Source organism: Cephus cinctus, unplaced genomic scaffold (assembly GCF_000341935.2).
Source record: "Cephus cinctus unplaced genomic scaffold, Ccin1 Ccin1_scaffold1031, whole genome shotgun sequence".
Taxonomy (NCBI): domain Eukaryota; kingdom Metazoa; phylum Arthropoda; class Insecta; order Hymenoptera; family Cephidae; genus Cephus; species Cephus cinctus.
The window spans coordinates 1-124195 of record NW_014333566.1 but is presented as its reverse complement, the minus strand read 5'-3'; the positions used below and the strand labels follow the sequence as shown (position 1 = coordinate 124195).

Genomic DNA, 124195 nt, shown 5'->3' with positions numbered 1-124195 from the left:
TTATAAAAGTGGAGAAGAAATGAGGAAAGAGATAAATAAGAAAGTGAAGAATGAAAGATTAAGAAATAAGGAAGTAAGGAAGAAATCAATATAGAAATAGAAGAAAATTCGAAATGGATAAGGGAGGTAATTCCACGAGTCCAGTATAGGAGACCGGCTCGAGGAGGAATGAGCGCTCCGAGTCCGGGCACTGCCTCGAGCGCTCCCCCCTCTCTTCGTCAGTTCCCACTCGCCGCTTGCTCCCACTCGCCGAGCCATGCGCGACGAATCTGCGCGCACACAATTTTGCACAACTTGTACTTCTAAATATGCTTGGCCAGATTTTCCGATTTTTAAGTGTTAATATTTTACTTCATCGATTTAATTAATTATTTTAATGTTCTAAACACCTAATTTATTAATATTTCAATTTGAAGGTAATTTATTTTCGATATTCTACAATTTCAATTCAATTGTTATCTACTCCGTATATTCTGCGAGATTTTGATTTAGCCTACATAGATTTTGATTTATCATACTTCTCAAAAACTATTGAAAAAGCCTATTGATAAAACTTTTTTTAATTATTGGGGTGCTACACGGGTGTCAAGTTGGCACCGCACTTTCTTAAAAATATCATAAAATTGCTTCAACAATAGGCTTTTTCAAGAGTTCTTGAGAAGTTCTGTAGTTCCCGGTCTCGTTCCAAGTATTGCTTCGGGAACCATCAGTGAGGTAGCGAAGAACCTCTGCCCGGCTACAATGGGATTCGCATTATCGACTGAGGCGATGATCACAAAATCCTACTCCTGAACTCGCCGCTATGATTTAGCGCCATGATATTGGTATCGCCTAAAACCGGAGCGTTGTGCATCTCCCTACTTATCTCTGCCATGAGAATCGGTTGATTGACAATCTCTCTACTCATATCTGTTGCGCAGGTTTTCACCGAAGCTACATCTTTCGGGCATGGCGCGTAGCATAGTGCAGTAGCATAGTTAAGCATAGTATGTGTGAGCACGCGAGCCGCCATATTGAGCGAATGTTGATGCTATGTGCTGTAGGTGTTTACGCCGCTCGTCAGAAACCCGAAAAACGTATCGATTGCCGTGTTACGCGCTTGAGGATCGCGTGGACATCTTACAAAGTGGCATTGAGTTTTTGCGTGTTAAGAAGATGAGCGGCTACGACGGTAATGAGGATAGTCAATGTGAGAGGACCACGGAACGTGAGGCTACCGCAATGGGTGACGTCCTGGCGAAGGAACACACCGAGGATATTCTTTGTGGCGGCCTTGATGCACCCGTTGATCCTCCTCTACGAGATCAACGGCAGGAGGCCGATGGAGCAGCTGATACTGATCACGATGCACCTTCACCTTCTGCCAACGATTTCCTCGTATCCGCCTTGGTATATCTAGTCCCATCTTCGTGGTCTTATGTAGTGTCTGGGCTAATGCTGTTTTATTAAATCTTTTTCACGTTCTTATTTATTTTTGTCTTGAACTTGCAGTGCTTGACAATCGATCAAATCGTTCAAAGTGAAGCTCTCCGCATTGAGGATGATCATCAAAACGATGAATTATCCTCTGGTAGGGTAAATTCTACTTCGCTCACTAATGGTTGCTTAGATTTGGCACTGAACCCTGGTAGTCCACCAAGGCATACTAAAGCCAACTGTTCCTGTGACACTTGTAAAGTTAAGAGGTGAGTACTGTTTTGGAGTTTATTGATTTAAGGAAGTAAGAATAAGAATCAGAGTGGTCATTAACTTTTATCGTTGTAGAGAAAAGTTTAAGTTGGAGCTAGAGGAGGCATTAAGACTGCAAAGCCTGTGGCTGCAGCTGAGGCAGTATATATTAAATGTATTTAATACAGCCGTAGAGACTGCCCGTACTCCAGCATCACCACGACTACAGAGTGATAATCCTTGTACAGCTCTTATGCATAGTGCAGTTATCCAGTAAGAAGGTTTTAATTATTTTTTACTTTTTTTTGAGATTTTTTTGATCATTACATTTCATTTTTTAGATTATGTAAGATGGACTCACAGCAACTTTTCATGAGATTAGTGGGTCAGGTGCAAGAATTTTTATTAGATGTAAAGGTTCATCTTCTGGGGTTGTTACATGACCACCACATAGATAATTTAGCAGAGGTCTTTTTAATCGGTAAGTACACCACAAGCTATTTACAAAAGTATTAATATAAAACAAAATCCTAAACATGATATGCCTAGTTGTGTATCTTGGCCTCAGCTGAGTTGAAGAATTGTGAAATATGCACCTGATTCGTAAATGTTCCCAGTAGAGGATATTTGCAGTAATTCTATGGCACTACTGACACTTGCAATAGAAATATCATTAATGTGTAACAGAAGACAATAGAGTCAAACAGCCTTCTGAATATAAAGATAGCCATGGCCCGTCGGATAATCAGTCACATTGGAACTGGGCCATTTCTCTAAATATATCACATGTGTTCACAAAAAAAAAGTAGAAAGAACAAATTTGAACAGACAACTCAACTTCTGCGCTTAAGGTTCTCTTACCATGAAAAGTGTAACACTAAATATTCATCAGTGTATAAATTCCCTGTGGGAAGTTCGATGAGATATGTAAACATAAAATCACGCTCAAGTATTTATAGTCATATATTTGCAGCTGCCCTGGTGCAGTTTGCATTTGAAATACAAGCGAAAGTGTACTTTTCACTGGAAACACGTTCACTTTGTGCGATTAGGACTCTCGGATGGTTACGACGCGTTGATTTCGGCTACCTCGAAAATTTCGCCACTCGTCGAGCCTCTGGAAAAGGAGTACCTCTGCAAGTTCAATCTGACGTGGAAATGTTTAAACAAGAAACTGTACCAGAATTATGTATATACAGATTCGCGGGTGCAAGATAATTTGCAACCTTTTATAGGACAGGTAAGGTAATGCTTTCCACCTAAAATTTCAGTGAGGAAGAAGATATAAACGAAGCAGATATAGTGAAGCATGTAATGTTACAGTTGAGAAAGTCACTCCCGCACAGAGGTGCCGAATACCAGAAGCTGGTGTACAAATATTTGGCATTCGATGATGAGATGACGAGGATCGGCGACTCGTGGCCGGAGACAGAACTACTCATAGAAAAGTACAAGTAAGCTCAAGTTGACGCGTTTTATCGTAGATATTTATTACAAATAAAATGTATGCAATGAAATTTCTTGCAGTGGAGAACAAGCTGAGCGGATGACGAGTGTTAGGAAATTTAGAGAAGGTTGGGAAATGTTTACAGCCAGGCGGAAACTCATGCAGCAGAGAATGTGGACCAAACCGACAGAAAATGAAAAGTTAGAATTATTTTTTTTAAGATCTATTTTTACCACGGAAAATTCTTTGTCTGACTAAAAAAACTTTTTATCTAATTTTTTAGTGAACTCCGAGAATTCGATGGGCAGTTACTGTCTCTCGTGACTCGAGGTATCACCGGAACTCCAAATTCTGACAGTCGACCGTCAAGTCCAAATTCAGAATTAAGTCTGGACACGCCAAGTATATCAATAAGCAATGACGCTATGCAATTGGCACACATCGTGGAGTCCTTAACGGATACAGAATTTCAACGCCGTACTAACGGCGCTAAGTTTCCATTAACAGGTGTATTTCTAGAGTCCTTTAAGTTTGGATATGAATACAAGAGGAAAGCCATACTTGCTGAACGAGCTATAAAATCTACCAGGTAACGTACTAAACAAGATAATAGACCACTGATTGCATGTAGCGCACAATGTAAATATTTCACAGAGAAATCAACAATTAATTCCTTTAACTTCTTAGTCCAATAAACAATGAAAGAGTCGACGGCGAGGGTAGCGAAAACGGATGCACGGAGAGCGAAGACGAGAGATGCGAGTGTCACGCGCGTAGTCTGGAAGTTGAGCAACAGCAATCTGAAGATGTGCGAAATGGGGTACCGGAGGATACAGATCTAAGAAAGAATGAGCCACAGCCATGTCCTTGTGTTTATCAGCATGCGAAAGAGCTCGCAGAACAAAAGAAAGACATCGTCGATAATCCTCCGTGTCCCTGTTTGCGGAAGACTAAAAAAAAAACTGTGGCAACTACTATCCCTAGTATTCCAGTCAAGACGAGTCCTGAGGCGAAAAAGCCGATAGTAAAGACCGGGTCTACGCAATCTGCACAGACGCAAACACGGCACTCGACGACTCAGACACCGAACACAAATCATAATCACAATCACACCATGCATCAGGGTAGGTGTAAGTTATACGTCGTTCCATTGATTAATTTTATTTATTCCTAAACTATGATTTCTGTCATCATATATTCTATGGAGATCAGAAAAGTGATGCATCGATTATTGTCGATTTTTAATGTCCTTTATAAAGCACTTTCTTCTCTTGTTCAATAGGTTCTACGCATGCACATTCTCACGGACCTTTACCAGACCTCATGAAAAACACAGGAACAGCACACAGAGGGCATACACAGAACAATCATACGCCACACGCTTGTCATAAGCAGGCCAATATAGAGCACATCAAGAGAGTTTCTTGTAATGATTGTCAGTATTATTAACATAGATTGATGTTAAGTTTTATTGGATAGTTTTAAAATCAACTTACCTATGCAGTGAGCACAGCTGACGGGGACTGTTCGGATTCGGGAAGTAGTCAAGAAGATTCCTGTTCCACTAGTAGCTCGACACCACGAGATTCCAGTAGACACTGTGATTGTTGCTACTGTGAGGTCTTTGGTCACGGTGTTGTGAGTATCAGTCTAGTATGGTAATAACAAAAAAATAATGTTGACATTGAATTGTTTTTATAGAAGTATTCTGTTTTAATTTTAGCCATCGGTTGCGCCTGTTAGTCGAAATTATAATGAGATGAGGGAGAGACTAAGACAATTGTTAACAAAAAAGAAAGCAAAAAAATGTAAAGCAGCTAGCAGTCCTCCAAAAAGTCCAGTCGAATCGATTCCAGTAAATCCTACCGTGCATCCGAAACCGGCATCGAGTCACTCAGCGGCTAGGTCGAACACTCCAGTGTCCACGACATCTACGGTTCATCAGGAACAGAGAGATCAACGAGATTTGGAGACGTTGCTTGAATTTATCGAAGGCAATCAAAATGGCAAGAGGGATAACAAGAAGGCTGAGAAAAAGGCGCGGCAGAAACAGCGAAAAGTAAGTTGTAAATTAATTAAAAATATTGAAATATGATTAGAATGTAATGATAAATTTTGTATAGCTGGAAGAGAAGCTCAAGGGGGACAGACAAGAAGCAGAGAGGCAAAAGCTGATAGAGCTTCAAAAGAAGACGCCGGAAGTGACCATTACTGTCGTGGATCCTCAGAAACCTGTACCTCAGAGGTTACTTCCTCAGCGTACTCTACCGGAAGTCTCTATTTTACCGGCATCTTCACCTGTCGTATTAACGACGTTAAAGCAACCTACTAACAATAAAAAGAAGGACAAGCCGGAAGTCGCTACCGGTAACAGCGGTACGAATAGTGCCAAAGCGAAAACTATGACTATAAATACTAATCAAAAGAATAAGAGTGCAGCTGCGACTGACAGGGTGGATGGAATCGTTCATTCTAGTCAGACAAACAAACTGTCGTCTAAGGTTGACAAAGCCGATGTTGGCAAAGGCAACAACAGTAAAAATACAGTAACGAATAATAATGTGACAAGTGCTAAGAATAGTAACTCTAGTGTCTCACTGTCCTCGAATACCGTTGATAGTGATAAGAAGTTGACGAAAAAGGAAAGGAAGAAATTGAAAAGGGAACTGAAGAAGAACGAAGAGGCCAAAGTGAAAGAACAAGAGAAGCCGTCGCAGGCGGAAAATCAACCACAAATTGTTACTATTAAAAGGGTAATGGAATCAAACAGTGCTGAACCAACTGTCACCATAACTCTAAAGGGTCAAACTCCAGCCGAGGATAAAGTCCTTTTTACGTTGGTTAATGGACAAACTAAGGAACCAAATCCAATGAAGCCTGAACAACAACAGGGTCAAAATAGTAATAGTGGAAAGAAAAAGAAGACGAAAGGTGGGGCGAATCAGCAACAACAATTGACTAAATCTCAGCAGCAACAGACCCAGTCTAACGTATTGAAACAACAACAAACCAACACGATAGACGCGAAAAGTGCGAAACAGCAATCAATCAATGACAAGCTGAAAAATGCAAAACAAGCTGAAGACAACAAGAAATCTCAACAACAGAGCACGAACGATACAAGGAGTACAAAGTCTAAGAAAGATAAGAAAAATGCCGAGAATAGAGAACCTATTTCGCAACAGAATACTCAAAACAAAGGTAAACATCAACAACAAACCGGAAACAACAAAAAGCAAAACAAAGTTAGTACACCACCGCAAACACTAACGACTCAAAAACATCAGCAAAGTTCTACCACCAGCGATGCAAATGTTAAAAAAACAAAGGGTCAACAGCAACAGGAGAAGAATTCTCAATCAAACACTGGAAAGACAGTAAAAAATAATAACAACAATAACAACAGTAACAATAATGCAAACAAGTCGACAAAGAATGATCATCAGAAGAATCAAATAAAGTCTAATCAGTGCATACCTAAGCAAAAGTCTTCTACCGAAATTCAAAACACTGCCACAGAACGTTTCGACTCACCGCTCAGTAGTCAATTTAAAGATATCGGTACAAATTCTAAGATAAACATTGAGAATCTTAAGCTCCCGCCAGGCATTACGATAACAAAAGTCGATGCACCGGCGAAACCACTTCCAATCAGATCCGCACCAATGCCTAAGCCAGTAAGTCCGCCCAAGCAGACGACGATTATTGCAGCACCAATGAGTGGTGTACAATCGAGTTACGCCGGTCCACAAAGCGGCGGCAACGTAATTGTCGTTGATACCGGAAAGCTTAAGCAAGATCTAATACCGAAGACTAGCGACAAAGGTAAGCCTACCTAATTACACCTAATCTCTCTTTCATTTTTTTTATCCAGAACTCTAACCCACACAATAATTCCTTCAATTACAGAATCACCCAAGGAGTATCAACAGCCACAAAGCGTCAATGGGAAAAAGAAGAAGAAGAAGGGTAAAAATGCATCAGGCGCGAGCTCAATGAACGTTTCCATAACGCCAACTAACAATCAGCCATCTGGCGGGTCAGTGTCGAAGGACCATACAGATGAGCCGGCCAGGATACTTCACAATCCCGGCACAAATATGGTAACCATAAGGAATCCAGCATTTGGTCCACCAAAGGCGGAGCCCACTCAACAGGCTGCCATTATAAAGGTGTCCGAGAATGGCATGGTCACAATAAGGAGTCCAGCGCTACAGCAAGCCATTAATGCAGGACTGACGCCACCTCCGAAGCCCGACTTTATCGTCAAGGGTGATCTGTCCTCGTCGAACGTTTCCAACGGCAGGACGAACCTGATGCCGACCAACAGTGCTAGGCAAACAAACAGTATTATTCCATCGAGTCTCGCTGAGCTGCGAAGCAGACTCACACCGGACTGCACGGGCCTGACCGGTCTGGCGAATATTCAGATCAGCAAAGTGACCAACGGACAGCCTATACCGGAGAACGGTATCAATTTGAAGGGTACCAGCGTGACCTTGACCAAGGTCAGGTCGGAAGCGGTTATGGATGACGTCCAACAAGCGAAGACGGCAGTTCGCGAGGCGATAAGCGCCACGATGGCAGCGAGCGGGAGCGGAAAGGGGAAGAAAAAGAAAAAAAAGGGCAACGGCACCAGACAAAGCGGCGATGACTGGAACCTCGTTGGTGAGAAACAACAATAATCAAACTTTAACATGTAAATTTTTGCTTCCTTTTTTTTCTTTGGTTCTCATACAAACGCGCTGACGATATTCCCATATATATATGTGTATATATATATATGTATGCATTCTATATATACACATATATATATATATACACACACACACATATATTATTGATATATACATCTGTGTTGAGGAATCATTCAAGGTGTGTAATGTCTGATATGCTTCGCGATCAGGAGGATATTTTTTTTTTGTTAGAACCAAGAGAAAAAGCGCATCGTATTGGGCTAGAATGTGGTATTTTCTAGCGGTTAGAGATCTTGAAAAGATTTATATACTCTTTATCGGTGAACGTAGTTAATGCTTCCTCTTTTTTTTTTTTATCTATTTTCCATTGACTACACATTTTTTTTGTCTTCCTCATCTCTTTTGCTACTACAAAGTTCATTTTTATTTTAATCTCACGTACTACGCGATACGATGATTTCACGTTAAAGTTTGCTGCCCCGAAATTTCGTCCCGCATTATTGTATATAAATGAATTTTCATATACTTTATATTTACTAGACTTAGGGGGAACAGCTTAGCTAATCATCATTTAACTAAAATGACTCCGAATAATCGTTTGAAGTAGTGTTTAAATTAGTCAGTAAAATAATTGAGAACAATGAAGAGAGAATAAGTGAATATTAAGAGAAAAAACAAAAATCATGAAAGAGACAGAGAAAAAAGAGAGATATGTCTACATACACGTACAGTAAATACAATGTAGTAATACCATGGCGTTACATGAAATTTATTGAAAATTTTGAGACACGCCTGTTGTGCATACAAACATACACGCGCACAGTACATCTGTCTGATCGACCGAAGAGAATCAATGTGATATTAAGACATAGCTGATACAACCTATAGAGGAAAGGCCATATTTTTTATCTGCTGATAACAGTGCAATAAAATTTATTTTTTTTCAAAGCTACACTCTCTTTCTTCCTCACGGAAATTCTCCCAATATCGCATGGGCATGGGATACGCATCAGTCGATAGTATCGCAGGATACAATTGCGTTATATGCTCCAGTCGTACATTTTTCAATATCATTAATACTCTAACTGTCTTTTTTTTTTATTTATTATATGGACAATAGAAGGGGACCAATTTTCATGCTCATGCGGTAGACGAACACGCCATAAGGAAAAGAAAAAGAATCGATAATAGAAAGCATACGCGAAACGAATGAAAGCAAAAAAAAACACAAGCGTGGCATTCATTCTCAAAATTTCTCGTATTCAGAGCGTGTCTTTTGCAGAGAGCGTATTCACGCCAAAAGATATAGACCTCGAGGACGGCGAGATGGACGATGCGGAACGTGAACTGGAGGCCTTCAAGAGGTTCTGTCTGCAATCGGTGCCACCTGCTCGCAAGGAAAAGGTTAATCTCAACATCAAGGACATCGTCCTCAAGAAGAAATCATCTGCTGCCGTTATAGCGGCCAACTAAAGACTTTGTCTCCGCACTGCCTGCCAGCAGAAGTTCTCGCGATCTTCCTGAGTCAGCTCGTAGTCGCCCTCGTCGTCGAGATTTAGGACCACGAGGATAAAATGCGATTAGAGTAACCATGGAAACTGATGTATAATCGCCTCGTGGACTCCGTCTGGTGTTCCTTCTAAGAGAGTAGTGTAAGGGAGATGAGAAACAAAGGAAGAAAACAAAAACAAAGATGATCCTGTCGGAACGTTCGTAACCTACAGAGACTGCTCTCTTTCTATCGCTCTCTCTCTCTCTTTCTATTACTCCGTTCTCAATTTCCTGCTCTGTCTCTGTGTCTTTGCCTCTGTGGATCCAATCTTGTCAACGGGAACGTTCCGGCAGGATCGTTATATTAGAAATTAAATTCTCAGATAGACTGACGATCTTTCCTTCGTTTCATAAGAAAAAATAATAATAATAGGTCGCCATTTGCAAGGCGTTCTTTCGTTGTAATTATAATAGACGGGAAGATCGTCAGACTTGCCGATTTTGCATGATGCAAGACGATGAGAAGGATTTCTATGTGACGTTAGTGAATCTTTTAAAAGGACTAATTAACGGAGGATCTTTTACTTTAATCTATTATCACCGTATTCTCTTTTGACGACCGTCGGGATATCATTTTATATGCGATATAAGTGATAACGAGGTACCGGTATTGTACGTTTTAATTTTTCCCATTTTTATTGGGAATCATTCGCGAGTGATGCGTTGACGTTATTGTACATATATGTAGCATAGACAAAAGGACGTCACTCTGTGCTCGAATTGGAGATGACGTCAATTGATGAGGGAGACACGTGAAGAATCCTTATCGAAGGGTCATCGCATCCTTATCGTTAGCAACATTGTACTGTAGAATAGCGTTTCTTATATTAAGATATATTTCGTCAAAATAGTAGACTGTGACTGATTATTTCATTTGTCATGGACCAAAACCAACCCGTCTCATCTCCTTATATCCCATTGAGAAAGTATATTCAAAATGGCGTAGCGATGATGACAGGATAAGCACTGAGACTTCCTGCTTGGACTTACATCTTGGCAAGACGACGCTCGAGACTCTGTGAGTTTTGCGAAAAGGAGGTAAGAAAACATGTGAAAAAAAAAAAGAAAGGATGAGGAGAAAAGAGTCTTTGGTGTCTGGAATATACCGGAAATCCGGATTTCGTTTCATTCTATCCTCACCTCCTGTCATTAGGGGTTACTGTTCTCTACAAGCAGAATAGGGTAATTGGGGTTAACGAGGGAAATTCAAAAAGCTAAAAATTATCTATTCTTTCCAAGCATCAAGTATACAGACTGAAAAAGTTCCCCAAGGGTATACGTCGAACTGAATGTCCCACACCCTAGGAGAAAAATATTCTTTTAAAAAAAAAAATATTCTCTTTAAACGTCATCCCTCACCTTTTCTTCTTTCAGTACAATAATAAATAACCAACACAATAAACGTGACTCGCGCTACTAATGTCCAGCTCAGGAAAATCTTCAAGGACGCTCCTTTGATTTCCAAAGTCTACGCCAATGGAGATCCTCGTGTAGAAACCCCCCAAATAAGATAGCCAATAGGGAAGAAAGGGTAAATCCCAAACGAGCTACCTGTACTTTGAGTAAAAAAAAATAAAGAATTATGGTCCATATGTGATCGTGTCACCGCGGATGACACTTGGATATAAATTTCGGAATTACAAAGGACAATAACACGGGTTGATTTATCGCAGACAGGGTAGTGGCTTTTGTTCGGATCTGAACCCTCATTACACAGGTACACAAACGTATATAACATAGGGAATTCTATTTCCTCCAACAGCACCTCGAGTCACGTACCAACCGATTGCGGATTTATTTCCGACACGGCGCCATGGAAATGGGATCGAAACGACGTTCTGCCCTTTGTGAACTTTTTACTTTTTATTTCCCCCATAGTTCTCTCTCTCTCTCTCTCTCTCTCTCTCTCTCTCTCTCTCTCTCTTCTCTTAAGCCACTATTAACGCCCTACCATTCTTAAAGAAGTTGAACGAACCTAGAACAAAGGACAGTCCGCACAGAAGCTACGAGGACGCGCAAAGTCCTAACGCGAGGCGCAATGCAAAATGCTCTTTGATTTGTATTCATCGATAGGAAGATCATCTGACATCGCTTCGATGAGGAGGCGCCAGATTGTCGAGGGTATATTTATTCCTGCCGTGCTGCAACAGAAGTCGCATGCATTATTCCACGACGAGCCCGATGTCTTTTGCAAGGAAGAAATTAAAACAAATCGCTACCACTCTTACCCCACTGGTTTTCACATAGAGAATAATTAAGGATATCGATCTTGATCTTTTATCTTCGAAGCAGAGATTTATCGTACCACCCTTCGGGTCTCTATGGCGATCGTGAGTGCCGGAAAGGAATCCTTGACCACTTTAAAAAGTCCTTAGGTGCACTTCTTTTAGCTGGAACCCGTGAAAATCTGTATAGCCCATATTTTTTTCCCCTTCTAAGCGCCGGCAGATTTATTACACCCCCTTGGATACTTTTTGACCCTTCCACGCGGAACGACCCTTGGTAAAAAAAAAGAGAATGTGAGCATCTGGGATACTTATAAAGTGTCGGATAAAGATACTCGGGGTGAGTGCAGCAACCCTCTCGAAGGGACACGTTCTACCCTTAGAGACTCGGTGACACTTGAATCGTGCCGAATGTAAAGTAACACCGACCTGTGGACCATCCGGATCTCTGCTTACCATAAATCAGCGATCGTTATGGCATAATGAGCGGAGAGGAGACGAGTACAGAATTTCGAAGCCGTATTAAGATGTAAGGGGTGAAATATTGTTAGTTTCTTCGTACGGAGCCTGTGTTGATAGTCTTCGGGAATGTTCGGTAAGATTCGGTCAGCTGTCATGGATCGAATTGAAGGATGAATGGATTTATATATATATACACATGTATACTATAAATACATTACAAATACTGTAGAAAATCTTTTGGGTGAATTCGCCAACAGTTTCTTCTACGAAGAGTCGAGGGAAACAGGACGTACGCATTGGGAATTAATAAAGCTGTTTGAAATTCGAAATACCGGACACGAACCTGAGTATTCGTTGCCTGCGGATGTGTGAAGAGCTCGGGATACTCCGTGGGATATTTGCCAGGAGACTTAACAGGGTAACGTAACTGGGCACCATGTCCGATTCTCTGACTTACTTTTCCTTTAGATTAGCCGCTATTGATCTGGGATGAAAGTTCAATCGTTAGTCTATAGATATACAGAATGTGGGTCAGGGATATATATATATATATATATATTTAGATCAAGTTAAATTTATTTGTACTATTACATTAGGCAACTCTTGGAACTTTACTTTTCTTTGATTTCTGGTAAATGAATGTGTGTATACTTTACAAAGAGAAAGAACAGAATCGTATTTAATTTATGGGTTATTATTAATTACAATCTTTGTAAGTGTCCTGTGTATGATTTATATATTGTAGAATGTAGTGAAAGCATACACTGGATGTATATTCCAAGTATCGCTTTTGAAAGCTCACCAGTATCAGCTATAAAAGTCCGCTTCTTTGTGTTATAAGGTAACAGGAAACAGGCTAGTTCGTAGCTGAGCTTCCATAAATCCCAGTTACACTGTTTTTCTTCCTATTAGATAAATTGACGTTGAACTAAGATTTTTGGTATTCCTTCCAGGAATTTCAAGGGAGGCTTAATGATCTTGGAAGCTATTCACCGCTGTCTCGCAGCTACTCCTATCGTTCATTGCAGGCCACTTACCTCTCCTTAGGTCACACCCGCGAAACTCGACGGTAAAATTGCGCCTTCGAAAAAACCATAAAGTATTCTAAATTACGCGGACCGCTTGACGAAGTGGCGTGGAAGGATGGTACGTGCTGAGAGCACGGCTCTCACTATTTCAGTCGAGATCAAACGCGCCAGAGACCCATCGGCATTTATGACGGGACGGGCCTCCCGGGAAAAAATATTATTCGTGGAATGATACATACACGAGAGAGCACAGAGCATCAAGCCAACAAACCACCGACGGTGATCTCTTTGAGTTCAGTTCAGGCGTAAACTCGTATAGAGACGTAGGGAAGAATCCGCTGCGGGATCTAGGAAGATTTACGGATTTTATTATACGTGTCAATAAAAAAATTGGTTAATATTTAGCAATGGATTATATGTATGCAGTTAAATGAAAATTTTTTGAAAAAGATTCACCTTCTCACAGTACTCTGATCTCTTGTTCGCATGGTCGCTTGAGAACGGAGACTGCGTTTTTTCTCCGCGTCGAGGGTGGACCTGGCGGAAAACGTGAAGAAGCGGAGAGTCAGGCACGAGCGGCGCCGACAGATGCGACTCCTTCGTCGGTTCGAGCACGACACGTGTTCCCTCCTTGGTTCCTGAAGGGAAGAGAATGAGAGAAAGACGGTGAGGTAGTAGAAGAGAAAAAAAAATTGAAAAAAGTAAAGCAGAAAAATCTCGACTTCCCGAGCCGCGGCCTCTTCTGCGTCTCCTTTGAAATATCGCGTCATTATGGACAATAAGCGATTCCCAGATTCCTTCATGTCGAGTGCCCTTATCCTCCGCCACAGATTCCTCCGAACTTCAGCTTCACCTAATTCATCCAGCAGCTTTCAGCATCACCGAAGAGCTTCGAGAGGAAGAGAAGAGCCTTGTCATGTAGCAGTCTCTCGATAAACGACGGCTTGCTTACGTCTACTTTTCTCCATGCGGCCTCTACGCAATGGCTACTCATTTATTAAACGTACTCGCCACCCTGATCGTTTATAAACACATCCGCGCCTTCGACGAGTCACAAACCACCGGGATCTTCTCACTGTTTCACCTCCACGATTTTTAGACCCTTCAATACTTCCTCTTTAGCTACCAAACGAGATCGTTAGACTTCGCTAGATATACGAAGACGAGATGCCAGGAGTCTACAATATGGAGGTTACACGGTTGTCTCATTAGCGGCGTTCGTCAGTCACCTCCGTAGGCATTTCACTTCACTTGGATCATTCTCCTCCTTCTCCTACTCGAGACTTCCTTTATTTCCTTCCTTTTCTTTTTCTTCTATGAACTATTCTTACTCCCGGGTCGCTTGTTCCCTTTGATATGCTTGCGTGACGTTTTAACATTCCTTAATAAATTTCATATCATCCGTGTCAACACTGTATTTTCCATTCATTTTCAACAAGATTTCTTTCTACAAATGACGACAAGTTCGCTTAAAATATACCTGGTGCTCACCTACCATGAATCGAGTGTCTGTTTTCTGAAGAAGAGCTTGATATTCGATATGCATTTACGTACGCTTCTAATATTCCTGACCTCCTGTACAAGTTGCTCTGACGGATTCCCGACGAAGCGTAGTTCCTTGGATGCGCGCGCACGTCAACGTGGCTACGCGAGACACTGTCTCTTGCCGTATGTGTTTTCACTTATTTCTAATTCTAACAAATTGTCCTGGCTCCCTATCTCCTGCGAGTAGTCCTCCCTGTCAGGGCCGGGAAGCGGGCCAATCAACGCGTCACTAATTAAAATTCACGCCACCTTAAGCATCTCGGATCTCAAAAAGGACGCAACAAAAACACGTCGGACGTTTTCGGGACCGTTTTCTTTTTACGTTACTGCGGCGTATCTGATGTTACACATATATGCATTAGACGAGCATTCGAGAAGACTTCCGGCATCGTCTACACCAGGTGGTCTGTACTTAAACTTTTAACCCTAAATGAATAATATAAATATATGCTTCAGCACAATTAATTATGATATATATTTATAAAAAATTCGCAAAATGAATCATTTGAAAAATACATTTATAAGTGCCCTGCGCCCTTCTTCCCTAACGGACTAATTTCAGACACGAAGAACAGACAGTCGGTCTCCTCTAGACGTTCGCGAAACTCCGACTTTTTCGTTTCAGACCATTAAAGTCATTTCCTTCTCCTGAATATAGTGCGCATAATAAACCACGATTTTAATCACACACGAGAACTGACTATTCCATTCGCTAGCAATTCAAGTCTACGATTCCGTTAGAATCAGCCTTAATGCTACAATGTATTTGCACGTCGTACATTAAAGCCAAATACAGAAGGAGTTATCGCTCGAGAACGATTTACGATTTGGACGCGGCACGAGGCGCGTTATAATCCTACAATATTTCTCGGCATAATTTATCGCGCGATGTAAATATTGTTGCGGGTAAATATCGCATCCACCTACAACCTACTCAACGTGGTGGTACGTGGCAAGGAGCGGCCCCCAGTTATTTTAATACGTATCTTATTATAGCGAACCGGAGTAGTGCAGGTGCATACCCACCATATCCTTTGCTCGTGCAGCCTTTACGCTAGAAAGAAAGAGAGACAAGAAAAAAAGAACGAAGAAAAGGTATGAAAAACTAATGAAATAATAAAGCGTTCGTTCAAACACGCAAGTGCGTAACGCACGATGCGTTCTCGAACAGTCTGCCGTAACGCTGATTTACATGTACGCGAATTTAGCTCAAGCCGACAGCAGACGGTTTCGCTCTAGTCCCGGTCGTTGCAGCGTCTACAATAATATCAGGCTGCCCTTGTTTCACGCATCAGAGCCACGCCGTGGGAAAATAAAGAAGATTACGACACAAAGTCGCAAATCGACGACAACAAAATTCCTTGCGTCTTCTGTCGCTTTGAAAAGCTACACTGTGCGGCTTAACAGAACACGTAGATCGGACATAATGTAAGATTGTTTTGAGGTTGGACTTGGTTCGACGATTCATAGGGAATTTTGATTTTTTTAACAAAATTATTTTTGGACTTCACTACGCGTTTCTATAAACGCAAGAATCATTTCTCGATCGTAAGCGTACGAAACACGGATATCCGTTGGGCATTCCAAGAATGCCTTGCGGTAGTTCTTTAAGGTTAGTTTTCACACGAGACCGGAAATGTATCTAGTAGCGACTCCGTAATGTACCAATGCCTGGTTTTTGAAGATAGCCGACAGTCCTTGTCCTACAACGTGATTCAGTGCTTAATGGCGGGACGGTAGTTTCCTTTAAAGGCGAACGCTGTCACTTATTTCAATTTGTCCAACCGAATGAACACGGGATACCATAACCGATGTAAATGAAGGAGTAAAGGAGCATCCTCCTTGAGTCCAGCGAAGAAGACAGTATATAAAAAAGAAGAACAAAAAATGTCGAAAATTTAAATTTCAACAGACTAGAAGCCCAGCTCGATAATAATATACGTTCGTCTGGTATAACCCTTTTGAAATTTCCCGCCGTTCTCGCTCTATTGGACGATCAAATATTGTCAAGAAACTCTAATAGATATAGGTCCCCCCTTCGGTTCGCATTATAATCCTCCTTTGATGCGAAAGTAACGATCGAAAAACAATATGATTTAGAACTCCGAATCCACCTTTGATCTTCCACGGATCGTTGGCGACGCTACGTTCACGTTAGTCGCACCAAAATAGCGTATCGTAAATAAGCGCGATTGCGGTTACAGCTTTTAAAATGCTCGATCCTCAAAAAATTTATTTAATTCACCGGCCATACGGACCATTACGAATAAAAGCCCATAGTGACGTTTCCCCATTATAACACAATGCGTCTCCTAGTAGAGAATTCTATTGAAAACAGCGGGTGTCCCGCCTCGTAAGGCCTATCTCGAGAACCACGTTGTACATCGGACGAATCCGCCTTGGTTACTCTTATTACCGTCATTAAATCCAAAAGTAAAATTTTCTTCTGAAGAAGGAGAGGGGATATAAAAATAACAATAGGAAAAGTGAAGTGTCTCTCGAAGCAATGGAATGCCAAAGCGGTTACCTGGTCAAAGACTCTTTATCATAATTACTGCAATTAACAATCCCCACTACAGTAGCCATTACCACTTAAAGTGGCTGACCCTTCTCGGACCTCATGCTAGCTTTAAAATTATTCATTCCCCTTTCTTACCGACTCCACAGACCCTTATGCAGATTCTCAAGAGACTCCCGAGTCCGTAGGTTCTTCGTGTCTTGGGTTTGATCTTCTCGGTTGAAAGGTCCTGTATATACTACGTGTCCACAGTCTAATGCACTTATAGAAATGCTGCAGCTGGAAGCCTCGAGCTAGCCCAGGATTGCGCGGCTGAGTAACAGCGTGAAGTAACCGTTGTTGCTTCCCCGTAGAATCTCAAATAAACGAAACCAACCGAAACTATCGTCTAAAAGCGGTGGTTGCTGTGTCATCGTCTGGCGACGCACTTGCAGCGACGGTTTCGCGCGTTGCGAATTAATACGACATACCTTGAGGATTCACCTATTCTGGACTACGGATATGACACTGGATCAAAAGGACAGCCTGGACGTGGTAAGTTTATTGGGATCGTTTATTCGACAGCTGATTTTGATTATCCGTGTAATTTATAATTTACAATCATAATACTAACCGTAAGTCTTATTGTTCAAATATTCCAAATTTAGTCCGGCCCTTACGACTGGTCCGTTCAGACAACAGATGTTCGCCAAAAATTCACGGCGTGCGCTTCTGCTTGGTAAGCATGGTACGCAAATAGAACACCGTCGAGAGACGTCCAACTGTCTGGTGCTCTTGCAAAAATAGGATTTTCCGTCGTCGGTGATCCTTGGCCGAGAGAGGGCTTTAATAAATTAACTGGTAAGTAATCTGATAAGCCGATGAAAAATTGTCCAATTTACTTACGGAGATAACGTACGATATCGTGCCACGTGGGAGGATATGGAAAAAAAATAAAGAGGCTGCTGAACTTTATTTTTCTCTAACGTATATATATATATATACTAAATGAAAAGCAGCGCCACGTTGCGGCATCTCTAGAAATTATCCTGTGGGTGTAGCAACACGTTCGTGATACAACAACGTGAAGTTCAAGGTGTAATTTATTCTATGGTGGTCGGTAGTCGACAACCGGTCTTACACGAGTCTCTGCTCGGTTGGTCCGAGTCGTCGTGCTATAATGGTTATGAACGAGACTTAATGGTAGATCATGACCTGAGTCACGCGAATTCAATTTGCGTCACGGTGCTGCACTTCTTGGTCGGTTAGAAATGAGTTAGATGGGAGCAGATATAAGGAGTAGCGCTGTAAGGTATAGTTCACAGTGTCCGTTCAAATCTTAGAATAGGATTAGAAGTCGTACCGTTTGTAAATGGGCGTTCATTCAGCCGGAACTAGAGGTCTCCGAGGAGTAAACGACGTTTCTATTCAAATGCCTTGATTCCCGCTGTAATTTATTCCATTTTAAATGGTGCCTCGGATCTAAATAGGGGCGTTACCGTCTGGGGTGGCCTAATACATCGTTGTTTAGTCACTGCACGTACGAACTAGAATTTTCGTTGGATCCAAAAGAGAGTCGAATTTCATTTTTCAATTTAGATTTTCAAACTGAATTTTGTTTCTAAGAAATTTTTTCATATCGAATTTAAACGCTAATGCATAGATCGGAATTATTGCTCGGATTATCTAAGCTTCATCCACGTATGGTGACGTATGTCGTATCTTGGAATTTCGCGGTAACGCTTACGGGGAAGATGAAAAAAAATAAAGAAAACAGGATGAAAATTTGTGACGTACTTGCATCGCACGATATAAAAATAATGACCGTGACTAGAAGCCAGGAATACGCACTTTAACTGGAACACAGCGTGCAGTCCCAACTGTTTATTATTCAATCGCAAATTGGTCGAACACCAATTCGCAGAATGGCTTCGATCCCGCTCGAGCTAGTTAAACGTATATAATAATAACGAACGAGCAAAGTGCATTAGCCTGCGCGTAGATAAAGCAAAAAAAAAGGAACAAATAGAAAAATTTATCGAAATATCCCCCAAAAAAGAGATAAATCCAATCGTCGTGAGTAATAAAAAAAAAAAAATTATCCCGAAGCTTTTGAACTAACAAGAAACAAACCTTTATAGTAAATCAGAACCACCCACGAGAAAATCATTCCCGTATATATCACAATCAAACGACTTGCTCTTTTCGCGACCCACACGCTCTTTGGTTCCGAACGAAAGAAATAAAAAGGTAGGAATAAAAAAATAATACAAAAATTCAAATACTCAGGAGCGTAACATCGTGGCGCTCTGACACAGTGGCTCCCCCTGGACAATACCAAAGCAAAGCCATACGTGACTCCATCTGTGCAAAATACCCTGACTCTTCGTATAACTTTATGAGGGCAGGCATTTTTTTGCTGTCTGTGTTTGCTCGTCGGGCCGGTTCTCATGTAAACGATCGGAACGTGTCGAGGATCGTGGGTGGCATTTATCGTTGGAAAGTGTAAGAGAATTTCCATCGTATAGCTGCCGTCGCTCTACATAGAATTGAGTATGGCGTTGACTCCACTTTGTACTACGTTAAATAACAGTACACAAGGAGATCTGATAAGGAGGATAGAAAAAAAAGAATGAGATACAAAAATTACACATACTAGATCGTATGCACGTCTTATATCGTACCGGTTAATCGATGCGTAACTATTATCTACGGATCAATATTCTACGTAAAGCATTGGTTGTAACGTGAACAATGGAATCACGTTCACGAAGCGCCATTCGTCCTGCCTGACGAATAGAAGAAATCGATGGCGATGCGAAAGGAGCTGCCAGCTCACGTGTCCATCTACTTCCTGTAAAAACTATGCGATTCAACGCGTGTATAAAACGTTCATCCTGGTACGGAGTATGCGCCATATAAATGACAATGCACGCAACGTATGAACTTCCGTGAGTGCGGAGATCGAGAAGTCAACATTAAAAATGCGATTATCGTTATACCTGTAAGCATTGAGATCTGCGAGAGGGCACTGTCATATACGTATGACTATACGGTGTACAAGTGAATGCTGGGATCGATCGGCAGAAATATCGTTCGATTGGCTGGAAAGTTAACACTTGTTCTTGACGGTTCGTTATAAAGTTATGCCTGTCAATTTCAAAATTGATATTCAGATCCTTTGGACAGGTATCGATTTCGATATGTGATAATACAAAGTCACGTGTGACTATTTAGCTTCGGTATGTCGGATGCGAAGGTTAGGGAGCGAGATGGTAATGGAACGAGTGTGAGAGGGAGTGAGAGAGTTATACAGGCGGCAAAGAGAGGAACAGAGAGGACGAGAATAGCCAGGAAGAAATGTGACGAGAGAGAGAGAGAGAGAGAGAGAGAGAGAGAGAGATCGATTGAAAGCATTTTTATTTGAAAAATTTTTTTTAAGATTTCTTATATGGTATAAAAAATAAAATGCATTAGTAATATGCAAGATCCACATATAGCACCCTGTGGGGACAGGGACCCGGTGGGGTCCCTCTGTAAGAGATCAGCCGTAATCACATACCAGAGAGAGAGAGAGAAGGGAAAATAATAAAAGGGTTAAAAGTAAAGGAGAATAAAGTCCAGGGCTATTCCTGCGATCGGACTGCGGCCAGTTACCTTGGTAAGTATCGCGAAAGATGGCGGATGTACGTTTCTAAAATTGTATGGGCACATACGGTTATAGGGGATGACGTCGCGACGCCCGGTAACCGTGTCCATTCTCTTGGAGGAACAGCTGCGATATTTACACGATTTTAATGAGGCTTAAGGGAGGAAATTTTTTTTTCTCCCGAAGAAACCCACGGACCGTCCCTCTCGTTATTTATCGTTTTTGAATTTGAGTAACGTCAGCTCTCATCGCTTCTATTTAACTATACGGGATCTTGTTGTTTTGCTAATTTATCCTTTTACCTCGACTCCTCTGTTTTTTGCACTCTGGGATTTTCACTCGTCTTATTCACTACCCACGTTCACTCCTGCTTTCTTCGTCTTCCGATTCAATCTCGCTCTCTCTCTCTCTCTCTCTCTCTCTCTCTCTCTCTCTCTCTCTCTCTCTTACGTGCCCGATGCTGCTCTCGGGACTAGTACGAATTTACATACGTATCTACATATGTACGTAGTCCGGCTATTCCTGGTATCGCGGATCCAATGCCTGAATGTACATCGGTACGTTTACCAGCGGCAGTAGGAAAAGAAGACGAAGAAGAAGGAGCAGCGTTTACCAGCATCCCGAAGGGGTGACAGGTGCTGAGTGCTTCTATAAATTGTTTGCGAGGGCCATCTTAGGAAGAAAAATTTTACGGAGGACCCTTTTACTATCTTTAGAGAAGTGGTGGAGAGAGATTTGCTTCTCACTTAAAAGGATCGATGGATCCTCTCATGTTTCTTTGGGATTTCTAACAGTACGGTCGATTGGCTTGGACGATTTTTTATATATTGACCAAGGTGGGAAATTAGATTTTTGTGTCCAGAAGATGAATTTGGATCATTTTCATATTCAAGAACTTTAGGCTAGACGAGGCGGGGGGATGAATCAGGAAATAGTAGGCTGTGGAAATTCTGTTATTGATTATGAATGAGCTTCCAGGTCCATTCAGCTTGAACGTGACCCAGCATCCCAGCCTTGGTCCATCCACATCTTGTTGAGTTCTCTGGTCAGTTTCATTCTGCGACAGTTGCCTAAGGTCGCTGTTAGGACTTGTATGAATCGTGAAATGAATTATTAATGGAGTACTTCTTGGAACGATTATTTATATCGAGTATTATTGATTGGTAATTAAAAAAAATTATTCACTGACGTCATCGTTAATTATTATATCAGTGATCCATATTTTGGTGCCATTATCGAACAGTTTTATGGATATTGATAACAGTCATTAATGGGGTATAAATATTATTGATTTATCGATATTATCGATTATCATCGGGTATCGATGAAATTTTTCAAATCTTCGTATTATTTTCGAGTTCTAACCGCACTAACGTCGTGATCTAAAGCATTTTCTACTTTTTGCTCCTGTTTTAGATACGCGAAGATTAACTTCGCGTGTAGCTGGCGTACCGCGGATCGTGCCTGCTCCCTCACTATTTCCAGACGCGTTTAATTAATCTTGAACCCAAAACGTCGAGTGTAAAATGGCGTCGGTTAGTGCTGGCCACCTGGCAGAAATAGCAACGAGAAACGGTCGCCGGTTGCGCGATGCGAAATTCACGCACTTGGCACCTGCCTTCTACTCTGATTCGCGTGTACGGATTTTTCGTTCCAGTTATAATTTTCGCGAGGATTTTTGAAAATATAAAATTTTTACATAGACATTTTTTGAGGTTAAACTTTTTTTTTTAGTCGTTGTCCATATGAGGCTATTAGGCTAGAAACGTTTTTCGAGAATTTATTTGTAATCCTTATTTAATGTAAATCTACCTCAAGGATTCTAATAGACGCAGCTGCTTTCTGAAATTCTTGCTGCTCGTTATAGAAGTATCCGACTCGATAAAGCGTCCCTTCATGAATCTGACTCTAATAATAAACACACGGGGATGAATTAATCTGCACGGTAAGACCCTCGCCGGAAACCGCTTCTGAAATACACCGGATTGCGGAAATATTAAAGGAACTCCGTGAAACGTCCGTCCAGCTTGTAGTACTTGGTTGATTGCGTCAAAGATTCCCACCCACGTGTATGCGAATCGTGCCAAGTATGAGTTTTCATGAAAAATCGAGCGAACGCGACATTTCCGGAACTGACCACATCCGGAAACGAAAGCGTCATCTAAGCTGCACCGGCAAAGGCGGCGCAGGAAATTTCGTAAGATCGACGAGAATATTGAATTTCGTAGGAATTAAATAAAAAAAAAAATCCAACCGTATACTTAATTCGGAAAATCTTTAAAAATTTTGGAAAAACTTAACAATGTTTTTGACGTATTAATTTTTCATGTCAAATTCCGCGCAAACCATCAATGACGGCGAGGCAATCGGTACAGGTTAGAATGCAAAATTACCAATTGACATATCGAATCCAAAAAAAAATAATTAATTAGTAGACAGGGTGGGTGGTGTCAGGAGGTCATCGAGCTCCAGACAGGTTCGTAAGAAGATAAATAAAAAATCTCCAGCATCCAAGGAATCCTGGCAAAGTCTCCACGATGCCGTAGTTCCAAAAATATCAAATGAAAAATTTCAAAATAAATCTGACGAAGATGGTAAAAAAAATTCGAATTCTCATTTCGATTTTAATAACCAAAATTTTTTTTTTTCAGATTCCTCGGGCGCTTCTATAGGCGACATATGTCGTATCTGTCATATGGGCGGATTTCCACCCTTAACGAATTCACCGCCAATTTGGGAATGGCAGAATCAAACAGCCCGTTCAGTGGACAGTCAAATGTCGACCCTGTCAACCTACGCTTATCTGGGTCCATTGATATCAGCATGCAAGTAAGCATCGTTAACCATTGCAATCTAGGAAGTCGCATAAATCAATCGATTCCAAGGAATCCACAACGCGAGCGACAAGAACTCACGCGCTCCTTAAGATTCCTTAAGAAAACCGGTCGAGCCGAGCAATCACTGTCATCGAACCTCATCCATCACACGACTCTCTACCCGCCATTTTTCCGCAAGGAGCATAGGCAGAGTCGAGAAAGAAAAAAAAAATAAGAAATAAATATCGCTACTCGACCACTTAGCAACCTTAAGGGTTATACTCAATGAAAGTCACTCGCAAGAAACGCACGAGTTGTCGTCACGCGTTAACACACCGTCGCGCATCTTGCGAGAATGTACATAGATACATAAGTCCAACATCCACATTTTGTACCTAGGAAAAAGTCACGAGGTATTAAGAATTTTTCTAAAGGCAGCATTTCTATGAAATTCCAGCTGTCGCGGTACCGTGGGTCTCGTGCATGCCGAATGCTTGGAAAGGTGGCTGACGGAATCTGGACACAGTAGATGCGAACTCTGCGGACATAGATATGCTACCAAAAGAGTACCCAGACACAGTATCTTGCGAAGTGTCATCATCTGGTTTAGAACTGTCATAGCAACGCGGCAGGTAAATTTTTCTATTAATATTATTTATTATATTACGTAATTAATTAATTTCAAATTAATAGATGCTACTGGATATAATTTATCTAATGGTAACAACGCCCCTGGCACTATTTTCATGTTACGTATGTGCATTGGCCCTGAGGATGATCTTGGAGTCAGGACTGTACGAGATACCCTGGATGATAGTAGCCATGTTGCCCACCTGCTCTTTGACTCTGGTAGCTTACTGGGGATGGTTAATTACACTAGGAAGGTATATCAACAGGTACTAATGAATTTCAATAGGATTCTCAATTGTATCGACAACCCCTACAAAAAATTAGAAAATCTTTCATATCTCTATGCGCATTGACATTTTTTGGAAAAAGTCCAAAAATTTTTCCACTTAAAGTTTACCGGTCATCCCTCAGGTTACATGGACGACGCTGGCGTCGATTCTGGCGAAACAATTTCGTGGTTCGTCTGTTGCCTGAGAGAGGGTTGGTCTTCGCTAACGACGACGGCGATCCTCGGCCAATTTCCACGCCCAGTCGGAACCAACTGCCAAGAAATCGCGAGGAGACGTTGGAACAGAATCCAATTGACGACATGGAAGATTTCTTAAGAATCCTTTAACAATTTAACCATAGACTATGTAGAGTCATGGACGTACGAAGATCGCCGTACTCGATTTCCATGTATACGTGTATATACAAGGTTTAAGAAAAACAAAAAAGAAAATTCTGATAGATCTTATCAACTGTATGAACATTTACGACGTCGTTACTAGACCTCGTTGAGTCACGTTTCCTTTAATCCTGCGAGGCAACCAGGAGTGTCTCTAAGGACTAAATAATTTATGGCAACTGTCGGAGAAGGGACTGCGAGCACACAGAGAGAGAGAGAGAGAGAGAGAGAGAGAGAGAGGAGAACCAGTTCACTGGGTGAACAAGCCGAAGCCACGTTCTTCGCATAAATTGTCCTTTTACTTTTATTTTCAACTTCGATTCGACACATCCAATTGGAGATGTTCATTAGAACCTGTTAAATGTCTTCAGAGTGGTTCTGAAAGAGGACTAGAAAGCTCAAGGTTTACCATATAAGATTTAGGTATTAATTATAAGCAGTTTCGGTATCGATTTTTGTTTCTTCTCTCAAGTCTTTTATATCCACTTCTTATTTTTTTTATAAAGAAAACAAAATTTCACGATCGCGTGAGAAGTCAGTGTGGGCGATTTGCGAATCGAATCCGACTACCGGTTTGGCGGCTCAACTTAAAGCCTCTGCAATCTCATGTCCATTCATCGGTGCAACTGATAAAACTTTCAATTTGTCTTATCAGCAGATTTATACCTGAATCTATCAGTTATGCGCATACCAATCACAGATAGGTATGTTTCTTGAACATAACGAGCAACGAGAGTCATTATTATTATATATTGAACATTTCTTATCGGTAATAAATTGACACGATATCTAATTTAATGGAATCTCGAACAAAATCCTTTTTAACAATAATAGAAAAAAAAAACTGACATTTAACCTAATCTCTAAACTCTTACGACGGTCCATTGATACCAAGGATTTAAGACCTCTTTCTAAAGTTAGTCGTATGCGATACCCTACATTATCGCACATTAAAATGTAAACTGCCTTTAAGTTATGGCTCGATCAAAGTAATTCTCAGACAACATTCCGAGTCGCCTAATATCGCAGGACCTTTTGTAACGCAAGAAAAAAGGAAGATGCTCGTTAAGGATCCCGAATCATTAAAGCAACGATCCTGCCAAAAGGATAATTAAATTAAATAACGTCAATGGATTCTGATCCCAGTACTTAAAGTCGTCACGTTACTAAAAAAAAAATAATAATAATGCTCTCCCAAATAGAAAAAAAAATCATTACAATACATATATTCGTATATATTATAAAGCAAATTGTTTTCCCAACTGTCATTCAGTGGCGTCGCTTTAGACACCCGGTGATTAACCGTCGCCCACATGAATCCCGCAAGAACAATAATTGTTTGATTTACAACGACGTATTCGGTCGACTATTTCGGTATAGGAATAGTAGCGAGAGGGTTATGTCGTTTCCTATAGAAAAACCGTCTATTTTCGAGACTAGTCTAGGAGAGTCTCGTTTCCGTCCACGCAGCATCTTCCTGCGTTACAGTCGCGTTATTTTTAATTGCCTAAACGTAAAAGCACGAGCGTCCAGAGACAGTACGATCAATATCGTCCAGTGTTAAGGATCCTTACGCGATTATAGAAAATTCACATGTAAAAGCCAACCTGAGGTATACTGTCTTCCGGCGCGACAAAACACGAGGTTTAATGCGTATACAGCAAAAGGGTCGGAACGACGCTCGTAGCTCATCGAGCGTTTATTGAGCCGCCATCTTTTCTTCTCTCTCTTGTGTTTGTTGGTATTCCTGTATTATGCCGTCGCCCGGGACACGGAGGAAGAAATGAATCTTTTACGCGCCATCTCCAGAAATGCATCCGGTAGATCCTGCTGCAGTCGTATGCACCGATACCCGTATACGAGTATTCGTAAAAGTTGCTTGTGATATTTAAAAATATTAGCATCACGCGGCAAAAGTCTACTACCGACCGGAAGTCACTTGAGAATCTCATGCTATTATATCAATATAACAACAGCACTAGACTTATCACCGTCGTAATACTACGAATATACAAGTGATGTATAAAGCTATGAAATAACTCGTATCCTTACCGGGAATTCTCAAAGTGCGATCCTAGTCGCTGGAATAGAATTAGCCTTAAAGCCACTGGCGTCTGCTGGGAGATTCTGGGCGCGAATTGCTCGCATAAATAATTGCAACTTTTTCTAATCCAGACCTACCAACCTGTCAAATTCATATTTATCGTTCTCCTGGTACAGGTGCACGCATTGGCGTAGATACAAAAATAAATATGTATTACGGTATCAGGGTTGACTTGTATTGTTTGTATTATTTTTTTATATAAATTTTTTATAATAATTTTTTTATCACCGTATTGATTAAGCCGTTAGGTCTTTTTGTAACGATATTGGCAATTTTGTTATTTGTCGCTCTGATGAATATTCTCGTAGGGATGCGCCCTGCCAGTGGATCTTGTCGATGTAACAAAATCCCTTTTGCCAGCCTGTAAAATATTGCCAATTACCAAGGGTCTATCCCAGTTGCCGAAATTTATTGTCGATGATAAAGGTATCTGGCTCGAGCCGTACAGCAAAGGCGGCTTAACAAGCACCACCACCAGTTTCCAACACGCAAGCCAATAAATTCGCGGGCATCTCTCTCTCTCTCTCTCCCTCTCACTCATTGTTTGTTAAGATATTTTCATTTTTTTTAATACCCGCATCAACGATTTTCGCGAACATCGAAAAATCGAGGCTTAACGAACCACGCGTTTTCTATTATCTCTTTGCCATTTGGTATAGGCACTGGAGTGCTGGAGTAGCTATCAGTGTGAAAAGCCCTTTAACCTTCGGGATACGTTAGCACGCGTCGAAGATATATTAGAAGAAAGATAAGTAGTTCAGAAATAAGTATTAAAGCAGCGTTTAACCCCAGCCTTGCTCGCGACTGATTTATATGTTTTCCGTCGGTTTAGACAGCTTCGAAAAGGTAAGCACGAAGCCTTGTGCCACGGATAAAAATATCTTGGTTGATACAACTTGACTCCTGTCTAAGAACCAGGGAATCGATGATCACGATCCTGTAAGCTGGATCATTTATTTCAAAAAAAAAAATTGGTATATTATTATTATATTTTAATACCTTGATTTCTACCCTATAGTGTACTATACGAATTAGCTCATGAATTCTTCGAAAGTTATTACGAAGGAACCTTAATTTTCGAGACGATTAGGAATATCGCAAAGGAAGGGTATAGTCAAGCTAGAGACTTTGGATTTTTCTTGGGGAAGTCAACGTGCTTTATATCGCTCCCTAGGGACTCCGGGGCCAGGAATACCAGAGATTCCTGTCTTGGGAATCGACCGATAGACCTTTCTTCTTAATGAATTTATGTTCCCACAGTGTTATCTATGGTCGAAGTAATAGTCAATTTGTTTAGTGAGTTCGAATAGACGTAGCTCCGAAGAAAAATTTTTCAAGCACGCATTACGTGCACGTAAAAAAATTTTCTCTATCGGACAATGCGTCCGTGACACTGCGACACGTAGGCATTGCCCTGATCAGGATTTGAACCTAGATTACTTCGGTCACAAGATTAGGGTCCTTAGTACTAGAGGCAGTTGAGGGAGTAGAGAGAATCGGATGAGGGGCACACTGCATATAGCAAAAGAAGAATAAGTTCACAGGCTAGGAGAAATACCTAGCAGGATAAGGAAGTGCAGGATGAGATACGACAAGATGGGGACAGTCCACCAACCGGGTATACCAAAAGGCATGACGTCATAGTCAGGTCATCATGATCATCCTGGAGGCCGTAAGAGCACCTGGTCAGATAGCAGAGCGAAGCACCCTTGGGTAGGTCAGCATCTCAAGTCAGTACGAATGGGATGAACTAAGAGTCAAGCTGAAGGCGGGCATGAGGATCCTTATTGAAGATTTTATAACGCAAGGCGGATATATGTATACGTATATATACGTACGTCGTTATCACTAACTGGAAACGATCCTGAGATGATTACAGGAACTACCGGCGCCAATAAATCATAGGTGGCTAATCAATTCATACTCTACTTAGACAGATAACTATAGACACCTATTTGTTTGATTCGATATATATATGTATATAGGAGGGACAGATGTAGTACGTATGGTATTAAAGACAGGCAATAAATTAAAATAATGACAATCACGACTATCGGGGACTTGAAAATGATCTATGGATCACTGTCGGATCGTTCTAGATCTCGACCCGCGTGATCAGGCGTGACTCCTCAGAGATTTTTGGTACCGCGCGCATAATTGTGCGCAGCATCCATAACATTACTTCACAAAGATTTTCCTCTTTTGCTCCTCTGATCTACCAGAACAGCGCGAATTGAAGGGAGCACATGTGCAATAATATTTTAATCTCATTATTTTTTTTTGTATTGGCGCAGCATCAATCCAGCATCCATTATTCCGTGTATACATAGGGAGTCGTACACTCGATCTCGCAAATATTGTGAGGACAAACAGACAAGGTTGGCAGAGAGCGCGATAACAGTCTGGGACAATATTATTATTCGCGGTATGTAAATCGATCGAGATTTTTGAAACGTGCGAAATAAATTTTTCCAAAGTGCAGACGAACGCAGCCAAGAAATTATTTTGGTGCATCTTCATTTTTCATTTTTTACTCACTCAGCTACGGCTCGAGATTGACTTTGGCAAATGGACCATGAATATTCAGTGGGAGTTTTATCCGCGAATACACAAGTAGGCGGTGGACCATTGTGACACGCCAGATTCGCACCGGCAGGAAAAAGTCAGTGGGAGGCGCGTGAACGCGCGAAGATGCGCGTCCGAGTAGCGGAACACGGAGGGAGTAGGGAAACACCGTGTATTTATTGGTTTTGGCACGAAGGCGTCATTTTCGCGAAGAAATCTTCAACCGAAGCGCCAAATTAGCAGCGGCTCGTAAATTAGCACCGATATATATTGAACGCTCGATAAACAACAAGCCCTCTCTTGCGAATTTATCGACTCTCTCTCTAATGTACTTGCTTCCACGTGATACGAGTTTCCGCCAAGTTGAGTTACGATCGTTCCTCCCGCTGAAAACACTGCCATTAATCCCCTTCGTGGCAAAATAAGAAATTAATTTGATATTCATTAAAGCGCAAATAGAAAAATATATTCAATTAAAGATTTGCCATTTTTAGGTAAAAACATTATGATTCGCAGTAACGCGGCGTTACGTCACGCCGACTTTCCTTTATATGGATCCGACCGTTTCCGTTCCATGGCATTTAACATTCGCAACACGCTCGGCAATTTCTGCACGATGCAAAATATTTTTTTTGCGCACTTTTTTTTTACGCTTGCATATATCTTTTCTTTTGTGCCAATTCCCTAGCCACTACTAAGTGTGGCCGGCGAGGGACTTCCTGGACTTCCTAGCAATTAGTAATAACGGGCAGGAACGAGGCTATACACTAACGACCCCGGTTGCTCTCTCTACGATTACCAGCGTTCGCTGCTCTTCACCGACGTCCACTGCGTGGAGGCTAAGCGTCTGGATTGTAACTTTGGCCGTTTAATTGCCGATTACTCACTGTCTCCTAACCCTCCCGTAATAAGTCGCTGATTGTTACTTCCGGTGCGATCCTCACGATCCTTGGTTCAATGACTTCTTTCCACCGGGGTTCGAGAATCGGGAAGACGATTCGAAGGAGTGAAAACAATCGGTAACGCCGTCACGCTGTTCTAGGTGGGAAAACAGGCTGATAAGGTAAATGAACTTTGGTGATTAATCGCGAAGGCTGTCGAGTGAGGACAGAGTCGACAGTAAGGTATCTAAATGTATCTTAGTCTAAGTGGTTCTTTGGCCGAGCTGGGTGGCTGATTAGAGCGTCTTCCCGAACCCGTAGAATTTCGACGTGGCTAACGAGCCAAGATATTAGCCTGGGGTCGCACCGAAATCTCTTCGTATCATCTTCCTCCATGGACCATCTGACGATCGCGATTTTTACTCACGTGTCCCGAGCGACGTTAAATAATATTTTCAATAAAAGACAGTAATGCGTTTGGTAAATTATTTGAACCGGAAGAATATCTTATTCGGGACTCGCCTTTAGCCTCGGGCTAATTATCACAGTCAAAATGGGCATTAATGCCAGGCATAATTTTCCTCACGCCTTCAGACCCACGATCTAAATCCGTCATCTATTTTTGGGACTTACCCCTTCTTAACTTCCCCTGCTTCCTTTTGTACGGCCTGAACAAGCTCTCGTAAATTCACCCCGGCCAATAGCCACCGCGGTGGTCAGACCATGTTGTTATTTGCAGTCTTAAAGGAATTTTCAAGGAGCGACAGGAATCCAATACCCAACGACCGTATGGAAACATGAGAGAATTCAGCAGCGTAAACGGCTGAACCGTTTTGCTTATTATTGCTATCAATAATCGGTTCTTTGCTCTCTTTTATAAACATCACAAGATCCCCAGCCTCTTAATGCCCAATGGAAATAAATGCGAAGTTAACCTTGGGTTGTGTAACATTAAACAGACGGAAGTATTCCGTTCGCTAAAATTCGTTTCACATAAAAATGCCGATTTACCTTATTTACTTATTCCAGAAAAAAAAATTTTCCTATCGCCGTTCAATCTTACGATCAATTCCCTATACGCGCTTGTTACTTACGTCAGTTTCCCTAGCAACCTCGTAAGGTAACAGAAATCTAGGGACATTTGTTTGATATTTTAATCTCAGCGAGCATCCTCGAATGGCTGTTTTCCACGCGTGTTTTTCGATCCCGTCGCGCATAACTGGCGTCGGATTAGAATTCGAATTACTATCGTCCTCTTTAGTACTACTATAGTATAATTATAGTCGTATAAACTAGTAGTACCGTCTCGGAAAAACTAGATCGAAATTCCAAGCTTTTAAGTATGTTTACGAGGAGTAAGGTTTAAGAGACGCATTAGAAAGCAGGTGCAGGTCGACGTGAAAGGATCCGTAATTCAAATCTAATGTAAGTGTACACCCATATCTATCCGATCTTAAAGATTTCTTTCTGACAAGTTTAACGTACTGATGAATACACGATTAAATCAATTATCGGATCGCCCGTGGGTATCCATGAAAAAAAAAAATCTTACGTCACCTTCTATCTATTACAGGTTTATAACTCACGGTTTAATCATAGATAATTAATAGGAAGATCCTCAAGCACCTCAGACAACCCATTCCGTTCGGTGCTGCCAGGTTGCCAGTCCTGTGATTTGCTCCTGTTGGCAACCGGTTCACAACCGGTTACAATTTGTCATCCAATTAATAGAAGCACGTCACTCTACCAGCTGTTTAAGCAAATTGACGTTTCTCGCACGTGTCCTGAAATTTGTACGGAAATGAAAAAAACGAAAAAAAAAATTTATAAAAATTCTATTTTTTCAAAATTCTTTTATTCCGTCAATTTAAAAAAATTTTCTTCCTCTCAACTCTCAAACCTTTTTTTTCCAGTTTTTTTAAGGTTACGTTACATAATTTCGTGGCTCGTATCACGCTCGGTCACGAATTTCTTTAACCCTTCACCTCGACGTTTACGTCGCGTCGCGGCCATCTCGCGTGGCGCATTCGTAAAGCCCGACCGTCCAAAAATACAACTCATAACGTCGGAATATGAAACCAGAAGTAACGTAAGGGTGGGCATCTGGCACGGTCGACAAAATATAATAACAGCACGTGCGTGTGCTATGCCTATCCTCGTACTTGTACGCGGCCCGTGCGTACGTGCTACCCTGTATAAGGACAATGCCTAAAAACTCGGCAAACTTTATAGAAGGCTCTTTAACAGGTCTTTTACGACTCCAGATAACAAATTTTAATGAAAAATTGAATTCGATAAAAAATTGTTCAAAATTTAATTTTTATTAAATTTTCATCTATACATGTCATACGTGATACGCGATGCTTTCGATCTGTCATGTTACCACGATTATGTTTAGACCGGAACAGACGTATAGATGGGTAACCACGTGCACCGTGTTGACACGTGCAACATAAACAATAACTATCTACCAGCATAGTGCACGTTGCACGCGTGACCCCACGTTAACACGTGGCCAACACGCGTCCTGGACATTGCTGTTCTTTATCAAAAGATTATACTGTATACGTATATTAAATAAGGAAATAAAAAAAAAAAAGATTATCGTTTACCTAACACGGGAAATCCAGTCCATTATAAACCCTTAACGCTAATGTATATCTATACGGTACATATGTTTCCTATAAATTTATCAAAGTTTAGAAAGAGTCCAGACCTACGTCACGGGCCTCTGCTTACCGGAAATTACATCGTACACTCTTGGTACGAGGATTTCCACTAAGCCACGCATTGACGTTATCAATATGCCGTTATCGCACTCTTCACATTTTATTCCTACCCGCTCTCTATTAATCCATACTCTCGACCCGCATAATCCAATACGTTCCAGCATCCACAGTGCCGTTTATTTATCTCGAGTGGTCCATCGTTCAATCTATGCTCGTGCGAAATTCTCCTTTGGGATAGGAACGCTGTACTTGAATTCCTTTAGACATATATACACATATACCTCGTTAACAAGGTACAATATGCTTGCGTTAATCAGTAAAAATCCTTCATAGTAATTCGCGAAAGATGCGAATATTCGGCTTTGATGTATCTAAATTTTTTTTTTTCATTAGCCACCCTGTACGTACGAAGATTCCCTCGCGCCAATTAAATCGACCTGAGTAAGATTTTATATTTTCAATTAACCAAGATTCCACTTATCATCGCTATTTCTTAAAGTTCAATAATATTGAATGATTTTTTCAAAAATTTGTTAACCTCCCTGCGGCCATTGACCTCGCATTACGAATAAGCACACGTTTCACTCAAGCACTGGACGTTCCTAGTGACAGTCATTATGCTAACTGGCAATCACGGTAATACCATGATCGCGTCGGTTACCACGGGATAACCATAATACCACCATTATCGTGTCGTGTAACGTTGCATTAGCCAAGGGATTCTCGACCGGTCGCATGAAGCCGACCACTACGTGAATATCGGACGTGGGGTGCGTAATATTCAAAGGGGAGATCCGATTACCTGTTTTGCTTAAAAAATTGTTGATATTATTAAGACGATTAACAGTAAACCTCGGCACAGATAAGGGCACGTTCAAATCCCCTAGGAATTCTAACTGTTGTCTTACAAAGTAGCTAAACGATCGGGAGTACTACACTGCTACTGTTATATACGTTGGCCATTGTCTAACTGCATTGGTCAAGTATGCGTCTAGCATAGTTAATCAAGCGAGAGCCGTGACAACGAAAGTCAATTATCGACACCTGCAATTAAGAACAGTTGGCAATTTAGACTAGGTCCTTAACCGATACCGGAAATAAGTACAGCCATGGTATCAGCGGGCGATATGCTGGTTCGAAGATACTCGAGTTTTTTTTTTTAAATATAACCCGGAAATAATTTTTTCAATACGTCACTTCAATCGACATACAAGAAAATATATATTGCTTGTAATCCGTTATCGTCTCTGGGCTCATTTTTCAAAATTATTCAATCGTTCACGGCATTCGGCATAGACGTAGCTCGCAGGAAGTCGACGTAAACGCAACTTTGCTAAAGATAGGTGTAAACATTAATATTCCATTCTGATCTAATCCGTTGACGCGTGGGTCTAAGTTCAATCACATACTTCGGGATACATTCATGTGTGTATATACACATAACACGACAGGCTCATATAAGACGACACGCACGAATCGCGCTTCGATTGTAAATATATTAACGTTACTTCCGCTTACCGAACTGATCGTGTCGCCACATCCGGGGACAGCTGTACGTTACGTTTTACGCATGTGCATACATATAGATACTTTGATACGTGGCTGCTGTGTTTTATTTGGGAATATATATATATATATATACTTGCCAACCCTCTACCATAGGGATGCACATATGTGCATGATGCACCTACTTAAGACTGTGCTTAACGCACCTTGTCAAAACAGTAGTGCATTCCTGCATGTTGAGAATTCTTTTTTTTTCTTTTCCCCTCATATTCCCTCCCGCCACCCTCTTCGCGTTTTTTTGCTTTCTTTTCTTGACGTCGAGTAAATTCATCATCATTAAAAGATGGCGCGTGACGCCTCGTTTTCCCCTTTAGCGAAAGGAACGAGCTTTACTCAAGAGCGAACAATATTTTACGTCGTACCCGTCGATTTTTCTTGTCCGATGAATTTTGCTCGATCGATGACACGTGCGTGGATCGATTACGTCACGCTGACTTCCGGTTCGAGTATGTGGGCTCTGATTGATCTCGTGGGATTTTTTGTAACGACGATCTAGAAATTTAAGATCCAATCCTTTCGTAGTGCTTCGGGACGATGCGTCTCCCAGTCGCTAAGGGCGTCCCGAAGCTCGAAGATTAATCGCAATCAACAGGATCTGACGCAACGTATGCGCAGGATTAATGAAAGAGTGCGCATGCGCGACTATCCCAGGAAATGATATGTTACACCAAAGTGGCGCTGACAAATACAGCCCAGCCGATATAGCCAAGCGATACCGAAATAATGCAAGACTGACTGTGGGACATCCCCCCGCCCGCCCCCCTTCTTTCCATCGTCTCGGATTCTAATCGTCGTGAGTTTATCCCGCCGTCGGAAGGAATTTATCTTTGGCCTGTGATAAGTGAGGATTCGTAGCCACGCGAGTCCTTCGTGAGGTTACTGAAGATCAAAGGGAAACCACTTTATTCTTTTTTTTGCCTTTATCCTACTTGACCCATGGGTGTCGGAGATGGTAATCGAGTGGAGAATCTCAAAAGCATGGTATCGCCTACCCACCCTTATTACTTGTAGCTTGCGACAAAGATGTGATATCAAAACGAAAAAATAAAAAAATAAAAATTCGAACACGAAGAAAAAATTTTTTTACACTTTCCGTTCCGTCTACAATTTTGTACCCTCATCCACTCTCGTGTGTTTTGTTTCGAAGATCTTGTTGCTCGTTAGCCAGCATCCAAGCTGGATTCGTAACGTTCCACTTACTTTTCATCGTTATCACGGTTCGTTCTTTTTTTTTGTTCTCAGTAAAAAATAACACCATTTTTTTTCCTTCTTCTCTCTTTTGACATCTCGTCTTTTATTTTTACCTAGTATACCTTCCACTCGAGTGGCGGCCATCTTTCTTTAAGTTTCCAACGAATTTCTTCACATCATAAAAGTGTTATATTTAATCTCACCGATTTCGTCGGCTACTAGGCCATTCACTGTCGTGACCAATTCAATGAGAAAATTTACGAGTGAACTGAGCTTAATCTTGCTGCAAATGTTTGACAATATCCAATTCGGTTGATTTATCGTCGCGACTTCTAATACAAGGAATTCTAGTCGGCTTGTAAAGTCCAATAATTATTTTTTTCTTTTCCTTCGAATTATACTCTGTCCATACATCTTACACGCGGAGCACATATCTGTTTCACACAGCTTACCGCGAGTCCTCGTACAAGTTGAACTTGTGAATCAATCGTAATAAATCCCGATATTTACGATGATCCGAATGCCACGTGCTCTGTGCTTATGTATGTATATATATACCGCCCACAAACCCCCATAGAAGACCGCCTTCTCCGGTACCACAAGATTCCCATAAGTTATTTAAACCAAGCCTATAACCAGACTCACCTTTTATTCCATAATAAAAAAAATTTTCTCAATCCACATATTATTTATTAATATAAAATTTCACAAGACTAATCAAAATCTCTATCAAAACAGACAATGACAATCGATCATAATACTTGTTATCAACTGGGCCGGTATCAGTAAAATCATCTGAAGTCTCAACGTGCACCAATAGTCGCCATAGAAACTCGTGACACTTCGATTCATCATTCTATATTAATCATTATTGTTACGTAAGAAGAAACTGAACATTTCAGTTAACACCTACGTCGTTACTGTCGAATTTTGAATAATGATTACCCTGGTCAAAATAAAAATGAAAATCAATCGTCATTGGTACCACTAAGTACCCATTAATTTGAATAGAATAACATCCTTCTTGACCGACCTCCGATATCCAGATGGCGCAGCTATCGCAACCCTTGAATCTTGGAAAAATGAATCGCACGAAGACTCGAACGCTCGTGCAGTAATGTTCTTCGTGGTAGCCATAGACTGCATAAGTAATGTGGGTGGTCGAGGGGGAGATGTTGAAAGGGGCGGAGGGGGTCGGGTCGATCGAGTCGGCCGATTCGAGAGAAATCGTGAATCGTACGAGTGAGCTTCGTATCTACCTTGAGTCTTGCAAAACCGTTACGAACCTCGAAGGTTCACAAGGAGGTTAGTTCGAAGTAATAGGTGCGGCATGAACTCGATTCTAGGTACTTGAACTACAGATCACGAGGTATTCATGGTTACGTATCTTCATGACTCTCGTGGATGGTCGTAGGTAATATTGTTGGTGAGAAAAATATTTTAAAAATTTAAATATATCGCTAGAAAATATCTATGGATGAGAAATATAATGTCGTGGGTTGTTCATGATTGTACGATATGGTATATTGTGTGTATGCATGTATGCATATGTATATACCATAGATAATTCTATATCGGATAGAGTATACGGGTGCGTTCACAATGCGGTTGTAGTCATACGCCTAATTTCTAGACTGGAGTAAAAGTTGCATTGCCAAGAATCCACCTACTGGTCTGACATACTGTGCTTACAATGATAATTCATTCGGAATGATTTGTGACGGTAGTCAGGGACGGCTCGTAGTGTATACCGGGTGTAAGAAAAATCCAAGAACGGATACGTATAGGTGTATAAATTGTCCTGACTTGACGTCCGAGGCGTTTCCCACCAGTGTGAAATACGACTATGCTAATTTACAAGGGTGAATCCTGAAAATTGCGTTATTTAAGACTCTACGAGACATTCCTTAAGTCTGTGTATATATATGTAATGCTAGGTTAAGGTAGAGAGGATTGGAGTAAGCGTCAGGTAAATCGTGACAGAAACAGAGAGCAGCTGATCGAGAACGTAACAGATCGAAACGGAACTGTAAAACCGAAATCCCTCCACCAATTAATAAAATTGGGAATCCTCACCGGAGCTGGTTCAGCTGATCCGTGAAGGCCGAGAACTGCATCCAGGGGACACTCGGGTGGGCACTGCACTTTAGCACAGCACTGCACTTCCGAAAGACACGCAGAAAATCTATAAGGATTTTCGGAATATTGCGAGAATCACGCGAGCGGGAACTTCCTATACCGTATAGGAAACACGGCTAGAAAAAGTATCAACAAACAACCCGAGAGCGCGAGGCAGCACGAGGCAGCACGAGGCACCCCCCGGTCGGTGTCCCAAGACAGACTGCTCTAAAGCAGTCAATTGGCAATAGTAATGTTTGAAAACTAATCGTTCCGATTGGTCGAGATCCTTATAGCCGATAACTATCATTTCCCTGGAGTCGTCCCTTTAAACTAAATCGAGAGCATTCCTAAGCGAATCGGTACGCAACTCTTGGAGATCCTGTACGGCCGCTTCCCCAGGGCACCGGGCGACAGCCGGGCATCACATCCTTAGCTCGGGTCAGGGGTCACCTCCCCTGCCCTCAACCCTATCAAAACTTTATCTCCGCCCGGACCTCCACCCGTCCGTCGAGACGTCTCCGTCGGGTGCTCCTCCTCTGCCGGGCAACTGGGTACGTCGAGCCTATCTCTCCACGGCAGATTCGAGCACCTCGACCTCAACTCAACAATAAAAAATATTTCCGAGTGCAATGGCGTAACCGTTCGAATCAACCCGGGAGCCTAGCTTCTGAGCAGCCTGGCGACTCGAAGGGTCCAGAGAGCGAAATGTTATCCGAATCGGCAGCTGGAGTCGCCTTCTGACCGCGAGTCGAAAAAATACCTTTTTTTTCATATTATTGATATATATTCTACTGATCACTCCTAATAAATTCGTCAATACCTGTCAACGGTGCTCATCCTTCCGTTTGATTATCCCGCCTATTTTTTCCCTCGAGAAAAAAAATATCTCTTCGTCCTCGACAAGAGTCCACCAAAGGCAGAGTACAATCGCCGGAAACACGAAGATGTTAGCGAGTCTCGCAGCGTTCTGGGGATCTTCAGCTACGGGCCAGACCGTTCTTTATCTCGAGGGTGTCCCGGAGGAATGACTATACGGAATTCCAAACAGTTTTAATTCAACGAAGGACCAGCGTCCATTTGAATCTTCAGTGAAATAAGCAACTATTTTACACCAAGTTCCAAGTTTATCCGCCAGGCTCGCATCGATCAAAGGGTTTAAGATTTACATGTGGAACACGACTTCTACCTGGGGACACCCGTTAGCTCCGAAACGTGACTACAGAAACCAGTAGCTGCAATCTGCATATTCGCATTGCTGGCAAGTATAATGACCACAGGGTGCAGCAACGCTTCTCTTTGCAGTGCAAACTCCTTCGGCTTGGTATAAGGAGGCTACTTCCAGGAAGACTTCCGATAATAAACAAAGTGTGAACATTCGTATGAGCGACGCGCAATTCTTATCCGCCACTGTCGTGTATTTTCGTATCACATTCAATGCCTACTTGGCTATAGTGGTTTGGTATCTGGCGACTGCTACCAAATTGGTCGTATGTATTCCAATGGACGCTCATTGTCAATTACAGTTTCGTGTTAGTACTATGGTAGTTATATACTGGCTATATATATAAATATATATATACAGTATATATAACGCTACGACTCGTTAGTATGGATTTAGACATTAGCTCGGGTCGCGGCCAATGCGTAGTCGAGGCTCACGTCTTCGAAAGGCGTGTTGTACGCGAGGAATAATTGATTAGCGGCATTCGTTTCGGCAATCGAAAACAAAGATGGCGCTGTATCCGCCGAGAACGTAGCAACACGCATTGCGAATGACAATTAGTCCCCCGCGAGGAGCTTTGCCGATTGCTTCTAGGATCTCTCAGCTTCGTCACAGACTCCATGGACTTTCGGAGATTTTTTCTCACAAATTTTAGAAATTTTTTATTTTTACAATTTTTATTTTCCAAATTTTACTCTCACGATTTTACAGTCTCAACACACCAAACACAAATGCACGGGGTACACGTTGTCCACGAATTGGACTAACGCGACACTCGAGTAACGAAGAAGCTCGTAATCAGCCTTCGAATAATTCATAAAAATGTCTTCCATCTAATAACATTAGTATTGCTCCAGAAGCCAACAGCTCCAAAAGCCAACAGCTCCAAAAGCTAACCCGTCAGTCGCTACGAATAAATTACTATGAAATTAATATAGACCGATTGTCCAAAATCGCGATCATCCTCAATACCAGAGTTACGCACCAAGCGAGAAACACGTGTTCGAAGGAGTATGAATTGAAAAAAAAAAAATAAAAAAGTTTCGTATCCGCTGTCATGTAAAAGGATTCCCACCGGAATCTCAAGTAGGACTACACGCTCTTGACATCTTGATTTTCAAAAGTCCTGCGATCCTTCCCGGCAGCCCTTTCCCCGAATCGATGAATTTTCATTTAAAATTCGTGTCCACTCCGGAGGCGTAGTCCTGCGAGACCCTACAGAGTCCTTAACAAACGGAGACACCTGAATCCTTAATATGTCCAGGGGGTATACACACGTGGTAGCTATACCAAGGCGGTCATTGAAAGGGCTCAAGCTTAAGGTATACGAATACGAAGGTCGCTTGCAAGGATGATTAAAAATCTAATGTATTATTGATGAGTCAAGAATCTTCTCCAATACAAAGATCCTTGTATTAAAATTTTATTTTCCCTAGTCAATAATCCATAGTTGGTCACTTGGACTGGTAAGTTCTATACTGTAGGTCCTCAGTACCATATAACCTGTGCTTGTTCCCCTACAGACCTAACCCAATTAGTGTTACTCTGGGCAAAGAACAAAACGTAATATTTTATTGGTTCATAGAATCCCACGTGTTTACTATAACTGCAGTCTGACTTTACGCTTTGGGACTTCCTGTCCTTTTCCTCTATATTTACTACGACAATGGAACCTTGTGCCAGTTGCCAGTCAAAGGCGTCGGACGAGAATCGTTCGCTAATTATCACCGTCACGGCCTGCCAGTAATACGATTCTACTGTGCACGGTGCGAGGGGGTGCTTAAGGCCAGTTTATATGGTGCAAAGTCAAAGGACTATTATAATATAAGCAGATCCAGAACTGGATAGTCTATAGTATTACTATAGTATTAGTATGTATATATATATATATATATATATATATATATCAGGCTGAAAATACAGTTGGCAAGACTGGTCCTGGAAACGTAAAAGGAACAGGTCTATATTTTAGGGCCAATCAGACTTCTCATAGAATTACAATGGACGCTTTGAATACAATGTGGTCTATGAATGAGTCCTTTTACAATAGCTACCTTCCTAATGGCGACGTCGTGCACAGTGCATACGTACATACGTACGCGTTCGAAGTTTTGCGTCTGGCTCGATGGGCTATTCGAACACCTTCGATATCTCTTTCGGTCTTGTGGAGAGACTAAAGAATGAGAATAGACTGTTTTTTCGTGACGTCACTCTTACGAGAACTAGACCCCTCGGAGATGGCTCACTCGCAGCATCTGCTTTGGGACGGGACATTTTTTTGTATAAGGGTTCGAGAAAAAGGGGATCCTCGGGGAAACCTGCTCGTGCAAAATACAAGGGATTCCGAATTGTTCCGTAGGACAATTGATGGGGTTCTTCGGTCTTTGCTCGAAACACGTGAAATTTGGTGCACTCTTTTTTTTCGTCTCTTATTGTCGATAGACCCCTGACCCGATTCACACGAGTTCTCAATGGGGTTAAGTGAAGGAAAGGGAAGAAGAGCTCCGAAAAATATAGTCGCGAGGGTTGAATGATTAAAAAAAAAAAAAAAAAAAAAAATCGGTTTTCTTCAAGAATCTATTGAAATTGAGATATCACGAAATTTCTATGACTCCATACGTACCGTGTAGGCAATTCTACTTATTTACGGTAATGCATGTTCGGCGTGCACGGTAACTACTAGAAGTTTACACCGTACCTATAGATATACGTAGAAGGTACGACGGTCGTAATAAATAGTCTGTACATAAATACGTTGGCGGTTCTTATAGCTATATACATACATAACTACGTACATAGTAAATTCTCAGTCCATGCGAGCTGCTATTAAACTTGATAATATACAAATGCCTGTGCATGGGGTGTGCAAATTTTATGAATATACGTACAGTATATGTATATAAGTACAGTACGGAATAGTAAAAAGTAATTCTTTGAAATTTGCGATATTATTCTCAGACACTTGGAAATTTACCTTAATCTATCACGCGGTATATATTCTTGGCTTAACCAGTATGTATATATGTATATATATATATTGTGCGTCAATGTATATTTTTTGAAATTTTATAATAAAAATTCGTAGAAATTTTAAAAAATTCGATATATCGAGATGAACGATCAGAATGTACTATAGTCTGACGAGACTGTAGGGCTTTTCTAATTGCGTAAATAAGCTCTTGGTTGTTACACGCGTGCTTCGTAAAGCAGGTGTAACCTCGAGAGGGCAGAAACCGTGACAGGATAATTAAGGGACCCCCTGCCTGTTCCAAGTCCCTCGGGAACAGGGTGCTACTGTTTCTGGACAGGTGTGCTTGGAACGTCTTGTAGAATTGAAAAAAAAAAATAGAATGGACTGAATTCACTTGATTTTTCAAAAATATCACGTTCTCTTTCATCCCTGACATCGTTAGAGAATCCGGTTCAGAGATAGTACACAAGAGTAACGTCTATGTGGAATGGGTATTAGGGTGGTTGGGAATAGTGCGAAAAAAAAATATGAGAGAAATATAAAAGAAGAAAAAAAATTTTGGGAGATACAAACTCCACCAACCGTGTTTTAACCTCGGTTATTATTAACTCCTTCGGATTTAAATATTTTCGTTTGAAAAGGCGGCTTCATAGAGATCCGCAGCTCAACGTTAGAACAGACTAAACACTGATTCCAGGTACCGCATCACGGATATTATACAGGCTGTCTACTCCTGGGGCTGACGCGCAAAAGCATCTACAGGGCGAGATTACGTCTAACAATCTTTTTTTATTTCGCGCAAGATCCGTTTCATATAAAAATAGTGGGAAATAAAATATTTCAAAATTTTGGAAAAAATTTTTACTGACCAGTCACTCGGTCGATGGTGCGTTAAATCACTTCCTGGTGGGGTGGAGTCCAAGTGACGTGGTTTCGTGGCAGTCGATCTGAAGTCGATCGTGCAGGAAATGAACTTGTTTTCAAGGGTTTTGTGGAATTTCTGAAAATGAAAAAAAAAATTTTCCATATACTCATGTGTTATCCACCTGCCAAGATAGGGAAGGGGGCGCGAGTACGGCTAGGTCATTAACGATGGAAGGAAGTGGTGACCGGAAGCCACGCACGGAGATGTGACTGTTTGCTTGACTTTACCGCCCCCTGGACATCGGTCAACAACCGGCGACCGTGCGTGTGACGTGGATTTAATGGGATGCTTATAGGAGGATGAAAGGAGACGGTATTAAAAAAAAAGGGAGAAAAAGAATTTTTAAATAAGAAGATGATGACCGAATGGATCCTTAGCGTATATAAGATCGTAAAGCGTAATGACGACTGTAGCACGCACGCATTCCGCATTTACGACGAGTGCCTAACTGCAAAGGTTGAAAATGGATTTTAGATAGACGAGGACGTCGATAATACATTTCCGTTGTAGTTAAGACCTTCGTATTTCTAGAAGTCGTAATCCTTAATTTACGTCCTAATGACCGATTTGAAAAACGAGACGACTGCTTCCACGATATCATTAAATACGTACGGAGAATACACGTATTATTTACAGCTTGATGGATATTGCACGGAAGTCAGTTGGTAGTCCTGAATTGTAATTTACCTGGATCTGTCATTGCGATATATAATTTTGGTAAGTTTAAAAATTATTTATTATTTTAAATTTTCCCGCCATCGCCTTATACCCCAAATACTAGTTCCGGGTGTGAAAAACATATTTTCCTCTCACAACCTCATGTCAACAGAGTTCCGGCACGTTTCGCTAATTTCCCGTTTCATTTTTCCCGTGGGATCTTTCTCTCAGTCTCCCACACAAAGCTGACGTAGGAACGATTTTCCCATAAAAAATGGCGAGCTCCTTTCTGCCTGGATGACCAACTGTTGCTGCACACCGGGCCGGAAGACAGTCTCCCGTTGCCATAATATCACCCTAAACAACCCTTAGTACCAGAACGAGAGGAAAAAACAAGATTAAAAAAATGTGTTAATAGATTTTCATTTTTTTTTCACAACTAATCTAATCAATGACTGTGTCTTATCAAAATCAGTTTTCTTTTCGTTTAATGTCGAGCAGATGACAAAGGACAGAAAATAGAAGCGAAGTGACTGTTTGGATTACTTTACCAGTGGCGGGTTTACACAGTGTGAATCTCAGGCCTCGATGACACTGGGTATCTGGCACAACACTGAACTGTCACATCGCCATCTTCGCCCGGATATACATATTTCTTTCCGCGGACAGGAAGGACACTTGCCAACGGTCTCCAAACGTCGGCGCCAAGAAGATGGCTTCACCGACGACCAGAGACCCTTGAAGATACGTCCGATAAGAATATATTTATAAATAACATCATACATATATTCGTACAGATATGAATAAGCAAAAGCCAGATGAAAAAAAAAATTCTAATTTACAAGAAGTGGTCACCACTAAAAACATTGCGGAAGGTAAGGAATTCTCGAACGGTTGAACCGGATGATATTTTTTTTTTTTCCATTTACAGTGTAGCCAATCGGGAGGCGTCGCGTGTCTAAATTACGGGACCCTCGCTATCTCTTGGTAATTCCGTATTTCACGGCTGGACGAGCTCAAGCGCTCAGTGGAACTATCGTTCATCGTGAACGGTCTGGATTTCTCTGTCGCGAGTTACGAGACGGGGACTGTGGAAAGATGGTCGAAGAAATAGTAGAAAAGTAACGAATACTCGTTGCGCAGCTATAGAATCTACGAAAGGTTTAAGGGGACCTACGTGGCGCAGGAAGCGATTACTTAAGGGTGGAAACCGGCCGGAAAACAATGTTCTAAATTTATGCGAGCTCAAATGGGTTCCTCATTGACTTGGTGCTGAGGCTGGGTTGCTGGGTTGAAGGATTCGTAGCATAATTGTCAGGTCAGGAATAGTTGAAGCTATTGTAAAGGGGTCACTGATGTCGCGTGCTGGTCACTTGACGTGGTATCGCTGAGGACGAATCTATCGGAATTACGTGCAGGCTGCCATTTCCTAGAGGAAGGTCAAGTATGTGTAACAGCTGTGGTAGAAATTATTGCTGGAACTTGTCTTGCTGATTCCGGTTATAGCATACAGAGAAAGAGGATTTTTAAGGCGGAAGATTCTTTCAGCAACTGGAGACATTTTCCATGACGAGAGTGACGCTTCGGCGAAAAAGGGAATCTGAAAATAAAAATGGCGGACGAGCGAAGGAGAAATTTTGACTTTGAGAATTCTTTGCGGAGCAATACGATGAAAGAAAAATTGTTGAGCGGTTCGTGAAATCGAGTTGAAAATTTTTTTTTTTCTTTGTTTTACGTAAATTTACCTTAATAGTTTACATATGCAACTGCCGTCCTTCCCGGAAGACATAACGCATCCATCTCCAAAAGAAATAGCAGCATCCGCAACGTTACGATTGGCAGAGATTCAAGACGTATCGGTGAGGTCAAAATTCGTGGGATTCTTGAACTGTGAAGCAAAGAGAAGAAAAAAAGAGCGATAACAGCGGCAGATGGAACGGAGTAAATATTACGTAGTACGGCCCTGATAAGATCCCTTGCCCTCTGATGATAATTTACTGCCTACGGAGATACGAATACACGCGTGAAGCCAAATACTAACCTTTCCCAACAAGTTCAAGTGCGTGTGATCTGGTCACAATCTATCGATCCACATGTCAGTAACGTTTATCGTATTCGTTCCCGCTCGATTTCATAGCCAAATAAACAATCAGTAAACTAAAATTCTCTCAAAACTTCCTCTCGGCACAGATTCTTTCCAACCGTCCGAAATGCCAGCGAGAAACAATATCGATTCTAATTACCGTATTATATGGAAGTATTATTCGACAAGGTATTTCCTTCCACGTGACGAGTTTCTCCAGGAAACGAGAATAATAACTCCGTCAACCAGAGGCATTCGGGCGAGTCCCCAATGTGTATACACAGAGCTGGTATAATTCAGTCCCGATTGAAATAGCGTAAAGCAGCAAGTATGAGAAGTCGAATGAAATCCCTTGGTTCGTTCCCGAGCGTCGAGACAAGAAAACCGGAAGACGGAAGTGTCAAGGATACTTGTTTGTTTTGCCCTGACTAATTTACCGAAGTTGCTTCCCTGCGTACCAGCTACATGGAAACTGCTACTGTACTCTCTAGCCCTGTTAGCAATAGCGGCAACCTAACCTCTAAAAAGATCTATCCCTATAGCTCGCACGTGGTGGACGGAAAAAGGTGGAGCAGTCGGAAGAAAAAGTGTCGGTAAAAAGTGAAGAATAAGAATACGAAGAAGCAGAAAGTGAAGCCTAACCTTAAGACATGGATAAATTAATAACCGTCTGAAGATATGCGATACAGGCTCTCCTGTGCCTCGAGTCTCCTGAGAAACCCTGATAAAACTAACCACTCGTAATTCATGCAGCAAGAGGGACGTGAGACGTGGATAAATTGCTATCCTTCTGAAACGTCTATAGTTTTGAAAGGTCTACTGTAACTTGATAATAGGTAATATATTCTTGTACTAGGTTAATTATATACTTATATTTGAAACAGTGTAATTATAATCCAATATATTTTTTAATTCCGTGCAATTTCAACTAAACAACTCGTAAGCTCGTACCTTCATTGCTGCCAGAATACCTTTAGGTGGAGACTGAAGAATTGTGTGAACCAAATGCTCTAAAACTACCTGAGCAGCTCGACGATGTGAACACGCGAGTTGGCGCGAGTGAAGACTCATTCGTTTTGGATTTTTTCCTACTACGCAACTTACGTTGCCACGAAGCCTCATCGTTGGTAATTTCGGAAACATTCCGTTGGACTGTTTCAAAAAACCGTTGACTGCGAATAACGAAAGTTTGTGTACGTACAACTAGATAGTTGAGTAATTGAAAAGTACCGTCGATTAGATGCTTGTAATATAAAAAATGGTTGTGAATTTTGTTAAATTTTGTGTGTCTTTCAAAATTGACTTCCTTTCCTTTTTCTTTGCTGGGATCAGGAAAAACAGCTGTAACTTGTAGAAATCTGGTAAAACAATACTCGAGCGCGTTAAGGTGGGTTTCGAATAACCGCAAGCATAAAGCATAAAGCGACGGGACTTTTGGCCAATCTTTCTTTGGGTCGTACGTGGGGCGAACTTGACTTATGTTTCCCCCCGTCACTTCCGGTTAAGGTTTGTAACAGAAAAAACTTTGCTTCGCATTCTTTGACTTATCTTGTATTTTATACTGGCTCACTGAATTTCGGGTATCTAAAATAAGTATCCAGTATATCTTTCTAACGATTCAACCGTACTTTCAAGATTCAGAATGCGTAATCCAATATGTCGCTATGCTTATGAGACTTTATATCTCTCCGCAAATACCCTATAAACGTCTCGTAACGGTCCATCAAGCTGGAAACGAAAAAGAAAGGTAGCTGAATTGGTACTTACAGTGTAAGAAGCATTGGACTTTTTACAGCGTTAAAGTGACATTAAATAGGTATAAAAATTAAGAATTAAAAGAACCATACAAATTAATTAATGTTATTTCTTAAGTCACATACCATAAGAGATGCTCGGAAGATTCTACAGGGCCTGTGAGGATTGACTGAATTTATTTCCCATGGCGACCATACTATCTTCTTGAAGAATACCATAAAGCTATTATGGCAGCGAGTTTCTCACTTAGATCCCATAAGCTTGAGCAGCGGTATTGTCTTACGGCATTACTAAAACCAAACCCGCTGACACCATCAACGTATACGGCATCGCTTTATGGATACCCCATAAACATTTAAATTTAGCTGCTTCTGGTACAATAAAACCATCAGCGGCTTTCCAGCAAATCTTCCCGACGCCTATAAAAACCACAATCACACCTACGAGCATTCTACAATTTCTCCCACAAGGAATATAAATCCTCAACCATAAAACGAGATAAAAATAAAATATTTGCAATATTAATTACACGCGCATAACCAGCTATTAACCAATCTCACAAATGAATCCCATACACGTCTGTATATGATTAGTGGACTGCATACAATTTCTATAAATATGACTGAGGGTTGGTAAAAGGAAGAGAAAAATCAAGGGTGTGTTCCTATAGGCTAACGGTGTTGAATATCCTGAGGGGTCGTAGTGGTTGTACGACGCATCAGCAACACATGTCCTAAACGTGTTCCTATCCCAGAAAGAGGGAGTGCCAAAATAAGGGAGGAATAAAAGAAAAGCAGGCCAACCCTCCGAGGGTGTAATACCTGCGAACCCCCAAAGCCTACCGTAAGTTTGGAAATTTCAAAAGAGCACGTACCTTCAAAAATCAACCCTTAACCTTAAAATCTATAAAAATCTACATAAGTATACCGACCATTCATATATCTATATATATATATATATATATATATACGTGCAAGAGAAGAAAGAGAGGAAGTAAAGAAAGTAAATATAAAATAAAAAAGATATAATCTCAAGCGTGCGAGAGTACCCCAGCAAAAATGCATGTCGCGAGTGCCAGAACTCCAGCAAGCCAAAAGGCGTACAGCAAGCATAGACATCAGTGGGCACGCATCGTAGACACAGCACGAATGCACAGAGGGACGCACGTGTGCGTTCTCCTTGGTGGTGGGGGTATTTTACCAATGGTGGGGGTAGACGTCTTGGTCGGGGTTGGTGGACGGGGAAGAGAGATCAGCCCGAGCGGTTATTTCAAGCTTCGCTCTGGCACTTCGCCCTGAGCTCCCTAAGCGCATCCTTCCATCCTATCATCATCGGTCAGTGTCGTTGATGTTAGTGCGCTCCTTGTTGCCGTTGCTGTTGTTATTGCTGACACTGCTGCTACGACTCGCCGTAGTAAACCTGCGAGGAGTCCGTGACAAGGTGCTTATTTTTTCAAAATTCCCAACGCAGCTAAACCATTTGTTAGCACCGAAGGAACTGACAGTCAAAATCGCACATTGGATATAAAACTTATTGGATTGTCATCGATTTAACCGGGGGAAGTGAAAAATTCGGTGAATACGCAAAAGTGATTCTACAGGGATATTTTTTGGATTCGTACAAGGTGAAATTTGTGGATGGAATAATTGTTTGGAGGTTAGGAAGGACAGTGCCTTTGATTTAGTGATATTCACATGTACTAAGTGCCTCTTGGAAATTCGAGAAGAAACCTGTTGAGATCTACGCAGTCTTAAAGGTTAGACCGTATAATACCGTGAAGTGTTTTTCTATGAAATTTGAACGTGATCGGTCGAGGAGTGTCTGTTTGAAAAATTAGGTTACTTAAATAACGTGAGACTTTTCGCATGTTTTTCTAGCTGTCCGATCGCTCGTTGACAGTGAAATATATGTATACGTAAAGAAGAAGAAATGGTCGAACCGTAAGGAAGACATCAAGACGTATCAAATGGACGAGGGAACGGCGTGGAATTCGCATGAAAAATTTATCAGGATTTATACAAAAACCGTTGCCTGAAATAACAAGGTAAAAGCCCAGACCGCCTAGTGAATCAGTCCGTATAGCAAATCTGACAGCGGCCACGCGTACGGCGCTCGACCGAATCTTATTCACCGTCAGGGAACGCTGACTGGATAGCCAGCAGCTATTATTGTGTCTATCAACAAAAGATAAAGAGAATATAAAAAAGTGAAAAATCGTTCAAATACAAAAGGAAAAATCATCGCACTGTTCGATACTCCAGATCGGACTGGATGAGTCAGTCTCTGCGGTACACGGGTCGACTGAGAAAAACCAGAAGCTCCTGAGACTAACTGTTCTGAGGAAGACGAAGAAGAAGAAGAAGAAGAAGAAGAAGAAGAAGAAGAAGAAGAAGAAGAAGAAGAAGAAGAAGAAGAAGAAGAAGAAGAAGAAGAAGAAGAAGAAGAAGAAGAAGAAGAAGAAGAAGAAGAAGAAGAAGAAGAAGAAGAAGAAGAAGAAGAAGAAGAAGAAGAAGAAGAAGAAGAAGAAGAAGAAGAAGAAATCAAAGTAGAAGGGGAACCTTAAAGAGAAGCCTAAAGGAGCTTTCCCAGAAACTCTACGATCTACGTCTGAGTAGGCGTCTGGTAAGTAAGGCGCAATTTCCTATTACGATGTCTGCTCATCAATACAGCATAGTTTACGACTACTTGTGTGAAATGATATTTACTGATGTATTTATAAAATCAATTAATTAGCAGCCAACGAATCGTGAAATACCTAGAGGCAGTATATTGCGCAATATACCTATATAGTTCCCATTGTATAATCTACGCTTTGATATAGGAATCCATTGAAAAACATTGATCTTTAGCAATCGCATAATTAAAATCCAATCAACGATAATTACATATTTTATACATTTCTCAAGATTCATTTTAATTAATTCAATATTTTCATAAGAATTTGTAATCTATCAAACTCCTATACTTGCCCATAGAATACAATTGAACTACCGTCACGTTAAGGCACGTTTTAGGTAGTACTACCGGGCCATATTCTATTATGGTCATTCATCCTTTCATTTATCCTCAATGATGCCACATTCGAGGATCCCCTAAATGGTGGTAAGCGTGGGACGAGGATAATTATTACAACACGAGACAAAACCTGGTTCAACCGACCCGCCGGCTAGTTTACTCCATCTGACCTTAAAACAGGAACGAATCGGATGGGCACCTGAATCCTATTGGAATTAACAGGGAGTCTTGTAAAAAAATATTTTCTATACCTTCCGTCTCTCTCTCTCTCGACTCTTGCATTAGCATATACAAAGTGCCGGAATGACTTAATTTATATTCTTAACGAGAGCAAAGTGTCTTACAAGAACGATACGTCCAATTTACCAAGACATTATTTACCTACCGGTAACATGGACTAGGTACCAAAGACTAAAAAAAATAGCTATAGCCCACGCAACTTAAATGACGTCCATAGACAGTGTACCACTGAATCAGCCAGTCTGACTCATTTGTTTAATTACACGCTAAACATTATAATGATACCGTGACTGGTACTTATTGCTTTCGAACACGTGAGAGTAATCACGTGTCAATTAAAGCTTGTACAACCCTACAGACTGGTACCAGACTACTAAACTAGTAACCATAACACTAGTTAGTCTCTTCCGGTATTCATCCATAGCTCGTAGGTGTCGACCTTATTCTATACCTTCGACCCAGACTCCTCACTCTTGAGCAATACGTCCTCGAAGCTCAGTGACTCCCATAGCCGGACGGCTGCTTAGAAACCGAATCACAGAGCCGTAGATTATGAATAGCCAGATTCCTACATTACCGACAGTTTCAAAGATTTTCACACGATCCTCAGTATCTCCATTCCATTCATACAGCCTGTATACCTTTATAGGTACGACAAAAATTTTAGTCAATGGACTTGACTCGCTCGGCGTGGGATTTAAATCTTTGAATATCGCTACAACAATGGCCGACACTGTGTCCACTATCTTTGGTCTCTTCTTTGGGATTTGTCATACGTAGCCTTTCTTGCTGCCATATGTAACAAGTGGGCGGTACGGCGTTTACGTTCGTTCGGTAGTAAGTTGTAAAGTCGGCTTGACTTTATATAAGAAGTCCGACTGCGATTTGTTTGATAGATCGACGCGGTCACAGTCGCCATGACGACGTAGAGTGGTCTCACTTTATAAGACCAGATTGCCGGCTGGGATCACTTGAACGGAATGGAATAATGGATGCTCCTCTCCTTCTCTTGGTCGATGCCAAGGCTCGAGATCGCTGGATTTATTTTATTCCAAAATTTCCTTTCTCTTTTTCTTTGCTCGTCACTGCGCACGAGATAGCCACGTGAATCGACGGTATCTTCGTGTTGAAATACTTCGCAGACTTCATCCCTGTCGATTATCCCTGCGACAATACAGCGACCAATCACGCTCGGATTATCGTGACAATTTCGTCCAGTCATCCGCGACGAATGAGTCGATTTGCATGCGCAGGACCTGGACGGGATAATCGGACACGGTCGGTAGGGTTGGCGATCCCTGTAAAAGGAAGAAGGTCTCGATAGTCCTTGATTCTATTTGCATTTAAAAATCGTACAAGGTGTATCTATATATATATATATATATATATATACACACGCGTTTATTTATTCAATCGAAAATTGGCACGTCGTCGAAACTATTTAAAAATCGTACAAGGTGTATCTAGGATAATCGGACACGGTCGGTAGGGTTGGCGATCCCTGTAAAAGGAAGAAGGTCTCGATAGTCCTTGATTCTATTTGCATTTAAAAATCGTACAAGGTGTATCTATATATATATATATATATATATATACACACGCGTTTATTTATTCAATCGAAAATTGGCACGTCGTCGAAACTAATGCGTACGACGCTTTGATAATTTTCAAGTGAAACTTTTTTCTTTATTCACTTTCGATCGGCCAAAAAAATACACTCGTTCGATTTATACTGTTTCGCTCACTGTGCTCTAAACTTTTTCCTATACCACACAAACTCCAGAACTTCTTCGACTAACCAGCCCGTGTTATCGGTATCCGGCCTGAATCTTATTAATAACCCACCATATTTATATATTTATGATCGCGGCCCGCTTTTCAAAATGGATTCTGGGAATAATGGTGGGGGTTACCCATATCTTGCTGCACTGTCATCAGGATGCCAAGTTTATTACGTGTACACCAAAAGACCAGGACCACTGTTACATCGAACTCAGAGACCTCACCGTACCACGTAACTCATAGCGATAACACCATAAACATTAAAAATACAAAACACGTGTATGGTATCGCTTATGGTAGTACCCGTAGCGTCCAGTGACAAAGTATAAATTTAATAATTTAAAAAAAAAATTGCATCATCCCTCTTTTAATTTTACCATACCACTAACTCTCAAATGGTCCCTTGTACCTGTACAAGCATCGCGACGCTCCACTTGGGCGCTTTCTCATAATTCATCATATGACTGCATCAACCTGCTGAAAACCCGTGTACGATATGTACAGTCATCTCGAAAAATCTATAAGCACATATGAGCACAGATTCAGCAATGTACATTCCAGTCCCATATATCATTTACTAACGAAGCAACTTCACGTTATCGTTGAAAGAGTCAGTTCGATTAATTAACGTATCGGAAGTTTATTATTCGGGCCAACAGAAAAAGTCCCTATGTAGATCTAATTGAGTTCGCATCCCCCGTAAAAAAAAAAAAAAAAAAAAACATGTGGATAATTAATCAAGACGTTGTGGAAGGAAAACAGTTAACGAGACAGATGCGCCAAGTGAATGAACGTTCTTGAGGTAACAGGTTATTTGTTTAGCGGGAACGTTACGCTCTCGTATAGTCCCTCTCAATACATTCCTTGTCCAGGTGGGTCTCGTCCAGGCGCCGGCTGCGTGAGACACGCACGAGACTCCACGGCGAACGCGTGTTCTTCGCGCATCGTGGCTTACCGATATACTATATGTATATATAGTTATATACTCGCCCATGAAATTGGACTTTAATACGTGTTTCGTTAAGGAACCTAACCGCAATAGTCGGTTCGCGGAAACTTTTATAATTTTTAGGAGGTATTAAAACACTTGATGTGCTAGATTTTGTGACAGACTTTAAATGTCGCAATATATATGCATGTGTACGCGTCGCAATATATATGGTAGAGTATAGATATACTACGTGTAGGTATCGAACGAAAAGAAAATATTGAGATCGGCGTGGAGGATTATACCTGATTGTGAGACAATTTGGAAAATCTTTACACTGTGTCATTGAATACTCGAACTGTCAGTTGTTAAATTCCTGCGAGTAATCTTAACCGGTCTAATATTAGCTAAGGGTTAATTCGAGCGAGATTACGCTGTCAATGATGCGACCGATAGACGCACTCGGTAATAGTTTGATTGCGTAATAACGAATGCAGCTGTAATGCGTCTGATCTTCCGATGTCACGGAGACATTGTGTGTACGTTAATAATGTTTATAGGGACGTCAAAGTGAAGTGACAGTCAGATTTGACAGCTGTCATGCGACCATATGCTCATGATGGAATTTGGTGTTGAAGAAGGGAGATTTGCGATTTTACTATACCTCCTGGGAGTGCGAGAGAGACGGACTTATTGGGAGTTACGTGCGTAAGACAAGGACGGACATAGGTTTTACTCCAATCCTAGGTAGTACCCTTCTCAATTTTTCTATATCACGAAAGTGACTGGTTGGACATAATTTTTTTAATTGCTCAAAATTTCGAGTCGATTCAATTTTTTTTTTGGATTAAAGGTACAGCATTCAATATGTGATCGATTCATGCTCTGTGTATACTTTATGGATCCTTACATGGGTTATCCCTATGTCCTTTTCCTATGGTCTCCTGTCAGAACACACCCTGAACTTCGTTTACGATGCTAATCCTCAAGCACAAGGCCCGTCCTCAAAGGACCTTACAAAGACTAGCCAATCACTCGACCTCGTTGCGCTCGTTCCGTCAATTAGCGCTGAGCGACCGCGCGTCCCGACGCTGCTCCCTCCTCTCTCTCTCTCTCTCTCTTTCACTCTTGTGCGCAGAAAACAAAAGGAGACGCGGAATTAAAGAGGGCTTCTGGGAACAAATCAAGTCCAGTTTCGTTCAACGGGGGGACGGCTTTACGTCTCCTTGATCTTTCCTCAAGTTCAAGTGACTGGCGTCGCTCATGAAAACGCACCGCAGGATTTTCAACGTGGGAAACCTGGTGGAGCTTCATCTTCTATGGGACCTTATGGGACGTATATGGTCCATGGCTAAGAGACACTTGACAGTGACTTTACTATTTATATTTTTTACCATTACGTCTCATATGGTGTTATCTTGGATTTTCATATCAAGATAAAAGAACATTAGAAAATATTACAAGCACTTTCTTATGACTTTCAAGTACAACGAGAACGTTCTCTTCTACGTATTAATCTCAATTGAAATCTGATAACTGTGTCTGCCGGATCGGTTGGTTTTGGTAAAATTTTTTCTTAATCACCAAATTCAATGAACATCTTTATCGAGGGAAGAGTATAACGCTTATCAAATTTTGTTTGTACAGTACCAGTGAAAATTATTTTAATCCCACGATAATATTTATCCTATCCATTTATATATCTTACGCTCGCTTCGAACTTGTATACTAATCGGTACCCGCTAATTAATATAGTAATTGTCTACCGAAGCTAATTCATTCGTATCGCGAAGGTATCTTCGGCGATCGGCAAATTCCAGTTGGGAATGCGCTGTTAGGAGCGCTCGAAAACAAACCTTATCTCAATCCTTAGGACGAATTTCCATTGAAGCCACCCAAGTAGTACTACCGAAAGTCGTACGTGTACATCTGGCTCTGTTATCGCGATACACGCTCGACTTACTCAGATGGAATCTTCCTTACGGGTCTCACAATACGGAGTGTATATACGTATATGCACACAGGCTACATTAGATATAACTATATCTATCTACCTTGCGCATTAATGCCCGTGCTACGCTTACGCGCTTATACAACATATCCCGTGTACGACATTACTCATCGTAAGAGTAACTTGGCGGAAACCAGTTTTTCTCGTCACGGTGGTCCATCTGGATAAAAGCAGAGAGAAGATCAAGAGAGATGATTTAGTCTCGATCGATAAGAATTATCGATACAATACGTATGCCAGTAGTCGAGATTGATTTCGAACGATTGAATTTATCAAAAATTTTTATAAATTATATATTTGGAATCTTTTTTTTTTTTTCTACACCAGATGAACGTTACCGAAATACCCTCTCGACTTTGACATCTCCCGTAGATGATCTTGCTCCGGAGAAAGGCAGAAGCCAAGTCCGACGTTAATTGGAGGGAAGCATCTGTCAATTAAATGAACGATAGACAGGTGTCTGACCTCCCAAAAGATCTTCCACCAGCCATACTCCACCTGGGTATATCTATACTAGCGATTTCTTCGGCAAGGAGAGTCTCTATAGCGCTTCTGTCTTTTTGTCCTCGTAAATCCTTCCAAGAGCATCCATCGGGAGTGGCTTTTACTTTTGCCCCGTTTGCGAGATCGTCTCGCCACGCGATCCGAAGCCGATAGAGATGCTGCGTTCGCGAGCGGACACGAGTGAAAGAGAATAAGAGATTTCGAACGGAATCCGTGATGCAGGTTTATATTAAAAGCACTCGGTCTATATCCTACGGCAGGGAACATCCTAGTGTTTGTTATTACGGCGAACGAGACGCGGCCATTCGAGTGTATACGCCGGGGCTTCGGCTATCTTCGTATCTCGACGGGCAATTTTTGCGGGACTTTTAAATAAACTTCGATACCGTCTTACTCGATCGTTTAATAAGAATACATAGAGGGTGCGACGATTAACGTTATTAATTATTTTTACTCTCAAACCTGTATATATATTTTTTTCCTCCGAGATGACCAATTTGATTTTGAAAAAAAAGTCAAAAATAAAAATTCTTTTACCGAGACCGTCTGAGAATTTACTGATCCCGATAACGCTAAAATTTTCTTCGGTCAGTTAGGAACAAGGGATTCAGTCAGGAGTAAGTTTATATTTACGTATTACGTGTATACGTATATATAGTATAAAACGTTAAACCTCCTTGTTATTAAAGGCACCATGTTCTGTGTCGCCTTGGCGCCAGAATGGATTTCAAAAATATTCCAAGTGATTTACTTTTCTGAGAATATATGTATACACGTGGGTATATACGTCTCAGGGATACTCTCGCACTCCTGCCAACTTATTAGAGACGAATCAATTAACGTTAACGCGTAACCCTTTCTGGTAGTGAACTAGTTAGATTGTTACGTGTAATAGATATGTCTTGGCATGGCTGATTAACTATATAAATCACCATCCCGAGTGGAGAACGTGCTAACGATACTGATGACTGGATTGACGACACCGGGCATACGCTTTATACGTTGACGACACTGCCACGACGAAAAACCGGATTGATGAGAGTGAGGACAGAGTTGCCCTTATCGAACCTTGGGGCGAATAGAATCCCGACCTTATACGGGGTTAATCACGTGGTTCGGTTTATTGAGAGATCAGTGCCAATTTTATTTCTGATATGCAGTTACGTGCGTATAAAAAGCCAGGATGCCTTAGCCACGTGTATGTCGTATATGGTTGCTGTCGAGCAAATAAATCAGTTTATGTAATAAGACGAGCATTGCCGGGTTGTGGTTACCGAATATTTAACCGAGAGTCAAGACGGTCCTTGTCAATTGACTTGAATCTACTTGAAATTGAACGTGAGTCATGAATAAAAAAAGAAAAAAAGAAAAAATATTTGAACGAAATTGAACCGAGCGAAGAATTTAACGACTGCTTCTCAGGCGCGTGGCTTAATTTGTAGACGGTTTAACGCGGTCAGTCACTATTTCGCGAGGGATTGATTATTTCGGCTAGAATAGAACGAAGGCTATAGTTAAATAGGCTACTATCGCGTGCAGGCCTTTTGTTTTAGGCCCGTTTACAAGCCGTGAAAACAGATGGAACACGGTGACGGATCGCAGCGTGCGAAAGGTGGCGGTAAGGAACGTGGCTGAATTTTGTCATAACGATAATATACCGGGTGAGTCAGGAAGTCACTGCGACATTGAGATTTATGAATTTGAAACTGAAAAATTAAAAACTAATACAAGTCCGGTCTACTTTGACGTAACTGAGAATAAAATAAGTAAGGTTAGAAGTCACGAATTGGAATACCGGGTCGTCGCGAAGAAACGTGCGCGTCAATTTGGTGTGTGACGTCGTTGATTTCGTCCGGTTGAAAAATTTTATATTTTCTCACGTACCGGGTGACCGAGTTAATACGTATCACAGCAACTTGGAAACCATTGACGTTTGTTCTCCGTACTCGAATAATAGACCGCGCACATTGTCGCCTGCTTGCGAACAGTCAGTCGCTCATTGTGCTCTGGCGACTGTAGAGCCGTTACATGTGGGTACATTCTGGGTCTCTCAAAGTATGGCCATTGTCGAGAATCATGCCAACAACACTCATGGGAATGATTGACTGAAGGAGCCTGAAAAATAGACCTTTGTCAATTCATTGACTGTACACAGAATCCCAAACGCCTCTTAGACTAGGTTAAGAATTTTAACCTCTCTCTCTCTTACTTTAGCATGCTCCTTCGTTGCGTCATGAACGTATCCGATGACTGTAGTAATATCGACGGAACAGCATCTTGTTTCTATTAGGGCTCCGCTGGTAGCTATACGATCGAAAAGGCGCATCCACATATATAATCCTTGGAGTAGCTCCGGTGAAAGGTTCTACCTATTGTATGTGATTTTTATGCTCCTACATAGATATACCGGTACTATACGTCATCATTTGCATAAACGCCCACGATAGTCAACACGTGGAAGTTATCGCGTGTCGAGCTACCTTCGGAGAAAGTACTGCTTAACGACCGTTTAACGAGTTAACATGCCCGTTTAACGGTGACGTGTCTTGACCTCACACTCCTTACGGATCCTTGACGTATCGCTACGTATATACACGATTTTTTATAAATTTCAATAATTTTTATTAAATATCCTCGACTTTGTCTTTTACCCTATAAGACTGGTAGATACCAAGGCAGTCGTGGTATAAATTGAGAAAAGTCATGGCGTCCCACCGGGCGACGTCACACGTGCATCGCTTCCGGCGTCAAAACAAATCACGGTGAACTTCCGCTGAGTGGCGAACATCGGGACCGACTACGAATGACTACGGCGGACTTTGCTTTAACTTTTACGTGAGAGTTTTCGTAATATTTCGAAAAAAGACTATCGGACGGTAGAGATCAGATTTATCTGAATGGCCGATCATTAGTTTTTTTTTTTTTTTTTTTTTTCGGGCAAAACATTAAAAAATTTTTCCAATTTTACGGGGGGTGGGCACTGTATACAAATTTTCGGGGTAGATTTCATCAGTTGTATAGGGGGTTGTACTGGATACCGTGACGTCAGCATAGATAATATCTATATACGTTGACGCTGGTCGCGGGTCTCCCGGAACTTCGTAACGCGCAGACCCAAGTACTTGGGACGAATTCTAAGAACCATTTCACACCACGCTCCAGACCTGACTTCAGTGTTCCGGATGGACTCTTGTAGCCACTACCGGAAAATCATTAACAATGTCACGTGGCTTTTCAGCCTATTAAAAAAAAAAGGGAATCCTACTTTAAGAAAGTGCCGCTTGTAATGTCGAGCAGATGCTTCGATCCTAAGAATTTCAATATGGCCACGTGCCATTCCGAAAATCGTCAAGCTGGCCATCACGACCTGACACGTATGACGTTAGGAGAATCATCATTAAGACAGGACGCAATCCGTTAGCCATATCCCACGATATTCCGACCTTTATTGCCATGTCCATATAATGTCCCATAGCGCTCGTACACTTGTTCCTGTACACTTTTATGGCGTCCGTCGTCAGCAGCTTCAGGGAAGATAATAAAGATGGTCAGTTACGCGTCGAAGACGTTCCGCTATATGGTTTTACGACGCGTAACGACGTCTTCTTCTATGCGGCTACTATGCTCTACTAGTACGTCAGTCGATACGCCACGGGCACCAAACAAACGTATCGCGTGCCTTCTTATGCTTCTCGTTCTCGAGGTCTGGGGTCAAGAGACCATGCGTGGACGTACGTACGTACTTCACTCTGGAGTGAGGACTGTCGTCTGCTCAGGAAACTGTCCATTACGTCGATCAGACTCCAACCGACTACACGTACGTGCGTCAATCTTGGCTAACGTCTGCGGTCCGCTGGAAATTTGGACGTCTAAGATTTCAAGGTAGATTAAGAAATTGGCTCTGTGAATAGTCTAATCGTAGAGCCGTGCTTAAGGGAATATTTACAGCTTTTGGTTAAACGATGTAAAGTCGTATATGAATTTTTGAAATTTTTATATAAAAGTTACGTTACTTGTATATGGTGGGAATTTTTTTTCAAAACTCGACTACCGGTTCGAATCCGTGTTTGGTCGATTTGGAAACTCGCCCGTGGTGATGTATGCTAATGCCTTGTCTGGTCCTATCTCAACAGGGCTAAGTGTGGTGTAGATAAAGGAAAAAAAAAATAAGTAACATGACGTAGATATTATCCAGGTATAACGTGGGTTGGAGGTGAGATAAGTTCTTGCGGTGAGGAATTAAATATTTAAATGCATCCATCCATCAGGTCTGCGATTGGTTTGAGTTTTCACGTCGAATTTGGATCGTCGATGTACACTGCTTATCGGGGTCGACCTGAAAATTTATCTCAGGTTATTCAAACCTGCCAACGTTATCATCGGGCTTGTCACTTTTAGCGGGGAGTGTATTAATTCTTTGATTTATTTTTATTCTGACCTTTGGTCCATGTGAATTTGTATCGCTTTGACAGTACCTATAGCTACGCTTCTCTGGCAGCTGTCGGTATGGACCTGGACCCATTCCTACGAAAGTGGATCTGTGCATCCCGTATGAATTATGGATGTCGGGGATCAGGGCGACGAAAGGCAGACCCCCGTGCTCAGTGATGCCAACTGTCTCTGGAAGAAGTTTTTCAAAAACTATTAACATCCTCAGGACTTTCAACGCTTATACCCAAAGCGTCATCTTCGTGGGCTGCCAACCTTACAGCATCAGCCTCGTAAGATCCCTACTGGGAATCCTTGGTCTGTACTGGAAAGACTCGTAGTCTCTTGGACCTTATCCCGTTACCAAGAAGGTTCATCTTGAACTTCAAACTTCTCAAGTGATGGCAGTGGGAAGGTTAACCGTAGGAGGAACGAAGATAACTCTTATCACTGTGAGTGTCTTCTTCAAACATTGTACCTGTAAACGTTCGGTTGGGGTGATAAGAATCCGATAAGAATTTGTTTACACGAAAATGAAGGTTAGAATCCAGAAGCTGATTAGAAGCTAATAAATATTATCTATGCTTATCGATTCGCTTTATATTTTCATTAAAAAAAAATTTTTCTTACAAAAATCCTTGGATCGATAACTATCGAAATAATTAATTTCAAACTTTTATCGGTCGAACGAAGTCGATCGGTAGCATTGAATTGCGTATTCTGTGTGCAGCCTCTCCTTAGTACACCCTTGCCAAGTTACGCGTCCCATGAATATTCCGTGTTGATTCGCGCTGCTTCGCCTGTCCAGCCGCTACGGGAGACACACTGGATGACTCGATGATTCGAACAAGTCATTCGAAATATATTCGTGATTCGAATCACGGTCTTTTCTATTGTCTCGCAAGTGTTCACGCGAGGACGTTATATGGGTGAGTCCGTATTTGGAAAATCTTATAGATACTAGCCTACGAGCATGGACATAGACCTCGATAAAACACATTGGCCAATCGCGTAGAAAGAATTGCATAAGACCCAAAATCAGTAAAGACCCACCACCCTGTGTGACAATAGAAACCATATAGGACCCATTTTGTATGTAAGTCAGAATAAAAAGAAATGGGTATGTAACTTTGAATAATTCGAAAATGTACTTAAAAAAAATATTAACTACCCCTTTTTTTGATTTTCTCATTGAACCCTTTAAGGTCTAGGGGCCCCGCGGTATACGCAACAGGCGCTTAATTTCATGCCATTATTTAGTCTACGCTTGAACACGCGCCACAGCGGGGTACCGGGCCCTTTCCTGGCATCCCAGAGCCCCGTGACGTTGAGGCACAGGAAGTCGGAACCCCCCCCCTGAAACTCCAGGATCCCTCTAGGAGTTCTTTTGATTTCCTCGGGGTTGACGTGTGTACCTACAGTGTAGGTTAGAGAAATAGGGCCCGATGTTTGTACAGGCCCTGGCAATGTTGTGCATGCGTCGCCCCCTAAATTTTCGCGCCTTCCTTTTACCGAAAGGGTCCCTGGATTTTTAGGGGCCCTACGCCACGTACCGTACTTGACTTACAGTCCGCACCCTGGGTCTCTGCCGGAGAAGATAAAGCTTGGGCATCGTGCAGACACGCACTTATACAACAAATATAGGTATAGTACGTATATGCATAGGAGCATGTCAAGATCCATTCACATATGTACCCAAGGAAGATGGTACGGGGCCATCTGGCATGGCGCGAGCCAAAACAATCGTCAAATCTTGTCCACATAGACACGGGAAGGTAACGTCTTTACGACGTCCCTGACGAACAGTCGACACCAGTATGGAATATACCAGAATATTTAATGGCGACAGGTTACCTGAACGCGCATACATGAAAATAGTAAGACATGAGTTTTGTAAAATTTTTCTAGAACCCACGGAAAGCTTGGTGCGTTAAAAGCGACCAAGGTTCTTACTTGTTGAATGACTATTATTTATGGCTATTCTTAAAAGCACTGAAACGCGTACTAAATTAAATGTAGGGTTTTAGGATTCTCGTGGTCTCAGCTTAAAAGGCTTCCAGATCCCACATGACTTACGAATTCTTCGTTAACCTCAGATAGTCTCGTTTCCTCGATACCTGACAGTAAAATCGAAGACATACAATAATTTTTTATATTATATGAATTTTTTTTTTTTTCATAAATACTCACTACTCATCATATACAGAAAGGAGCACCAAGTCCTTCGCGGAGCTCCTGTCCATCCTTACTGGACTCAAACGTCATTCGGACGGTGGCTAAGTGGATGGTAAATATATCCTTAATGCCATGGTAAACAGAAACTGGTCGTCGTGATCACTCAATGATTTTCATAGTCCTCGGTTAACGGAGTCGTATTCTCCTGTGTGTAGATACAGTCAGCAGGATTCAGAGACGCGAGTACAATTATGGAAGGGTTTTGTTTGTTGTGGGACTTGGCCCACCCACGTGCGTATCCTTGGTACATGTATGTTTTCCTCGTGGGACTACTATATTAGGACTACTGGAACGGATATCATGGCTAAGCTGATTAGGGTTCGCACCCTACAGTCCCGACTGAAATCGTCGACCTGTTATATAGCGATCAGTCATCCAGACCAGGTCAAGATTATCGGCAACTCCGAACAACTTGCTCAGAATAATTTGGTACCCCGATATATTTCATCCTCGAGGAATTCATGGAAATTAATTTAGGGTCAGATGGCTCTGGGATCCGAATTCTTGGACGAGTACAAAAACTTTGATTCCCTTTGAAAATACCGACCCGGTAGATAGGTGAAATTTGATAGGTCCGGTAATGAGTCCAGATGCAATCAAGACTATTGTGTCTGTTGTGAATAAAATGATATAAAAATAAATTACCCTCACATAATTCCTAGTCGGATACCATTAACGGTCCAACAATGATTTGGCTCTTGTCTTCACTTTCCTTTGTTACATTCAACCCTGTATTATCCCCATTCTTTACGGTACCACTTGGTCCAATCTACGGAGTCATTGAATCCAATCATCGATTAGAATCGAATAATATATTTTTTTTTCAAACAGCCCTCAACATATCATCGACTCACAAATCCATGGGGTCCTGTATGAGTATACAGAAGAAAAAAAGTCCACGAAAACCCATGAGAATATTTTATGGTCAAACCAGTGAATATCGCGGATATCTTTCTTGGTAAGCCGTCCAAAATTCTTTGCCTACAGTTAAATCTCAAGCCTTATCCCATTAAAAGTTTCCAGGGTTACCAAAGCCGGGGCTCCGCTACCCCACGAACAAATTGAATAAAGCGTACCGACCTCTTTTATGGGGCATCCCATAACGTTGCGTAACGAAATTAACGAGCCGCGATCCAGGATATATTCCACGCTTAACGAAATAGCCATTTCGTTTTATTCTCGTTCCGTATTTCTTTTTTTCCATTTTTTTTTGTTTTCCATTACTTTTTTCTTCTTCTCGCCAGACCACCAGATCACGATTCACACTTTACCCATTAAACTCACGTACTTTATCGACCGTCCATGAATACAACCTATATTTTTTTTTCCTATCCTCCCCTCTCGCTCTTCTCCCACGTCGTTTTCGTCTGCTACCATCCATGAAGTTCTCCAGCGTCTCAGTACCATGGGAAGTTACGATCCAGATGATTTACGGGAGAATACTCCTTGCGACTACCAAGGTTTATTATCTGGGTACACTCGTGCCATGGGATTCGTAACTCGGTGTCTTCTTGGCAGTCCTATGGAGTTGAGGTCGTCGATTTCTGTGCCTCTAACGTGGGATGGTTTTCGTTACGAACTTACGACGCCGACGGCCAGAATCCCAGCCATGTGTTTTCCTCTCCCAAAAACATTCTCTTTCCCCATGGGACACCATATATAACCATTCTGCCGGCCTTCTTGGGTCGTGTATCTATATGCGGTAGAAAAGCACTGTAAAAAAAATTTTACCTCAGAACTTAACTGAGATCACAGGTGCGCGTGGTTATTGTGACGTCAGACAATGTACAATTAATAGAAGTGCCAATCTGTTCGGAATTATTTATTGGTCGATATGTAAAAATTCACGTGCAAATATTTAAGTCTGACAATTTTAGAACGTCTGCTCCATATAACCATTTACTCGGTGAATATGTATTTGTGTATATATATGATTGCCGCTACGTAAATCCAACCTGCGGAAATACGTATAAACTGCTGCCAACCTCTGGATCACGAATACAACCGGAAACGGTTGGAACTTCTTCCGTTTCGTCCTGCGCATTTGTGTCGCGACCCACGTAAGACGCGGTGCACGTTGCATAATTCATTTTTCTGTTTATATTACTCGAATTTTAATGCATATCCCTGTGTCTGTGGGATCGGACTGGGTGGATTTAATGAGAGACGAAAAAGTCGTTTTCGAAAAGAAAAAAAAATTGATATTCATTCGCCGGATATCTGAACGTTACCAGTAGGAATTTCAGTTCGAAAAAAGGCGTATAGAATTAATGAAAAAATTTATGAGATTTTCCTTGATATTCTTGTACCGGGACTCTTCGCCAGTTTTTCGTCCGCCGTTTAAAACGTGTCCAGAGCACGCTTGGGTGTTCACGTATTAGAAATTAAATGTTTGGGTCCCTCGACCACGTTTATAAATGAAAAGGGGACTTGGTGGATGATCGGGCGTAGAATTAGGTGTATTAGGGACAATAGAAATTGTAATTGAATTACACGGCTCATCGCAGTAATCGGGCGGTACGGGACTCTGAGGTCTTATAGGGAGTGAATTATTAAGGGGCCCTTTCTCTACCTGACTCACGAAATTAGGCAGGTAACCTACTGAAACAGGTATCAAGATTAGCCCAGGTAATCCTGAGTAGTAATTTGTTATATTAATATTCGAAATTTTAGGGTGGTCCATCCCTTTTCTTTAAACAGTCACCCCATAAACCGCCTCACACAAATCGCATTAAGGGATTGAACTAGGAAACCTTTTTCCGGAGTCGGTGATCGGCAACCTTCTAAAACTGGGCCCAATAGTGGGTCGCGTCCGGTCACCAGGCTTTTTTCTGACTTCGGTCCCACTAATGAGTCCCATTGTTTTCTTCGAGAGAATTTTTAGAGACCCTGTCACGCTCTTTATGGGATTTGCAAAATTTTTCGAAACCACTCAAATTTTGTACCTAAGTCAGTCCCATTTGCTTTTTTTTCTTAGCTTGTAATATTTTTTTGGGTCTGTCCCACTCGTTACGAGGGTTTCTGGATGAGTTATCGAGACTATACGAAAAACCTATGAAAATACGAACTTCGACCATTCTCTCCGAGAGCAACAGGTGTTTCTGGGTCTCCGAGGGAATTTTTTTAACTCGAAGTAAAAAAAAAAAGGCCCCAAAAAAATTCCGTGAGATTCCCGAGGGCTCTTCCCGAGGGACTCGGGGCATTAATTGCCGCCCCTCGATTTATATTATCTGTCGGACTCGTCTCGTATATTTTCTTAGGCAGCGTTAGCAACGAACCTAAACGCCTCGCAGTGAACCGACCTTTAAAAGCGACGGCGCGATCATTCGAAAACTAAGAAAACAAGCTGTCGCGAACTTCGTACGCGTAGAAAGGAGGCGTTAAGTAAAAGGAAAAGATAGGGAAAAAATAAAGAAACAAAAAAGGCAAGAATACCGGCAGAGTCGATCTCAAGAGAAAACTTTCTTGAAGTACCCGCCAGAAAATCGAGCCCTGTCATCGTCATTATCGTGAATAAACACTAGCCAGAGTTACGAGGGGTAATTAAGTCCTGCCAACTGTAACAATCCCCGAAACACAGCACAACGCTACGATTATTTATAACCACTTGTCGTCTGCTCGTCGAGTCCCCGTGTTTTTTCAGTCCCCGTGAATACCCGCCTTTTTGCTTTTAAGTCCCACCAAAATATATTCCACCGGACCAACCATTAGCATCGACCACCCTTCGATCCTATCGAAGATCCCAGCAACGATTATCTGCCATCCCTTCAAAAAGGTTCAAAGTCCATTTTGAAACACTTTGCCGGAAGTCGCCAGAGACCATCCGGAAGTCCCCTATAGAAAGTCCATAAGGACCTTAGAAATTCTATTAAAAATTTTTCATTATTTACTCCAGTTGTCAATTCCAATAAAACCAGCTGTGAATTCTCATATCCGCAACAACCCTGGCTACCGTGCATACCTAGGTGCCAAGGGATGCAAAGGAACGTCGTAGAATGTGAATCCAAGGAACGCGAACGCGTAGCTGTGAAACGGCCGGAATACAGTGATATATACGTTATACAACGAGACAGGGCGGGGATATATTTTAGCGAAGTATCTCAAATCTTTAGCTGTCCTGGACAAGTGCATTTTCGTGTGCTGGCGAGGTGCCAAAAAATTTATCCGAAAAAAAGTCTCTCGCGAAAACAGAAAAAACACGAGTATCCGCGAAGGCTACACCGTCGGTTAGTATTTACCAGACGTACAGTACAGAGACAACCGAGGACGTTTTATTTCCCGTATTTTTTCATGGATTATCCTGCCAGCCATGCGAGTGTCAACTGCCACTGGTATTGCATTGGCGACATTAACACCTACGATAAATATATGTTTTTCCTTTCAGAACACACTCATGTGGAATACGCAGTAACATAAGCGATATCGTCGACAAGATGACGACGACCTGGAGCTGCCTGATCCTTGGGATCCTCGCCATCCTGGGAATCGGCTTGACGTATGGCCGACAAGTTCGTCTTGGTGAGCATACATACCATACAAATTTTTTCCCATTAGACACACACAAATACCATACAGTATACATAGAAAATTTTTTTGAGCCACGCTTCGATTTTTCTAACCCTTAAAATTTTTTTTCGTAAAAAAAAATACTTGACATAAAATCGGTAGCGTGGGAGTACAAGGGCTACCTGTATACGAGGATGATCCAGAAATTAAAAAAAAATGAATTTTGTGTTTATATTCTGTCTTTTTCTATTTTGGAGTCGCTCCAAAAATATATGCCAGGGTGTAGGAGATTCAGGGACAAAAAAATATATGGAATAATATGTTCTCGCGCACGACCGGAGACACGACTTGCAATTAGGTTGTCAATCGAAGCATACTTTGCTTTTCGTCTGTTTCCCTGTGTTTTTTTTTTCTTCTTCGCAACGAATCCTTCCTCCAAACGCCGCTGGGATACGTTGCTATAGGAGTGAGAGCGAAGGTAGCCGTGAAAAGAAGAACCAAGAAGGCGAATAAGACTAAGAGGAGACTGGTGGATGATGATGATGTCGCGCGCCACGGGCGTTCAGCCCGCGGCAAAGCACCGAGATTTGTAAAGAAAGCTAGTCTTGTATATTTTGGTAACAGAAAACGACGACGGGGCGTAAAGGAAGAAGCCATGCGGCGGACAAGGGTAACGGGGAAAGAGAGGAGGGACAAAGAGAGTCAATGTATATGGGAGCTAGTGATACGAGAGAGAGAAAGAGAAAAGAAAAGTCATGTTAAGAAAAAAAAAAAAAAAGAAAATTTTTCGAACCCGATAGAAAACAGTGCCGACGTAATCCTATGGATTAACTGTATAAATCTCGTGGGACTTATACTGCTGTTCCAATTGTAAACGTTCTGGACTCGAATCCTCACGATTTCTTTTAACATTGCTTCGTCGCCTCGACACAAAAGGCTACCAGCTGTCCGGTCTTACCAGCTTTGCCGAGAGGATCTTATTGATTGCGTCATCCGAGAAGATTTTTTTGTGCTATCCGTTGAAAAACCTGCCAAAATCTATTATACGATTTGATTTGTTAGGGGATCCTTTTTTTCAAGTGGATCCTCTCATTGAGAATGTGGAATAGCTTCTGATACTTTTTCGAAATGGCAGCCATTAATGTCGATGGGATCTTTTTGTGGCGTCGGGGTGAATATTACGAAAGGGTTGACCAGCTGTCTTATTTTCTGTGTTAAAAGGAATTATATATTGTGTCGATTAAAGATATCCAGATTGCATCTACGTGATTGCTGGTTGTCACTAGAGAAATTTTATTTTTGATGATAATAATAATTATGTCTATTTTTAATTCCCGAACCATGAGAATCGTGGCGAATCGTGGCGAGCGTGAAATCTCTGATATCTTCTTACTACAGCCAGAATTCCACGCACGTATTTCGCCTCGACTCGTAATACGTTTTAATTAATCCGAAATTCAGTAACGAGGAACAGATTGGTACTCGCGAATGTGTCTTTTTACATGACTTTTTAAAAAATGATTTTCTCGTTCTCTCATTGTTCTCCTTTGCGTTTAGAATAGCAGTAGCCGATGGGCTTTTCCTTTTGTATAAGGAGTTAACAGGTTCCTGGTATAACCTCAAGACGAAACTAGGTCCTTCGGTGAAGATCGGTTTACCTCGTGAATTAGGAAAGAAACGAGAAGCACGTAGTAATGATCGCCGACTAAGCTGAAACGTGACTAAATCGGGTATTTTTAACATATAGTTAAAAGTACGATACGCCCTTGAAATATACCGAAAATAAGTCTCGACGCACTGTAAATATATGGTTCAGATAAATCTGGTAAATTCTTGGAAGTACCCTGGACATTGCGAATTCTTAAAAAAAAAAAGAAATTCGTAGAATCTCTCAAAAATCACGTATCCGTAATAAAATGTAAATTTTATCATAAATAAGTGAAAAATTTTCAAGCAAACCTATCGCTTCGGGCAAAACTGACAAACTTTATTGTTCGAGAGTCCCGGCAGGCTTGCCAGTCCCAAAGTGACACATCTGGTCTGCAGATCCATTCACGACTCACTTCACAACTATGGGCTATGAGGATCGGTTGGTCTCGTGGTACGAAACTAGAAAATTTCCAAGTAACCTTAAGCCCGTTTCACATGTCTCGCATTTCCACGTATACCATAAACCCATCCGTTTTATCTTACAAGCGTTCAAATTTCCCGCGAAAATTTTTCACTCAAAAACAACACCCTGCGTATACGTAAAATTCCAGCGATTAAGAATTCCGGCAAGCGAATTGAGTCTAATCAGTTTCTCTATCGTTAACGAACCCGCCATCGACATTAACGTCATTACTGCCAATTAGGAAACTGTCTCCGTACGTCACGTCAAGCGTACACGCATCCAGCAGGAAAGCTTACGCACTCGTACCAACTGACTTCGTCAGTCAAATGTAATCAATGCAGCGCTCGACCTACATGCCGGCACTTCAGGAGGGAACTGTCGTGCCATATCAGGAAGTCCTCGTTCGTTCCAAGGATATTTTTATCTCTGGTGGGACTGAAAAAAAAAGTAACAATTAACTAACCTTATGTCAATGAAATATAGTTCATTTTAATTTCCGTCAATTAATACCCAGTGAATCATTTTTCTCAGGATTTCCATCACTTATATCAATATATACCTTCTTGTATACTTGACTCTTACAGTACATTGCTTAAATGGTAATAAGGTACAAGGTAACCAAATATATATATATCTATCCCCATACTGATCTGTACTGACCACGTAACGGTCGCCAATAAATAAATATATATATATATATATATATATATTAGAAGTCATGAAATACTACTGCTCGTAGTAGCGTTATTATGATTGGGCTCAATTGTCCAATTGCTCGGTCATTGAATGCCGCTCTACCATACTCGCCATTATTAACAAACGCTAACAATTCTCAATCCCCTAAGCAAATCCCAGTGCCGTCTGGTCCGTTCTTCGACTTTCTCGCTCGATATATCGTCAGTGTTATTTAAATGAGAGCCACTGCAATCTTTTGTCTATCAAACGTATTCAACAGCGTAATAGCAGCTAATATACCAATTGGACAATGAAAGAAATGGCAGGGTGCGATTTGTCGACGATTGGATGCGCTTACCGGGACAATGGTTACGCGCGGCCAACACGCGAATCGACCTACGACCTAGTGAAGCTACTACCTTCGTTTTGAACATGAAGATAGATACCGTGTATAACCGGTGTCATAGAAATACGAATGGGAGAATTCGTGTTGGATAAACGTCACGATGAATTATAATTACAGACATTAAGCGGTAAGAAAGCGAGAAGCGATAAGAGGTTAGGGAACAAAAAATGAATTAACGAAAAACCATTCGTTACCCAGGGGGTTCATTAAGATAACAGCTGGTCTTTTACCTCTTAATCTAAAGTTCCTTTGAGCGACCTGCGTCGGGGGATGATCGTGTAATTATGCACCCTGAGTGGTTCCTATACCTGAAAGTCGTTCGCCGTTGCTCGGACGGATGCGTCAAATTGAAACGTCCACTCTTTTTTTCTCAAAGGATTTTCGACTCTCGTTCCTTTTTCATACTCTTAATCAAGCTAAAAGGGTTGAAGAATCGTGAGGAATTTTAATTAGACTGTCAACCGTAGCGGATAACTTTTCATGGTGATCTTTCGTCAGGCTCGAACAATTTTACGTCCGCCATCTCAATAATGCCTAGGATATATTTATATCCCCATATAATTCCACGCGTGAAATATCATTAAATTCCCGATCGTCGGAATGGATTCAAACTGGTATACCTATGGAGTATATATATATATATATATATATATATATATATATATATATATATCATATATATATATCACCAGGAGAATAATAAAAAGTCAATCTACCCAAGATCCCTTGCGAGAAGGATTAAGTTTCTCCTTTTGTGGAATTACCGGCCTCCATTTATGAGGCAGCATATAGGATCTAGATATCAACCTGGATCCTTGGGGATTTCACGTCGACGGATTAGACAGGGACACGGGTAACCTGATTCTAAGCAGGAACAGATTCGACGTCCTGCATTTGTCGAAAAGTTAATTCGACCGATTCTCACACCTCCAACCTGGATATCCTATCCAGGATCTATTCAGATCAGTTGACCATTACCAGATAGGTGTGTTCACGGGATACAGGGTGGAGGCCCGGCTGGTTAAAATATTTCACTAGGTTACAAGGTATACCAAAGCCTATAGAAAAGACAGTTTACCTATGCACGTGCGCATATAGAGATCTTCCACGAAGCTCGTTATCGAAGCGTCTTCTTTATTTCATCTCACCAGTCACAAACGTCTCTTATAAGCACTCGCGTGCCAGTCTCACAATTAAAGGCGCATAAATCACCAGCTGTCGTTAGGGTATCTGCCCTGGATCGACCCTTATCTCATTCCGCTACTATTTCGAGCGTCTTCTCGCCGCCGCATTTAGTCCCCGTTCATACGTACTTCTTGTTTCTGTTGGTGAGTTCTAATGAGACGAGCGACCGCGTCTTGCGTCGCTAATGTCGACCTCGTTTATTTGCCCAGTGCATTGTCGCACAGTCTTACCAACCTCTAAACGGAGAATAACCCCGCACCAAAAATAGTCCGTATTATTTTCTATTTACCGTATAAAGCGTTAACTCCGAACTTTCTCGTGTTTTCCGTCGAACGAACTAATTGCCAGGATTCTTTGGGTTTTACGACTGCGGTACTTACGCTGGTTTTGGTATCGGCACTAATGGAGGAAACAATGTTTGGGTAACGTTACACTAAGCTGTGTTTTCATTCGAACGATTTCAGACAGTATCGCGTGTAATTGAATTACATTTCTTTTTTTCACTCTTGTCTCTTCGCAGTGACGTTTTAACGTACACGTGGTATACATATATTGTGCATACATTCGCGCCATATTTGACGAGATTAACGTCCCTCCCGCTTCTGGCAATTCACGGGGAAAATGAATTTATCGCTCGCCCACGTATTCGTGGGTTGTCATTACCTCGTTGGCACCACTGGCAGACAGAACTATGACGGCCGTGGCTTGGCTTCACGGCGAAAACGTATTACAAATCGGAATTAATTTACGGGGAAACCTTCGACGAATATTTTCGGCAGCGTTCCAGGCGATAAACCTAATCCCACCTTATCCCAGAAAGCGTCTCTGTGTCACGGTCCGTTCTCTGTGTTCTGGTAATCGACGACCCAGCCGTCCGTTCTAGTTAAATATCTAGACGGATGACGGTGCATCTATAACGTAGACTTTGTATAAACATGTAGCAATAGGTACGTATCAGCCTTTACAAATTACAAAGCATTGTATTACGTATCGTATATAAATACTGTATAAATATATCTGGATTATACATAGGCGTACTACGTATGCCAAACGTAGGCGTGCCAATTTTCATTATTTTGGCTTACGGTCACGGCGGCCTGCATCCTTCGGGAAAGGGAGGGGAGGGGGGGGGGCGCGTCGCGGCAAAAACTTTCAAATTAATTTACGGCAGGCGCGTGCCCCACGAGTAAGCTGCACCCTATATATAGACTGCTGACTTTCGATACACAGAACCGAAAAATCTTAAAGTTCCTCGACTCCGTTCCATCGTCAATGAAACCGTCTGTATACCCGGTAGCTCAATTCGATCAGGAGTCACCTCTTATTGGCAAGAATGAAAATAGAGCCTTTTCACTGAGCCTATCCACGTGTAATTTGTATCCTTGTTCCTCCTTTATTATTTAGCATGGTATCCTCGAGGATATGCGGGAGCCGAGCGATACCGAGGAAACCGTGAGTATAGACTGGCGCGTCAAGCGTTGACTTGGAGAAATAAACACGACGAGTCGATGTCGTCAGCCCGTATAAAAGATGAGGCGCAGACCCACTAACTAATGGCTAATGGTACCGATTTATTCTGTTTGGTAACACGAGGCGTATAGTTTCGTTTAGGCAGACGTCGTTAGCCTTCTACGACCGGTGAAGCCCGGCGTAGCGGAGAATGAGAGTGAGGTGTCGTTGAGGACGCGCCCTAAAACAATTCCTCCTTGAAAGCTGTAATAACGAAGGCATCTCTGTCGCAGGATCGAAACCGTCTCTGGATTATAATTCGAATCACGGATATTACCTTCCGTCCAGGCATTTTACCCACGCACTTTTGCACCGATGCAAAAGGCGCCTGCGTGCTCGTCGTGCCGAACGACGCCGGACTCTCGAAACTATTCCTGGACGTCGGCGTCGAACCAGATGGCCCGTGACGTCACGCCGGGGCCGTCCATCTTCATCGGAGGAATCGAGCGCTTATCAATTTGAAATATTAAAATTTCGAATTTACACCTTCGTACCCGCGTGCTGTATGAAGTTCGGTGCGGATTGGCCGATGATTATTTTTATGAATGACTGTGAAAACCGTAGGGGGGGTCAGGGGGGTGGCAGTCTCCTTGAGCGTTCCAGAGCGAAAAAGGTCCTTGTCGAGACAGACAAGATGGAGAAAAAAGAAGCGGCGAAAGAAAAAGATGAAAAAGGAGTGCGAGCCACGTGCCTGACAGATGACGCGGATCAGAGGAGAGGAAACGGAACTAGAGTCTAGCGACAATAAACTCGATTGATTTCCGTCGAGGGGGGTTACAACAATGGTTACCCTGTCGCACGCGTTTCTCAGGATGTTTAAAATAAGTCCACGTAGTCCTCTCATTCTTTGAGAGATACGATTCAACAATGCCGTCCCACGTTGCGGAGCCAGATTAAGAGAGCTGATCAAATAAAGCTCACGGGGCTTGTCGTAGATCGCCGAAGGAAGTCGTGGGCGACCATGGAGCCGAATCGGACGCTTCGTGTGAACGTTGATAAATTCAAACCACAAATCCGTAGCCAATTATACGTGTCCCATTCACAAACAAGTCATTGATATCCTTATTGCCCGTTGATCATTGATCGTCATTACCAGTCGTAGAAATGATCAGGTGATCATCCTCAAGCTAGGTCATCCCCATTCATCGGATACCGATCTACTTTATATTCCGTTGACGGGATTGGTCGGTCATGGAGGAAGAAAAAAAAATCTGCAAAAATACTTAAATTATTAACGTGTTCCTGGATGGGGATAGTCGCGTGAGAAATATTCGAATGGAAGTAAATCGACGGGAAACAGAATAAAGCGAGTGTACCTAGTGATCCCTGGTCGGTAATTGCGGGGTACACGGTTCCACCACCTAGGTCTCTATATTTAGCCAGATGCATTCTGGGGACTCCAACACTCCAAGACGATACAGTAGCTATAGACATAGAGGCATGGCAAAAGCTCTTCGGTAAGCACCGTCGGAAAGGACAGTGTCGCGGTTCGGTTTTGGCGCATCTCCAAAGCGACGGAAAGCCTGGGTTTCGTACTCATGAATGAGCGAAGGCGCGACTCTGAGATTTTGGGACTGGTAAACATACGCGGATGGACTTAATAATCGAGCAGCTCGGAGACAATGTACGCGGGCATTGTTACACGATGAGACTAGTATTGTAAAAGATGGCGGATGTATTTATAGCGATGATAATGATAATAATAATATTTAATCACGACTACCGTAACGGGTCTCTATGGGTATAGTACGTCGACTGTTCTGCTACGAGGCGCTATCTTGACGCGAAACTCAAGGCAACCTCATCACTGTCGGAAGACACGAGGTCAAGAAGAAGACAGGCGTTGATTAAAAAAGAAGTGGCATTCCTGACGCCTAGCTCGTGCTTCGACCGCAGCCCATTTGTTATCTCTCTAGCCTATATATCGGCGTCCCACGCGGGGACCAGACTCCGACCCTGATTTATGCTCTCAGCGGCAGAACAATTTGTTCAGGATGATCCACGAGACGTGTTTTAGCTTAGGTCACTTTACTATCTGCTTGGCTTTGTTTTTATTTTCTCTAAAAGTTTTATCTCTTGCCGCGATAGATACCGCCATCTAGCTCACCTAGTCCTGCTACCACTTCCTCTTACTGATCCGTTCCATGGTCTTATCGAGACTGTTTAGCCCGTGTTAAAATGGCAAATAAATCTTGGCGATTGTCATGTACGCTACGCTAGGTGTCGTATACATTTGAAACGGCTTGGCTGGAGACACACAAGCAATGGGTCGGCCGGATTTTCAATGCAGCCCGCGTCCACGCGAACGACGTGAATTACAAAAGAACTCGCTCGAAGGCGCCGCGCATAACAACACAATGGTAGATTCATTTCGGCGGACACTCTTCGCTCCTACCTAGATTCCTTAAAGCTTCTTATGAATTCGCCATGAGGTTTGTAATTACGAATCGAGAGATGCGCACCGCGGTGAGCTTCGTATGCCTGGAGAATGCCACGGATTCATTACCATACAACATTCCACGTATTCCGAAAGACTCGAATTACACTTAACTGTTTAGTTTGAGGTTAGTGAGATTGTAGGATATTTTTAATACAATTTTGTTGGTCTCTTTCTTTCAGAATTAATTAATCCAAACGTAATCGTCACGCTCGGAGAACGTCTGAATCTACGCTGCGTGCCAAATTTTAACGCCGAGACGTCCTGGTACAAGGATAACGAGATACTTCGGTCAAACACGTCGCGCATGCGCGTGATGAGACAATGGATAAAAATCAAATTCGTTGAACCCATCGATACCGGAAGTTACGGATGCCGCGTGGAATCTGCCCAGGGTGTGGAATGGCGTAACGTATCGGTGATCGTTGAAAATCTACAGAACGACGGTATCCAGGAGAGCGAGGAACTTGGTAGCGTCCTGGGTGCTTTGAGGCCCGAGGAGGAGACGAATGAGCTCGAGATCGCCGCATCGAGAAGTAAGTAATTCATTCTGCAAATAAAAATAACGAATAAGATAAATAGGGACACGCGTGTACGTTACGTGCGCGTTAGATAAGTCAACGTCCTTTGAAAGTGTCCGGCTTAATTAACGATCCTCTCCATTTGTCTTGGTTGCTGTAACAGATCTACCGGAGACCAGGTCCCTTCATCTGGATGCAGACCTGGACAACGATAAGGGCGAGAATGAGAACGCTGGTGAACATAATAAAACGGCGCCAGAGAGTCCTCCGGCTTTTAATAAAACGGACGATATGCCAAGTTCAGTCGTTAAGCCAGCTGGGAATATGCTGAGAATACGCTGTCCCAGTGTCGGTAATCCAAGACCCAATATCACCTGGTTGAAAAACAATGAGGAACCGAAGAGAAGCCTTGGGACTGTTATACGTACCAAGTGGAACCTCAGGCTGGAGGATCTGGTAGTTCAGGATAGTGGAAATTACACGTGCATAGTCTGCAACTACCTGGGCTGCATCAATCATACCTACAAAGTTGATGTTGTCGGTAAGTTCATGTTGGATACATATTTTTCATATAGGTATATCGGTCTGGCTTATTGGTCCTCGGTCGGTAAAGTAGATTCTAAGAGACAGGACTTGCGCAATTGCATTCTCAATATGAGACGTAACATCTAGAACGATTCCCGCACAAACCGTACATCAACGAGGACTTCCCCAAGAACGTGACAGCCTTGGTATACAGCACCGTGACGTTCAAGTGTCCAATCATTTCGGATTTAGAGCCTTTCATTCAGTGGCTCAAGGTGTCCGAGTATCCTGATGATCGGGAGACTCAACCAAACGGCACCTTGCTAAAGGTATAGCCATACCAGACTACGTCCGGTGGTGGTTATTAGAATTTTTCCACGTTGACTCCCAAAGATCTTTGGGGTCATCTTTTTTTCTCTCTTCTCATTCACAAAGCAATAGGGAATTCTATTTTCGTTTTACTGTGGTGAATGGTCTCTGTGGGCTGCAGATGATTTTCTCTCGCACTCACTAAGTTCCTCGTTCTCGTCATCCTCTTCACTCGACTTATGGATCCTTTCAGGGTGATGGAAATTATTATCTTTGCAGAGAAAATAGTAAGGAGCTGAGACGTGGGACCTGCTATGGATAATTTTTTTTTTAGGATTTCAATCTAGAGACCAAAATGGCGAATATCAAGCATAATTTTTCTTTCTTACGTACCTTGTGGCTAATTCTCATTTTTTTATCATAAACTATAATCAATACTGCGCACTCTATCTATAATTTATATTTGTTACTAATACAAGCCATTCTACAGGGTGTTGGTTTACTTTTCTATCTATTTGGTGAATGGATTCAAAAATTTGTGATGAGCATTTTCATGGGGTAATGAAAAATAATTAACCCCCATGACAATTCTCTCTATTATCTACACTTCTTTTAGTGTGTCTAACTACTGTATGAGAATTCTGTAAAAAATGGTGGTTGGGTCTATTTTACCATAGAAAGCGTGAAGCACCAACCTATCCTGACCAGGGCACCGAAGAACACGACGGCTCTCATTGGAACGAACGCAAGCATGACCTGCGAGGTCCTTTCGAATGCCCATCGACATCTTGAGTGGTATCATGGCTACCATACTTCCTTTGACACCCTCAACAAAACCAACCAAAGCGTCCCGGTTGAGGTTAAGGTGGGCAGTTGCATGCACTAGTATCTTGTATTACTAAAGTGTCCTTTCTACCCTGTGTCGCTTATTTAGTTTCATATCTAACAAACATTGCTGTCAAAATAAATAAATATTGCATGACCAGGCCCTGTATGTCATTTTCGACATTTCTTTTTCATTGATATTTTTTTATCCCGTTAGGCTGACTCCTTAGAGAATCGGGAAGTATTGAAGTTGTATAACGTCACGGAAAAGGATGAAGGCTGGTACACGTGTATTGCCCAGAATACACTTGGAGAAACTTTCAGCAGCGCTTATCTGCGAGTAGTGGAAAGTAAGTATTTTTAGTGTGAACAAAAGATAATCTTACAGAATGATAACTAAATGTTTAAAATTATTTATTAAATAGCTCTGGACGAGCAGCGAATACCGTTGACCGCACGGCCGCAGACCCTCCTAGTAAACGTTCTGGCAGCTGTTTTGTTCGTTTTGTTCGCCATCGGTGTGATAGTCGTAATTTACATATTCCATCGGCTGAAGCGAGAAAAGATGAAGAAATTACTGGCGATTAAAACTGTACGCGACGCTGTGATCATACAGTGGACCAAGAAAGTCATCGTCGAGAAGCAGAACATGGTGAATAGCCAGAACGTCCAGGAACCATTGTTGATGCCGGTGGTGAAGATCGAGAAACAAAAGTCTACCGTCGCGGCAGAGGATAACAGTGGCGGAAGTATATCGGAGTATGAACTTCCGTTGGACAGCGCTTGGGAATTACCTAGGGAACATCTCGCCCTAGGTAACACCCTGGGAGAGGGTGCGTTTGGCAAGGTAGTCAGAGCACAGACCAATACGATGAAACCAGGAATACCCAGTGTGGTAGCTGTAAAGATGTTAAAGGGTGAGTAACGAATAAAGCTTTTCAAAATCAAGATTAATAAAGACGTTGAATAATCCAAAAAAAAAATGTTATTCCTCCAGAGGGACATACCGATGCTGAGATGATGGACCTAGTTTCGGAAATGGAAATGATGAAGATGATTGGCAAGCACGTCAACATCATCAACCTCCTAGGTGCCTGTACCCAGGGTGGTCCTCTTTATGTAGTCGTGGAGTTTGCACCTCATGGGAATCTTCGTGACTTCCTGCGGGATCACAGGCCATCATCAGGATACGAACCTACCATTGGCCAGGAAATGAAGGAGCGGAAGACACTCACCCAGAAGGACCTGGTGTCCTTTGCTTATCAAGTTGCTCGTGGTATGGAGTATCTCGCCAGTAGACGATGCATCCATAGGGACCTTGCGGCCAGGAACGTCCTGGTGAACGACGAGTACGTTCTGAAAATCGCTGATTTTGGACTAGCCCGTGACATCCACTGCCACGATTACTACAGAAAGACTACCGATGGCAGATTACCTGTCAAATGGATGGCTCCAGAGGCACTTTTCCATCGAGTCTACACCACGCAGTCCGACGTGTTAGTAAACGCGTTGAAACATTTATCAAATTTGATTTTGATAACACTTTTGCTTGCTGAAAATAATTATAAAATATATTATTATGTGCTTTAGATGGTCGTACGGAATTCTGTTGTGGGAGATCATGACATTGGGTGGTACGCCGTATCCTTCTGTACCTTCGGTTGAAAAATTATTCCAATTACTCAGAACTGGACACAGGATGGAAAAGCCGCCATGCTGTTCCATTGAGATGTAAGCAGATCTTGGTCCATTTTACTTTGTATCACAATAAAGAATATTTTCATAAAACTTCATTTGGTTATTATTCTGTATTACAGCTACATGCTTATGAGAGATTGTTGGAGTTACCAACCTAACGAGCGACCAATGTTTGGAGAATTAGTCGAGGATCTCGACAGGATATTGACAATAACAGCGAACGAGGTTAGGATCTTATATAAAATTTGTATCCTTAAAAAAATATTATAAATAACATACAAAAATGTCGTTCTTTTTGATTTATAGGAATATCTAGATCTTGGTTTGCCGCAGTTGGATACACCACCGTCAAGTCAGGAGTCAAGCGAAGCTGAAGACGACGACGAAAATGGTGAAGAGAAATTCCCTTACTTGTTGTGAAAAAAAAGATTAACATATGGGACCGATAAAGTCCCTGGTTTTATATGAACTTTGAGTTGAGAGACGAAAGAAGGAAAACAAAATCGGATCGAATCCCTATGTACTGAAGTGCCAAAGTGGATTTAACGCGGTTATGATATAAGGACGCGTTTGAGATTTCTGGAAAAGATTTCCGGCAGCGTGTACGTGCGAGTACGTTGGAGATAATAACCGACTGATAAAGCGAACACGCCAAATACATTATACAAATCAGTATTGAACAGTAGCGCGTATTTTGTAGAGTATAAGAAGCCACAAAAAGTAATGAGAGGTTGGAAGAGATGAAGAAAATTATGACGGGCAGGAATAGGCAGGAGTATGAACGTTGGAAGAAAGCAAGATAAAGGATTAATCGACTAGAAATCCAAAAAGGATATTTTTTATACAATCTATCTATATTTTCATTCGAGTCTTAAAGAATTGTGCCATTGACCACAGTGCCTACGTATCGTGGAGATCTACTTGTTGATGCGTTCAAGGAAATGAATTTAATTGGCCAATCGGTGGTGCGCATGATCCGTCATATTGTTTATGACGAACGATAGGTTGGATATCTTGATAAACACTAATATCCCCATGATGGATTTTTATATGTTTGATACAAAATGGCGGCATGATATTGCGTTTGTAACTAGTCAATTTATGAAATTCTGAATTTTTGTCTTTTTTTTCCTTTTCCTTTTTTTTTTTGTATGATAGAGCGTAGCGTTTCGTCTTAATGTTTCTACGTGCGTAATGTTTATAGCTTACGATTATCGCGAGGGCTTCATTGTAGTGACGAAGGTGACAAAGAACTTTTGTGGATGAAGAATGTAATTGCGAAGTCCTATAGCGTAGAAGTGCCTTTTATGAATTTATCCAAATGTTATGTGGAATCGTGGAGTTTTCGGGACAATTTTCATTCAGATGACTTTTCCGTGAGGGAAAATAAAAATAAAGAAAAAATTTGTTGGCGTTATTTTCCCAGGATACCCGAGATAAAGTGACCCGGAGCATTTAGAGAGCATTCAAAATGTACAGAGAGTGCGACACGTAGATAAAATACATAGTTTTTAGATAATTTATTCTTTGTAAAAATTAACGTTTCGAGAATTCCTCTTGAGAACTCTATTCTTTTTTTTTTACATTTACCCTGGCAGGTATTGTAAAACGGAAGGATCAACGTCCATCTTAAATTTACGATAACAAAGGGCAACCTGCACTTGTAAAAATACAACCGTAGATGTATGTAACATAATAAATACGTATGGATAATAGTAGCATAGCGATAGGAGCGTGATGATTGTACATATAGTAACGACTTTGTTTATTATTTAAAAAAAATTATCGTTACTCAGCACCTACAGGTAGCCAGTAAATCAGCATTTACCTAAAATACATAGAAAGTATAATGTGTATACTCTGTGTAAACCAATTGTAACGTGAGAGTTTCAACTCCAATAAATCAAATCTGTACTCTATTGAAATTCGAACCTTTTGTATCAGTCTTACTTGTCCTTATATTTTTCACTACTTTCTTTCGAGTAGTAATTTCGAGATACTGACCATTGGGTGATATCACTGGTAGCTACCCGAGTAGAATTTATCTTTACGTATATAGTATATTTTACATATATCAGAACCGCGCGGCACAGACTACACGGGCATGTCTAGTCTACATCGTTTCAATACTTTCTGTTATTGGAATTCAGAGCACTCCTGTACTTAATAATAATAGCGTTTTTATTGCCAAGATGTTACAGACAAAGGGCAAAAATCAGCTACATAAGTAACTGCTTTGCATTCTGACCCCTACAGATCACTGTCAGACCTGATCGTTATTACCTGTCATCTTAGCATATATGTAAGACGTTGTAAAGTCTTTCGTCTTCTTCCGTAGAAGATGTAGCACAATCCATTACATTTCATAACAATAAAATAGTAGAAATATCAGGTCCGTTGATTGGCAAGAACGTAGAATTCAGTTATTTCTCGCGCAAACTTCATCATGAACCAATCGGCATTGCGAAAAAGCGACAATGCTTTCAATATATTTTCGATTTGCAACAAATGAAATCTGACATGGATTTATTACTAAAGGGATATAAAATAATAAAAAAGAAACAGTACAAATTTATAGCGATCTTGTCGGAAACATTTTATCGCTTTAATTTTACCGAAAACAATGGCGACTAACATATAAATTACGAAATTTTCTATCAAACGTTCAATAAAGTGTCTTTTCGATAAATTGTATATAAATTGCGGACCTCAAAGGTACATTACCATTTACCGCACATCTCTCAATTTCCAAGTCAATTTTATAATAATTTATTACGATCCATGCGCATGTTGTAACTGTCATTAAACTTGTTTTAAGATAATTCACAAATCAAGAGTTGCTGGAGCGATCGCCTGTATACTTAAGTCGAAGTGAGACGCGTCGTGATCAGACTAATTGAAATAAATGATCAGACATATATAATGAGGCCATTAAGCCATGATTGATACGATCGGATTTAAGGTCGGCCCCTTAGAGTTTTCCAATTTTGCCACTACGTTGCGCCACTGTCAGTCCGTTTTGTTGTCATCAGCCACATTTACAATAAGTTGTTTTTACCAGATTTTTAGTGGAACCTTTTGTTCTTTTTTATCATCAACCATAGTGCCGTTCAACGAAAGAAAATGCTGGACCGAATGGGAAATGATTACTCAAATTTGTACAACCAGACTATCTTGTGAAAGTCATATCGACTTACGTTCCATATTAAGGTTAGAATTCGCTAACCCACTTTTTCATCAATCTTATTTAGCTAATTAATTTGAGTGAGGATTTATATATTAGTACATAAGTAAGGAGATTCAATCTTTGGACTAAGATGGACTATGTTAATTTTTTCTACTGTTCGTTCTCGTGATCTTTTTTATATCAATAATTAATGATTGTGACAGGAGTAGCAAGACAACTTCTTTTTGGCTTTGATTGCAGATCCTGCAATTTAAATTGATTAAGGGTTATGTTATCATTTGTCTTTTATTTTTGGTATTTCTTTTATTTTCCTTATACTCTAATTTTTTAAAATATTTATTATGCAATGACTTTGGATATCTTTAGTTAATAATTTTCAGGTGGTGACACCTATCGATTTAAATGGTGCTTACTGGTGCCATGGAGAGAAGGATAAAATTGAAGACCTTAAATAGCCATATAACATGTAAAATATGTCGGGGATACCTAATAGATGCAACCACAGTGACAGAGTGCCTACATACATTTTGCAAAAGCTGTTTGGTGAAACACCTAGAAGAGAAACATACGTGTCCAACATGCCAAATAGTTATACACCAGTCTCATCCCCTACAGTATATCAGTTTCGACAGAACTATGCAGGATATTGTCTACAAACTGGTTCCTGATCTTCAAGAAAGTAAGAACGTCATGATTTTTATCAATAACAAAACCAATACAAATTTCCTGACCACTATATTGTTTCAGATGAAATCAAAAGAGAAAGAGAATTTTATAGAGCACATGGTTTGCCTTGTCCTAAAGATGTTTTACCAAATGCTGGGGAGGTAGAAGAAGAAAAGGCAGCGGCAGATGCACATGCAGAATCAGATTATCATAGGGCAGATGAGCAGGTTTATTTTGAGTTCTTAAATACAATATCATCAATAATACACTTATATTACAAAATCATTTTGTAATGAAATGTATTCCCTATAGGTCAACGTGTGTCTGGAATGTATAAACGCAAGTTTGAAAACGCTGAAACGCAGATTCATTAGATGTTCTGCTCAAGCCACTATTACTCATCTGAAAAAATTTATAGCCAAAAAGGTCCTGAATGGTATGGAGAAATATCGAGACGTGAGTATTGCATAAAATCATTAAACATTATCAAAGTGTAATGATAACAGTAATTTTACAAATGTATATATTTTTTTCTCAGATCGATATTTTGTGCAACGATGAATTGTTAGGTAAGGACCACACATTAAAATTTGTGTATGTGACAAGATGGAGGTTCCGGGACCCACCTTTAAGGTTACAATACAGACCACGTATAGACATTTAAGGCTAATCCTTCCACATATAGGATTAACAATAGGGTCGAGAAAAAAAATGCGCTATTTTATTCCTCTCTGGTTCTATTCACCTGTGACCTTCTTGTACTTATGGTACTTAATTCTGTGGTACTCCTATATATCGCGCTCCCGCTAATCCTAGCTAGCAATGCTAATCTCGCGAAATAAGTGTAATTGAAGACGAAAAATGACGAATGACTTTTAGCGAGATGATTACACGAAAAAGTGTCATTGGAGTATTTTAATGCACGAGAAAGGACAACCTGGGCTATAATAAGAACTTCAGTGATCCGAATGTTGAAACTCTTCCTAATTATATCAAAACAACAAACGTATTGTATCGCGGTAGTACGTTTTTTTTAGCCATTTTCCGTAATTTCTCCTAAGAATTTGTTGCTCAGCGGTAAAACTCACTTTATCCAAGATAGTTATAAAAATCCATTATGATAGCTTGGCAGCGATTAGGTCAATTCAATTTTACTTACTTACGGTTGTAAGTTTTTAATTGCAGAGGCGAAGATAAATGACGATTCTGTTAAATAAGAAAAAATAAGAAAAACCTGTAAATGTGGCTGGTGCAGGGAAGTATTAAGAGACCGTCGGTAGTTTCCAGATACCGAAGAAAAGTATAATAATGCATTTGTCCTTAGGAACCACGCGAATGGCTTTACTTTTTAATTTTAAAAATTTTAGTACATAACAAATATAGAACTCGATTAATCTGTTTTGAAAACAAAAGTAAGATAATAAAAAAAAGACAGTAATAAACGAAGAAAAGCAAAAAAGAGAAAATGAAAAACAATGTACCGTATCTCGTCTCACTAGGGGATGGGAGTCGCAATAAACGCGAGTTTTCTTATAATCTATCCGAGTGTATATAGAATATTTTTGACAGAAAACTTCAAAATATAATACCGCTTTGAATTAGATTAACGATTTGAACTAACAGAACTAGGCCTGGACGTTGTGACTTTTTACCTTTATATGTTTATGCGCCGTACGTATTGTGTTCTTACTGTGAAATTTCACTCGTCTACGTCACTCCGGATGCAGATTTGAATTTAGTAGGAGAAGTATTTTCTAAATAAAAAAGAACAGAAATAATTAAATGACGAGAAATGGTTTTCGTGAAATACTCGTTTTCCAAGTGATTGTATTTTAATACTGACACTCCGAGTGAAATTGCCAGTAAAAGTTTGTCGCTTGTAGTAAGTGAACCTGTTTTATCCAATGTTAAAGGAAGCGTGTGATTGTACATAATATTTGAGAATTCGCGAGAATAAAATAATAAAAAATATTAAATTGGGAAAAGGGGAAATACCAATTCGCAAAGTAGCAGCATACGAGGATACTATGGCTTGTACGTTGTACACTGTGTATGTATCGCTATAAATTATTGAATAAATATGTTTTGTACAGTAAAAACCCTGTCTCATGTTATAAGGTTACGTTAGTTTAAGGAGAAAATAATGATGTGAAGAAATTGAATTCCACAACATTTGTGCAGCCTATACAATGCACTAATAACATTTTTTTCTTGAGACAGTTAATTGGACTGGTTCAATCGATTTGACTTGAAAGCGATTAAAACAAGATAGATGAGTAAAAGTAGAAGTCGTCGTCCTCTTGAAACGTGAAATAATTGTCATTTCAGTTACCGTTATAAATAATTGCTCACAAAGTATTTGAAACGAATGGTTAAAGTTTTTCCTATGTTTATTCGAAAGTGAAACAGGAATTGGAAAGATTCAAGAATGTTGAACCTTTCACTGGAACGTAACTCGTCGGAATCATCAATAAATTATGAAATTTAAAGGATAACCAAGATGTTTTCAGTCACCGAACTTAACTGAAAGTGAAGAACGGCATTCTTACACGGAATATCACAGAAAGTCTGTGGACTGTTTCATTTTCATTTCGTTCTGACATAATAGAAAAGCTGATACGGCATAGAACGCAAGGTTTCTGTACAGAAGACCTTGCCTTTCACTTTTACATACGCTCGACAAGAAACGATGAACGCTCGGTTGAAGTAATAACGAACAAAAAATAAAAAAAGCATATCGGCCTTTCTTCCGTATACACGAGACATCCTATATTGAAAATAAAAAACAGCAAAAACAAAAGAAATTCATATAACACACATTCTTGTCTAGTGCTAAGTCTGTTCCTGTTCTTTTATTCAGTTACTGAAAGATTTACCGTAATCTGGTATTGACTCTTGGATACCAATTATGTCGCCATCCCCCTATATGATAATTCCGAATTGTAACATTTAGCAGTAGGATGACGGGTTTCGAATTACATAAGGTTACGTAATTTCGAATTCGCGGCTCGACAACGTGTCTTCCAATTGGCTACGTGATTCACATTCCCAATATTTTAAACGGCCTTGGACAATTGCGCCACCTGCTAATAAAATTTGTTTCAAGATACTTGCGCAGTGTACAATTGCGCACTATAGTTAAAGATTTCTCCCCGTAAAAGACCGCCAATAAAACAATTAATCTTGTATGCCTGCAGAAGTTCATTTCAAATTACGGCTTAATAATCAGTAGTAATTGTCGTCAGTATCTCACTTATTAAATCTTTAATTATTTTTGTTTAATCCCCATAGTATCAATTCATTTTAAGAAAATTGTGACTTTGTAGAAGATGGTTCAAATTCTACTATGAACAACCGCCACCAGGCGTCTCCACGGTCATTTCAATACGCATGTGCGAAAGCACGTAGAAAAACAGCGTCTACGTGAATGTAGAAGTGTTCGATGTGTGATCGCCAGAGTCTATCGGTGGAATGGGGAATGCAGGAATTACATAGCTAAATATCCCCAATGAGTTCAACCTGTTTAATTACTATTTTAGTGCGCGGAATCGACGACCGCCTTGCGCGATAGATGAGTTTACAAGATAGCCTCTTCTCCGAGGACGTGGAGAACGACGTGACGCTCTTTACAAGCGACGCTAAGCGCAAAAGGTAGGTTGCCAAACATGATCATATTTCTTTTATACTAAATTGACGTAACTTTAGGTTATACCTAATGTACCTTGATGTTACTCCCACATACCATATTCGAATACTACCTGTTACTGATTACTTTTCTCCCAATGTCCGTCCCACAGTAAACATTGATCCTTGTACAACGTCACACGTATTCTCTAGTATAATAGGATTAAAAATTAAGTTGAGCAGGCGTCTCTATATTGGGAAACCTAAGAGATACAATGATACTATTAAGAACGTAGTACGAAGCAGATGGTTCCATCCATGATGTTTTCCTCCAATAATTTTCTCAAGTAAACTAACATTATATTCTAAAACAATTACCATTTATAGTTACGTCTTCCTGTATTGTTTTTATTACATTTTTTCTATTCTCCTCTTTCAGTATTATCTAACGGCATTCCGCGTTACGTTACTTGACCCAGAGTATCATTGAGTCATTGGCTATTCCGCATACTAAACATCCCAGTCTCGTTGCATGCTCGCTTTACCGGAATTTTTTCATGCGTCTTATATACTATTGTACTTACATGCTAAAATGACATGCTCGTCACGTATTCAAATGATTACATGATTTCTCACTGATGACAATTACAAGTAGTATACTTTTTTTTGGAGCAGCTTTTAAATCCATTTCTTTCTATTGTAATGATGCAATAGGGTGTTGATGATTTAAGTTTAGTCCTTGATTGATTTCTTTTATTTCATGTAATACATAAACGCTTATCGACCTAGGCTCGGGTTGCGCAATTGATTTTTTACTAACTTATCATTTATTACCACCGTGCTATGGCTAAATATAGATCATGAATTATGGTATATGATCGTATAACCGATATTCAGTAGTGCACGGCAAGGTAGTATGGTCTGTATAAAGAAAATAATCGCTAGCTGGATATGCCTTAATTTACGATTTGTTCCACTTGGCTGACTGGAATGCAATTTTCCTATCGCGTAATGCGAAATCGAAGAAGAAAACTATCAATTCTGTTTAGTAATGACTGCATAGTTTGAAGTGACTTTTACTTTGAAATTCAACTTTTTTTAATCGTACGATTACTTTTTGTATTTGCGGAATTCTCACGAGATTACCAGTGAATCTGCTGTACATAAGTATAGGCTAGATGTATATTCAGATATAGCAAATCTGATTTTTATGGAACAATTTTAATTGGATGAGTTTTTGGGGAATTACCAGCGACTTTTCGACTTCAGGAAGCCGGCGAAAGAGAAAGTTTCGTTATGTAAAAGTTAGTTGGTGCTTAACAGGGACCCCACTTGTGGGCCTCACGATTGCCTCTTGTATTCATGTTCTTCCGTTCACTTCTTCCAGTTCGGTTTTACTTTCAGACTCGAATAGACCGGCTTGTTTTCACTTTCAGAGTGCTCGTGTTTCCACCTGTAAATAACTACAGGCGATTCCTGATACATCAAATCGTACAGGATTCCTTTTCTGACCTTTTACACACGTTTTCCATTGGTCAGGGTCTTGCAAGAAGGACTGTTGTGTGTTACAAGACTGATCTGATCAGGTACAACGAATGATCCTAGATAGAAACTCAACCTGTGCTTATCAGACAAAAATAAGCTTTTAAGAATGCTTATTCATGTGAAATCTGTGAAAATATTCTCTTCCGATAGCTTCAAAAAAAAGACGTCAATGAAGATAAGTCGATAAAATGAAAAATTTAGAATCATTTGAAAGTTGTCTATATTTTGTATATTCAAATCCTAAAGCATTCTTTAATAGCTACACAATACGTATCGATTCGTATCGTAATAATACATTGCTTCTTTAATTGAAAAGGGACCCAAAAGTGAATGGTGGCCAATCCAAAATTAGCAGTGCTACGAAACTATCGGATTCGGCCTGTGCAATGGGTGTTGAAGGACAGCGTTCTCTATCCGTGTCTCCGGAACATTCACGACAGAGACAAGGTGTGTGATTTGAATTCAGTGCATTTTCTGAAGCAGACTATGGGATAACATAATGTGTTGAATGACGGTGTGCTGATTTGTGTTATTTTAGTGAAATCAGTTCCCACTGTTGAAATATATAGACCTCCTGCAGCCAGAAGACCCAAAACCGAAACTATCGTGGAAACCCAACCAGCAGATACACCCACTACAGAAATATCTACTGGGGTCAAGTAAGTTCCTAAGATGAAGTATCCATTTACGTTTTATAGTAGAGAAAAAATTACTTCATGAACAGAATTTGCCATGTAGGATTTGAACACTGATAATTGTTCATTATTTAATAGATCTACAAGGCAAAGGAGACCGGATCGCGCGGTCTATGTTCCTAGGCATCGAAGAAGTAATGAAGCAGAGGGTAGCCCGTTACCCCAAGAACCTAGCCGCCCTGTACGTTCAACACGTCATTCAACTCCGAAATCTACAGCAAGTCCTGTCGTAAATGAATTAGAACAAAATCACAAAGTTCAAAGTACTGAATCGTTCAAGAAAGAAGTGGAACCACGTAGCTCGACTAGACACAGAGAAACAACAAATGTCGATCACAATTTTGAGTGCAACGAAGAGAAAAAACGGGATCGCCCGACAGAATCAAAGTGTAAACAGATGAAAGAAAGTAATGAGGATTACCGTCAAAGTTCATCGTCAAAGATAGACAAAGAAGAGATCTCTGAACAGGACAGTGTAAGAGAGAAGTCTATAAGTGGTGTGTCGAATCTTGAAAAATCTCAACAGGAAGCTGTTCCTACTATTACAGAAAATCTTGAGCACATACAAAGGACGTGTATCGAGTCTGCACCTGAAGTATGTGAACGTATTTCTGAAGCACTTATCCTGAATGCAGAAAGAGAACAAGAGGAACGCTTATCCGTGTGTGAAACTGCTGACCCGAGCCTAATAGTCGAAAGTGATGTAATTAATTCTGAAACTATAAAAAATCCCATTAGCATAGAAAGGAACAACGGAGTTAGTGAGATTAAGACGACAGTGATCATGTCGTCAAATGTAAAAAAGGATCGTAAAGCAGAGGAAGATCTTATAAATCGTGAGGATGTGGTGAATCGTAAAAACCGACGTATAGTGAGACAAAATGTTGTATCCGACGTTCTTATAATTTCTGAGAACGAGCGTAAAACTGAGGTCGTAAGGAAAGAAACACCTGTCGTAGTGCCAGTATTATCAGTCGAGAAAAAAGTTAAAAAGATAGAAAGGCCTAAAAGTAAACCTGCATCGCCGCCATCACCGCCACTTAAGGTAAATCGTGACGAATGCGATTGGGATAGTCTTTTCGATGACAATGGAGAATGTCTAGATCCAACTCTTATCGAAGAAGTAAGTATCATGACATAATCAAACAAACTAGTTATTATTTCTTTATCGATCTACTTAAATATTTCATGTGTCCTGTTGACAGCTAACCTCAGCGGTTGGTGAAGTTAGTATAGAGCAGCCAAAAAATGACTATAAACCATATACTAGACCTGTAGAAGTATCGAATGATGAATTTGCCCATGTTGTGGAAATATATAATTTCCCATCGGATTTCAAAACCAGCGACTTAGCAGCTGTATTCAGCCCCTTCAAGAATGGCGGATTTGAATTGAAGTGGGTGGATGATACTCATTGTCTTGGTGTCTTCAGCAGTCCACTTATCGGTGAGTTCCAATGTAGGATAATTAATTCAAGAAACTAGCGCACCTATTTTCCCAGCTATCGATTATGTTATGCAATGCTGGTAAGATAGAGGTTGTGTTACGGCCAGAAAGTGAAAGTCAAGAGCTGTACAGGGAGGGCGACCATTATTACATCAGACAATCTTGCTAAGGGTCAGGTATAGTGTTTATAACAGTATAACAGTCCTCACTATGATTATAAATCTAAATTCTTTTAAGCTAGAAGTTTTAAAAATTACATACGCATTTCATTTTAATTCTATCTCCTTACGGAACCTATCTAGCAACAATTACCTGACTCACATTCCACAGTAACTAATCATAAAAAGTGCCATGTTACTGTTGCATGCTGTAAAACAGTGCACTGCTGAGATAGCAATCTTTGGACTTCCTCATTTCTCTAGGAAGATTTAAAAATCGAAGGTGATTTCTCCTTTCTTAAGTCATGATTGCGTGTCGTTTACCTGTGGAAAACTTTCCATCACGTAGTCTCAGGTGTCGAGATGTAATGAAGCGATCATACAATAAAAGGGGACTCAAGAATTTAATAGTCCATCGAATCTTTATAATTGTTCTGCAGCCGATAAGTCAATCAATTGATGATAAATGAAGTTTTTTCATCAATAAGATCAACGAAAATCATTGATACTCCAAATAACTCATTGTATCTAGTTTTCTTTTCCATTAGTGTTAAACCATGGTATCATCTATTACTTACAGTAATTACAATACAAATTAGTAACAGCCTGTCTAGAATCTTTGTGAAAGTAATATTCATACTCAGTGGTTATAAATGTAATGATCCAGGTAGTATAAATTCCTCATGATTCTAGTAAATACGCAAAATGCACAGAAATTTCATATGAGCTTATTTGTGATAAACGAATGAACAATTGACAAAGCATTCCAGTTACTTAATAAATTATTACAGTCTGGATATCGAAGTGCAGTCCACAAGTGCATATATGTGTTCATAGGAAGTTTCTACATCGTACTTTCTATCGCTAATCAGAACCAACCTACATTACGCAATTCGTGGGCTATACGTGAACGTAACCCACATACTTACATTGTACACTTGCTACATGCACTAATAATATATTGAATATTCTTAATGTTTTTATTAGCTGCTGAGGTCTTGGCATCGGATCATCCTTTCGTGAAGACACGTTCTCTCAGCGAAGCCACCGCCTTAAGTAAAACGAAAGCTAGAAGAAGTGCAGAATTTCTGCAGCCATATAGAACACGTCCAGAGACTTGTGCAGCCATAGCCAGGAGACTGGTTACTGGTGCACTTGGTGTCAGATTGGCAACAGCTCGCGAGGAGCGGGAACGAGAGAAGATCGTATTACAAGAGGCAAAGGGTGAGATTCTTATTTAGAATAGCAAAAAGAAATACAGAGAGAGAGAGAGAGAGAGACAATGAAAGGTTATTCTCGTGATTTCTATGTTTTCTTTTTCTTTCCTTTAGAAAAACGAAGACTCGCTAAAAAACAACGAGAAGATGCTTGGGAAGGCGTGATAGCAGACAAGTAGCACCCGTACAGTAAAGTAAATTATGTTAAATCGAAAGGACTCCTGGATAACGCATTTACAAAGTGAGTCCATCCGTGTCTCGCTCATCTAGCCTATTACATTTTTCTTTTCTTTCGTAATACTCGTTCCTGAACAAATATACTATTTGTTGAATAAATATATTGTATGTTCAGCTAATGATTATACCACCGGTAAATGGGTTTTGGGTATATACATGTTTTCATGGCTATTGATGAACGCGGCACGGAAAACAAAGATAATTGTGATTCAACGACGTTCCCGAATTTCCATTGAAATTGTGAACGCGCACTCGTATCCTATTACTTTCGGGGTGTAGGACGATTTTGTACGACACGATTGATACGACTCTATAGATTTAAGTTGATTCAAGATATTCATTCACGTGCATATCATACGACGCAACGTAAAGAATTATATCCACACCCACTTCGCACGTGATAATTATCTGGATACCTGAGAAATTCTAGTAATTATTTTAACCTGAAAATCTGTATTTTCTATGACAATAGCTTTTGTAATGATATTTATACGTTTTGGGTTGCGTCATTTTGCATCTGTGCAAAAGGTAATTACCCTTATGTGTAATAGACAGGAACAGTTTTCTTATCGTGCAATTTCTAATACGAGACAATAAGATAAGTGAGAATCAGAGGGACTTGTTCAAAACTTTTTACTTGTTGATGCTTTCGCAAAAGAAAGCGCAAAGAACGAGATTGGATCTTAAATTAATTGTTGTAAATGGAACTATGCAGAAAAATAAAGAGAAGCGTCTATTCTCTTGGCATTATCGTCGCTTTTGTTCATCTTGGTGTGAGACGTTTAAGAGATGATGAAAAGATCGTGTAACGTAGATCGATGCAAACACAAATTAACACGAATGTTGTGCCACAATATCTATTATTATATATGTTTACGTAATTGTTAAGACCTGACGCACAATCAGTTGATGAAGTGTTGTATACATACTAGTGATTTAACGTGAAACCTCAATGCAGATTGTATTTTTATATACAATTGTTACCAATTGGGAATAAAAGTATGTATCGCCAAGTCCTAGTCATTACGCAGGAGGCATGTTACCTATATTCAATGTTACGTTGCAATATGTAATCAGCTAAAGAAGAAAAAGGCATTTGTCGGAATGACTAATAAAGATATTTTATGTACTGCGCACATATCGTTGCTTTTGTATTCTCTATATTTAATATACCCATTACAATTCATTTTCAGGTAACTCTCGGAAATGTCATTTGAAAATACATGGGTGGCATGATGAAGACACGCAGTTTTAAATTTAGTGAATTTGCATCCGGTGATTCAGTTGCGTATTTACAGGTTTTGGTAGAAAGTAAAAAAATGCATTAAAAATTTTTCACTCTCATAGTGAAAACGACTTTCTATTACTTTTTCCTAAGAGGAAACACTGAATTTTTTATTTTGACGGTTATACTGTTTTTGACTTTCTTTTACCACTTGCCACCTTTCTTTTTCTTCTTTTGCTGAACTTTCCTTTGTTGTTGTCTTGGCCCTGATGATTCCACTGCTGGACTGTGTCGAGGATTCGGAGATGGCTTGGCGTTTGCCGGCATTTTCGTGATGTCACTGAATACACAACATTTCGTGTAAGGAATGCATATTCTCTTGAATGAGTTAATTAATAAAAAGAATATTTAATATAAAACTTACTAAAGGTCGCTAGCTCCAGCTGCAGCACCCTGAGTTCCTTTCATGGCAGCATCCCTATTCCTACGATCCCGTTTCTTTCTGAAACCACTTCTTTCGTGTCTTGGTAACCATCTTTCAGGATCAGGAGGAACATTAGGATCGTAATTCTTTGGTAGTTGTCCCTTGCGTTTGCGCTTCTTATTCTTCTTCTGCGTCAGATCCGCTATGGGTTTTCTAAGGATCAACAAAAGAAATTGGATAATCAACCACATCAAAATGGGAATTGAGATTTGATATTTTCGATAATAATTAATGCTTACCCAGGAGATGGTTCCACTTTACGTTTTACCACCTTGGTGCCGATTACCCAATTGCTGCTTTCCAGAGCGTCGACATCTGTCGTTTCCGCTAGGTGATGTAAAGGTGGTAGACGTTTTGACAAAAGCTGTGCTCTGGCAGGATCAAACTGGGCGTATGCTATTACCAATTGCGCTAATGTTTTAGTATCAGTTGGAGATGCGGCGAGTAATTCTTCTAAACTGGCAGCTGCTGCACTGACTTCACCTCCACGAAGATGGAAGTCAGCTGCTTGGCGCCATAATGTTCCCAGGTTTCCTGTATTTTCCTAAAGAGTTGATGAAGAATGTATTATTCAAATTCATCATTTAAATGATTGAATGATTTCCACGTACCTTATTCTTTTTGTAATAATTTACAGCTTCCTTCAGCACAGCCGAAGCCTTATCGCGATTGTTATCTGCCAGAAGAAGAGTTACAAGGGCACTAACTATTCCAGGAAGTGATCTCTCTCTTTCGTTAAGATTTTCTAAAATTTTTACTGCTTCTTTCCTCTCATCCTGACTCAGCAGTAGCTGCACACACGCTAACTTCAACGGCAGCTGCTTATCCCCAACTGCGTGAGCACTCAATAATTTTGCAGCTTCCTTTGCTTTGCCTTCCTTGCTCAACTGAACAGCCTTCACCAGAGTAACGTCCGCTGTTAACTCCGGATGCTGGGATGCGAGTTTGTTGCACAGTTGCTGGCAATGTTCACCTTGATTGGTGTACATTGCTAGTAAGCATTGATTGTAAGCGATGCTTCTTCTTTGTCTCGATGTTAGCTTGTGCTCCAATCCTTCATGAGTAGCACTCTTCATCCGCTTTTTACTGTCGAAAACATTTTGGTCCTTGTTCAGAGTGACCAAATTGTTACTAGCTACTGCAACCAGAGCAATATCATCTGGTTTGGCTTTGAGAGCTGCAGCGTATAAAGTTTGAGCTTCCTTCTCGCGACCCTGGATTTGTAAACAGTAGCCTAGTTGGACTTTTATGATGCCAACTTCATCTTCTATTTCTTCCTCTGTTACTCCATCTTCTTCGAGAGCTTCACGACACATTTTCTCAGCAGTCCTTAACTTTTTCTCAGCCTCTGCTAGGATGGCTCTATCACCGTTGTTACCATGAGCAACTAGCTGACATGCAGCATTGTAAGTCAACTCATATGTAGTTTCCCTTAGGGTTGGAACCTCCAAATCCTGCGATGAAAAAATAATATTCATATTTTTGTAGTTTAGTTTAAGGTATTTATAAAAAACTGTAATTACTGAGCCTTCGATGGCCAAGTTGACCAGAACAGCAGCCAAATTAGTTTCCCTTTCATCTTCGTAGTCATCATGGGTATTTTTAATAATGTCACGGTATACTGAGAAGCAATCTTCATACTTTTCAAGTCTGTACAGAATCTGTGCTTTTAGTTCCTTAAGTTTTAGCGATGGATTCTGTACACTTTCAACCACCTTTAAAGCCTCCGGCACTTGGTTTAAACGGTATAAACAGTATGCCTTTTCAAACTCCAAGTTTCTGATATGCAAATCAATAAGACAATATGGAATAACTAGAAAAATTTAGATATATATCATATTTGTATAATTCTTACGAAGACAATTTGGGGTTCTTGACAATGAATTGCAGTGCATCATTGAATTTGGACAATTGGATAAAACAAATAATTTTACAATGGAAAGCTGCTTCTTCGTCCTGAGAAATACCTAAAACTGAACATAAGGAAAGTATTTAGATAATAAAAGTAGGGCATATCAAGGTTTTATTGCAAATCATAACTAATATCTAAATTTCAAGAATTATGCTATTTAACAATATATTCGTTGTTATTTGGAATCGAACCATTTCAAGTTTTTTACAATATTGCCTTATTATTTAATTAGAATTTGAAATGTTCGTTCACAATACTAAAAAAAAATATGAACTTGGAGATCTGTAATGAATAAAGATCAGAACAAGTAAGATTGAAATTGGGCGTTCAAAATAAATTTGTAGAGACATCTATATAAAAAACATACTTCTATTTGCGGTCTTCAAGGCTCTTTCGTACTCTCCATTTTGTCCTAATTTATTTAATTCCGCGTATAATGCAGAAAGATTAGTTTCCTTCGAAGCCATATTGGCCACTGTTCTCTATATCCAACTTGTTCCAACTGTATGTGCCACGGTCGTATAGTCAGCCACATTACAGCCATAGAAGTACGAAGCATAGATAGTTTTCAGGGGTTCTTATTATTCACATAACATCAACGCAGACTCAGATAAACTATACCATAATCATAAATTCTTTATTTTTAAATTTACGTATACACAAGACCTCAGAAATCCAGTTATGGATGCAAATACATATGTCAATCAATCATGAACGTTCCATGCAAATTAATTCATGAGAAGAGGAACATGTTTTTGGTCGAGATAACACTTTAGGACTTTTCCTGCAGTTTCGCAAGCGTTAGCACCAGCTGTAACAAAGCAAGTCAATGAATTAACATAAATATTGTCTAGATTGTCCAAAAAAGCCCGTGCCGTTCTCTTAATAAATCAGTCTCAAAAGTACGTACTTAGTCCCTTGCAAGTATTTATGATGTTATCTGCCTGGTCCTTCGGGATACTGGAAGGAATTTTGGAACGAATCACTTCTTCGTTGATCTTACCATCGGGATCCATCTAAAAAAAACAAAAACGACGAAGGCAAAAGATTAAAACTAAATTTCAAACTTTTGTAGAATTCACGAAAAATCGATTATCAGGGCGCCCAACTTACAACTCCAATTTTCTTTAACAAGCAAGCAGAGAAACATGCTAACTTTTCATCACCATCGGAGTAGGTACCCTTCTTGGCAGCCTCGATAACAGCTAAAGTAAATAATGTCAACTTCATTAATTACCATTCTCATGGAAAAACCTTATTGTTACGTAATATTTATTAAATATTCTCTCACAAGGATCAACGCCAGTTTCCTCAATACAGGATTCTTTATAAGTCTTCAACTTGGTGATTTGTTCTTCGGACAGTGCAGCCTACAATGTTAAGAGAATTTTATAAAAAATTTCATCTCATCCATAAACTGTTGGTAAATCTAAACCAAGTAATACTTGATTATCCTCAAACTTACCAAAGTACCAGCAATGCACAAAGCAAATACAGCCAGGAAGGTCTTCATATTGACAATGATAAAATAGCTGACAAACAAGCAAGTGGTCCGTTTAAACAGTTACTGAATGCTGCTTCTATGATTCCTTTTCCTTTTATACGTTACCATCTACATTAGCGTTAGGGATTACATACGTGAAGAAGCTGTCGACCAATACAGATAAAAAGTCTCCTACCAACTACACGGCTGATGACCATCGAGACGCGAAGTTGCTCCTTATTAGCCTTTGAGAGGCAAGTCTGGCCAGTTTATTTTGATTAATATACATATATAATTATAGTTAAAACTGGTCGTAATAGCCCCTCGGGTTACTGTTTATTATGAACGTTTATGAATTTTGGACTTTGAGCCTGGTTTAGTAAAAGTATTTCTCGTTCCATTAATATGGCATTTTTATTCCTAATAGATTTCGTATAGTACAGATATAATACATAAATTTGACGTTTTATATTTTGCACATTGTATTGTTCATTTGCTACGCAAGTGAATCGTAATACAGTAACTTTTATTACTTCCGTGACAATTACGAGTGATATTCCTAGAAATATTACGTGACAGCCAATTATATTATGTTTGAACGTGTAACAAAATTATAAGACATATTTACTTAGTGATTAAAGATGTATCTATTGCGAAATTCTATTTTTAAACAAATTCTTAATTTATTTTTTACCCATAATTGCAATGAACATTGAATCGATGAAAATATAACAAAAAATTAATTCTGGTCGTATTGCATGTAATTTAAATAAATATTATAAATATCAAACATGCATAAAGAAATTATGGATAACAATTCTGAAGGATTAAAATATTATTTGTTCCAGGAAATCAAAATATGATTCTGGTGGCAACAAATCAGAATCTTATGTTCCCAGGAAGTAAGTGAGAAAAGAATAAAGGCAAATACAAAGTGAGCAAATTATAGTTAATAGAGGTTATCATCAAGCAATTATCATTGTTTCTGGCGGAACTAAATGATGGGTACATCATCCATAATGCCATGAGGCATCTTATGTGTTATGATGCTTCTGTAATAAAATGAAACATATACATGTATATATTAATTGTATTTCAAATAAAATCATATTGACCGTGGCCTGTCAACGTTGCTATTGGGTAGTAATAATTTGTTTACGTCATTCTGTATAACGCAATTCAGCATTCTCCTTAATTTTGTTCTCTTCATTGAACCTTAGAACAGACCCCCTATAGGAAACCGGATTTATCTGATTAGCAGTACTTACTAAAATGTCTAGGTCTTTGCCAGACAGACTCTTATTATTTATTGTTCGACAATGCATGTGTCAATCATGTGGCAGGAAGTCATTGATTAAATAACAAGCCATCACCATCATCAATCTGAAAAAAAACTCACTTGGTTAGTATAGTATTAACGAATTTCCTATTATTTTGATAAACCATGATATAATGGAGGATGCGAATTTTACATTCAATGACGATGATGCTGACTCAGCTAACAATTCTGTATTTTTCCACAAATTATAATAACACACTGGATATTGCTATATAAAAATGTTTACTGGGATTTATATGGCTAAAAAATGCAGGACCTAAAGGCAACGTTTCTAAGCTTCTTCTCTTTTTTTTTTTTAATCAAGCATCATGCAACGTTTTGAGTCAGTGTTACTTTGCTACTAAATTTCTGTCTCTCATAAATGACATTTAAATTTATATGAAATGTTATTAATCATTTGATACTTCATTATTATATTTTGGCAGTTTTAGTTCTCTTCGATTTTATCATATCGATTCAATTCTAATGAGCCGCTAAGTGCGGATCAGTTGACGAAAATACGTGAAGTTGCCAATAAATGTTTCGTAGACAAAAGCTTACAGAGCGAATTGAAACGGATGAAGTTATGAACTAATTATATTAAAAAATAAAGAATAAAAAATTATTTAAAAATTGTTTAAACAAATGTTATTTATTTTGACAATCAAGAATATTATACCATTGTTCATTATATAGCTATAAAAACAGTCAGTAATAAAAAATCGCATTAGGCATTGTACAGTTGTAGTGAATTGTTCTGAATAATAATAACGCTTTTTAAATTGGCTTCATTACCATGAGTCGCGAAAAAAGAAAATAACGGCAAAAAGAAAAATAAATTAAAAAATTTGTGTAAAAAGTAAATTAGTATTATATCCCAGTTGTCGAAAGTCGAGTTCGCGCCAATTTGCATATAAAATGCGATTTTCAGTCCGAAGTTCAACATTGCTCATCAAAATGAGGGTCCAGGTATTACCGTTTTGTCTACTTGTGATGATTTACGTAAGTGTGATCCGATCAAAGCTTTGTACGATCTAAAAATTTAATTTATCAATTAATTGAACTAAGCATTTATTAATTACACTCTCTACTTTACATCTCAGACAACTTGTTTCACTTTGGCATTGAAAATACCTATGACAATGCAGAAACATCTGAAGCCCTGTCAAACAGAATTGAACCTAACTGATAGTAAGTATATCTTAAAGATTTATTATCGATATATATATGAGCCATATTCATTATTGAGATACAATTCCATATAAAATAATTGTATTAATTCTACTAAAATTCAGGCACACTTATGAATATCGAAAAAAATGACGAGAAAAGAGAATTGAGATCGTGTTTGGGTGCTTGTATGTTAAAGAGGGAAGGAGTTGTAAGTATTATACCAATATGAAGGAATTTTTAATTTTAGAAAAAAGGCTTGTATTATATAAATCAATAGAAATAATCGCATTTTATATATGATCATTGTGCAGCTTAATGCTAACGGGACGTTTAACAAAATGAAAGCCATTAATATAATTGATCCTCGTGTATCAAAAGAGGATGCCTATAAGGCTATTGATAATTGCCAGAATGAAGGTACGTACAGCATGGATGATTCTTAGCATGGATGATTCGTTGCAATTGTATTTCCAGAGATAAATATATAGGTATCTTGTTTTCTTTCCTATAGTATCCAAGAATATATGTGAAACGGCCGAACTGCTTTATAAATGTTTTACGGTAAATGAACTCACCGGATTAATCACATGATTACTACGTAGCGACACATGTGACACTCCAATTTACATTTCAGGTATACAACGTGTTATAATCTGGATTCGTTTTACAAGAAGAAGTATTTCTATAATAAGAAGAAAAAAGAAGTAAAAATATCAGAATCCAGTCGGCGGCATAATGTGAATTTTCGATTAATAAAATCATGAATATATATATATATTCCTTTAGTATCCGAATCAATAAATTTATAATAGCATCAATGCAAAATATAATCATATTAAAGATATTGATATACTGGGTCATACAATCCAAACGTACTACCTGAACTTAGTGCGACTATTTGATTCCTATGGTAAAACCATTTAGGTGGTGCGTTTCGGATGATTAACCGAGTATATATAATTATAGCAGATAATCATCCGTTATAATGAGTTAAAACTGTAAGCTACTTTAAGGTTCATTGGCTTCTTTCAACTGGATATGTAAATAGATATTTATTTGAACTTACCACGTTCGAATGAAATAACATATGGCAATGGATTGTTAAAAATTTGTGGCCTTCTTCAATATTACGAGACATGAACTACGTTTTCTTATATACTGTTGAATAATTAATAATGCTTTCTATGTGAATTCTCTTCGTCACTCTCTTTTTGTTTTCCTCCTTATTATCATTCATGTTGAGCGACACATAAATAACTGTTCTGAAATGCTGTTTGAAAATTGTCAAAAATATGTATGGGGCACGAGAAGACAAGATGGCGTCAATAAGGTATACTGTACGCTGCTGACTCAAACGGAAAATTTACGAAACTGCTCGACTTTTTCGTACTTTTATGTTGAAACCATCAAAAGATTCGGTAGTCCGGTGTTATATAGTACAATTGTGGTATTTGCCCTCGTTTAAGGATAGATAAGGCCACAAGAAATAAAAAGGAAATGTATTCGACTGCCATGGAATATTGGTGGAATTTCACGTAACATGAGCGTATATGATCTATTGATATTTGAAAACTATGGGAGATAAAGGTGAGTGCATTATAAATAACGGAGAGCAATAAATATTTTTTCATCGTCTTTTTATCCAGAAAGAAACAGGTTCCATATGAGAACATGTGTTCGTTTAGAAATTAATGTCCGTGAATATTGTTTTGTACTGAGCGCATATGGCAGTTTTATACCGCGAAAATGATAGAAGCTGACATACATATTTGAAAGAGGACGATCACGAGTAATTCTTATTTTTATTGAATATTTTGAAAGAAGGCATAACATCTTTTGCCGGAAACCAAAAACTATTTTGTTATTTTTAAATAATTGCATAATTGAATGGTTGCAAAATTTAAGTGGTGATGTTACTCGAAGGGCTTCAAGCGATAGGTTAGGGAGATAATAGGTGTATTTTGCAGTTCCAATATAAATCATCAGAGTATTGTGTTGCATTAAGTTTGTGACAATGATAGAAATCGTTCTAGAAGGTCTAATTCTTCTGGAAGTTCAAGAGGCATTAGTCGATTTATAAAGTTATCCATAATTCATTTAGAAGTGTGTATTAAGATAGGTTTTAGGATTATTCAATTTTTGTTATAGAACATCATGTACACTTTAGTGGTGGGAGTGGTTTTGGTAAAGATAATAATATCATGATACAGCCGCAAAGGCATGGACATATTGATGTTCATCTCGGATTTCTTCAACTTCATCATAGGTAAACATAACATAACTTTCTGTATTTTATACATAGTTTTTTTAATTTGTGTATATTTCTTAGGTACCTTGTAGAATTTTCTATACCCTGGAATTTATGTATTCATGGTGAAGGTAATATCATAGCACCTGCAATGATTGTTGAGAGTCCTAATCTAAATTGCCGCATAATTGATTTTGCTCAGGATAAGGATGGTCTTAGGTAAAGTACCCTGAATCTACATAAGATTGAATACTAAAACTGCAATCACTGATAATTTGATACAGAACATATTTAACATTTATATAATGTAATTTCAATTCAATTTGTCAAATTGAATTTAATCTGCTATCAAATATAATTATCCCATGATAATACTAAAAGCTGTCTGATAGATTGAAGATTGAACTGCTGGCGTACAAGGAGAAGATCCTAAAGGAGGAGGTCCAAGTAATGTGTTGTAAATCTGGTTTGCCGCTTAAAATACTTTTAAACGCGCGTGTCTTGGGAAAAGATAAAGGAACCCCATTACTGCGAAATGGTATTCGCAGTATTGCTGTGGAGAATGATCATGACGAAGATGATGATGATGATGATGACGACGAGGATGATGATGAGGTCTTGGAGTAGATTTCAAATCAGTCAACTCTTGAAATCTATCCATAAGAATTGAGATTCCTTTCTGCAGGTAATTAGGACCAGACTGAGGATGTCTCTTAGCATGGAAAACCGCCAGAAGCCCTGAAGAGAATATCATTTTTGAAGAAGATGCAAATTTATGATAGTCATCCTGAAAAAAACGTTGAAAATAGTACTCCAAATCTAAGAAAATGGTTAATAATCTGGTTGGAGTACAAGCCTGCATGAAATTGCAATTATTTGCAAGAAACGATATTTTTAATAAGACGTGCATAATTCGTTAACAAACAAAAATTTGGAAAACTATTTGTGATTCTCCAATCTTATCTTGTAGCTATGACTGAGAATGAAAATATTCAACAATTCTGGTCACTAGCCTTATAGTTCCTAGCATCCTTAAATTTAAAAAATAGCACGTATTAAGCTATATTCTATCAAGTGTTCTATGTCTCATGACATTTAATTATTTGTGTTGCCTATCACGCGAGGCCTCTGTAATGTATGGTGAAATGATTGCACCTGTATTCATAGTGACCAAAATGTATTTTATTATCGTTTTACATCGATCGCATTCGAAATTCGAATTGCAATTTGCCATTGTTTATCACGGATGGGAGGTAGCTAGAATATTATCAATGATGTAAACCATAGAGTTTCTTGATTCTAGCTAATAAAGTCATATTACAAAAAAATGAATTACTCAAATGGCTCATTATTTTATTTACAGTATTTGTACAAAAAATTGTAATTTGAATCACGCTGTTTAGCATTGAAAATTCAATTTCTTCATTGGAATCCCAGTAGGTCCGTCAACGAATTCACAGATATTAAAACCCAATTTAGCAAGTGGATGACAATTACTTTTCGGATTACCCCATTTGCCACGAAAAGTCATCCATCCCGGTAATGGATTTCTGTCTTCAGCATGAAGTACTTCAACATTTTGCCACGTGGGCCAGGCAGTCCCAAAACCACTTTCATCATAAAGTCTAGGAATCCTAACAAATTTATGTTTTCCAGGTGCTGTCCAAAGTCCATGAGATCCTTTAGCACTGAAGAGAACCGGATGTGAACCAGCAGAAGTGAATACACGTTCCGGAAATATAGGTTTCTGAAAGATACCCTTCCGAGTCTCTTGACCCTCATAAATAAAAGTCTTGCTGTGCCTGTCATAACGATAAAATGCACCAGCATCATGAGCAGAAACGTACATAGCCATAGGATAATCATCAGTCTGCAAAGTAAAAAAAATGATATAATACAAAAATAATTGAGTAGTACATAAACTGAATGCAATAATCAGCACCTTGAAATAGAGGCTCATGTGCTCCCAGTCTCCAACATGGTTTCCATACTCTTTAAATCTACCCATGCATTTTCCTCCCACCAAAGGGATCGGCCAGCTGCCAAAAAATCCAAGATCCAGAACGCAGACTGCCTTTCCCTTGCTGAACGGGTAGAACATCCAATAGGTCACGTGAAAGTGCAACTTCCTGTATCTACGTTTATCAAAAATGAAATTATCCTCTTCATATGAATCCATACTGGACTCCTTTGACAACAAATCATTATTCTGTACACCAGTCAGGATATTCAAGTCTTCACTCCTCACAGAATTTGTACGTGACCACCCGGATCTGATAGCTTTTGAAAATCTTCCTAATGCCGTGCAGCTTTTCACGAGAGCGTAAATCGGCACAGTGCCAGCTGGTTTCCTTCCGTACAAGAACGATGATCGGTTTTGTAGCAGCAACTCTGCCAACAATAATTTATTTAGGAAAGTATCGACTTCAGCCACCTTCTCTAACATTTTTTAATGTATAATCAAGCTAAGGAAAGTTAATCCTCACTGCATTTTCTACTTGAGGATAATGTTTCTTTTACTATTTATCAAGGAGAAGTCTTTCATGTCAAGGTGAAACCACTCAACTCTCATTCTCCTTTAATCCAAAACTTTTAATTATTATTCAGAATTCATATATAAAAATTATTTATAAAAATGATGATTCCCGAAAGAGATAAATACATAGTATCTTCTTCACTCACCAACGCTCTCCCGAGTTCTAAGATAATTATCTCCAGCGTGGACGTTCTCCAGAAACTCAGGGACACCCAAAGGTAAGAATTCTTCTCCAGGAGCTAACCAGACCAGTGGAGACCAAGCTTGGACCAATGACCTTACTGTAATTTATTAATCAGCTCTATACCGATCAGTTGACCTTCTATGCGGTGATATTACCACAGTAATCTTTAAAACCACGTAACCTGGACTTGGTAGATGCATTCTACTTTCTAGCTTTCTTCAATTATGAACATTAACACTTGACCTCATGTATGCGTACATATATATATGTATACAACTGATATATAGGTAATGTTATACTTAATACTAATGTAAAGCAAAAGAACACTTCGATCAGTATCTTTTCCTAGTGGATAAGATGAATTTGTTCCTGTCGCTCGTTATGTTTTGGTTGGGTGATAATCATACTCATGGCATGTATTAAGTAAAAACCGAAGAAAACCACGTTACAGACTTAAGAATTAAGTACATATGTAATTATTCATTAATTATTGCACTTCTTCAAAGTACGACTTCCGTGTGTTACGTATCCCTGAGAGTATATCAAGGGAAATGGCTCAAGTTATTAAAATACCGGAAGGAGGACATCGGATTATTAAAGCACTGTCGCTAAATCGTCATGGTGAATCGTCCTCTAACGAGAGAATCACGGATAAAAATGTATAACCGTTAACCCAGGTGCTCTCAACCAGTTTGATTGAATAAGTTAAAATCGACGAAGAAATTGGAAATGAAATTAATACAATGGGATCAGATTTTTGTATGATTTTATAAGTCTAGTTATTTAAATAAGAACAGATAGATATCGCATTCTTTTTACCTTGATTCTCTTCTTCGATTCTGGTGCTCCTCCCTGGACGAAGTATTGATAAAATTATAAAGAAACAGCCTCTCATATTCTCTCTGAAGCATCTTGGTACTCGTCCAAGACAAAAGGAATTTTACTAATTTATCAATCATCCTTGTGACGATAAATAAATACATGTTTTACGAATGCACCACATTCTCCCGCTTTTATGTATTGTCTTGGACTTTCAAATTGGTAACTGTCGTCCGTTATTAAGTGACACCAATTGAGCGCGAAAATAATTAATATTCAAAAATCAAACTGTAAATAAATCGCTTCACGATTGAATACGGTAATATTCATAGCAGATCCCTCGCCTTTAATGTTTCAAGACTGACTGAGGTTCGTTTCATGTTTCCCTCACTTCCACCATTCACTGCACGCATCGCTATACCTGATATTATCGCGTCTCTCTCGGACTCGCAACGTTAATCCACCTTACGAAAGAGGAAGTACAGAAACCGGAAGTTCATAGGCCATTTATAGAGACCGAAAAGGAAAGTGTCACGATCATTTATAATTTATACATATACCGTAATGCAGAGTGTAATAACGATGTAATTTTCTTTTTTTAAAATCAGTGTTTATTTTTTAAATTGACGTAAGAGCACCGTCGTATAATATCCACGAAAATTATACTCGTAACGTTGTTTTTCTTTTAACTGATAGCTTAAATTTATATATATATATATATATATATAATTATTATTAAGTATGAATCACAGTGAAAGGAGTTGTAAGGTCTACAGACTATTATATTGTAAATAACAATGGCTTGCTTGTTAGAGTGCGAAAAAAGTATAGATTTTTATACTTGCATAATTTCTCAAGCACCACGTACCGATATGATTGCAAATCTTTACGTAATCGGTAGCTTTCTTTTGGCGGAAGTAGTAGTAGTGAATGAAATGAAAGAAACGAAAAGAAAAATGTAGCACGCTGTCATAACGTTTGGATGCTGTACGTGCTTTCACTAACAATTATTGAAGTATTGTGAATCCTTTATTTGTCAAGGACACCATTGTTATGGGATATTATGGACCGCGACGAGCATCATGCTGATTACTCATTCAAATTCAATTTTCTTTTTCATCGTTCCTTTATTGATCATTGTTGTTACATCTTGATAAAGTTTGCTACTCTAGCTAAAAAAAATCGTATGGCTATTTTTAACATCTTATACCGGTTACATTTGTTATGAATCACTTGTCCTATATTCGTTTCCGATTCATAATTTGTAATTGAAAGTGGTTTTACGAAAGAAATCCATGATTCGCATTTATAGTTTTGCCTGGAAATGCGATTGAAGCACAGCGTCTCCCTCGAATCGATGTGGCGAATTCTCGACAGTTGATGAACATTTTTAAATGATTTTCGACGAAAGAAGTTTCCTTTAAATTCTGACGGCGTTAATAATAAACGCTTCAAGTATTGCTATCTATTCAATATTTTAATAATTTCAAACTAACAGTCTGTGCCTTTTGGTGACGTGAAATTGTTGTCTTAATATTTTTGGTTTCGTTTTTATAATAAAATCAATTTTATTCAACAAGTCGTTTCGGCGTGTGCTCGTTGCCAACGGTGACAAAAGCAAAATATAAATTTATATGAATGCGATAATAGGGCAAAAACAAATTTTTTGTAAAAAATCTGACACAGTTATATACAATACATATACATCCGCTACACATATCAGCTAAACAGCAAAGCAGCCAGTTACGAAGACATCGCAGATCATTTAGCGTTCACAGCAATATTTTTGTTAAAAAAAAATATAACTTGTAGCATCTAGCATTGATATTCTGTGCTACCTTAATGTAGTGTATACCTAACCAAGCCCATCACAACTTCTGGTACCCAGCATTAGACCAATTTTGGAACGTTCGGTGTGAATATCGCTTTACGGTCTTCGTAATGGTCTCAAAACTGGCAATGCATATAAGTCTTCAGAACCGATCTCTCATACAAGTATATGTATATGTATATATTATATGGCAAAGTCAATCTTGAACTCCTTGTTACAGTAATGAGTTCAGATAATATTTTTTATTTATAATTATGTAAATATATATATATTGTGATCTAGGCAAATCTATCGCAATGTTTTGATGCTCGCGATACCAATAGAATAAGCAACGGCGAAGCGAAAGAATAAGGTTCAATTAGTTGATATGGTTCGCATATTTTTTAATAGCGTGTTTTAAAAATCGATTTATCTATTTCTTAATGACTAAGTATTACTAGCAATATGAACAATTGTCTACTAACCGTGGCCAAGATAACGTCAAGCGATGTAGACAAGTGAACTCCGCTCACATAACGGTCAAATAAGACGTGAAGGCATATCATTTAATCATTAAGTATTTGCAAGAGAAACAAGAAGAGTGAACATGTTTTTCAAAGTGTTTTCGCTTCGGATTCACTGACTATTAGAACACATTATGCGTTGATAAATAATTGGAAGAATAATATTAAATTTTGGATTGAATTCATAAGGAAAAAAGAAAGAATTGTTATCCAAAATCAGCTACGACTCTTTTTGAATGTAACTCGCGAAGGAACTACAGACGCCATTATGCCATTCACATGAGTTTTATAACATCCTCGATAGGATAATTCTTATATTAAAATTGTAAATTGTATTTATTGCTGTATTGCGAAAGTAAGTTCCAACGCAAGATAGACAAAACCATTTTAGCAATATGATTATCGAGATTGAGCCATTTTAGACTACATTAGTCTTCTTCTAAAATAACTACTCATCCCAGAATGAAACGATTTCCGATCTGCAGTTAGGGCACGTGGTTCCTGTTTTCTGTAACAATCATTGATCAAATAAAGACATTCATACAACACAGTTGAAACAACCATGCACAATTTGATATTACCTCAGGTCCCTTTTCTCTCCAATTTGCAATACATTCAGTATGAAATTTATGGTAGCAAGGCTTCAGAACAGTCACACTGGCATTAACAGTGATTGCAAAGTTGTTCAGGCATATTGTGCAGGAAGTATTTTTAATGGATTTGCTTTTCTGAGCATTCAACCTCCTTCGTCTTGATCTACAACCAAAAGCCAAACTACAATTGTCATTCTACTTTGCTGCATAACATTTGTAAAATGCAGAGCCACGAGTATAAGAATATTTCAAACATTTTTCTTTTATCCTTAACGCACACCTGGAACTATCATTTTCCCAGGAGTTGCTATCAGGTGACATATAATGATCTGATGACTGATGTGTTTGTTGTTGAATTGTAGGCTCAGCGGTAAACATATAATATAAAAAGGATGCAACGCCGATTCCTACCACTAACATGACCACCAAACCTGGACCAGCCATATTCTGTGTCAAGGTTATTCTTTTTTTAACTCTTCCGTTTAAACTTTAGACTTGCTAATCAATCCTGATTGTATAGTCTTATTCATTGTAGATCAAGAACAAACAATGTTGATGAAACAAACAACCTTCCACTACTACGACGGCTTTAGCATTATCTACCACCCTTGCACGAGAAATAATAAAAGCAAAGAGGCCAATCACACTCGACGTACGCGACTGTCTACCAATAACACAAAGTGAATATCTATGGACATACTGTACCATTGGTCAACAGTCTAAGTTCAAAGGTGCATTTAGTTAGGGTGTGTTCCGTAACACACTGTAAGCACTGGCAGTACTGTAAAATGTGTTCCGAAATTCGTTGTAGCATACTAGTTTTAGTAGCGCGAAATTATTTGAATTTTTTGTGTCTCGTACGAGGCTACGTTCCATGCTGCGGTTACTACGGCCCCAGAGGTGAGGCAGATTCATACTTATAAAAAGGCGGCATCCATGGTAGAAATAGCGTTAATCGACGCACAGACGAATATTGAATATAAAGTTATCTTCTGCTATTATTTTTTCAAATATATAATAGTATGCCAAGCCATTTAATGACCGACACCTCGTAACTGTAATTTTTCTACCATGATTCATGTACTTACTATACCGTTCCGTTTTACTGTGCTACCAGTGCTTCATACTACGTCACATCATTTCGGAACACTTTCACAGCATACTTTATCAGCGCCATGCTGTAAGTGCTTACAGTGTATTACGGAACACACGCTAGATCCAAAGCAAAACTACACGTGTGTACCAACTCGACGAAATTTTGACACAACGCCAAGAAAATGGCGAGTATGTTAATCATAGAACCTCACACCAGTAACATTCAACGGACGCGTGTTTGATCGCGAAATATCAACCAATGATAACACCGTATGCACAGGAATGAACATTGTTATTGGTTGAGAGCCACGTTCGGAGCCTGAAGATATGATCTCATGCATTTGACTTTTGCTAAAAATATATTATCTTCGATATAGCGGAGTATAAGAAACAATTTCTTATTTACCTTATGAACTTTAAAGCAAGGCTGCAACTTTCATAACATTTGAAAAAATGAAGTATTAAATTATATGAAAATCAGTGACAGCTGCAAAGTATATTTTATTTGTTAAAATCGGTGAACAATTTGATTATTAAACATAATAATATATAATACAAAATTATGGATTTAATGTTTATATTTACATAAATGCCATTCTAATTATAATATAAATTTATGTTTAAGGTTAAGTGTAAAGTATTACGGTGGTAATTGTTGCATCATAAACATTAAAAAAAATTTTTACCGCATTTAGGACATACTTCGCTCTCCTGAAAATATCAATAGTTGTATGATTATGTCAAATATTAACGTAGTATATATTTAACAAAGTCTTACATAAATGCATCAACATTTTTTATAATTATTTTAGTATTTGCTTACTCGTCTCCAATTAATCAAACATGCTGCGTGAAATATATGTCCGCAATCTATTTTTCTAAAACTTCTTTCTAAAGACTTTTCGCAGATTCCACAAGATTCCACTTCTTCCACTACCACAGTACTTTTCTCTTCCGTTTTATTTTTTTTATTTCCATTTTTCTTTTCACCTCGATGTCTGATATCCGATCCTCTAACAATTGCAAAACAATAGCTGTTATTGGGAATACGATTTACGTAAGTAAAAATTCCCTAGGCAATGCTTGCGGTAAACGAAGTTGGTACGCATGCGATTAGAGTATGCATTCTTATTACTACAAGATGAACTAGCCCCACGGAAAGAAGGGATTTCCCCACTTCCGATTTTCGGACTATTAGATACAATGAGCGTGTCAGACACTCGAGAAAACATGTTTTACTAATTACCGATACATGAAAAACATACTTATAAGCAGCGAACGAGATTTAACATATGATCTAATTGAAGGATATTTGGTCAACTTTTCGCGCTTCTCTCATACGTACCCCGAACTTGAGGGTTCTTCTGACTGCCAGGAGTCATGATCTGAGAAGTTTATATTCCGTGGTTGTTCATGATTGTACATTGATTCTTGTTGGCGTCTGTACTGTTGATATATGAGTACTGCTAGGCTCATGCCGACAGCAACTCCAAATGTCCACAGAGGATTCACCATTTCAAGCCTCAAACGTTTGACTACACCTCACTACAAACTACTACTGACTGCCACTGACTGTCACCGACAAATATGAGAGAATTGCCTATTTGTGCCGTGAGTGACAGTAACATTAACTTTAAAGGTTGGTTAAGTTTTCAGGGCAACCAATGACGGATATAGAAACCAGTAACTTTCAGTTCCCCTAGAATAACAGGGCTGTTTTTCATTTGTCCAAATTGAGTTATAGTAAAAGGCTCGGCTACTGGTTGGTTTCAACGGAAAGTTGATCTGGCCAATAAGGCAGTTTCTTATCAATTGAATTTGCGCAAACATAAACCATATTGAAATTTATAGACAAGCGTACCAACTTTTAGGTAATTAATTTTCAAGTATCAAAGAATTTTTAGCCATTTTATTTATTCGTACATTATTTTATCTGTTTATTCAAATTAGACACTGTTGTATACATATATAGAAATCACATAACTTATTATAATTTGCGAATTGTGTACCCATCTTTTCCATAGATCATCAACCCGATATCTTCGTCTACTGAGAATTATTTAGGATCCTTTTTGCAAAGAGGACATTCCTCCGTATTTACCTGAAACCATTTTTTTTAATTCCAAATATTTTACTATTACATCGACTGTTATTATTGAATATATTTAATCAAGCTTTGCCACTGCAATTTCGTTATTGATTCTTATATTAATTTACTTTTTGCCATGCACGAATACATAATTGGTGAAATTCATGTCCACAGTCCAAAGACAGTGTGTACTCATCTCTCCCGCTCTCATAGATACATATAGATGAGCAACGCTTTCTGCAAACAAAATGCTAGCTGTACCATGTGAAGTAAGTTGTATTACACACTCTTTCAAATAATATTAAGTTGGCAGACATGTTGCTGCGAAGGAGTAGGGAGAATGTGGGAACCGGGACTTCCTGGAACTATATCGTTCTAAATCAACATCATACATTTTTTTTAACATTCATATTTTTGTATAAATCTAAAGATTAAGATAAATTCATAATTGCTCTGACAATAATTCACTCGAGTTGTTATTCTTACCTACCTTGATTTATCCAGCTCAGCAGAAAAAGCTTGGTACATCCCAAAGGCAATACCTCCCACAACGGAAATTACACATATTACCGTCTTATTCATTTTTTTAGAAATTCGTAAAATCAGAAACAATATTAACCAGTCGCACTGGTGTCTTTGATTCCAATGACTGCTCGCTTTCCCCCCCGGATATTCGGCCTTTTTAACTGTTTGATTTCCTTCGCTTTCTTTATGGTTGCCTCTTCGTAAGGCAGATGTGCCAGGACTGCTCGATTTTCAGCCACGTTAATGTATATGGGTAGAAGCACTCTGAAGTACACGTAGCATCATTCATGCCCTAGAGCAGGGATGCAGGACTATCGGCTCTTCGTTAAAGTCTCCACTATCAATTCATCGATAACGTTTAGTATGTTTCTTCTTTCTTTTACTGAATTTGTAAACAAGTTCTTAAAATGACAATCAGAGGTACAACAATGAAATAAGATAATAATACAATTCATGACATACGGTTTATATTAATCTTCAACAACAGTAAAACGAAACATTATTTACATAGGCACAATTATTAATAAACTACTGTAAAAGCATCGTGTGCTTAGCCTTATATAATATGTATAATTTACAGACTTATAAACCTACACTTATTTTCATTTTTCAATTTCAATAGAGTTCCTCTCAGATCTAGGGACATATTTCTTTGTACGTTTACGTGCAGCCTTACAATGGACGGACCCATGAAAGTCGTGATGACGTGACTCAAAATGAAAAATGATCCCATAAGTACTCTAGTTTTTGAAATCCGTATTAATTTCTCACATCACTTCTTTTGCTCCAAAGTTATATCTGATAGCGAGTTATTAGATCAGATGCATTGAGTATGATTTAACGATCAGTTTCATGTTTAAACTTGACAGGATACAGATGTAACAGGATTCTGAGGTGATAGTGTACTAGGTGTCACCGAAGAAAGCGGCCTCGCAGAATCAATCGTCTGTATACCGGGTGTCTGCTGCTTTATCAACATGTGACGAAGAGATTGTGCTTCTTCGCGAAGAGTTACTACCTGAGCACGCAAGATGGCATTCTCGTGCTCCAGCATAGTTGCTCTTAAAGCAATCTGTAAATAAAATAATTAAAAAGCGTAAGATATTTTTAAGATAAAGTAATCGCAGTACAATCAATTTCAACAAGGATATATAAGGTATGTATTGATTTGATAATTATCAAATTTGACCAACAATTTTGAGCTATAAATATAGATTTTTGTGATGAAAGAGATATTTATTGTTTTTTGGAGCAACTTACGTGATCCTCGCGAATTTTACGAGCATCGCGAGACTTTTTAGCTGCTTGATTGTTGCGTTTTCGTCTTTCATAATATTTCTCGTCTTTCTGTTCCTCAGGAATGGGTTTTTTCTCGCCACGTGGTCTTCTCTGCTGGATGTTCGTGATACCATTGCTACTAATGAAATGATGATTTCCCAACGTTCCTAATTCATCGTAATTATGATTATTTACAATTTTAATTAAAAATGTAAAAATCTTGTTATCAATAATACGAAATGCAAAAGTAATGCCCCGGGTGAGGATCGAACTCACGACCTTAAGATTATGAGACTTACGCGCTGCCTACTGCGCTACCGAGGCCTGTAAGATTTAAGACCTCCATTTTGTACATGAACTATAATTTACAACGTAAATTTTTCAATATTTTTTTTAATATTACCAATTCACGAACCTCATACAATCCAAAGATTTTTCATTTCTTCATATTTCAAACATATTTGTATTACAGGCAATTTGGAGATTTTATACAAGACCTCTGATATTAACTCAAGCGTCTGTAAGTGAGTTCTTTCGACATTTCATTAAGAAATATTGATAAATTCATCTTTTCTTTATCACTGAGTAAAGAAGATCGCTACTGTATGTTAAATCTAGCATCTAATCCCATGCTGAATTTGATCCTGTACATTATAAACTTTATAACGCAGCATAGTCGTAAGTAAGCGTACCTGGATTTGCGGAATTGGAAAATGGCTGAGGTACATTTATCGATTGAATTAATGGCGGCACCGCCGCGAGAAGTGGCGGTGGAAATAAACTAGTTGGTATTGAGAAAGGTGCTGTTAGCGAAGAAGGAGTTAAGGGTGACACAGGTGTTTCACCAGTCGAGCCACTTCTTGGTGGATCAGGTTCTCCAAAACCATAATCCCTTGCAGGAAATGGATCATACCTGCACAAATCTGTAACCAAAAAGAATTGAACAATAAGTAATATAGTCTCCCAAGTTCTGTTTCCTTTAAAAAATTACTATTAACTGTAATCAATCTCTTCGCGTCCCTTCATCCTTTCGGAAATAGACATTCAAAGCCCCTGTGGCCTAATGGATAAGGCATCGGTCTCCTAAACCGGGGATTGTGGGTTCGAGTCCCACCAGGGGTACAAACCCTTATTTTTTTCACTGCCAACCTGAACTTCTTCATAGATACTCATACGTACGCTAATTTCTCAGTTATGATACACAAATATCTAATATATAATATAAAATACATAATATACAATAATCTTATCAATAAGCAATAACTTTAGGAAGAGCGTCTCCATGATATGGATAAAACCGGTCAAAACAGACGGTGACGTTATTACCGACGAAAGATAAATGTAACAGTTACAGGGTGTCACAATAGTAGCGTGTATCCGTGGGAAATTGGCACCAGTTCCAAAAGCGCGAAACGGTTTCCTTCTCGTCATAAAAAACTTTAACTTATTTCAATGGCAGTTATGATTTTAAAAGGAACCCGCTTACACCGTGTAAATAACCAGGCGAGAAATGACGCCTTCTTGCGCGCTTCAAACGATCACGCCAACTAAAGTTCACCCCTCACAAGAGAGCACCGATGTCACAAATATTGAATAGGAAGGGAATGCCTTTTTAAGACTGTTCCCATTACAGTTTCACTAGGATGAGTTTTAGCGATTGTTCTTTATATTTTTACAGGGAGAAAATAACCGTCTTTATTGAGTTTGCACGCAATCTAAAAACTGAATAGCAGTTAAATTTTATGTACAGTTAAAAACGACCTACCGGTTATTTTAATTTGTTTCTCTTTTTCCATGGAACCGTATTAATTTATTTTCATTTCGAATTCTCAATTGTGTATTCTTTTTGGATACTCTTTTAAATTGATATCTTTTTCCATGATTTCATATATTATTTAACAGAAAATTATGAATTGGCGTTCATAAGTCTTATCTTACATTTTATAATGGCGGCATAAGAAACTGATTTTATCGCTGTAAGATTTATATCGAAAAAATCTAAAATTTGTATTATTTTATGAAAACGACTACTGGTCTTATTAGAGACCTGCTACTGTTTTACTTTTTCACGTAAAAAATGCTTTTTCGTGTAAATACAAAAAAAAATCCATATCTAAGTTCCTAATGAAATAGTAGTTTCCACACAGTAGTCGAATTATTTACGAAAAGTTGATCGTCATTCTAAGAACGCCAAAAAGCACAAACTTACTATCAAGCTCAATCTTTAATATTTCTTTCTACATCAGTGTAATGCTCATAGAAATTCGTTCGACCTAATTCACCGTAACCAATGGCTTAACGAGTATGAGTAATAATTCAAGAGCCGAGGTTAAATAAATAAAAAAAAAAATATTGATTGATTTTATTGATTCGCAGGATAACACACATGGAAACAGTTATCAGTCAATTGACTCTTGATGGATAAAATTTTCCATAATATGACTTAATTAAATATTCAACCATATCAAGTACAACACAGTGTATCCCTCAGAGAAGAAAAAAAAAATAAAGAACAGCAAGTTTTCACGGAACGAGGAAATTTGTCGATGAATAAAAATTCATTTGCCAGCCGAATGGCACGATATAAAATACGGGCAGTGACGTAGCCATCATATTCAGTGACGTCAATGATTTATGAAGTCGTTCATCCGACGGTCCACATCGGAGAGTCGAAATAACCGTGAATAAGGTTTAAAAATTAAATCAACAAAGTTTCGCCCAAGCAGAAGAGTTCTCTTTGATGTGACACAACAAAAGCCCTACTTCTTCCCTGTTCATTCCTACCTAGACTCTCCAGCCATTTCTTAACTGCAAAGCTTGAACGCGTCCTTGCGCTAACATGAGTTATCACTATTATAACGGCACTGTCCTTTGTTATCGCGATAGCAAATAGTTTCTATTATCCCCGCAAAGTTATAACTCGGGCCAAATATTCTGCGAATCATGATTATGTAATTTAATACATATATATATACGCATGGCTTTAAACGATATTTATATTTGACTTTTTTTACACGTTATCAATGACCTGTATGGACTATAGGTTATCTTTAAAAAAATATTACAGAAACTTTATCAAATCATATTTAACTGTATATACATGCTTCGAATGATATTTAAAATTTAATTATTTTATTTTATCACTTATCTATACGTACTATCGATGTAATGTGGTATTTTGAAAAAAATTATCGTCTCCATTCCGTGACAATGTGACTTGGCACATTGCCGTGACCAGGATTCGAACCTGGGTTACTACGGCCACAACGTAGGGTCCTAACCACTAGACGATCACGGCTATTGGAGCACTTGAAAGTGATCTGTCGATTTTGACAGATCGGTCCAGTCCAAGACCGACTTGCTCCATCATCCGTGACATTGGGTCCAGGTGATTGTTATCCGACTCTATAGTGACAGCGACGTACCTGAAGGCGGCGCCAGGAGACTGTAGCTCCTGAGAAGATGCAACGCGGAAAAGGCACCGGTTACGGAACTCCCGGCACAGATGGACCTAGCGTGCGCATGGGATCCCATATTGGCTGATGATTTTTTAAAAACATCAACAAGATTTTTTTTCAAAATCTTAAACCAGCCTGCAGTAGCTTCCTTCGCTTTTGATTTCTCCGCATGGTCGACACTTTTTTTAAAATTAATCTCAAAACGGCATCGAATTTGAAGTTTGGGTTAAAAAATTTTCGTTAACTTTTTCAATGCCACAGGTTTTTTAATAACATTTTTTAAAAACACTTAAAATTTTTTCTCAGCATACCGGATATCCTCTTTGCGTTACGACTTCCGTTGGGATTCAAGGCACATTGGTGACTCCTTTCGTTCGTATGGATGTTACAGTCGATGGATACAGAACATTGGTAGGTTGACGTGCGATCACGTGTGTTAATATTACATGGGTCTATAGCTACGTTTTCATTGGTCAAGTCAGGGGTTGCTCCCGCCCCTGAGAACCTGCGCACCAGGATAATACTACCCCCTGAGCGACCGCCCCTGCACAGTCAAAGGTGACCAAGTGTTAGCCAATGGTCAAGTAACTGGCCAATAGCGATTTTGGTCATACAATGAATTATCCATAACTTTTGCTTACATATATCACAGGTGCTCCGTAATCTACCAGGTAATCATACCTCAAATTGATGGCTTCTGTACGGTCAAGTGTCGACCAGCTACCCCGTCCCCAATGATGTACGACACGTCGCCGGATCTTCCGAGGGTCAATCTGCCAATAGATAAATGCCCCAAGAGTATATTCGAAGAAAAGAAAAAAATGCTTTTATTATTATACAGCTTTTATTATTTTATTTTATTACAGAAAATTATCACTTTGATTTTCGCTCTTATTATATACACAACAAAAATTTAATTCTATCGATGACCAAGAAAATGTTAAATGGTAAATATTGGACGAGTAACGAAAAAAATTTTTTTACAATTTCTTTTTAGTGTAAACTAAAAATATTTTTAAATTATACGTGACTGTTGAGTTTGACGGTATAAGCCATGAAGAAATTTTACAGCTGCACTTCGGATGGGTATATGCATCTTACGTGTACCGGTACACGCGTATGCGTGTTCTAATGTCTGGGACATGAAGCAGCTGACATCGCCGACACTTTCACGTTAGCTACGAATGTTTAATGCGCCAGTAATTATTACGAGGTAAATTAGCTGCCGATGTGTAATTAGTCAGGTCAGCTCATCAATGCTGCAGCTAGTGTTCTGTATAATTGCGGAGTCTAGAAGGAGGGATTAATAGCTGAAGAACGGTGCACCGACAATCAAGGGAGGTCATCCACGTTCCTCGACCTGCCAGCCATTTTTTTTTCATTTCCATTCAAAGATATTTAACATTATCAAAGTTTGATGATATCTCACGATTAATTTTAGAACGTTTAAGAATATACCCTGTAAACAATTCTAGGGTCCCTAGAAGACACCGTAGATTATTCCTCCTGAGCAAAGATCAAATAGTATGGTTTAGTAACGTTCATACGAAATTGTCAGTCTAACACTGTACGTCATGTGGCTATGATCTCACGGCTATGCAATTATACACCGGTATCGAATACCATCCTTCCTGTTCAAACAATTATAGAATGCGTAATCGTCAGGAACCCTTCATCAAACAAAACAAAAAAAAAAGAGATCAAGCGTTCTGGTGAATCGAATATTCTTGGGTTTAAAAATTATTTAAATATCACCAAGGTTCCCTTTATTCCCTTACCCGTCAATTTTGATTAAAATCTATAGCCAACTTAAGAAAAGTTATTTACTTCATTCTTTAAAGGTATCGATAGGGTATTTGAAAAAAAAAGATCAATTTTATTTAATTCAAAAGACGATGACTCGGCGAACCCATCAATCTCATTCAATACGTAACTTTCTTATTGATGGGTGATTTGAATTTGCCGCGCGAATTAGGAGCAATCACTGCTATGCATACATATGATCGATGCACGCGAGGCAAATTGGAGGAAATTTAATGGAATTAAACAATAGATTGTCCCTTGGGTATATTGTTGTTATACAGCAATGGCGACCAGTCGCGTCAGCAAGCAGAAGCAACACTCTGGCATTATCGGATGCTCGTTATCATTATGTGGCTGGATTTGTGATAGCCATCGACTCTCCATGGCGAGGGTGCTCGCTGATGGGGTCTTGGAGGTACACGGGGTTGTGTGAACGAACACCTGTCGCGAGGCCAGGTAACGTGACATCACGTCACGTGACCCCGTGAGCTCTGACCCTCCCGAACCCCTTCGGCACCCCATACCTGATCCTCCAGCACCTAACAGCTAACGGTAATCATTTTAATCGCTGTCCTGGAAACTAGGATCACGCACTGTCCTGATCTATACCTATACACAAGTCTATAGTATACCTATATAAAAATACCATACATAGCCATACATATTTAAGTCCATATACGATAGGGTATTGAATGTTCAAGAATAACAGTCATGTCCTGACACGCGTTTAACCAGAGTACGTTGTAGTAATTGTTCTTAGTATTGAAAAGTGAAAAAAAGTAGACTTAAAAAATTCGAAGTTTACCCCTATGGTAAAGAAGGTATCTCTCTTGTCTTCCCGGAAGCTTTTTGCCGACACTCCTATCTCTTGTAATGTCGGAGTTGGCGAGTGCACTTCCGGGAAAGTCAGTTACCTGATCAATATGGTCATATTTTTTATTTATTTTTAACGTAGCTGTGTACAGTGGTGGATGATTATTTAAAAAAATAATTTTGATCATTAATTTTGAAAAACGTCTTACCGTGGCTCGAACGAAATTAAACTCGTGGGAATTTTTTGACTTTTCGTGTGGAGATATCTAAGGTAGTCAGGGACTCCTGTACTTATTGTTAGGTGGTTACCGCGTGATATCGCAGGACAAAAGTTTATTCGTACACCTCGGAACGACAGCAGGGTGCGGAGGTCGCGTGCCTGCCAACCCCCGGAGAGCACACCCACGCCAAGCACAGGGATTCATTCCAACCCTTGGAAGTCACGAATCGTGACGTTCGTTGTTTCACAACTTGGGCAAAGTTATCTCATCAAGTCGTCACGAGGACGCTGTTTGGGTACGATTAAACTTTTTCTCCTTGGAAAAAGTCATAATTTCGAATTATTATAAATAAATGAAAATTTGGACATTAGACGGGTTATTTGTCCAAATTAAATATTGACTCGGGATATAATATATAAAATTGAAAACTGATCATAGAAAAATTAATCATTTAATTTATCTGGAAAAAAATGCCTTCTAATAATAACAATTATGATTTTAATATAACGTTCCGGGTAATTTTCCCACTAATTTCATCCACTACTCACTGAATACCTACGCAAGGATGGGATTACAGTCGAAAGATAGCAAATAGGGTGCGAGTAAGCAGCACGGATACTTAATAATTTAGGATATTTGTCCAGGGCAACGTGCCTGACTACCACCTTTAGTTTCCCACACTACCAGCAAATTGTGGTTTATCGGTAGTAATTCTTATATGTTCTTCTGTGCCTATACAAACGCCACTCTTATTATCTATTATTTTTCAAACAAATTCATATGACTGCATTCAATGTCGATTAAGGACTGACCATTTTTCTTATTCACTTTTTTCTCACCAGATGTCAGTGCGACACTTGGAAAGTATTTCGAAAATGAATGACTAATAGAAAATTATTAATTAAGACGGATGAAGACAATATGGCTGCTGTCTTATGTCCACGTGATTCTAAACTGTACGACAATGTCTAATGACATTAATATTTCAAATATTGGCTTTGGCGCCTTATTTCGTGCGCACCTCTAATACACTGTATTATCAATGGCGCGGTCAGCTTCTAGTATCATTTATATTGCAAATCGATATTGACTACGTTCTGCGACACTTAAACTGTACAGTCTCTTCTTTGACTAGTGTCATTGCTTGTGTCACCATTTAAATCAAATTGTCTTTGTACATTTAACTTATAATACTCACGTATATCGTACAGTTATGGTGCACCGGAAATAATCTTTTTTTTCTATTATTAATTCTCTTTGTGAATCTTCGAAGGGAGGAAAAATGTAATTTGACTTGAAAATGACTTCAAACGAGTCCGTCCATCGCCATTTCTATAACCTTGTTTCGTATTTTTTTTTGTCTTATAATTTATATCGATGAGGTAACAGAGCATGCAGAATCCAAGAAAACGCGGTGCGTCTGAGGATCAAGAAATTAATTCGGTTATAGATCGGATCTTGTGGAATGATACTAAAGATGCCAGAAGATGTTCAAAAATTTGTAATGTTGAAAAAAAGTGTTGTGACAGTTATGGAAATGTCGTATGTTGTCTGATTGGATTGGATTTTTTAAGCTTTATTGATTACTGTATTTTGGATATTATATCATTAGGAATCAAATCAAGTCAATTGCGCTGTTGAGTCATCAGCTAGATTTTCTTTAAAAGTTATGGAGGCTTTACGTAATCTGCAGAGAAATGATCAGAATAAATGTAAAAATTCATATTGTGTTAATGATATTGTTAATTACATTGAGAATAATTATAGTCACGATGGTGATTTGTATGCTCAGGTGTTAACAGTGTTACCACAAATTTGTGCTCAAGGGTTGGTGTTCATTAAAATACAGTGATAGCCAAAAGTACTGAGACAATGTATTGACACAATGTGGTTTTTTAATTTTTTAATTTTTAGATTTATAGTTAAAACTGGAAGCGACGAGTATTATCACGTGGGACCATTTGCCTGTATGATAAATCAAAATTTAAAAAGAGAATTAGGAAATTGTCCTGAAGCTTGTACTGGGAAATCTGATGACAGCTGTGACGATGAGTCTTTCGAAGATTTAGGCCAAATTTCGAATATACGAAAGAAAACTTGTGACACTTGGAAAAAATCCAGAAAAACGACATGTCCCTCCAGAAGCTCTGCTACTAAAAGAACAAATAACCCTTATATGCATTGTTCGCAGAATCGGCCTGACAGACTTTCTAGAGGAAGCAGACGTGACAATATATCGCGCGGAAAGTCAAAAAAATATCGAAATATTTTCAGCGATGAAAATCAAAGTGAAATTGAATTAAGCTCAAATGACGATTCGGAAAAAGATGGCAGCTCGGATGAAAATTTATTTCAGGGATTAGAATCGAAAAAATCAAATATACCTGTAGGAATAATAAATACGGACGACAAAGAACTAAAAGGATGGTTGCGCCGTTGTTGCAGAGAATCGGAACAGCAAGGAACAATCTAGAAAAATTATCGATTCATCAATTATGGTCGAAGTAAAGGCTTTTGTTATACAATTTCTTTTTATGTATGATACACATATTGTAATTTTCATTAAATATTCTAGACGGACTGCACCAGAGTTTTTATCCCTTCTCGACATAAATTATTATAGAGCCACTGCACGGTACTATTGGATTAATAGCACGCAGTAGACAAACATCATATCGTTTACTTGTCTCTGATAAAAATCGGTCGTTAGACGACCTTCGTTTACATATATTAAGTAAATATATCATAAGGTTGATTCGCGTTTAATAATTATCCTGTAATACAGTGCTATTGTCCATTTATTTATGTCCTCTTATGATCAATATCTTCTTTTTTACTCTTTTTACAATTCTAACCCTCTAGCAAGGTTAAATACTGGATGTAGGTAATTTAGATAATTTGAAATACGTGATTAACATATTTTTCCATTTTTTTCAGTCTTCTATGTATCGGGTCCTCTTGTGTTTACTTATATTATAATAGGAAAATTTTTATGTTTGATTCCTGTAGAATTTTCTTATAGGCATCAACGATTTTGTACGTGAACGTTTATCGGGACGATGTTGTGTTGATCGATACTGTCTTCGTACATGAATTCTCTTGAAATTACTATGGGCATTGTTTCTTTGCTTCCGTTTTGCATTATTGTAAGCAATTCTTGATAAATATTCATAAACAAGATCCGAAACTGTAGCTGTGTGATGACGTCTTCCAGGACTATTTTGTCTTTTGCAACTTGACAGATTTTCAATGAACATCGCGTGATCATCGTTCAACGTGTAATAATTTATCTTCTGCGCCTGCATCGTTCATAAATCTAGGATTGTGCTATACGTTTTGAAAAATGTACGTAGATAGATTTATAGGTTACTATTTAATTTTAATATCTCTAACCTTTTACTAATTAAGTCATATGAGGAATTATCGAAAAGTCTTGAACGATCGTTTTTCTGCTATGTCAATTGGCCGTCGCTGTCGTCGCTCCATAATGCGAATGTCGTTTTGCGCGACATTCAATCAGTGACATGTTGTCTTCGAAGGAGGTTAATGGTAGCAAATTTTTTACGTAATAGAATTGGTTTTTATAAGTTCTTTCATCATCCTTTGCTTCTGTACTTTTCTTGCTCCCTTCTGACTTCCCCTCGTAAGTGTTATGTTGAGAATAGTGTTGACTAATTTTTGAGTGACATTAAACTTAGCCTGCATTGATTAAAATTATGAGAATCAATGATGTTTTAAACAATACTAATATGACTATTCAATACTACCCTGTTCCCATATCTAGTACCATCTGTTAAAGACATTTTGTACTCTTTTTTTTTACCGTATGCTACTATGGTAAGAGAATGATTCGTTATTATGTACCATTGGAAAAAGCACCCTTTAGTTCAGACACGAACCACTTGTAGGATCATACACGTAACGATCATATATTTTATTCGTTATCTTTCATTCTTGGTATAAATTTGTAGACACATGTATTACATTTATTCCAATAGATGGTGCGTGGTAAAAGTTTGCGATATGTGGGGGTTGCAGCAGAGATGAGATGGGAGATGCACAACACTACGATTTTAGGCGATACCAAAATCATGCCGCTAAATCGTAGCGGCGAGTCTGGAAGTAGGATTATGTGATCATCGCCTCCGTCGACAATGCAAATCCCGTCGTAGTCGAGCTAAACGTGAACACGAACGCGTAGCTTGGCGGGCAGAGGTTCTCCGCTACTCACCACTGGTTCCCAAAGCAACTCTTAGAACGAGACGGGGAAATATAAAACTTTTCAAGAATTATTGAAAAAGCTTATTGTTGAAATATTTTTAAGA

The 124195-nt window shown here is 39.5% G+C and overlaps 15 protein-coding genes, 1 long non-coding RNA gene and 3 other non-coding genes across 55 annotated transcripts; 9 read left to right on the top strand and 10 right to left on the bottom strand.

Annotated features, from left to right (window-relative positions):
• The first annotated feature begins 893 nt into the window (after window positions 1-893).
• Window positions 894-10231, top strand: LOC107271664. 4 transcript variants are annotated; one of them, XM_015747898.2, is made up of 15 exons: window positions 894-1389; window positions 1492-1685; window positions 1765-1941; window positions 2010-2149; window positions 2721-2908; window positions 2992-3122; window positions 3196-3315; window positions 3399-3704; window positions 3803-4245; window positions 4398-4550; window positions 4620-4753; window positions 4839-5174; window positions 5239-6940; window positions 7025-7783; window positions 9095-10231. In XM_015747898.2, the coding sequence occupies exons 1-15, from the start codon at window positions 1033-1035 to the stop codon at window positions 9283-9285; spliced, it is 5331 nt and encodes a 1776-aa protein (XP_015603384.1). In that variant the 5' UTR covers window positions 894-1032; the 3' UTR covers window positions 9286-10231. The 4 variants fall into 4 exon arrangements, with proteins under 4 accessions (XP_015603384.1, XP_024944635.1, XP_015603386.1 ...); XM_025088867.1 differs by having other exon boundaries at window positions 9079-9299; XM_015747900.2 differs by having other exon boundaries at window positions 8933-9219.
• LOC107271665 lies at window positions 2704-15712 on the bottom strand. Of its 15 annotated transcripts, none has more exons than XR_003060963.1 (5): window positions 13535-15712; window positions 12853-13425; window positions 12394-12534; window positions 4612-4765; window positions 2704-2785 (listed from the first exon to the last, which is right to left on the bottom strand). XR_003060963.1 is itself a non-coding variant. In XM_015747905.2 (4 exons), exons 1-4 carry the CDS (start codon window positions 13879-13881, stop codon window positions 12939-12941), a joined length of 516 nt encoding a protein of 171 aa, XP_015603391.1. In that variant the 5' UTR covers window positions 13882-15712; the 3' UTR covers window positions 12764-12938. The 15 variants fall into 15 exon arrangements, 5 of the variants coding, with proteins under 5 accessions (XP_015603391.1, XP_015603393.1, XP_024944642.1 ...); XR_001538714.2 differs by lacking the exons at window positions 2704-2785; window positions 4612-4765 and adding exons at window positions 11346-11504; window positions 11592-11861; XR_003060965.1 differs by lacking the exon at window positions 12394-12534 and having other exon boundaries at window positions 13088-13425.
• A 7107-nt stretch (window positions 15713-22819) lies between these two features.
• On the top strand, window positions 22820-27045 carry LOC107271655 (E3 ubiquitin-protein ligase MARCH3). Of its 6 annotated transcripts, none has more exons than XM_025088873.1 (6): window positions 22820-23144; window positions 23202-23363; window positions 23421-23598; window positions 24043-24217; window positions 24359-24469; window positions 24627-24831. In XM_025088873.1, the coding sequence occupies exons 1-6, from the start codon at window positions 23096-23098 to the stop codon at window positions 24687-24689; spliced, it is 738 nt and encodes a 245-aa protein (XP_024944641.1). In that variant the 5' UTR covers window positions 22820-23095; the 3' UTR covers window positions 24690-24831. The 6 variants fall into 6 exon arrangements, with proteins under 6 accessions (XP_024944641.1, XP_024944640.1, XP_024944638.1 ...); XM_025088872.1 differs by having other exon boundaries at window positions 22839-23144; window positions 24359-24481; XM_025088870.1 differs by having other exon boundaries at window positions 22851-23144; window positions 24279-24469; window positions 24627-27045.
• A 23119-nt stretch (window positions 27046-50164) lies between these two features.
• LOC107271667 (fibroblast growth factor receptor homolog 1) lies at window positions 50165-81429 on the top strand. Of its 4 annotated transcripts, none has more exons than XM_015747909.2 (11): window positions 50165-50274; window positions 67180-67313; window positions 75809-76162; window positions 76311-76688; window positions 77659-77846; window positions 78024-78156; window positions 78232-78723; window positions 78804-79302; window positions 79397-79537; window positions 79624-79729; window positions 79811-81429. In XM_015747909.2, exons 2-11 carry the CDS (start codon window positions 67229-67231, stop codon window positions 79922-79924), a joined length of 2490 nt encoding a protein of 829 aa, XP_015603395.1. In that variant the 5' UTR covers window positions 50165-50274; window positions 67180-67228; the 3' UTR covers window positions 79925-81429. The 4 variants fall into 4 exon arrangements, with proteins under 4 accessions (XP_015603395.1, XP_015603396.1, XP_024944644.1 ...); XM_015747910.2 differs by lacking the exon at window positions 77659-77846 and adding an exon at window positions 76820-77001 and having other exon boundaries at window positions 79811-80034; XM_025088876.1 differs by lacking the exon at window positions 50165-50274 and adding an exon at window positions 60875-61012 and having other exon boundaries at window positions 79811-80034.
• Window positions 81430-82492: 1063 nt separating this feature from the next.
• On the top strand, window positions 82493-85456 carry LOC107271668 (polycomb group RING finger protein 3). 2 transcript variants are annotated; one of them, XM_015747912.2, is made up of 5 exons: window positions 82493-82714; window positions 83058-83370; window positions 83439-83584; window positions 83670-83813; window positions 83896-85456. In XM_015747912.2, the coding sequence occupies exons 2-5, from the start codon at window positions 83094-83096 to the stop codon at window positions 84019-84021; spliced, it is 693 nt and encodes a 230-aa protein (XP_015603398.1). In that variant the 5' UTR covers window positions 82493-82714; window positions 83058-83093; the 3' UTR covers window positions 84022-85456. The 2 variants fall into 2 exon arrangements, with proteins under 2 accessions (XP_015603398.1, XP_015603397.1); XM_015747911.2 differs by having other exon boundaries at window positions 82494-82714; window positions 83072-83370.
• A 1297-nt stretch (window positions 85457-86753) lies between these two features.
• LOC107271660 (R3H and coiled-coil domain-containing protein 1) lies at window positions 86754-93415 on the top strand. Of its 3 annotated transcripts, XM_015747889.2 has the most exons (8): window positions 86754-87008; window positions 88418-88567; window positions 88843-88973; window positions 89065-89185; window positions 89300-90344; window positions 90427-90667; window positions 91813-92049; window positions 92157-93415. In XM_015747889.2, the coding sequence occupies exons 1-8, from the start codon at window positions 86929-86931 to the stop codon at window positions 92219-92221; spliced, it is 2070 nt and encodes a 689-aa protein (XP_015603375.1). In that variant the 5' UTR covers window positions 86754-86928; the 3' UTR covers window positions 92222-93415. The 3 variants fall into 3 exon arrangements, with proteins under 3 accessions (XP_015603375.1, XP_015603376.1, XP_024944646.1); XM_015747890.2 differs by lacking the exon at window positions 88418-88567; XM_025088878.1 differs by lacking the exons at window positions 88418-88567; window positions 88843-88973 and having other exon boundaries at window positions 89096-89185.
• A 7-nt stretch (window positions 93416-93422) lies between these two features.
• Window positions 93423-96407, bottom strand: LOC107271661 (signal recognition particle subunit SRP72). The gene is made up of 7 exons (XM_015747892.2): window positions 96268-96407; window positions 95844-95961; window positions 95512-95767; window positions 94600-95442; window positions 94228-94532; window positions 93929-94141; window positions 93423-93844 (listed from the first exon to the last, which is right to left on the bottom strand). Exons 1-7 carry the CDS (start codon window positions 96365-96367, stop codon window positions 93709-93711), a joined length of 1971 nt encoding a protein of 656 aa, XP_015603378.1. The 5' UTR covers window positions 96368-96407; the 3' UTR covers window positions 93423-93708.
• Window positions 96408-96511: 104 nt separating this feature from the next.
• On the bottom strand, window positions 96512-97522 carry LOC107271663 (general odorant-binding protein 56d-like). The gene is made up of 5 exons (XM_015747897.2): window positions 97366-97522; window positions 97192-97270; window positions 97014-97105; window positions 96811-96916; window positions 96512-96711 (listed from the first exon to the last, which is right to left on the bottom strand). Exons 1-5 carry the CDS (start codon window positions 97411-97413, stop codon window positions 96629-96631), a joined length of 408 nt encoding a protein of 135 aa, XP_015603383.1. The 5' UTR covers window positions 97414-97522; the 3' UTR covers window positions 96512-96628.
• Window positions 97523-98233: 711 nt separating this feature from the next.
• On the bottom strand, window positions 98234-100554 carry LOC112494942. Its single transcript, XR_003060967.1, has 3 exons — window positions 100450-100554; window positions 98652-98766; window positions 98234-98435 (listed from the first exon to the last, which is right to left on the bottom strand). It is a non-coding gene; the product is annotated as an uncharacterized LOC112494942 (long non-coding RNA).
• On the top strand, window positions 99014-100692 carry LOC107271662 (general odorant-binding protein 56a). Its single transcript, XM_015747896.2, has 6 exons — window positions 99014-99703; window positions 99805-99892; window positions 99997-100082; window positions 100186-100291; window positions 100386-100435; window positions 100509-100692. Exons 1-6 carry the CDS (start codon window positions 99620-99622, stop codon window positions 100524-100526), a joined length of 432 nt encoding a protein of 143 aa, XP_015603382.1. The 5' UTR covers window positions 99014-99619; the 3' UTR covers window positions 100527-100692.
• A 514-nt stretch (window positions 100693-101206) lies between these two features.
• On the top strand, window positions 101207-103901 carry LOC107271659 (UPF0687 protein C20orf27 homolog). Of its 4 annotated transcripts, none has more exons than XM_015747887.2 (5): window positions 101207-101461; window positions 102023-102140; window positions 102204-102341; window positions 102515-102737; window positions 102808-103450. In XM_015747887.2, the coding sequence occupies exons 1-5, from the start codon at window positions 101449-101451 to the stop codon at window positions 102862-102864; spliced, it is 549 nt and encodes a 182-aa protein (XP_015603373.1). In that variant the 5' UTR covers window positions 101207-101448; the 3' UTR covers window positions 102865-103450. The 4 variants fall into 4 exon arrangements, 3 of the variants coding, with proteins under 3 accessions (XP_015603373.1, XP_015603374.1, XP_015603372.1); XM_015747888.2 differs by lacking the exon at window positions 101207-101461 and adding an exon at window positions 101519-101663; XM_015747886.2 differs by lacking the exon at window positions 101207-101461 and adding an exon at window positions 101680-101812.
• LOC107271658 lies at window positions 103283-106330 on the bottom strand. 2 transcript variants are annotated; one of them, XM_015747884.2, is made up of 4 exons: window positions 105662-106330; window positions 104805-104939; window positions 104065-104513; window positions 103283-103992 (listed from the first exon to the last, which is right to left on the bottom strand). In XM_015747884.2, the coding sequence occupies exons 1-4, from the start codon at window positions 105735-105737 to the stop codon at window positions 103522-103524; spliced, it is 1131 nt and encodes a 376-aa protein (XP_015603370.1). In that variant the 5' UTR covers window positions 105738-106330; the 3' UTR covers window positions 103283-103521. The 2 variants fall into 2 exon arrangements, with proteins under 2 accessions (XP_015603370.1, XP_024944647.1); XM_025088879.1 differs by lacking the exon at window positions 105662-106330 and adding an exon at window positions 105024-105651.
• Window positions 106331-106768: 438 nt separating this feature from the next.
• Window positions 106769-111331, bottom strand: LOC107271657 (uncharacterized RING finger protein YBR062C). Of its 4 annotated transcripts, none has more exons than XM_015747881.2 (3): window positions 111029-111325; window positions 108577-108751; window positions 106769-108503 (listed from the first exon to the last, which is right to left on the bottom strand). In XM_015747881.2, exons 1-3 carry the CDS (start codon window positions 111196-111198, stop codon window positions 108444-108446), a joined length of 405 nt encoding a protein of 134 aa, XP_015603367.1. In that variant the 5' UTR covers window positions 111199-111325; the 3' UTR covers window positions 106769-108443. The 4 variants fall into 4 exon arrangements, with proteins under 4 accessions (XP_015603367.1, XP_015603368.1, XP_024944649.1 ...); XM_015747882.2 differs by lacking the exon at window positions 111029-111325 and adding an exon at window positions 108869-109280; XM_025088881.1 differs by lacking the exons at window positions 106769-108503; window positions 108577-108751 and adding exons at window positions 110165-110394; window positions 110507-110717 and having other exon boundaries at window positions 111029-111331.
• Window positions 111332-111572: 241 nt separating this feature from the next.
• Window positions 111573-112557, bottom strand: LOC112494941 (E3 ubiquitin-protein ligase AIRP1-like). Its single transcript, XM_025088884.1, has 3 exons — window positions 112263-112557; window positions 111901-112009; window positions 111573-111784 (listed from the first exon to the last, which is right to left on the bottom strand). The coding sequence occupies exons 1-3, from the start codon at window positions 112352-112354 to the stop codon at window positions 111740-111742; spliced, it is 246 nt and encodes an 81-aa protein (XP_024944652.1). The 5' UTR covers window positions 112355-112557; the 3' UTR covers window positions 111573-111739.
• Window positions 112558-112765: 208 nt separating this feature from the next.
• LOC107271656 (hepatic leukemia factor) lies at window positions 112766-117390 on the bottom strand. Its single transcript, XM_015747879.2, has 4 exons — window positions 117001-117390; window positions 114268-114498; window positions 113558-113742; window positions 112766-113369 (listed from the first exon to the last, which is right to left on the bottom strand). Exons 1-4 carry the CDS (start codon window positions 117107-117109, stop codon window positions 113154-113156), a joined length of 741 nt encoding a protein of 246 aa, XP_015603365.1. The 5' UTR covers window positions 117110-117390; the 3' UTR covers window positions 112766-113153.
• Window positions 113827-113899, bottom strand: Trnam-cau. Its single transcript has one exon. It is a non-coding gene; the product is annotated as a tRNA-Met (tRNA).
• Trnar-ccu lies at window positions 114625-114697 on the top strand. The gene has a single exon. It is a non-coding gene; the product is annotated as a tRNA-Arg (tRNA).
• Trnah-gug lies at window positions 116802-116873 on the bottom strand. Its single transcript has one exon. It is a non-coding gene; the product is annotated as a tRNA-His (tRNA).
• Window positions 117391-120956: 3566 nt separating the features above from the next.
• On the top strand, window positions 120957-122437 carry LOC107271654. 2 transcript variants are annotated; one of them, XM_015747876.2, is made up of 4 exons: window positions 120960-121154; window positions 121260-121412; window positions 121483-121697; window positions 121785-122433. In XM_015747876.2, exons 2-4 carry the CDS (start codon window positions 121263-121265, stop codon window positions 122341-122343), a joined length of 924 nt encoding a protein of 307 aa, XP_015603362.1. In that variant the 5' UTR covers window positions 120960-121154; window positions 121260-121262; the 3' UTR covers window positions 122344-122433. The 2 variants fall into 2 exon arrangements, with proteins under 2 accessions (XP_024944643.1, XP_015603362.1); XM_025088875.1 differs by having other exon boundaries at window positions 120957-121409; window positions 121785-122437.
• Window positions 122438-124195: the final 1758 nt, after the last annotated feature.

Bases quoted from the DNA above. Each gene is read 5' to 3' on its own strand.
- LOC107271664 (XM_015747898.2), top strand. From the start codon at position 1,033: ATGTGCTGTAGGTGTTTACGCCGCTCGTCAGAAACCCGAAAAACGTAT. The intron at 1,942-2,009 runs GTAAGAAGGTTT...TTCATTTTTTAG, and splicing joins ATGCATAGTGCAGTTATCCA to ATTATGTAAGATGGACTCAC. The intron at 5,175-5,238 runs GTAAGTTGTAAA...AATTTTGTATAG, and splicing joins CGCGGCAGAAACAGCGAAAA to CTGGAAGAGAAGCTCAAGGG.
- LOC107271665 (XM_015747902.2), bottom strand. From the start codon at position 13,881: ATGAAGGAATCTGGGAATCGCTTATTGTCCATAATGACGCGATATTTC. The intron at 13,426-13,534 runs GTGAATCTTTTT...AAATCTTCCTAG, and splicing joins GATCAGAGTACTGTGAGAAG to ATCCCGCAGCGGATTCTTCC. The intron at 13,132-13,317 runs GTATGTATCATT...GTTTTTTCGAAG, and splicing joins GATGCTCTGTGCTCTCTCGT to GCGCAATTTTACCGTCGAGT.
- LOC107271655 (XM_025088868.1), top strand. From the start codon at position 23,096: ATGTCAAATTCCGCGCAAACCATCAATGACGGCGAGGCAATCGGTACA. The intron at 23,599-24,042 runs GTAAGCATCGTT...ATGAAATTCCAG, and splicing joins CCATTGATATCAGCATGCAA to CTGTCGCGGTACCGTGGGTC. The intron at 24,482-24,626 runs GTACTAATGAAT...GTCATCCCTCAG, and splicing joins CTAGGAAGGTATATCAACAG to GTTACATGGACGACGCTGGC.
- LOC107271667 (XM_015747909.2), top strand. From the start codon at position 67,229: ATGACGACGACCTGGAGCTGCCTGATCCTTGGGATCCTCGCCATCCTG. The intron at 78,724-78,803 runs GTGAGTAACGAA...TTATTCCTCCAG, and splicing joins AGCTGTAAAGATGTTAAAGG to AGGGACATACCGATGCTGAG. The intron at 79,538-79,623 runs GTAAGCAGATCT...TCTGTATTACAG, and splicing joins CCATGCTGTTCCATTGAGAT to CTACATGCTTATGAGAGATT.
- LOC107271668 (XM_015747912.2), top strand. From the start codon at position 83,094: ATGGTGCTTACTGGTGCCATGGAGAGAAGGATAAAATTGAAGACCTTA. The intron at 83,371-83,438 runs GTAAGAACGTCA...ATATTGTTTCAG, and splicing joins GGTTCCTGATCTTCAAGAAA to ATGAAATCAAAAGAGAAAGA. The intron at 83,585-83,669 runs GTTTATTTTGAG...TATTCCCTATAG, and splicing joins ATCATAGGGCAGATGAGCAG to GTCAACGTGTGTCTGGAATG.
- LOC107271660 (XM_015747889.2), top strand. From the start codon at position 86,929: ATGAGTTTACAAGATAGCCTCTTCTCCGAGGACGTGGAGAACGACGTG. The intron at 88,974-89,064 runs GTGTGTGATTTG...GTGTTATTTTAG, and splicing joins ACATTCACGACAGAGACAAG to TGAAATCAGTTCCCACTGTT. The intron at 90,668-91,812 runs GTGAGTTCCAAT...TGTTTTTATTAG, and splicing joins CTTCAGCAGTCCACTTATCG to CTGCTGAGGTCTTGGCATCG.
- LOC107271661 (XM_015747892.2), bottom strand. From the start codon at position 96,367: ATGGCTTCGAAGGAAACTAATCTTTCTGCATTATACGCGGAATTAAAT. The intron at 95,768-95,843 runs GTAAGAATTATA...TTTGCATATCAG, and splicing joins AAGAACCCCAAATTGTCTTC to AAACTTGGAGTTTGAAAAGG. The intron at 95,443-95,511 runs GTAATTACAGTT...TTTTCATCGCAG, and splicing joins ACTTGGCCATCGAAGGCTCA to GATTTGGAGGTTCCAACCCT.
- LOC107271663 (XM_015747897.2), bottom strand. From the start codon at position 97,413: ATGAAGACCTTCCTGGCTGTATTTGCTTTGTGCATTGCTGGTACTTTG. The intron at 97,271-97,365 runs GTAAGTTTGAGG...TTAACATTGTAG, and splicing joins TGTGCATTGCTGGTACTTTG to GCTGCACTGTCCGAAGAACA. The intron at 97,106-97,191 runs GTGAGAGAATAT...TATTTACTTTAG, and splicing joins GGAAACTGGCGTTGATCCTT to CTGTTATCGAGGCTGCCAAG.
- LOC107271662 (XM_015747896.2), top strand. From the start codon at position 99,620: ATGCGATTTTCAGTCCGAAGTTCAACATTGCTCATCAAAATGAGGGTC. The intron at 100,083-100,185 runs GTAAGTATTATA...ATCATTGTGCAG, and splicing joins TGTTAAAGAGGGAAGGAGTT to CTTAATGCTAACGGGACGTT. The intron at 100,292-100,385 runs GTACGTACAGCA...TCTTTCCTATAG, and splicing joins TGATAATTGCCAGAATGAAG to TATCCAAGAATATATGTGAA.
- LOC107271659 (XM_015747886.2), top strand. From the start codon at position 101,785: ATGTTACTCGAAGGGCTTCAAGCGATAG. The intron at 102,141-102,203 runs GTAAACATAACA...TATATTTCTTAG, and splicing joins TTTCTTCAACTTCATCATAG to GTACCTTGTAGAATTTTCTA. The intron at 102,738-102,807 runs GTCTTGGAGTAG...TCCTTTCTGCAG, and splicing joins ACGACGAGGATGATGATGAG to GTAATTAGGACCAGACTGAG.
- LOC107271658 (XM_015747884.2), bottom strand. From the start codon at position 105,737: ATGAGAGGCTGTTTCTTTATAATTTTATCAATACTTCGTCCAGGGAGG. The intron at 104,940-105,661 runs GTAAAAAGAATG...AATAAATTACAG, and splicing joins AATCGAAGAAGAGAATCAAG to TAAGGTCATTGGTCCAAGCT. The intron at 104,514-104,804 runs GTGAGTGAAGAA...TATTGTTGGCAG, and splicing joins TAGAACTCGGGAGAGCGTTG to AGTTGCTGCTACAAAACCGA.
- LOC107271657 (XM_025088881.1), bottom strand. From the start codon at position 111,198: ATGGTGAATCCTCTGTGGACATTTGGAGTTGCTGTCGGCATGAGCCTA. The intron at 110,718-111,028 runs GTACGTATGAGA...TCCCAATAACAG, and splicing joins GAAGAACCCTCAAGTTCGGG to CTATTGTTTTGCAATTGTTA. The intron at 110,395-110,506 runs GTAAGCAAATAC...TGATATTTTCAG, and splicing joins GTTTGATTAATTGGAGACGA to GAGAGCGAAGTATGTCCTAA.
- LOC112494941 (XM_025088884.1), bottom strand. From the start codon at position 112,354: ATGAATAAGACGGTAATATGTGTAATTTCCGTTGTGGGAGGTATTGCC. The intron at 112,010-112,262 runs GTAGGTAAGAAT...TTTTGTTTGCAG, and splicing joins GCTGAGCTGGATAAATCAAG to AAAGCGTTGCTCATCTATAT. The intron at 111,785-111,900 runs GTAAATTAATAT...AAATGGTTTCAG, and splicing joins GTATTCGTGCATGGCAAAAA to GTAAATACGGAGGAATGTCC.
- LOC107271656 (XM_015747879.2), bottom strand. From the start codon at position 117,109: ATGGGATCCCATGCGCACGCTAGGTCCATCTGTGCCGGGAGTTCCGTA. The intron at 113,743-114,267 runs GTACGCTTACTT...ACGATGAATTAG, and splicing joins TTCCAATTCCGCAAATCCAG to GAACGTTGGGAAATCATCAT. The intron at 113,370-113,557 runs GTAAGTTGCTCC...TTTTATTTACAG, and splicing joins GTAAAATTCGCGAGGATCAC to ATTGCTTTAAGAGCAACTAT.
- LOC107271654 (XM_015747876.2), top strand. From the start codon at position 121,263: ATGCAGAATCCAAGAAAACGCGGTGCGTCTGAGGATCAAGAAATTAAT. The intron at 121,413-121,482 runs GTATGTTGTCTG...TTATATCATTAG, and splicing joins GTGACAGTTATGGAAATGTC to GAATCAAATCAAGTCAATTG. The intron at 121,698-121,784 runs GTTGGTGTTCAT...TTTAATTTTTAG, and splicing joins CCACAAATTTGTGCTCAAGG to ATTTATAGTTAAAACTGGAA.